The sequence below is a fragment of the Talpa europaea genome, assembly GCF_964194135.1.
Source record: "Talpa europaea genome assembly, chromosome: 15".
Classification (NCBI taxonomy): Eukaryota; Metazoa; Chordata; class Mammalia; order Eulipotyphla; family Talpidae; genus Talpa; species Talpa europaea.
In genome coordinates, this window is record NC_140083.1 from 59,783,848 (window position 1) to 59,928,026 (window position 144,179).

Here is a 144,179-nt window from a genome sequence, read left to right on the forward strand (position 1 = left end):
AAATTAGCTAGCTATCCCTGCTCTTTGTATTTGTGATTATGGAATCACAGAGTATCTGATATACAGTCCACCCTGGGTAACAGTGACTGCTATTGTGATTGTTCCTGAATTTTTACACTGTTAAAAGTGTAAAATAGGTATAGAAGGAAGTGGGGGTTAAGCACACAAGCTTGGGAGTCAGACTGCCTATGCCTAGGTTAAAATCCACGTTCTACTTTGTGCTGTGTGAACGGGGATAAAAATCACTAACATATCCTGAGCTTCAGAAAATTACAAGACACACACCACAGGGCTATTATATAGAATCAGCAAATCAGCTGGCCTAGAGGAATTCCACCTAAGAACACATAAATATTCATTATATTTTTGCAACTATTAACTTGGTTGTTTTTGGAATACAGAGGTAGGTGAAGCTAAGTCAATCTTGGATAAATCAAGGAAGACTTTACAGTGGCGATTACAGTTGACCTGTCCCTTATGAACTTCACATTAAGAAGTCAAGTTCTTGGAAATGAAAAGGCAGTTATATTGAAGACTTGAAAGGGTCTACACCATTTACTGATTTTGATGGTCAAGCCACATTAATCAGACCCATCTCCAAACTTTCAAAGAACTTGTATAAAACTTTTTAGGCTGGCCAGCTATTCTCTTTACATGTTGATGTATGCTCTTAGGAAGACCATTATAAGAAAAAACAAAACTCTTTAAAAACATAGCATTGTGGGCCTCCCCGGTGGTGCAGCCAATTGAGTGTTGTGCTGTGAAGCTGGCCGCAGCCTCTGCAGTTTTGGTTCGATTCCTGGCTGTCCAGGGAGATTCCCACATGGCTCAGAAGACCTCTCCTGTCTCGCCCACTGCTCCCCTCAGCAGTGCTTTTGGTATGTTCTGCATGTTCTGCTCCCCACTCTGCCTCTGGTGAATCCTCTCACCCTCCCGCACCTCTGACCTGTACCCCAGCTCTTGTATAATTAAGTAAATCTTCAAAAAAAAAAAAAAAAACAAGGCATTGTCAGAAACAATCCAAGATTCCCTCCCTGGAAGGATGCATAAGAGAACCTCTTAGCAGAATAAAATTGCTCCTAATGTGCAGGCAAACACAGGAATCAATCAGCCCTTTCCTGCAGCTCTTGTCTGTTCATTTTATATAGTTGCCCAGTTTGACAAGAAATTCAGAGAAGGGCTGAAGAGTGTTGTCAGCATAAAGATGGGAGAGAAGTGATGTACTAGGCTAATAAAAGGACTCACAAAGGTCCCTGAAGTCATAAATCCTTCTTGCTGCTTTTAAAATCTGTTTCCTTTGTAGGATTGCAATGATGGAGCTTTCATGGAGTGCCCTTTCTATCCTCTCCCCAGCATGTCAGGAACCCCAAGTTAAGTGTGTGGAGGGAAGACAAAATGCAATATAACTTCCAGCCTCAACTATTCGCTCTCTCCAGGCAAGCCTGTTGCAGTCTTGCTGATGGACATAAGCAGTGCTGCCCGGGCCTCCTTGACACGCTTCCACCTGGGCTGCCATTTCAGCCCCGTAAGTTCTTATGATTGCCTTGCACACACACTTGGACAACTACCAGGTTCCCTTATGCATCCATTCAAATCCTAAGCATTTTTATTAAGTAGGTGGGTTTCTTTTTAGTTTTAAGTTTGATTCTTCAGGTGACTCTGGCATGGGAAATAGTTCAAATCTTATACTGGATTTTGACTTACTCCCTCATAAGAATAGTATCTAGGGAAACAAAATTAGTGCATCTTCAAGGATGAGTAATGACAACAGACACAGAGTCCACAATTCTGTATTTGGGATAATCTGCTTTCCCGAACTTACAGACTATGAATTTATTTTTTAATTAATTAGGGCAAAATGCAATTGGGAAATTAATTTGATAAATGCCACTATAAAATGCACTATCCATAAGAAAATACTAATGTGTTTTTATTGGTAGTGGTCTTGTTTACCTATACATTACTTTTCCTTATACAGTGTCAAAGTTACTGGAGATACATAGGAACATAAGTGCCCTCTCCTGTATAAAGATATTTAAAATATAACTTTAAAAAAACTACCTTTTAAATATATCTGTATTAGGCCTCCCTGGTGGCACAGGTGGTTGAGCGCCACATTGTGAAGCTGTCCACAGCCTCTGCAGTGTGGGTTCAATCCCGGCTGGCGGGGAGAAACCCACATGGCATGGCAGACCTCTCCTGTCTTGCCTGCTGCTCCCCTCAGCAGTGTATTTTGTCTGTCTGCCTGTTCTGTTCCCAGCTCTGTCTCTGGTGAATCCTCTCACCCTCCCGCGCATCTGGGCTGTACCCCGGTTCTTGTATAAATAAATAAATCTTTTAAAAAATCTTTAAAAATAAATATATCTGTATTAGTTTTCCCTTGAACCATCTATGCAAGCAATGCATTGATTCCAGTTCTATCACCAGTGCCCCAAATGCCCATGCCTATGTGGTTTGCTATCTTTCATTTCCCTCCATCAGGAAACAGGTCCCATTAGTGTGGGTCGCAGAGTGAAAAGGTGGGGCAGAGCTACAGAGACACAAAGGTAGTGAGTGTGAATATGAACATGTGCTTACCTGTGAAAACAGTCTACAGTGAGGGATTTAACGTGGAACCCACAGTTACAGGATAAATCCAGACTCACCACCTTATAGTCACTTTGCACCTTTTATTCTCCTTATACCATTTGAGTCTATGGGTCATTCACTGCAGGCAGTCATGGGTACCTCCTGACTTTGAAGATACTGCTCTCGGAGTGATGGCTGCATGGAGTGTACAGTGACGCATCCAGGGGCTGGGCAGGATAGTTGGTCCTGGGGTCAGATTGGACCACAAAGGTTTCCCCATTTAGCTGCTGTAGTCCCTTAGGCAGAAGACAAACCATGATCGTGGTCATGAAGAGAAGTGAAGACCACAGTCAAAATTACGCAACTGTCATGTCTGAATGATAAGATAAAAATGGAAAAGTAGCTACTGAATTAAAAATTAGAAGGCCCAAAATTGGGTGAGACTATGGAGTAAGAAGAGAACTTGGATAAGGGGTTGAAGATACAAGGCAAGAAAGTGGTGACAGACTATTCGAAGCAGACTTTTTGAAAAAGAAACAGAATCCTGATGATATTTAAAAGAATGTTTCTAGAGCTCCAGAAGCAATTCCAAAATATTTTTTTTTAAATCAATGACAAAGTGACAGTGGAGTAAATGTATGAACATCCCTTTATGCCTACTATAAAGGAAAGAAGGCACCTACTTAGGTGCGTGAATCTTGGAATATTTGTTAAGCATCAGACATTACTGTGGAGCGACTCTTTAAATATGCAGCATGTGCAGCTACAGGAAAAAGCAACCTGGAACACAAGTGTGCTTGCTTTCTTTATTGCTAGAGATCTTATCCTTTTCTTTGCTGTTTTGCTCAAAAAGTAGTCTTTTTATTTGAAAATATTTTTGTGTATATGAGAGGATAGATTTTTGTGCATTGTTCTTTGAAACTGGTGGGTTGTTTTTTGTTTTTTGTTTGTTTGTTTGACATTACTGAATTCTCGCACATCTTTTTCCGTGGGGCAGGATGACTCTGTTTTTCTTCATAACCACCAGTTCACAAATCCCCAGGGACTTTACCTGGCACAACTCATGATAACTTTCTAGTTCTGAAAGATTTGGGGGAAATGATATTAACTCAATTTTATTTGAAATCTCTATCAGTCCAAATAAGGAAAAGTACGCTTGTTCAAGAAGTTACAGCAGGTCTGTTCATGGACCTGATGGCCGTAATTCAAGTGTCAGCCTGCATCTCACCAGTTCTCTGTGAGATTTGGGCTAAGTCACTTCACCTTCTAGAACTTCCATTTCCTCTCCCAGTGCTTCCCACACACCTAACAAAGATGTGACTATTAATAGCAAGAGACTTAGAGCACTCCCAAGATGAGGCATTACGTAATGTGAAAGGCTCCACTTCATGATTACCATATAAATAATCAGGAGGATTTCACCAAGAGAGCAGTTACTTTGTACTAAATGCAGTTAAATAATGAAAAAATAAATGCATGGAAGAGACAGAACCTAACATAGATCCTAAAGGGGGACATACAATAATACTTTAACTATGGAAAAAAAGGTAGATTAATAGGAAGTATTTCATACTGTTGATCTGAAATTATTGTCATTCCCACTTGATAGAGAACAAAAAGTTCAGTGCAGAGCACAGAAATCTGTAACAAATATTGGACATCATTAGTCACACAAGAGATGCAAGGCATCTAGACATGTAGCAAATGATAGGCATTACCAAAGGGTTGGTGAAGATGTGAAGCAACCACAGGGCCAAGAAACTGCTGCTGGGAGTGTGAAGTGACGGAATTTCTTTGGAAATGGGCATGAGAGATTAAAAGTTAAAAGTAATCTACACAACAACTCCATAATTTCATTTCTAGAAAAAACATGTTCACAAAAGGACTTGCACAAGACTGTTCATAGGTGATTTATTCATAATAGCTCTTAGCTAGACATAACCCATCCACAGGAAACTAGATAAAACTGTGGAACAGTCATAAAGTCCTATGATCAAATATTACTCAGCATAGATACCCTCTTGCATGAAAGAAACCAACTAACAAAGCATATCAGATTGGCAATAACTATTCTATTACAAAGACAATTTTCTGTTTCCAGTCATACAATCAACCAACCTCCCCCCGACAAACACACACAATGTATGGCATGTAAGAATGTAAAATCATTACATTAACATTAAAGCCATAAGAAATAGCTTAAATTTTGAATATCTTCTAAATGCTATGTATTATGATAAGTGTTTTGCATGTACTGTATCATTCTGTGGGTATTTTATAGACAGGGCTTAGAGAAGCAACTGCAGTCACATGACAAAAATGAATAGAATTGGAACTCGAACTCAGCTATCTGAGTTCAAAGTTTGTAGGATAAACCAGTGGTCTCAAACTGAAACTCACTGTTCAGTGCTAACCTTGTTTTTACAGAAATATGGACTCTAACCTATTCACTCTTATAAACCTGTAGAGATGTATCACACTGGACAGAGAAGAAATTAATCATGAAGCAGATTACTTACTGATAGATATCAACATTTATCAGAACCTATTAGTCAAGAAGCATGAAAGAGCCCTATCCAATCTGAAAACAAAGAACATAGATCACTTGCAAGAATTGATCAAATGTTCATGGTATGCGAGAATTTTTCAGTGGTCAAATATGTGAACTGGATTCAATCCATGGGCCGCTAACTTCAAGTCACCTACTTGAGTTTCTCACTTTCTGCCCCCCTAAAAAACTCACAGCTAATTCAACTCATCTTCATTAACCCATCACACAGCTAAAATTCAAATGATCACTGCTCCACATGATATATGATGACTCAGACTTCAGTTCCTTCAGGAACTAAAGCAAAATGTAAGAAAGATTTTAATAGCCTCAAATCCATTCCTTCCAAAATAGATATACACAGGCATATATGTATACACACCTATGTAAGTGTAGACATACATTTACATTTAGGGTAGATTACTACCAATCATTCTCCTAGGTACTTCCTATGTCCCTCTGCTGACATTAAATCCTGGTATCTGGTGACCCAGGATAACAAATGACATCTCCTAATCTGACTTGGAAGATACTCCTTGCCTTAATGTCTCAAAAATGGGGTCCATTATAATTCCCCCTACTTCATTCAGTTCTTCCTGGTCCCCCTTCTCTGAAGGACTATAGCCTTGCCTCTTAGCCTCAAAAAGTGGTCCAAGCCCTGTTATACCATTGAGACACTCCCAGTTGTCAGGTTTTCTTGACTCCATAGGCCTCAAAGGCCATAAATCAGATTCCCCCACCCCCTCCATGAAGCTTTATGTGTGGTAAAACACTCTCTTTTTGAGAGCAGTTGCATTCTAGTAAAATTCAAAAATGAATTTCCTGGTAAAAACACCCTGATTTACAGCATTTATCAAGTTATGCAGCATAAATACTTCTGCCATGACCAAATTCAAGCTACCAACCTGACATTCATCATAAAACTGGGAAGAGACTAGCAGCGCCACGCATTATATTTCTACTATACAGATAAAGAAGAAAAAAGAACCTCAGAAACATCAATGACAATAAAACGTTGTAAATGAATTGGAAAATAAGTTTTGAGTGCTTGTTACCTTCATTTATAATTTATTTTATTTGTAAGGTCATGTAATTTAATTTTTAAATAATGGTTGTGCAACCATAGCCTGTCAAAATTATTTAAAATTTAAGAATTATCTCTCACAAGTAAGTACAGCTGGTTTTAAGTACACCACACCATGTTATTGATTACTTAGGCCCTATTTTTAAAATGAGGTATAACTGACAAATAACATTTTACTGGTTTCATGTAAACCACAGAATGATTTCACATTTGTATATATTGTGAAATCATCACCACAATAAGTTTAGATAATTTTTTCCTTTGATGAGAACTTTTAAGAGCTACTCTCAAAAACTCTTAAATATGCATTGTTACTACTAAAATCGCCACACTGTATATATAATACATCCCCATAAAAAATTATTTTCTAACTGCTTGTACTTTTTGATTCCCTTTCCCCATTTTGCTCACCACCCCCACCCCCCACTCCCTGCTGCTGGCAGCTACCAATCTATTCTCTGAGATTTTTTTTTTCAGATTCCACATATACATGAGATCATATTTCTTTCTCTGATATTTCACTTAGCATAATGGCCTCGATGTCCATACATGTTATTGTAAAGAGCAAGACTTCCTTCTTTTTATGGTTGAATAACATTTCATTGTATGTATAGATTTCTTTAGCCATTCAACAATAATAGGTTGTTTCCATGTCTTGATTAATGTAAATAAAGCAGCAATGAATATAGGGGTGCATATGTCTTCTTAAATTAGTGTCTTTGTTTTCTTCCTTTTTTATTATTATTTTTTTAAAGATTTGTTTATTTATTTATACAAGAACTGGGTACAGTCAGAAGCGTGGGAGGGTAAGAGAATTCACCAGAACCAGAGAGGGGAGCAGAACACGCAGACCAACGAAACACACTGAGGGGGTCAGTGGGTGCGGCAGGAGAGGTCTGCACGCCATGTGGGACCCTCGCTGGCAGCCAGGGATCGAACTGGTGCTACAGAGGCTGTGGGCAGCTTCGCAGCCCAGCGCTCAACCACTGCACCACCGGGAGGCCCAGTGTCTGTTTTTTTCAAATAAAAACCCAGAATTGGGATTACATGGTAGTTCTATGTTCCCCACATCCTCTCCAATATTTGTCATTTTCTGTCCTTTTGATAATAACCATTCTAACAGGTACAAGGTGACTTGATTTGCATTCCCCTGGTGATTAGTGATGGTCATCTTTTCATGTACCTGTAGGTCATCTGCATTTTTCTTTGGAAACATATCAATCCAAATCTTCTGCTCATATTTTTTTAAAAGATTTATTTATTTATTTTATACAAGCACTGGGTACAGTCAGAAGCACGGGAGGGTGAGAGAATTCACCAGAGCCAGAGCGGGGAGCAGAACAGGCAGACTGATGAAGTACACTGCTGAGGGGAGCAGCGGGGGCTGCAGGAGATGTCTGCATGCCATGTGGTACCCTTGCTGGTGGCCAGGGGTCAAACTGGTGCTGCAGAGGCTGCAGGCAGCTTTGCAACCCAGTGCTCAACCTCTGTGCCACCAGGGAAGGCCCTCTTCTGCCCATTTTTAATTGTTGTTTTTTCACTCTTGAATTGCATGGGTTCTCTATTTTAGATGTTAACCCCTTATCAGACGTGTGGCTTGCAAATACTTTCTCCCATTCAATTACTCAGCATTCAAAAAAGATAAACACATGCAATTTGCAGCAACATGGATGGCGCTGGAAGGGTTCATGTTCAGCGAAATAAGCCAGAAAGAAAAAGAAAAATACCGGATGGTCTCACTCATAGCAGGAATCTAGAAAACTTAAATAAGGGACCAGGAAAATGAAAAACTATAAGAAAGTGAAAATCAAAATCAACAAAAAACTATGAACCAGAGACACTCTATGGGGGGTGGGGGTGGGGAGGGGAGGGACTGGGGTCAAAATAAGGGGGCTGCAATTGTATGGGAATATAAAAATAAAATTTATTTAAAAAAATACTTTCTCCCATTCAGTAGACTGCCTTTTCATTTTATCAATGATTTCCTTTGGAGTGGGAAACTTCAATTTAATGTAGCCTCACTTGTTTATTTTTGCTTTAGTTGCCTTTGCTTTTAGAGTCAGATCCAAAAAATCAACATCAAGACCAGTGTTAAGGAGTTGATTGTCTATGTTTTCTTCCAGTTTTATGGTTTCAGGTCTTACATTCAAGTCTTTCAACATTTTGAGTTAATTTGTGTGTATGGTGAGAGAGAGAGTGAGCTCCGGGTTCATTATTTTGCAGGTAACTGTTCAGTTGTTCCAGCACCAATTTTTTTTTAAAGTTATTTATGCATACAAGAACCAGGGTATAGGCCAGAGATGCGGGAGGGTGAGAGGATTCACCAGAGACAAAGTGGGGAGTAGAACAGGCAGATCTACTGAAATACACTGCTGATGGGAGCAGCAGGCAAGACTGGAGGAGTGTATTGTACCATGTGGGTTAGCTTCCTGACCAGGGATCCAGCTCATGCCACAGTGGCTGTGATAGCTCGATAGTGGTGAGACTTCAACCCCCGCACCACCAGGGAGGCCCCCCAGCACCAATTATTGAAGTGACTGTCCTTTCCCCATTGAAAATTCATGTTCCTTTGTCACTTATTGACCGAATTTGTATGGATTTTTTTTTTCCTGGGCCCTCTATTCTGCTTCATTGATCTATGTGTCTATTTTTTTGTTTTGTTTTGAATTTCAATTTTTATTTTTTATATTAATTTTTTACATCACTGTTTATTTTTAAACAATATTTGCTTCCCCCTACCCCCTCAGGTGTAGTCCCCATAGTTTCCTTCACCAATGCACCCGTGCACCATCACCTCAGTCCCCTGTGCTCCTCCCTCCCTCCCTCTGATCCCTCTCCCTCCTCCTCCCCTGCAGGATGTCTCTGATTTATAATTGTCCGTTTTTGCTTTGTTGTGTTTTGTACTAGTAATGAATACTGTTTTGAATGGTACAACTTTGTAACATGGTTTGAAATCAGGAAGTATGCATGTAAAGTCTCCAGTTTTGTTCTTTCTTGGAATTGCTATAGATATTTGGGAGTCTTTTGTGGTTCTGTACATATTCATGATTGTTTTATTCTATTTCTGTGAAAAAAATATCATTGGAAAAAATTATTGGAATTTTGACAGGGGTTGCACTGAATCTATAAATTGCTTTGGGTATTATGGACAATTTAACAATATGAATTCTTCCAATCCATAAACACAAATGCTTTTCATTTTTCTTTGTGTTCTCCTCACTTTCTTTCATCAGTGCTTTATCATTTTCAGTGTATATATATTTTACCTCCTTGGCTAAATGTATTCTTAGATATCCTAGTTTTGTTTAATGCATTGTAAATGGGATTGTTTTCTTAATTTCTCTTTCTAACAGGTCACTATTAGTGTACAGAAATACAGCCAATTTTTGTATATTGATTTTATATACTGCAACTTTACTGAATTCATTTATTAGCCCTCACAGCTTTTTGAAGTCTTTAGGGTTTTCTACTTGCATGTTTATATATTATTACCATATCATCTGTAACTAGTGAAGTTTTACTTCTTCATCTCCAATTTAAATATCTTTTCTATCTTTTTGTTACATATTTGCTCTAGCTTGGACTTTCACTACTATATAGAATAAAAGAGGTTTAAGTGGGTATCCTGGTCTTGTTCCTGACCTTAGAAGAAAAACTTTGAGCTTTTCACTCTTGGGTATGATGTTAGCTGTGGGCTTATCATATATGGTCTTTGTTATGTGTCAAGAATGCAGGTGCCTAGGCAATACACAAGCCCCATGGAGTGGGTGTCCAACTTGGGGAAAACTGTTCCACAGTCTGGAGCTGGAGATGATCCTGGTGGAGCAAAAAGCATGGGTTTGGAGAAGACACTTAAGCCGCAATTGGCCACAAGCACTCTATCCACCCCAAAACTTGCCCTCTGAAGCTCACAGCAGCCCAGAGGAGGACAGCAGCAGGCTGTTGCTGGATCCACTGCCGGGTAAGTAGCTATAGAAGACATCTACTGCTGCAGGAGGCCTTGATGCCCCAGCCAAATAAGACACTGGCAAGCAGCGAAGCTCAAAGGGCCTCACACCATGGGGCCAAAGTTAAAGGGCCTCACACCATGGGGCTGAAGATTCCTTGTGCCTCACACCATGGGGCTGAATTTAACATCCCTCTATTTTTTGTTCTTGGTCATAAGAAGAAAAAAATTTATCAGAAAAGTACTTTAGGCAATAAATTATATGTATCAGTAGACTGCAAGCAATTGGCACAGAAAATTACCTGTTTAGAAATTAGTTATTAAACAATTTGGCCCACTTGACAATGGGAGACGATTTATTGTACATATCTGACAAGCAAACCAGCACGACTATTATAGTAAGTCCTTCTTTTGCTTTTTTAGAAGTCCTTTTTATTTAGAAGTTTCTTAGGAAAGTTTTTAAATGAAGTTAACTGTGTTAAAAAGTTTGTAGGTAGAAAAAGTTCTGATAACTGAGTAGCAGCTGGTCTCTGGCTGAAGGCCATATGAATAGAATAGTCTTTTGATGCTTAGGCTTTAGCTGATAGGGATGTACTGGCGGCTATCCACTGTCTTAGGTAATTATCTAGCTAAAATAATAAGTTTTAGTGTTAGGTTTGGTTTTTTATCTATTAACCTTGAAGGCTACGGTCTAGCTGAGACCCGTAGGAGCCAGTAGTCTATGGGAATATAATACACTAATTGTTTCTGTTTTACACATGATGATGTATTTTTTGATTACTAATAATGAATAAATAAAGACCTGCTGAGTCTCTCGGCAGAAGATACTTGCACCTCATCCAGTGTCAGTGTCTCCTCACTACCTCATCCCCTTCCCTTCAGTCCTTTACACCGCACCTAGGCCATCTTTTCCTTTCAAGGACTTCTGACCCGACATTTGGCCAAAAGCTGGTCTGCGGCAATCTACCTAGAGTGACCACACTCCCCCTGCCTGCAGAGGAGTCTCTGTCTCCTTTGGGCAGATGCCACCACCACCAGCCACAAGAGAGCCTGAAGGCGCTTCCCACTATGGTACCCCCAGCTGCTGTGCTGGGGCTCCCTACACCCCGTGGACCTGGGCCTGTCGTTTTGCAAGTCTGAGCATAGAAAGGCTATGTCTGCCAGCACCCCCATCCTCCAGAGGCGGTGCCACCAGCGGCTCAGGTCCCAGGAGCCTACCCGCCAGCCTGGGACGGAAGAGACGCGCATACGCCCTCAGAGACCCCCTTACGGCCACACCCCCCCTCCCCCTACCAAGTCTACCAAGGACTGGGACTCAGACACGGGAGCTTCGGGGTCCCTCTGCATGACCTGCTGCCTGACCTGTCAATATACCCTACCGCTGTCCACCAGAACCAGCACCTGCACAAGTCACCCCGAGATGAAGCCAGCAGGCCTACCTGACAGAGGGCCTCGGCAACCCAATCTGTGCACTCTGCCCCTGCTGTCATCCCCGGAGAAGAGACCGCTGCGAAAACCAAGGGGCTGGCTTGTGGGGACTGAGCTAGTCGGCCACTCGGCGCCCAGAACAAGCCCAGAAATGAGAGCTGCCCACACCCCAGTCCAGAAAGTCCCCAGAGTCCCAACAAGGCCACTCCAGGCCCCAGGACTCAGCCCACAGACGAGCAGAGAGGTTGCAGCTTCACCTGCTCCATCTCCCCCAGTCACCCTAGCCTACACTGGGCCTACCTGCTCAGGCGTGGCGGCACCAGCCGGCTGGACACATAGTTCTGGCACCCAGGCCTCTGCTAGGCCCGCGCATGCGCCCCCACCCCGCGCTCTGGGAGGGCGGGACCAGACGGTAGGCATGACCTCCAGGTGACCCTGAGCCCCACCTCGAATTCCTTGGCTAAGCAAGTGGTCCAAGGACAAGTCCTCCTGGCACCAGGCACTGGGCAGCCAAGGCTCTGTTTCTGTGCAGGCTGAGACCTTCCCCAGCAGCTGGGTGGAGGTGTAGCCCCGACCCCTACAGGCACCCCTCGCCCCAGAATGTGCCAGGGCCCTGACCTTCACCTGCGGCAGAAATAAAGTAGGTAGTCCACTAACAATGCAAACAAAATATAGACAAGCCAAAGTAAAACTGTACACTCTTTAATTTAAGGGCACATGAGGTAATCAGTAAATCTATTCCTGTCCATGAATGGAGCTCTTTCATGAGGACAATGAAAGGGGCTTCTGTTTGGTTGGTTATTTGGAAGTTGTGTTAATAAACATTCCCACACGATAAAATATTATAATTTAACATCTGTTCATGCCATAAATGTTCAGTGAGTACCTACCATGTGCCAAGTACTGTCCAGGAGCTGGAGTGCAAGCGTGAACCACACAGATAGGTGCCTGCCTGGGAGAACAGTAATAAATATTTTAGCGAGTTCCCCATTTCCTTTTCTGCTGTAACCCCCTCCTCCATGCTCTCCTAATCAGAGAAGGCTTTCCATTCCATTTCACTTGGCTTTTCCCACACAAGCACCCACACCCTCTGACTACAGCCTAGAATAACCCATGACCTTTTACCTCATTTTTCTTCTCTCTCCAAGGGTTCTTGCTTTCTTTAGCACAACTCTCTTTACAAAAGTAAACTAACAATTATCTAATAATTTATATTCTGTAAACTAGGCTTTTAAGTGCCTTCTTTTAATTCTCATTAGAGCACAAATGATGTAGATGTTAATATCCCCATTCATAGAAGATTTTAGGCCAGATTTATCAAGTTCATATCCTTTCCTTACACACACTTCTTATTAGCATTCCTATACCAGCTGTCCTTCATTATATAATGCATACTTATATGCATTCCTACCATCTTATATTGACTTAGCTTTTAGATATAGTCTTTACAAACATAAAAGTATATTATTTGTGTATCACTAAACAGTTTTATCAACTTGATAGACAAATTTTAATAAAATCTATCTTATTTATTATTTTATGAAAGTAATACATGGTCAACATTAAAAAATGAAAACTTTGTCACAAGGGAAAGAATAAATCAAACATGACCCACTACTCCTGGATATGCAATTTTTACTGTTTTATTATTTCCATTTGTTTTCCTTTACATATAAGCTTTGGGAATATAATTGACATCCAATTGTACATATTCTTTCATATTGTTTTTAAATTTAATTCTTTACTTTTGACATCATTTTTTTATGCCATTTAATATTCTTTTACAATATGATATTCTGTTACATTTATTTACTCCTGTTCCTTTTATTGTTCCTTAAAATTTATTATAAATAATGCTTGGTGAACATTCTTACAGGATATCTGTGCACATCCTTATTTCCTAAAATAAATTCCTGTATGTAAATTTGCCACTCTGTGTTACTAAATAACTTCCTACAAAATTATGCCAACTTACCCTTCTATTAGCTGTCAATGGAATGCCCAGTTACCTATAGAGATGGCAACATTTGTCCTTACTATGCCCATTGCTAATTACTACCAGGTTGGTATATAGAAAGTGATATGTCGTCTTTGACTGTTTCTTGACTGCCAGTGAGTTTGAACAATTTTTCATTTAGCTATGTTTTACAAAACATTTATGTCTTTTGTCTGCTTTTCTACCAGGATCTTATTTTAATGAGCTTTTCACATATCAAGGCTTCAAAATTTTCCCTTCCTTGTGTTGCAAATGTTTTTTCCTGCTTCATTTACTTTGAAAAATACTTGCATTTTAAATATAGAGTCAAAAGAAGTTGCAAAATATAGCATAGACTTCCTGGGTGCCTTTTATCAAATTCCCTAAATTGATAACATCTTACCTTAACTATAGTACATTATTGAAATCAAAAAGTTGCATTGGTACAAAGTGGCTAATAAACTACAGACCTATATGAATCTCCATTTATTTTTCAATCTACTAATGGAGACTTTGCATTCATTCATTATGAACTGTTTGCATTCATTATTACTTAAAAAAAACCTTGACATTTTAAGCTTCTGGTTCTACAAACAAGAAGCTTTGAAGTTGCAACTCCATTTAACAAGTAAAAAGCTGGAGTCTGAAAAGTTAACAATTCTTCTTGGACCATGATCGAAAGACAAAGAGCAAACTGCTAGTCCCACGTTTGGAGGGACATTGTGGCTTCTAAGCACAGAGACTCACAAGCAGGAACTGCATAGAAACCAGCGCTGGGGTCGCAAATTCTGGACCCTAAATTTCAGTTACCCTCTGTGTCATGTTTCTTTTACCAGTCATATAGTAGCTGACTCCTTCCACAATGCATGATTCATTTGCAACTCAATATACTTTCTTTTTTTTTTTTTTTATAAATTTTATTGTTATATTCCCCATACAATTGCAGCCCCCCATTCTGACCCCAATCCCTCCCCTCCCGCCCCGCCCCCCTAAAAGTGTCTCTGGTTCATAGTTTTTTGTTGATTTTGATTTTCACTTTCTTATAGTTATTCATTTTCCTGGTCCATTATTTAAGTTTTCTAGATTCCTGCTATGAGTGAGACCATCCGGTATTTTTCTTTTTCTTTTTGGCTTATTTCGCTGAGCATGATCCCTTCCAGCGCCATCCATGTTGCAGCAAATTGCATGTGTTTATCTTTTTTGAATGCTGAGTAATATTCCATGGTATATATGTACCACATCTTCTTGATCCAGTCATCTATTTTTGGGCATTTGGGTTGTTTCCAAAGCTTAGCTATTGTAAACAGTGCTGCTATAAACATAGGGGTGCAGGTGTTCTTTGGAATTGATGTTTCTGTGTCCTTTGGGTACATACCTAGGAGTGGAATTGCTGGGTCATATGGAAGCTCTATGTTTAGTAGGTCCAGAAATCTCCACACAGCTTTCCACAGTGGTTGGACCAGTTTGCACTCCCACCAACAGTGCAGAAGAGTTCCTTTTTCTCCACACCCTCGCCAACATTTGTTGTTGCTAGTTTTTTTAATATGTGCCATTCTCACTGGTGTAAGATGGTATCTCATGGTAGTTTTGATTTGCATTTCCCTGATGACAAGTGATGTTGAACATTTTTTCATATGCCTGTTGGCCATTTGCATTTCCTCTTCAGAGAAGTTTCTTTTAAGCTCTTCTGCCCATTTTTTGACTGGATTATTTTCTTTGTTGTTGTTGAGTCTCATCAGCTCTTTGCAGATTTTTGTGATCAGTCCTTTATCATTAGTGTTGGGTGCAAAAATGTTCTTCCAGTTGGTGGGGTTTCTCTTTGTTTTTGTTATTGTCTCTTTTGCTGTGCAAAAGCTCTTTAATTTGATATAGTCCCAGCTGTTTATCTTTGCCTTCACTATCACTGCTTTGGGTGATGTGTCTGTAAAGATGTCTTTGATGTGCAAATCATGTAGTGTTTTGCCTATATTTCCTTCTATATATTTTATGGTTTCAGGTCTTATGTCTAGTTCTTTAATCCATTTTGAGTTGATTTTTGTGTATGGTGTGAGGTGGTGGTCAAGCTTCATTCTTTTGCATGTAGCGACCCAGTTTTCCCAGCACCATTTATTGAACAAACTTTCTTTGCTCCAATGCATAGTCTTTGCTCCTTTGTCAAAGATTAGTTGACCATAAATCTGTGGGTTTATTTCTGGATTTTCTATTCGATTCCATTGGTCTGTATGTCTGTTCTTGTTCCAATACCATGCAGTTTTGATGATTATGGCTTTGTAGTATAGTTTAAAGTCTGGGAGTCTGATGCCTCCATTCCCTTCTTTTTTTTTCAGGAGAGCTTTGGCTATTCGGGGTTTTTTGTGATTCCATATGAATTTCATCAATAATTGTTCCATTTCTTTGAAGAATGACATTGAAATTTTGATTGGAATAGCATTGAATCTGTATATTGCTTTTGGAAGGATGGCCATTTTAATAATGTTTATTCTTCCAATCCATGAGCAGGGGATGTCTCTCCATTTCTTTGTGTCTTCTTCTATTTCTTTTAACAGTGTTTTATAGTTTTCTTTGTATAGGTCCTTTACCTCTTTTGTTAGATTTATTCCCAAATATTTGATTTTTTTTGTTTCAATAACAAAAGGGATGGTCTTTTTGATTTCTTCTTCTTCAGATTTATTGTTTGTGTATAGGAAGGCTACTGACTTTTGCGTGTTGATTTTGTATCCTGCCACTTTACTGAACTGATTGATGAGTTGAATTAGCTTTTCTGTGGAGTTTTTGGGGTTCTCTATGTATAATATCATATCGTCTGCAAATAGTGATAGTTTGACTTCTTCTTTTCCTATTTGGATTCCTTGGATGTCTTTCTCTTGTCTTATTGCCCTGGCTAGGACTTCCAGTATTATATTGAAAAGCAATGGTGAGAGTGGACATCCTTGTCTTGTTCCAGATCTTAATGGAATAGCTTTCAGCTTTTCACCATTGAGAATGATACTGGCTGTTGGCTTGTCATAGATGGCCTTTATGATGTTGAGGTATGTTCCTTGTATCCCAAGAACTTCAAGGGCTTTTATCATGAATGGGTGTTGCACTTTGTCGAAAGCTTTCTCAGCATCTATTGATATTATCATATGGTTTTTATATTTCTTTTTGTTGATGTGTTGGATAATGTTGATTGATTTTCGGATGTTAAACCATCCTTGTGCCCCTGGAATGAATCCAACTTGGTCGTGGTGAATTATCTTATGGATACATTGTTGGATTCTGATAGCTAAAATTTTATTGAGGATTTTTGCATCAGTGTTCATTAGGGAGATTGGCCTGTAGTTTTCCTTTTTTGTGTTGTCCTTGTTCAGTTTTGGTATTAGTGTAATGTTGGCTTCATAGAACGTGTTTGGTATTGTCCCTTCCTTCTCAATTTTTTGGAAGAGTTTGTGAAGGATAGGCACTAATTCGTCTCTGAATGTTTGGTAGAATTCATTTGTAAATCCATCAGGTCCTGGGCTTTTGTTTTTGGGGAGGTTTTTGATTACCATTTCAATTTCGCTAATTGTAATTGGTCTGTTTAGGTGTTCTATTTCTTCTTTATCTAGCTTTGGGTGATTGTAGAGTTGTAGGAATTTGTCCATCTCCTCTAGATTGTTAAACTTGTTTCCATATAACTGTTCATAGTAGTTACTGATTATTCTTTTGATTTCTGCTGTGTCCGTTGTGATTTCTCCTCTTTCATTGATGATCCTGTTTATTTGTGCTTTCTCCCTTTTTTCCTTTGTGAGCCTGGCTAGGGGTTTGTCTATTTTATTTATTTTTTCAAAGAACCAGCTCTTGGTTTCATTGATCTTTTGGATTGTTTTTTTAGTTTCAATTTCATTTATTTCTGCTTTGGTTTTTATTATTTCTTTTCTTCTACTGGTTTTGGGGTTTTCTTGTTGTTCTTTTTCTAGATCTTTGAGCTTCGAGATTAGGTTGTTTCTTTGCGTTCTTTCTTGTTTCTTGATGTGAGCTTCTATTGCTATATATTTTCCTCTTATTACTGCTTTTGCTGCATCCCATACATTTAGGATATTGGTGTCCTCCTTGTCGTTCAATTCAAAAAATTTTTTAATTTCTTCTTTGATCTCCTCATTAGTCCAATGGTCTTCCAGTAGTGTGGTTTTTAATCTCCATGAGGTAGGAAAGTTCCTTGCCTTCTTTTTATGGTTTATTTCTAGTTTGATGCCTTCATGGTCAGAAAAGATGGTTGATATGATTTCAATCTTGGTGTATCTGTTGATGTTTGTCTTGTGCCCCAGTATGTGATCGATCCTGGAGAATGATCCGTGTGCGCTTGAGAAAAATGTGTACTCCGTTTTTTTGGGGTTTAGTGTTCTATAGATGTCTGTTAAGCCCAATTGCTCTAGGTCTTTATTTAGAGCTTTGGTTTCTTTACTTATTTTTTGTCTTGTTGATCTATCCATTGTTGATAGTGGTGTGTTGAAGTCTCCCACTACGTATGTGTTTTCTCTGATGTCTGTTTTCAGAGAGGACAACAGTTGTCTGATATATTTTGGTGCTCCTTCGTTTGGTGAGTATATGTTAATGAGTGTTATTTCTTCTTGAAGTATTGTCCCCTTGATCATAATGTAGTGACCATTGGGGTCTCTTTTTATCTTTTTGAGTTTGAAATCTGTTTTATGTGATATAAGTATAGCTGTTCCTGCTTTCTTTTTTGGCCCATTTGCTTGTAGGATTGTTTTCCATCCTTTGACTTTGAGCCTATTTTTATCTTTTGTAGCTAAATGTGTTTCCTGGAGACAGCAAAAGGTTGGGTTTTGTTTCTTAATCCAGGCTGCAACTCTGTGTCTTTTTATTGAAGAGTTTAGTCCATTTACATTTAGAGTTAATATTGATATGTTAACATCTGTATTTGCCATTGTGTTTGTCTTTCCTTTGATTTTATTTATTTATTCTTTTAATAACTTTTTTTTTTTTTGGCCTTCTTTCATTGTTATTCGTCGCTCTGAGGTTCTGGCTTTAGGACTCCTTGTAGTATTTTTTGGAGTGGGGGTTTAGTTGCAATGAAATTCCGGAGTTTCTGTTTGTCTGGGAAGGTCCATATTCTTTCTTCAAAGAGGAAGGAGAGCTTTGCGGGATAGAGTATTCTTGGTTGGCATCTGTTTTCTTGGAGTCTGTTGACTATGTCCCTCCACTCTCTCCTTGCCCGTAGTGTTTCTTCGGAGAAGTCTGATGTCAGCCTGATTGGTTTTCCTTTGAATGTTATCTGTTTCTTCCCTCTTGCCAGCTTCATTATTTTTTCCTTGTCCTGGATTCTTGGGAGCTTTACTATTATGTGTCTTGCTGTATTTTTCCTTTCGTCGTGGAAGTTTGGTGTTCTTCTTGCTTCTTGTATATCAATTTTCAGCTCCTTCTTCATATTTGGGAAGTTCTCTTCAATTATCTCTTTGAATATTTTCTCTGTTCCTACATCTCTCTCCTCTCCTTCTGGTATTCCTATAACTCTTATATTTCCTTTCCTCATGGAGTCAGATAGTTCCCGAAGTCTTTCTTCGTTCTTTTTCCTTCGTACTTCTCTTTCCTTCTCTGTTTTGGTTCTTTTTATTTCTGTGTCTTCAAGATTACTTATTCGTTCTTCCATTTCATCTATTCTGCTTTCATTGCTTTTCCCAGAATTCTTTAGTTCTTCCATTAATTCTTTGATCTCCTGCATTTCTTTTACTTCCCTCTTTAGGGACTCAATTTCTTTCTTCTGACCATTGTTTTCCCTCTCTAGGGACTCAATTGCATTCTTCTGATCGTTGATTATTTTTCCCTTATCATTGTTTTCCTTTATGACTTCTGTCAGTTTTTTAATCACGGCAATTTTAAATTCTCTTTCTGGAAGGCTCAGAAATTCTTCCAAGTTATTGTCGTTGCAATCTGGGGGCTGGCTTTCTTTTTGTGGTGTGCTTTTTCTCTGGAGAGTTGCTAGGTTGCGTGTGGTTCTTCTCCTCCCTACTGTCTGTTTTCTAATTTGCCGTATGCGTTGGGACACTGTGTTGTTGGGACTTGCCGGCATCTTGGGTGGGCTTCTCTGTTCCCCTCTGGTTCTTCCAGGAGTCATCTGTCAGTTTCAAGCAGCCTTTACTGGAGAAAGGTCCCTGTTCTAAAATGCCGATGTGGGGACACACTCCCCTGTGCGCCTGGTCTGCCCCGGCGGTGGGTTCCTGCTCCCCTCTGGGCTTGGACTGCAGGCCAGAGGGGGTCTGGCGTGGGCGAACTTCCCCCGCTCACCTCTGGCTCCTGGGGCAGCCTTCTGCAGGTAGTCTTTACTGAAGAAATGTCCCTGTTCTAAATTGGTGATGTGGGACACACTCCCTGCGCTTCTGGTCTCAGGCACACTCTTCTGCGCGCCTGGTCTGCCCCGGCTGTGGGTGCTCGCTCTCCCTGTGGGCTTAGACTACTTGTTCAGAAGGGGCCCTGTGTGGGCTAACTCCCCAGCTGGCCACTAGCTCCTTCAGTAGCCTGTGCTGGGGTCAAGTCGCTAGGTGGCACCAGAGATCTCTCCTAGAGCCCTTGGGGAGCTGATTTTCCACCCCGTGGGACAGGGAGCAGAGCGGGGATGGTAGGGTACACCTCAACGGCTTTGGGGTGCTGTGTCTGCCTTGTGCCCCACCGTCTTGGGGAACCCACGCCCCTAATTTCGTGCCCCGGGTCTCAGTTCCAAAGCCCTCAGTTCCAGGACGCGGGCTGTAGCCCAGATCAGTGGCGCGGGAATGGCGCCTTTTGAATCCCGCTCTCCTGCCTGGGCGCCTTGTTCCTGCTCACTCAGGGAGGGCCTCCGCCTGGGTCTCAGTTCCAAAGCCCTCAGTTCCAGGACGAGGGCTGTAGCCCAGATCAGTGGCGCGGGAATGGCGCCTTTTGAATCCCGCTCCCCTGCCTGGGCGCCTTGTTCCTGCTCACTCAGGGAGGGCCTCCGCTGTCTCCCCGCAAGCCTAGGTCGCAGGCGCAGGGCCCTGGGCAGCTGCAATCCGAGCGCCGCTTTCGCGCAAGCTTACCGGGCGGCCGGGGCTGTGTGCTGGTGCTGGTCTCCTCCTGGGGGGCGGGGCTCTTTAATGGCGGCTGGAGCTCACCTCCGCGGCGGGTCCTGCAGGGTTCGCCTCAGCTCCCGTTCACGGGGTGTGGTGGCTGAAATAGTTCCTTTCCACTCACAGTCTCGCTTGCTGCATCCGTTTTTCTTGTTGGGCGTTTTGGTTTGTTGTTTCCCTCCTCTCTGCCGGTCGGAGAGTGCCGCCTCTGTGGGCGGGGGAGGGGAGCAGGGTTCTGCGCTTCCCTCCCTTCTCGTCCTCTTTTATGGCAACTTTCTTCTTCGGGCAGTTTGCTGGAGTCGTCCGTTTATCTTCCGTGTCCCAGTTCTCACTGGGACCTGCCGCTTTTCCTCCCTATTAACTTTTTTTAATGGGAGATCTTACTCGCAGCGTCTCCTCGCCGCCATGTTGCTCCGCCCCCTGCTCAATATACTTTCACATATTGTAGTCTCTCCTCCAGGAAGACCTGTCTCTGGGGGTGGCTATGTTAGAATTTGAGGGAACCCAGTTAACTAGAACCCACTTCAAGCTCTAGATAAACTCAGAGATAAACCAAAAAAAGCAAGCAGAGAGATAGAAACAGGTATCACTTTTATTTCCAGTAGAGCTAATTTCAAAAAATATAGTTTACTACAGGACAACAGGCTTCCTGATATTCTATCCTCAATAATGTACAGACCCACCCACCCCAAAATAGAAAGTACTAGACAACCACAGCCCTTTTCATGCAGTGTCCTTCTGCTTCATTATTAAAATTTGAAACTAGAGAAAGGGCTTACTCCCAAGAGTGGGGAGGAATGACTTGAGCTACACACAATTCCCAGTTCCTTATCCCATAATAGCCAACAATTAGGAAAACCACTCCATCTTCTCTGAAGAAGAATGACTGAGAGGAGAAAACAGGAGTAGAATGTTAATGACTTGCTTTCAGATGGCAGAAAGTAGGAATGGGGGATGAAGTTAATCTCCCAACACACACACACACACACACACACCCCACCACAAACATTCTCTACCTACAAAGGCCCTAGTAATACTCAAACATTACCTCGTGTATGAAATTTTATTAGACCTCCTAACAGATTCTCCCTTCACTTTGTGCATGTAAATAAATCCAACAGTGATAGGAAGAGTCTTGTATGCCGGCACAAAGAATACAAATACAAACTAGGTGCTATTTCTGCCTTCAAATACTTGGGGAAATTATATCTGTGACAGTCTAATAATAACTCGGATTTTTATCCTCTACATTTATTCTATCAACAAATTTGAAAGCACTAAGCACACAGACACCTTTTTTCTCCATGAAATAATTTACTCATGTCATTGTACTATCTGAAATCTGTCTACCTTATTTGACCCTCACTAATCTATACTCTGCTTTCATCATGGCCCTGAAATCCTTCTCAACTTCTTTCATTTCTTGTCCAGATCTAGCCACTCCAGTGCCACCAGTAATTATCGCCAAATGTAACAATTCATTTTTTAATCCTTCCAATTTCCCTAGTAATTTTGTTATCCATTCTTGGGTGGATGCCTTTGTGTTTGTATGTTTCGAATTTATAGCTATAATGGGAGAAACCTGAAGTGACACAGCTCATTATATAAGGATTTGGAAATAACATGGGCCAAATCCCAGATCCTAAGACACAGCAGTAAATATAATAAAATCACGGTATAAAATGTTTAACCTATAAGGAAGGCACTGTGTTTGTCCCTGAATAGTTCATTATAGAGATTCCATTGTGTTATTCTTTCTCCCTATCTCCATGGCTTGAGAGTATGATCATGGGCTAGATGGTTAGATTAAATGACCTTTGGGAGTATGTTTTTAACCCCCTGAAATTCTGTAATTCTGATGAATTTCCTTTTTTTGGAAGTATGACACAATATCTTCATTTTTCCAAAATGATGGAAATGTAGTCTAACACAGTAATTAAAAGTACAGATGCTGGAGGCAAGAGTAACTAGCCTCAAATCCCAGCTCTGCATATGACCATAAAGCAAATGATTTCTTTGAGTCTCCATAACTCATTTGTGAAATGATGATGAGGCTTGTATCTATCTCATAGGCATGTTGTGTGGATTAAATAGGTAATATGGATAAAGAACTTAGAACAGTGTCTAAGTATACCATAAGCTATCAATGATTGGTTAGTACCAGTATACATGTGTTAAAATAAATCCATGAATTGTAGGCACTCAGGAAACACTAGAGACCGATCTTGGACTTGAATTTTATAGACTTATCCAAATCCTTTTAAATACCTTGTTTCATTAAAATGAAAAGGTTTTAATATTAAAAAGGCAATCTTTCTTGAAAAGTAATTCTCAGCATATATACCAGACATATATAGATTGAATCTACCAATCAAATCCTATTATAGGACCACGTTTGCATAATTTTATTGTATTAAAAATACTCCTACCTACTTTTAGAGTCTGAATCAAGCATTGCATATAACTGTAATATCTCTATTTTGCAAGATCGTGCTGTAGGTGTATCACATGTTCTAATTAGTCTACTGACTGCAGTTTAAAAGACAAAATTGAAGAGCATATTAAGTAATTCCATCTGCCTGGATAGGGAAGTTAACTTTCTACCATGGAATGACTTAAGCAGTGGAAAAATTTGGCACATTTGCTCATAAGTCATTTTAAAAGCATTAAAACATATTTCAAAGATTTCAAACAAGCCATTATTGTTGCTGCCACTCAAAACATGGAACATCACTTTAAAAAGATATGTTCTTTTTAATATATCAAAACAAACAACTTAATGAGTAAAAATTGTTTTCTCAAACCATTTTTTATACATTGGCAACTCATCCAGGAAGTTTTAAGATAAAATTGTGGAAACCATTGGTAAAATTTATCATTGTCCCAAAAAATCAAAATGCATGACACTCAATATGTGATCATTCCACCAAAAAAACTCCTCTAAAAATATGCATCCTATATTTACTTTGGAATTCTACTCACTAGAACAGCTGTATTTTTGTCGATCTTGATGACACTTAGGGTTTATGCTTATCTTGTGGCTAAGACTCATTTTATGTTTATACCTGCCCTCTATTATCCAAAGAGTTAATTGTCTTTTAAGTTAATTTAACAAGAAAGTGAGGAGCACCCACTCTCTGTAAGATACTTTGTGGGATATTGGAAGGGGTTTAAAGTTGTTTGCAACAGGCTTACCCCTCATAGCTTCCAACTCAGGGCTAGCGGAAAGGCAATACAAGGAGCCAGATTTTAAACTAGGAAATAGGGGAACTGAGATTGCGAGTGGGTGGCAGATGAGTCAAGTAGGGTGGTCTAGCACAGAGGTTTGGTTGGCGTATGTATTCTCCATCATGATGACACAGTAGGCTTGGAACTTGTAAAGAACAGGGACAGAGCAGATAGTTCCTGTTCTGGTTCTATTTGTCTACATTGCCTTTCTTCCCCAGGCTTATGCATTTGTTGACAAAAACATTTAGGACCTCTTTGTAGATTTCTTTCCACTCTTGAGTCCCAGATTGTATACTCAGATTTCTTTCCACTCTTGAGTCCCAGATTGACAAAGCTCCAGGGAAAAGATCTGTTAGCCGGAAAGTACAAGTCACATTTTGAAAAGCTAACAGGTAAATTGGAGGACTGGTCATAAGAGCTGACTTCATTTAACTGCAGGACTAAAATCAAAATGATTGTGGAGATTATGGTCACAGACCAGAATTTAAATGTTATAAACTCTAATGATGTAGAAATAACATAGTGAAGGTTTGGAGGAAAAAGGACAGATGGTGGGTAGTAAAGACTAGCTGATTTTCTCATCTGGTAGAGCAGAGGATAGAAAGATTATTAAAGCTGATAAATCATATAATAGAGCTGTAAGTACATTTCAAAGTCTAAAGAATACAACATGAAAACTTATCAAGAATCAGGTGAGTTTTGGAAGAAGCTGGAGGGGGGAAGAAATAGAAAATAATTTTATCATTATTCCTGGTATGAAGTAGATAGATAGAAACGGAAGTATGTGGGGAAGGGGTCCTGCCATATATTGTTGATGAGAGTTAAGTGTAAGAATTTTCAAAGGACTACTCTAGAACTGTTGCATGGGACTAAGAGGCAAAGGGTGACTGCACAGCGTAGTTTTAGAGAATGAATGGAAATGGAAATACAGATGATGAGATGATGAGTCTTTTCCTGCTACAGAGTATGAACCACCTCTCTAGCACCACTTTGTTCTATTGTAGAACCCAACATCTTTGAATACCATGTACTACTTCCCCCCAAAAGGCCAAATCTCCCTTGTTAGCAGCTAGATTATAGCATGCCACCGAGGCTCCAATAATCAGCCACAATTATATGGAAGTCAGTCATCCAAGCAGCATCTTCAGCACTGTGATAAATAGGGGCTCCCGCATTCAAGTGCCCAAGGTGGGAGGCTCATTCTTCCCTCGGGGCAGTTCTGAAGAGTTTAGGCATTATTCCTAGCTGGCTGTCTCCAGACCCGACTAGCTGCTTTGCTAGATACTTTGCGTAAGTTACTCAATATGTTTTAAACAATAAATTTCTTTTCTGCTTAATAGAGATAGAGGGGAGTTCTGTTACTTGCAACTAAGAATCATGTTTGACTTGTATAGTGCTAGCAGAAAACACCCCTAGAAAGCAAAAAACGAAGTTATACATCCTTTATTTTGAAAAGACCAAGGATATAATATTTTCATTAGCTTCCATGATTTTTTTTAAAATTAATTTATTTATTTATACAAGCACTGGGTACAGTCAGAAGCGCGGGAGGGTGAGAGAATTCACCAGAGCCAGAGCGGGGAGCAGAGCAGGCAGAAGGACCGAAGTACACTGCTGAGGGGAGCAGCGGGAGGCAGGGGAGGTCTGTGTGCCAGCTTCCATGATTTTTGATCGTTTAGAAAGTAGCTTCAAACTAAAGAAGCCATATGTCAGTGAAATGTCCCTGCCCTAGAATGTTTTATCTCTTTCAAATATAAGTTAAAGTAGGCCTCTGTTAAAATAGGTCTTAGTTTTAAGCGCAATTATGCTGGAATCACCAAATGTTAACGAATACTAAATAGGTAAAATTAAATACAGCTGAACCTTACTAACTTAGCTTGCTGAAACCCTCTGGAAGGATCCTAAGGATAATGATTCTAAACTCATCTAAAATGTTTATTCTAGGCTCTCAAGCTTTCTTTTAAGCCTGGAGTGTAACCAGGTCACAACCTATTGTGAAAGGATTATGGGATAATTCCATTTCCACTGCCCCTCTCTTGTCCATAGCTATGAAAGCAGCAAAATAGACACATTTTTCCTGGAGTTTCATAAGGAAGTGCTACAGCTGGTGTCCTTTCCTACTGAATGGATGTGTGCACTGTGGAATTGATGTGCTGATTACAGGATTTCTAGTCTCGTAGCTCTTCAAAGGTAGGTTCTGGATCACAACATCAACATCACATGGGAACTTCTTGGAAATATGAATTTTACCAAACTGGAAACTCTGGTGGTAGGATTAATAATTCTGAGTTTTAAAAACTCTGCTGGTAGCAAAGAAAATCTCTAAAAAATGGTGTTGGAAAAACTGGACAGCCACCACATTCAAAGGAAAGAAACTAGCCCACTATCTCACACAATAAAAGTCAACTCAAAATGGATAGACTTGGATGTAAGACCTGAAATCATAAAATACACAGGAGAAAATATAAGCAAAACACTCCACAACCTAGGCCTCAGTGAAGGGTTTTGTCTCCACTAGCAAGGAAAACAAGAGAAGTAAATAATTGTGACTACATCAAACTAAAAAGCTTCTGCACAGTGAAACTATCACTAAAACAAAAGATATCCTCTGAATGGAAAATATTTGCACACCATACATATAACAAAGGGCTGATATCTAAGACCTACAAAGAACTCATACAACTCAACAAAAAGAAAACAAATAATCCACTTAAAAAATGGGCATAAGAGCCAAAGGCACTTCTCCAAAGATATACACATGGCAAATAGACATGAAAAAGTGCTCATCATCACTTACTATAAGGGATATGCAAATCAAAACAACGATGAGATACTACCTCTAACCTGTGAGAAAGTCCCTTATCAAAAAGACCAGAAACAGGGCCTCCCCTGTGGCACAGTGGGTTGAGCGCAGCTCTGTGAAGCTGTCTGCAGCCTCTGCAGCATGGATTCGATTCCCAGCTGGCCAGGGACATATCCACATGGTGTGGCAGACTTCTCCCATCTCGCCCGCTGCTCCCCTCAGCAGTGTTTTCGGTCCGTCTGCCTGTTCTGCTCCCCACTCTGTCTCTGGTGAATTCTCTCACCCCCTGCATCTCTGGCTTGTACCCCAGTTCTTGTACATTTTTTTTTAAAAAGACCAAAAACAAAGGTTGACAAGGATGTGGGGAGAAAGGAACCCTGTACACTGTTAATGGGAATGCAGTCTGGTCCAAGCACCTTTGGAAACCATTAAAAATAGGTCTATCACAAGACCCAGCATTTCCATTCCTAGGGATCTACCCGAAGAGTACAAAACCACTAATTAGAAAGGAAATAGCACACCTATGTATATTGTGGGAATATTTGTAATAGTCAAACTACAGAAACTACCAAGGTACCCTAAAACGAGATGAATGGATCAGAAGAGGTGGTATACACACAATGAAATATCAGTTATTAAAAAAGACAAACTCTTGCCATTTGTGACAACATGGATGCAGCTGGAGGAGATTATGCGAAACAAAGCAAGTTAGAAGGAGAAAGGCAAATACTGGATGGTATCACTTAATCTGGAACACAGAGAAAGAAAATAAAGGGTCAGAAAAAGTCAAACAAGTACCAAATCTTAGAAACCTGACAAAGAACTGAGGCTACTATGGTGGCGGGGGGGGGGGGGGAGTGAGAATAAGAGGGGAGGAAGCACAATGGACTAGGGTGTAGACTATGGGTGCTTTGGTGGTGGGTGGAGTGTAGTAACACTGAAGGGGGAAGATCTCCTAACTCTAGATCATAACATTGTAAACCAATGCTACCTCAATAAAAAAAAAAATCCCCACAAAATTCCCACTCCCCTTATTTTGACTCTAATCCCTCCTTCCCTGCTATAGTGGCAGGACAGGCCACTGAGCAGGTTTTCTATGATCCAGCAGACCGGGTAAAGGAGAGAGTCATGGAGACCTCGGTGGCTTTTGCAGGCTTTTATTGGGATTACCAGGTACACGGCAGGCAGGGCACTGGGCACTGCCTCCCAGCCCCGAGCAGGTCTTCACTCTGGACTCTCCGGCCTTCTCTCACATTCTCTCTGCTCTTCTCATGGCTCTGCTTCTCTCTCAGCTTCTCTGCTCCTCTGCTTCATTCTCGGCTTCTGCTGGCATCCCCGTGATGCCGCCCTTAAAAGCCCAGTCTTAGCCCAGGTGAATCCCATCTACCTATGGCCACACCCTACTTCAGGTGCCCACCATCAGGCATGCATTTAGGAGGACAGGGTTCTGTCATCTATCTTAATGGCGGGAGGGCAGAATATCCTGATACTTTTACCTTATCCTACATGCCCCTTCCTCTAGTGTGTCTCTGGTTCATAGTTGTTTGTTGATTTTGATTTTTACTTTATTATAATTAGTCTTTTTCCCTTATTTAGGTTTTCTAAATTCCTGCTATGAGTAAGACCATCCGATATTTTCTTTTTCTTTTTGGCTTATTTTGCTGAGCATGACCCCTTCTACCTCCATCCATGTTGCTGCAAATTGCATGAGTTTATCTTTTTTGATTGCTGAGTAATATTCCATTGTGTATATGTACATGTGTATATGTATATGTACATCTTCGTTTTTTTTAAGATTTATTTATTTATACAAGAACCGGGGTACAGACCAGATGTGCGGGAGGGTGAGAAGATTCACCAGAGACAGAACGGGGAACAGAACAGGCAGACTGACAAAATACACTGCTGAGGGGAGCAGCAGGCGCAACAGGAGAGGTCTGCCTCACTATGTGGGACCCTCACCGGCTGGTGGGGATCGAGCCCATACTGCAGAGGCTGCGGACAGCTTCACAGTGCTGTGCTCAACCGCCTGTGCCACCAGGGGAGGCCCTGTACCACATCTTCTATAACCAAGGTGAAAATGCATACATTGTACAAAAATGAAAAATGATGTAAAAAATATATAAAATAAACTTTAAAAAAGATCATAATGGAGATTATAATAGAACATGGAAAAATGGATGTCATAATTAAGAAACAATGAAATTATGTTCATTACACATATGACTATAATTATTTAAAATAGTTATGTATGTAGTCAAGGCAGAAAATATGGAAATTAGAAAAGAGTTATTTGGAGCTTTATGGTAGTTATTAAAAAATTATTCTGAAAAACAATAACCTTAACTACATTGATAGGCCAACTTAGTATTCATTGTATGCTTTCTGAAGCTTGTAGTTGCTTATAAACATAAAAAAAAAATTAAAACAACTCTCCTTGGTGTTTCTGATGTCTACTAATCACTTTCTTTGGGAACACAACTAAACCACTCCAATCAAAGGAGAATCTACTTTTGAGAAGGAAAATCAGATTTTTTAAAAAAGATTTATTTATTTATGCATACAAGAGCCAGAGATGTGGTGGGTAAGAAGATTCACCAGAGACAAAGTGGGGAAGAGAACAGGCAGACTGACTGAAATACACTGCTGAGGGGAGCAGTGGGTGAGACAGGAGAGGTCTGCTGCTCCATGCGTGTTTCTCTCTGGCCAGCTGGGGAACGAACTCGTGCTGCAGAGGCTGCAGATTGCTTCATAGTGCGGTGCTTAACCCCTTGCGTCACCAGAGAGACCTGAATATCAGATTTACTTAATAACATATTTCAGACCATTAAAGGAGGTCTTCTCTAAGACTAACTTAATTTCATATGTGCAATAGAACCAGTCTTCCACAGAGGATATGTAGAACTTGACGTTACTAAGATCTAATGTACAAATAACTGCTCCTGGTGTCATTAGGTAAGTATCCTTCAATCTTTTTGGATTGTATAATCCCAGTTTCTTTTATTAAAGTAAACTCTTCATCATACTTGTCAAGTTGCAAAATAAGCCTCATTTTGCTGTTTACATGAATTGAAACACATTTTCTATTATTGAACACTGTTACAGAAAATAATGCCACAGAAAAAATTGTCTATATTCTGATTCCACCTCATCCTTATTCTTCCTCCTAAAAAAAGTTTTAGTTCATGGTAAGGTCACTAAGTATTTCACATATATTGCATTAAACATTCTGATCCTCATTTGCCCTATTAAATAAGAATTGACCAGATGGATATTCCTCTGACTCTCTCCTGAGCAGGTTTTAGTTAATTAAAAATGATTATTTTTACTACATATTTTATATATCTTCCAGATGTTACCTGTGGTCATTTATGGAAAGGATCATTTGGTGGTAGTTATAATTTTCATATTTTCCTTTGGGAGGCAAGACTCTTGAGCATAATCAAGAAGCAAATGTAGAAATTGATTTCACCTCATACCTTTTTCCTAGTGCCAAAATGGGTATAACATTCCATATCCTTTGAAAGAACTATCTATTCAATTCTTTCACAGCACTCCTTCCCACTATGTTGTGTAAAAAACATCAGGTTGATAGAAGAAAAATTAATGTTGGCTTCCCTCTGAACTAGACATGTAAGGTGACTTTTCCAAAGAAACTGATTTGGTTTATGTAAGATGTAACAAACCATTCTTTTTATCACAACAGAGATTTCATCATGTCGCTGAGGATGTGTTTTCAGAGACATTTGTAGCCTTTCTTGCTTTTGCACAGAACTCCTTGGAAACTATTTTTTCATACAACCTAATTTGCCTAAGTTTCCTGATAGTGCTGAAATAATCCAGAATGAGACAGAGACACCATAGTTATGAAATTATTTTGTGATTACACTCATCATTTTCTCTCCATTTGCAGACCAAATGGAATTCAAACAAGGCTTCTAGTTTTCCTTTCAAACAATAAAGTCACATTCAACTTTCATTTATAAGAAAAAAAATTAACTCATGAGATCAAAATTCTGAAGGTTTTAGAGCTATATTAACCACACTATCACCTAGGTTAGACTTAGGTGGCTGGTGTACCTTGGGGCAAAAAAATTAGTTTTTTTAAAGTCTGAAGTTAACATGTGACAATATGAAATTTTCAATTCGAGTCCTTAGTCATGTTTTGTAAAATATTTCATGGCATGATGTATCGAGGATCCGACTGTCTGCTTGAGTTTTTGAGTTTCTTTTCTCTAGTAAAAAATGATGGTTAGAACCAGACAGTCTCTAAAATCTCTTTAAGCCCCTAAATTAAATGACTGGTTGTTCTAAAAATAACCTTAAACCCTATAGGCCTTATTAAACAATTATGAAAATTTCAGGTGAGTATAAATTAAGCTTTACACACAGAACACATCAACTCAGTTTCTCAGCGTATAAAGCTTCTGCTTCCAATGTTCCAAAGTACACAAATCTACTTGCAGTAAATCACAGTCACCTCAGAAATGACCTCTTCCTCTTATGTTTTCAGAGCAATCAGTATTTACAAGGATCTTCCTATTAAAGTCCTCTGTGCTACATTTGATTTCAAGAGCCAGGTAAGGGGAAGACATTTCTGATGAAGAGGCCAATAGTCCTTGGAATAACTGTCCCCCCAAATAAAAGATTACTTACCTTTAGATCAGGCTGTGCTCACTTCTAATATGTTTGAGGGACTTGCCAGTATTAATTTCCTATGTGAATCTATAATTGTCCACAGAGGTCAATTTCAGTGGATGCCTCATAGAAATTAGAATTGAGGATAATGATACCTGCTCACTTGATCAACTAAAATGGCCAGCTGGGTTTAATGTGAGGAAAACAAAAACCCCTGTGAAACTGGGATAACTTCAGAGGTGATAGAATGTAATTATTTTTCTGCCATGTTTTTTCTCCAAAGTGAGAAGCGGCTGTTCTGGTGGAGACCAGGGTCACATGTTATGAAGGTAGATGGAAATGGCATTCAGAGCCAATGACCACACTCAAAGGCTGAAGTGCAGTGTTGGTTTTCTGCTATTGCATTGAAGCAGGATGTCATCTCCATTCTTATTTCAGTCATTTCACGTAGATTTAGAGGAATGTTTTGAGGGGAGTGGCCTAATTGTCTCTCAAGAGGCAAATTCTAATTTAAATTGCTAGAAAATTGCTCTTTATAGCCAGAAAACATTTTCTTGGATCTATTATAACCATTCTTAGGATAACAAAATTTTAGGTCTTCAAGAAAATTGCTGTCTGCCCCAACCCTTTATTTTAAGGTGAAGAAACTGAGGACCAATTCCAGAGATGTGAATTACCTGGACCGGCATTATAAAAGCAGAAAAAGGAAAAGCACGAGCTAGAATTCTGCAGATGTGAACATGGAATCAACTGACTCCCAGCCTGGTATTGTCCACTGAAGAATTGCTGGAGACTCATCCAGAGAGGAAGGAAGACCCTCTCAATGCAAATAACCCTTTGAGAAAACTTGTGTTCTATAATCTGGTAGAGGTACTAGCAAGCAAAAAGGTGGAGAAATGGGGAGAAAGTACAAAGGAACAGGCAGACCTCAAATGTGATCACAGTGAGCTGTGTATGTGTCTGTGTGAGCTGAGGGACACTGAGCTAGGGGATGAATGTACAGACTCAAGAGCCACATTGCCTGCTGGGTTTGATCCTTGACACTGCTCATTTTGAGCTCTGTGACTTTTGGCAAGTTGCTTAAACTCTCTGTGCCTCAGTCCCTTGTGTGTATAAAGGTTGATAAAATCACTACTTCCTATTGTAAGGATTACAAACTGTACTATACTTTACAGCTATAGGAATTAAATAAACTGAATTATTTAAAGAGATCAGCACATACTAAGTGCTATGTTAGGGTTTGCTGTTTTCCCGCTAGTCATTGCACCAGAAAATCTTAAAAGTTTCAGAATATTACAAAAATCTATTTTATTAATAATGTACTGAGGTACTTTATCTGAGATATTCAAGGACTCTACTAGAGAGATGAGAAAGTCATCGCAAAACCTCTTCTTATGTTTAACAGATGAATTTTTCAATACATATTGTTAAAATTGAAAGTTTTTAATAAAAAAATCTATCATATGCTCCAGCAATTCTACTCATAGGTATCTACCCTAAGAAGCAAAAACAATAATTTGAAGGGATAGGCACTCCTATGTTCACTACAGCATTATTGACAATAGTCAAGTTATGGAAGCAACTTAAATGCCCAAGGACAGGTGAGTGTATATATACACACACACACACACACAAACACACATATATACACACACACACAATAAATACTACAAACAAAGATGAACTGCCAATTGTGACAATGTGGATGAAACTGGAGGGGAGATGGTAAGTGAAATAAGTCAGGAGGAGAAAGACAAATGGCAGATGGCTTCACTTCTATACAGGATACAGAGAAACAAAGGGTCAGATAAAACCAAACCAATTCTAACAAACCCTAGAAATCTGACTGTAGATTTAAGGCTACCAAAGGAAGGAGAGCAAAGTGGGTAGTGGGCCCAATGGACTATGGTGGAGGACTGTGCTGCCTTGCTCATGTGTACAATGTGGTAATATACACCTAAAGGGTTTGATTCTGTACCTCTAAATCATATAATGTGTCATAAACCAATGTTACCAGAATAAAACAAAAACTTTAAGGATTTTTTTCAAACATGTAACTTACTGGGATTTTTAAAAATTAAACACATTTAGGGTCTCCCTGGTGGCGCAGGCGGTTGGGCGCAGAGCTGTGAAGCTGTCCGCAGACTCTGCAGTGCTGGTTCGATACCTGCCGGCCTCGGAGCAACTCACATGGCGAGCACACCTCTCCTGTCTCGCCTGCTGCTCCTCTCAGCAGTGTATTTTATCAGTCTGCCTGTTCTGTTCCCTGCTCTGTCTCTGGTGAGTTCTCCCACCCTCCCGCGCAACTGGCCTGTGCCCCTGCTCTTGTATAAATAAAATTTAAAAAAAATAATAAAATAAAAAAAATTAAAGACATGCAATGATACACAGCATTTAAAATAACAAGGACAGAAATTTTATTAACAAAATAATTTCTGAAAGAGCATATCTGTTGGAAAACTTAAAGAATTTTCAGGGCAGGATATTAGTGCTAAGCCAGCTCCTCTGAGTTGCCTGAGTCCAGGAGAACTTCAGGGACAACACATTTTCTGTTACTAGAGCACGTTTCTTGGCAATTTAACATTTTTTTCCTTGGAATTTAATGTTGTCAAAGCTATCAGTAACATTTTACTTGGCGTTTTAAGAAAAAACTTCATTAAATTAACAGCGCAGATCATCTGATAATTAAGAGCATCTCAGGTGTGCCTGAAATGAACACATATGTGGATTAGTTTTTTCTTTCATTCTTTGAATTAAATTCAACAGACACTTGAAGAGGAAAAAAGGTCAGTTATTACCCATTCCCCCATTTCTTAATTAAATAATTTTAGCAATGTTGTAGCAAAGTAATTTTTAAACACTGTTGTAAAGAACTTTCTGATATTGGTCGCTTGCTGATTTAAGGCATTGGAAGATCATGGTAAGCCGCATATCTTCCAGTCACTTGATGGTAAATCTGTTGAGGAAAATCAGAGTTCAGATCATTTCTAATAAATTATTATACTGATCAAGTAATAATTATACCGGTACATAAGTGATAATTTTAATTAAATTCATTATAAAGTGCCACTATTAGAAGCTTCAGTAGTAGGACCTCCACCCACCCCAGTTCAGGTGGGGGTTTGCTTAGAAGGAGGCAAAGAGGTTTGGGAACAATGAAGTGAACAGATAAGTTTTCATTTCTATGCACAGCTCATTTCTTCCTCAACAACATTTATCATTTTGCTCCAAGGACAATGGGTTATTACTCACCTGTCTCTCAATGTCCAAAAGCAGAGTGCTGGCCCCTATTCGAAAGAGTTCTGGCTTCAGCCAATCATCTCCCAGCTCCTCCTTTATGAGAGAGAGCCACGCAAGGGAATCCTTTGCACTGCGGATGCCTCCTGCTGGCTTGAAGCCTACCTAAAAGGGAAGGGGAACAGTGTTTGCTGTCATTGGATTCCTTTTTAAGATGACACTGCAGGATTATGTTAAGTGAAATAAATCAGAAGGATAAAAACAAATCCTAGATGATTCCACTCACATGTGAGTATAAATAAACAAAGCAAAGGAAGTGACAAAAACAAACCAAAGCAAAGCCTTGGAATCTGACTGCAAAGATAAGACTATAAGGAAGGGTGCAGGAGGGCTGGGGAGCAAAGGGAGTTCAGTGGACTGCAGTGGAGGATGATGAGAGCTTTGGTGGTAGGTGTGCTGTCTGTGATAACATAAATACGAAGAGGTGTGAACCTGAACTTTAAAACAATGCAGTGTTATAAACCTCAGTCATTGCCAAAAAAAAAAAAAAGAGAGAGAGGGGGGGGGAAAAAAGCACTGCATATTAATACTGGGTCTCAAATTTACCCATCCCCTCACCTTAAAATCTATTTTATTTAACCCTGGAGAAGAGCTTAGATCATGGACTCACACCCATTCACACTACAAATGATTTCTCCGAGATTAATGGGAACAATGTCACTGCTTCTGGAGAAACACTGATGAGAGTTAATAACCCTATTAACATGTCACTTATTGGAAAGTCATAAACCCCAACTATCTAGACTATAGCCATCAACATGGGATAAACAAGAGAGATGCCAATAAATAGAGAAACAGATGCCACAAACGCCCATTCATTCTACCCTTCAAATAAACCCTTCTGGTCACCTTTCAGCCTTTATCCTAAGGTGCAAAAGACACATATGTGTATTTAAAATGAGGAGTGTGTCAGTGAGGATACAATACCTAAACTGGCAGACATCAGCAAGAAGAGTTGACAGTTGTTTAAATCAACTTAACTGCAGGGACTTTTTTCTAGTTGTTAGTAGATGGAGTTACATAAAGCAGCAGACCAGGTAAAGTAAGCACAGTGGAAAAAGACAGCGTTGGGGCTCTTCACACTTGAGTCGTCTTTGAAGGTGACCATAAAACAGCACAATTCAGCCTATATGCAATGTTTATAAATGATGTCCCTGACTCTATTAGCAAAGGAGAAATGTCTTCTATGTACAGTAAAACCTGCAAATCTGGATTTACTTGTTTCAAGCACTTGAATTTGCAGAAGACTAGAGACTCTACAGACGGCAGCAATCAAAAAAATAAAAATCCACACCCTATGGCCTAAAGCTCATACATTTGGCCACTCAGAGTTGTTGGTTTAATAGGTAATACCAGCAGGGATAACTGCTAGTACAATGCTAGAGGAGAGAGACAACAGATAAATGGTCCCAATATCAACCAAGCTAGAAACCTCATAGTTAACGTGGGCTCCGCCATCTTCTTCACCACCCCATAACCAGTCAATCAATGGTCATACCCTACCAATCCTTATTTTTCCCCCTTTAAATAGTTATTTACTGGCAGTAGGCTGGAAAAGGTGATGAGGTTAGCAAACACAGACAACAGCATGCATGCGCCAATGTCACGAGGGAGGCAAGAGTGCTGGGAAAAAGCACCTGGAGCCTTGGATGACGCCCCCTCTTCAAGAGTATGGGGTGGGGGGGGCAGGGCTGATGGGGCAGCCTTAGAAAACCTCTGCTCAGCAGGCCTGGATACGGATGAAGAGGGACTCACTGGCTGCTGCCCTGGCCTGGCTGCTTGGTATGTACCTTCCTTAGTAGCTGTTGGCCAGGGCTCACCTAATGCACTTCCTGGGCAGCCTTAAGGTTCTCCTTCTTTCCACCCCAGGCCATAGGAGAAGCTCAGGGCCTACGGCTTCATCAGGGAACACTTGTTGATGGCACCACAGTTGATGGATGCCTCCTCCTTGCTCCAGTCTCCAGATAGGAAGATGATCCCAGAGACAGCAGGCTGCACTGTGCAGTGAGTTGCCAAGGAAATCTCCTCATGAAAAAATTTCTGGGAGCAGGCATTGTCTGGAGTTATCATAATGGGCTTCAGCAAGGTGCAGTGCAGGTAGGCATTGGTCACTTAGAGCCTTGCAGACAGTAATGGGCACCTTCTCAGTTACTTACTTCCAGCACTGCAAGTGGTGCCCATCAGGGAGAATCAGGCTCCATGAAGATGATGCTATTATTCTAGAAGATGCTGGCATAATAGGCCCCAACATTGCTGTTTTCTATGACGGTGACAACTGAGTGGGTGTGTTCCCCAATCTTCAGCACACAATGGCACTTGGCAACGTCAGCTCCATCCTTCTTCTACTGGGCACAGCATTCAGACAGCTCATCCAGCCCTTGGGTGGTAGTCATGCCAGTTGTTCCTGCAGGGGTACTGTGGCTTTGTCTGCCTTGATGCCCACAACTCTGCTTTTGGATTTGATATCTTGGGGGAAGAGATGATGGCCATCATCTGCTTTCTGGTAGAAAGTCTCATGAGAGAGGACGACACCCCTAGTGCCGGGGTTCATATGTCGTTGGCAGCCAGCAGCAGCTGTTGATAGAAGCACCAGTTTTCCTTGGTGCTCTCAGTGCCAATGAACTGCAGCCACTTGGCAATGCTTTCATTGGACTCATCTTCAGCCAGGATGCCCTTTCCTGGAGCCACTATTCAGAGAGCTATGTCATGTAGCTCATTTCCTGCTCCCGGGTCAGTGCAGGGTATCGGTAAGTGCATGTCAGTCAGGTCCTGGCACAGGAAGGGGGTGGGTTTGTGAGGTGCAAAGGTGGAAGGCGGCAAGCTGGCATGTAGACTGAGAGAGTGAACCTGGCAGTCATCTCCAGGACCCTGGTTCTTCAATCCTACCTTCTTAACCTCTGTATTTCCCATATGCTCACCTCATTCTCTACTATCACATTTACTGTTTTAGACACTCATCAGTTCTCACATGGAACACAGGTGACTCCCTGGGTCACCAGCATTACACCACTGAGCAGCACCCATGTAGAGATTTGAACCTTATCTTCCTGTTATCTGGAGCTTAAATGACTGTGTAAGAGTGAGGGGCAGGAGTGAGGGAGATAGTGGGATGAGGTTATTTATTAAGAAGAGCACCTCCCCCTGCCACTCAGTTAGTTGACATTAGCATACATGCCAAGCTCAGGAGTATATCTATCAATTAGACATTGCCGCATATAGATTTTTCTATATAGTTCAGTTGTGTCAGCAAGTCTGTTTGGCAATGTTTCTGATGAGAGGTTGAAGCATAAGTTTAGCATTTTTTTAAGGGAAAAATATGGAAAACATAAATCTGTAATGAAATCAGTTATGAAATATTAAACCTCTGCTTCTCAGGAGTGACACTAATCATGGTCTAGAAGGTGTCCCATCAACATTTTTAAACACCTGTTAAATCAAGGATGTGGAAACTTCACCATGAAAAGGTGGTCCAGGCAATGTGGCAACAACCTGAAAAGATTGCAGACCTATACACAGATTCCCTCTGTGTGAAATCAACTGTCACTTAAATGAGTGTAATTTGTACCTGTTCATTTCTTAATAAAACTGGGATGAACTCTTTTTATTAGCTGAGGAAAGGGTCAACTGAATTAAAGACAGGAGAGCCCCTCCTTCTGTACACTGCTCTGGAACACTGTTTTTGACGGTGTATTTGACACTGTATTTGACACTGTTTTGAAATTTTCTGCTTGTGGTGTGAGGACTCTCTTGGAAAGTAACCTGTTCATTTTTGTATCCCTAGCACTGAATCTCAGTTAGCATGGCACAGCTAACTATTCAGTAAATATGTGTGGGACCCCAGTGGTGATTTTTAGCCCCAGTGATGGAGCTTGGGAAATGCACAGATGCCTGAGGATGACCCCTGATTAAGAAGCACCAGGGAGGAGGATCAGAGCATCTGTAAGTGAAAAATGCTTCACATCTATTTTGGTGTTATTTGGCCAAGGAGAACCACAAGTCAAGTGAGTGATGGTCTCAGCTGGGGCCCAAAGCTAGAATGCTTATTGCTATGGCTTTTAAAAAGAAAATTTAAATTTATTTGGACCGCTACAAAAAGCTAACAAATAGAGGTTACCCAAGTTGGGCTGACTTTCATAGGTGAGTCATGGTACACATTTCTCCAATTTTTAAGATAAAAAGATACTCTGAAGGGGAAAATTCTGGAAGGAGTTCGTTTCCTCTCAAACTCTGTACATTTTTATGAAGGTCTCTGATTCCAAAAATAAACTAAAAGTACAGTCACATACAAAGTCATCACATCCAGTTGGCAAAGGTCATTTTTGGGTTTCTATTTGGCAGAAATCAAGAGACTATTTTAAAAGATGCCTTCTCAGGAAAGGAAAGTCTCATTTAAAAAAATATTACCTTTCTCTCCAATGATGTAAAAAAAAGTCCTTTGAGATAATTTGCAGCTAAACAAGCAACTTGAAGTGAAAAGGAAAATCCAAACTCATTTTAAAAAATACCTCATACGCATTTTTCCTTTTAACTTCGTATGTTTCAAAAAATATGTATTATTTTTCGAAAAGCTGACAAAAGCTAGCATATACCCTCCTCAGCTTAACAGTCTTCCAAAGAGCACATCCAACTGCCATAAAACGCAAAAATGGATATTTAATTCAAGAGCTATATAACGTTGAGCTACCTTTTCCCTGCTGTTTCACAGCATTTCATTATTTTGTTTAATAAGTTCATCTCCTCGAGAATTTTCTCTTCACCTCATATTATTAAAAGTAATAAGTTTTTCTGGACCGGGGGTTTCCCAACAGAAAAACCAATTTATGTGTGTCCTTCAATAATGACAGGAAAAGATTATTTCCCATTATATTGCATACTTTTCATATCACCACCACAGCTTATCATTCAATAAATGTTACTCTGCAATTCTTTCCATTCCTCAAGGAAGTTTAATTTCTGCATTAACCTGTTTTCGCTGGCCAACGCCTTACCAGACAGCCTCTGTGTTGCTGCAGAATTAGTTCGTTAAAGAACCCATTTAGGAATCTCTTGTCAGTGATAAAATTGTCTTCGGCTAATAAAAGGACATAAAGTGAGTTTACATCTTGATCACACATACTTACTCCCCACACTCACACTTACTTTTTGTTAATCGCACATGTTTCTCCAAGAACGTGTTCTTTTGTAATGAAAGGCAAATTAAACATTTATCTTAATAAAGGTAACTCATTCACACCTTCTGCGTATAAAGGTGGTGATCGTGACTGTGACTAGTATTATAAATAACATTATCTGTACTCTGAAGAAAGATTTGCTGGCAATAATATACCTTGTTTCCAGTTCTCCAGAAGAAATCTCTAATGGCCCGTAGCATTACTATAGCTACCGGGAAAGTGGCATTTACTGTTTCTTTTCCAGTAGAGGTCTTAATAAAATCTGATCCTACAACAAAAGGAAGAAAAACTCCATGTTAATTAAAAAACTTAGCTTTTACACTTTGGAGTCAGTAGAGAAATGAATCACGTAAATTTTTTCCTGATGAAAACAGTTACGTTGTTCATTAATCATTTGAAATAAGAAAAACAAAAATTTCTCTTTAAAATAATACGGTCCATACTTTCCCCCCCTTTTACCATAAGATGAATTAAATTAGGCATCAAATGGATTCTCACTGTACCCTGGGGCTCCTGCCTCCATTTCCTTATCACCAATTAAAATCAACTTGGTTTATTTAATGCATAACTGAGATGAATAAAAACAATTTTATGCTCCGTGCTGAACATCATATATCATAACATTTTAGAACTACAAGACTGGAGCACCTACTATTCATTTCTCCCCCATGTTCATATGTTTGATAGACAATCCACAGTACAGTGATACAGCATGAGCAGTGTCACCACTAGAGGATTTCTACTATGATGTTTGTTCAGGCAAGCAACATGTCTTCCAAACAGCTGGGGATTTTCACGACCAATTCAAGCCACTTGCAAATATTTTAAAGGACTTCTGTCTCTCCTATGTCTCTTAAATCCATTGAGGTAATTTATCAGGCTAGCATGAGGAGACAAATGCATGATAACAATAATTCAGATTCACTGCGGGGTATAAGCTATGCACAAATCTCCGTGTTCTACAGGTACAAACTCAGTCAATCCTCACAAGTGCACAAATTAAGTTCTAATATGATCTCCCTTTTTAAAGAGGAAATTGAGGTTAAGTAACTTGTTGAAGGTCACATAGCAAGCAGGGAAAATGCCAATTATGACAAAAGCAATAAAACAAAAGAGTGACTCCCCAAAAAATCACCTAGAGTGACACAGAGAGACAGAGAGAGAACCCCATCCTGCATGTGGTTACCTATCCCCAAAATACTCAAAGCCTGGAACACAGACAGGTAGCATGGACACACATGGAAGCTTATTAAAAATGCAGACTCCCTGGTCCTACCCTGAGTCAGAATCTGAGTATCAACAGGATGCAAAGTGATTTTCTGAGCAAATTCATGGTCATAGCCCTCTGGAACTATACATAAGGCTAATCTCTGAGATTCTCCCAACATTCATCAAAGAAGTGGCTTGATGGAAATGGAGGAAGGGGGTGGCCAAAACGTTCCCTGTTGTTTCAATTGGGAAAGATACTTCCATGATTTTCCATGGATTGAAAGATTCAAATCAATACACTTCCAGTAAACATAATGTTTGTAAGGCACACTAAAAAATAGAAAAACAAATAATTCAAGCCCATTCTCTCAACAGCATTCATTCTAGGTTCAGAAGCAAGTGAAATATAAATATAACTACCTGATCAGCCAGAAGTCAAGAGATCTGACTCTGAGCTCTGGTGCTGATATTTACCTTGCAAGATCCTGTTTGTAAATTAGGTCTGAAAACTCTTACTTGCTTCATAGTTTATACAAGGAATCAAAAGAGACAATCTATGTGAGAGCACTTTGGAAACTGTCAAGTGTTATACAAAGTAGAACAAGGGGAGCTAGGTAGGAATTCTGATCTATAAGAGCAGATGATCAAGTTTCCTATTCTTTTGGTCTGTAAGTCCACTGGGAGAAATGCAGACATGTCTGCGTGTGGTATGCTGAACGCATTTATTCAACAAACATTTCCTGAGTGATTACTCTGTGTTAGACTCTGCTCTAGAAGCTGGAACAGACCACGAAACAAAGAAAATTTCTCCCCCTTATGAGCAGATTTTCAGAAGAGAAAGACAATAAGCAAATATAACAAATGTCAGGGGGGTAATAAATGCTATAAATGCAATGAGGTAGAGAGTGTCAGAGAAAGCTGATTTCAAAAGTCAGCAGAAAGCTGTCTCTGAGTGAAATTCAAAGAGGGATTGAACGAAGAGAATCTGGGAAGAGACTTATAACCAGGAAAACAGCAAGTGCAAAGGCCCTGAATAGGCATGTGCTAAGCTGATCACTAGATGACTGAATGACAGACAGAATGAATGAATGGGACCACAGAACCAGTGCTGAGTCCCTATAATAAGACCATAAAAGAAAGAGAAGAAATTAAAACCCCCAAGTAAATGTCGGAAGGTGAGGGGAATATTATATCAAATTGACAGAGACCAAGACATGTCTTTCTAATCTATCGCATTGTTTTCTGATTCACTCAAAGGCTTCTGGGGACAGCACTGGACATTACCAAAATTCTTTGAAGCTGCTCAGAAAAGAATATTAAGATAAAAGACCAAGGCTACAACTAAAGGGCTGAAAATGGTAACTTGAAAATCACACTCTTTAAAGAGCCAGATTCCTAGGGGGAGAAAGAGGGCAAAGTAAGGAAGGAGGCACTTCCTGACATTATGTGGGAGGAGCAGAGAATAACACTATTATGGTAGCAGCAGTGGTCCTGGAGTAGGAACACATGGTTTGTCTGTCCCTCCCTAATCTGTATGGTAAGTTTGTTTGAGGGCAGGGGCTACAGATTCCTTATGTACTTCTACACCCCCAGAACATGATATCCACCAACAGGCACAATAAATTTTGGATGGTTGACCACAGGTACAAAAAAAAGCAAACTTTAATATTTTCCACCTTTAATGAAAAAGGGAAGACAGTTTGGGCTTCATTCTAGTCCCAGTCATAAAACTAAGCATTTGGCTCAGAAGAGCGTACTGTTTGATCTACTTGTTTTTAAATAGATGTTAAATTTTACAATAGCTTCAAGTCTATAGCAATACTGTGCAGAGTTTCCTATTTACCAGTTTCCCTGATTATTAACATGTTATGTAGTATGATATTTCTGCTACAATTAATGAAACATTAACATATTATTAACCCCAACCCATGCTTTATATACAATTCTTTAGTTTTATTCAAAATTCAATTTTATCCAGGATACAATAATATATTTGTCATGGTTCCAGGTTCTTTTTGGCTATGACTTTTCTCATTTTCCTAGACTTTCCTCATTTTGATGACCCTAATTGGTTAGCTATTTTGAACAATTTCCCTCAGCTGGGATTCCTTCAATAGTCCTTTTTCTTATGATTAAATTGGTTTTCCGGGTTATCTAGAAGGAAAACCATAGAGGTAAAGTGAATTTTTCACATCATATCTAGGGTCCTCCCATGACTTATCACTACTGTTGTTGACCTGGAACTCTTGGTGGAGATACCATGTTGGCCAGGTTTCTCCACTGGAAAGTCACTTTTTTTTTGCTATCTTTCATAACGTACTCTGGCAAAAAGTGCTGATACGTACTCCCCACAAAAGGAGGGGGGAGTTATAATCCATCTCCATTAGGGGGAAATAACTACATGCAATATTTAAATTTTAGTGTGGGAGATTTGTCTCTTTTCCATTTATTTCTTACAATCTTTTATTCACTTATATCAGCATAGACTCAAAGATTTCTTGAATTTATAATCTCATATTACATTTTGTTGTTCAAATCGCTTCTAGCTTTGACCACTGGGGCTCTTTTAGTAGCTTCCTGTAAAACTCTTTCAACAATCTCCCACCATGTAGATTTTTTTTATCAGATGTATGTTTTCTGTTCCAGTCCTAGAATAAGCCATTTCTTCAGTCCTAGAATAAGTCCTCATTCCTTTAATTGGAGAATCATATTAGATACCCAGATGATGGTATTAGGTATACTCATTGCTATAGTAGGGGACTAGCTTTTAGGCTATCTCAGCCAAATGGGCAAGAAATGTATGTATGTATGCCACCTCATTTATATGCAATTATTCCACCTACAAATAATTTCAAAGTCAAGTATCTATATCTATGTAAACTAGACACAAGTTATAATGATGTCTCCAACTCTACCTCTTACCACATGGATCATTCCTATTTTCCCTTCTCTTTGGATTTTATTCCTTTTTTTTAGGTGTTGAATTTTATTTTATTTTTTAATATTTTGTTTTATATAATTCTTACATCATTTTTCATTTTTGCACAATGTATACATTTTCATTTTGGTAATATTCCCCATACAATTGAACCCCTCCTTATTTTGACCCCAATCCTTCCTCTCCCCACCCCTTCCCCCCATAGTATGTCTCTGGTTTATAGTTTATAGTTGCTTGTTGATTTTGATTTTTACTAAACTACAACGAGATACCATCTTACACCAGTGAGAATGGCACATATTAAAAAAAACTAGCAACAACAAATGTTGGCGAGGTTGTGGAGAAAAAGGAACACTCCTGCACTGCTGGTGGGAGTGCAAACTGGTCCAACCATTATGGAGAGCTGTGTGGAGATTCCTCAACCTACTAAAGATAGAGCTTCCATATGATCCAGCAATTCCACTCCTAGGTATTTACTCAAATGACACAGAAACATTAATTCCAAAGGGCACCTGTATCCCTATGTTTATAGCAGCACTATTTACAATAGCTAAGCTATGGAAACAACCCAAATGCCCAAAAAGAGATGACTGGATCGAGAGATGTGGTACATATACACCATGGAATATTACTCAGCAATCAAAAAAGATAAACTCATGTAATTTGCAGCAACATGGATGGAGCTAGAAGGGATCATGCTCAGCGAAATAAGTCAGAAAGAAAAAGAAAAATACCAGATGGTCTCACTCACAGCAGGAATTTAGAAAACCTAAATAAGGGACCAGAAAAAAGACTAATTAATACAAAGGATTTTATTTTTTTTTAAGAAGTAACACAGGCTTATGACACTGCATATAATTTAAGGTATAGCATCATACTCTTTAGATGTATGCTACCACACCCTACCCACCACCAAGGTACCCACAATCCTCCATCAGAGTTCATGTTCCCCCTCCCACCCACATGAATCATTCTAGCCTGCTCCCCTTGCTTATCTATAAACTCCCAGGCCAATCATGATAAACCTGCCATCTGTCATCCATTTATCTAATTGTTCATGTCCAGAATCTAAGTATCATGCTATTGGAACTGTTAATCATGGCATCATGAGAAACAACTTTGTCAACTACAGTGCTAATACATAGTTTAATTTGCTTTTAGTATTACAGACTATTCATTTATAATGTTATTCAGGTCAACAACACCTCTTTCTCACACCTCCTTCAAAGAGGTTGTTTCACATATATGTAATACAGTTTGATTCTTTATGTTCCTGGAGACAAAATTCACAATTTGTCAAAGTGAGCATTTAAATGTTTCCATCAGTGTATGGCTCTAGCAGGTAAGCAGGTCTCAGTTGTGGGTCATGGAAGCTGACCCACATGGCACAGCAGACCTCTCCTGTCTCACTTGCTTCTCCCTCTTAGCAGTGTTTCAGTAAATCCACCTGTTCTGCTCCCTACTCTGTCTCTGGATAATCCTCTCACCTCCCACATCTGGCCTACACTCCAGTTCATCTACACATACACACATAAAAAAGACACTAAGTATAGTACCTCCAATAGACAGATTGAAAGACAATTAAGAGTCATAAACCAAGTAAGAGATTAAAATAGCAGTTTGGATATGCAGGCACCACTGGCTATTTCTTTAAATTCAGGAATAAGACCTAGCTGTAATTACACAAAATGCTTTAGAAAGTACATTAGTATTTTACTACTGTCAAAAGAACAATGGATTTTCCAATGGGACCAAGTAGGCACACACTTGTTTTACTTCTTATTTTAATATTACTTTTCTGGCCTCTCTGCTAACACAAAATTACCTTAGAGAAATAAAGGATAGATTTTGAATCACCAACACCACAGAGTACCACAGACTCCTCAGAGCTCATGTAAATCCAACATTAACCAAACCCACCTCTCCTCGGCTTGGGGGAAAAAACCTTATGAGAAAATATCTTGCAATTAAAATAGCTATCCATATCAATGTTCTTTCATCAGTACCCACCATTTCAATGAAATGACTAAACTAGCAGGTAAAAGGCTTGCAGAGTCCAAAGTAACTAGCATTCAACTCTGATTTGTTGAAGTCAAAATTAATCATGAATTCATAGTATTATATTAAATTGTTTTTTCCCCCTAATTTGGAAGCTCTAGCACAATACTTTTTTTGTGGTCTAAAGCAACTCAAAGCTTTTTTAAGGCCTATAATTACTAGTCTCCATGGTACAGTTTCATTAAAAACTTTCATTAAACAACAGCTGCCCTTGTATATGGTCTTCTAATCAATTTGGTCAAACAGAATGACTTCTAATCAGCTGTTGATAAAAATAGAAGATGAAATTTTAATTCTAATAGATTAACCACAAACTCAAGACAGTCTTCAAAATCCATCTAGCTCTATTCTCCAGTGGATTTAATGACTATTCAGCAACTCATTACTAAATAGAACAAGATGAACATTTTCCAGTTCATTAAAGAAATGTACTATGTATTTTTGCATTGTCCTCATGATTCGTTACAGGGAGTCTTAATTACAAGATAATGGATAATGGTTATTAAATGCAGACTGCAGTAATGAAGCTCTATTCATTTGCGAACCTCAGAGACTGCAAAGAGAGGAAAATAAAATTACTAGCTTCAAAAGATTAACGGATCAAATTATTATTCAATTTTGAAAATCTCATTCAGACTTCATAGAAACAAGAAGAGATTAAAAACTAGTATTAAGACCAAAGTAGTACATTTAAAAAAATAATATCTTAAGGCTATTACTGCATAATAAGCTTCAGATGTGAATATTAGAAAAACATATAGCTAACAATGAGAAAACATACATTTTTATTTCCTGAGCAAATCTTATTTACAAGATAGGAAGTTGCTAGTAAAATCTTAAAGAGAGTCTTGGTGAACCTGAAAGATATATGCTACTATGTTACAAAAGAACAGCACAATGGAAGGTATTATTAACATTTTATACTTCACTAATGAAAAATAGGATTTAAAATCAACTGCTGCTTGAGAAAGCTTGTCATTAAGTGGAATTCATGCCAACCCTATAATAAGAGCTTCTGGGCACATTATTCATTAGCACCATGTTTTCTATCGCTCTCTAAGAAATTACCGATTAAACTTAGCAAGAGAGTTTTGTATGGTAATTTTGGTAATTCTGACACTAATTTGTACTTGCAATCTGCATTGGGACACTTAAAAAAAAAACAAATATACTGTACAAAAATACAAAGCCCTAAATTAAAAATTTATTATTTAACAGTGCATTCTTTTAACATAGGCTTGAAAATAATTTGAGATGAGATATAAAGATCCAGTGTTATAGCTGAAGAATAGACCTACGTAAAAAAGGAAGCAGACGGCCCCTGTGGAGGTATAAATATGGCAGTAATGCTCAATCTGGAGGTGATTATACCACAAAGATAAGCCTACAAGACCCAGGGATAATAGCTTACCTTGCAAAAAAAAAAAAAAAAAAAAAAGGAGAGGAAAGACAGGAAAAGCCAAAGAGGGAGAGAAAGATAAAAAAGGAAAACACCTGCTCTTTGGATTCTTTTCTTCAATCTTAACAGTGAACTCTGGAAAGACTTCTTCGTTGGCTCAGTCCCTCACGTGAGAAAGGCCACAGATCATTATAATTAAGCAGTAAGGCATGTTCTAGCAGAATGGCAATCAGAAAGCAATCACAGTCTCAGAGTTAGAAAATATCCCAACTACCCCAAGGGTAAGATTAGCTCATGATAACCACATTCCTTGCAGTTGCCTTACCCTCTATAAAAAAATGTGACCATTTAAAATAATGTAAAACAGTATGATTCAAATGACATACAAGGTAGGGATTCTGATGATATAATCCTTGGTAATTGTAAGTAATGGCCCTGGGAGAACATTCTAAACAATTATGCCAACCATGCAAAGATATGTGTTGGAGCACTTGACACAAGCAAGAGTCCTTGAGTTATGTCAAATATGCCAGAAGTTTCCTTCCCCTTCTAAAACAGGTTATTTGAAAGGAGTTTTGGAACAATGATAATGTGAAAGATGAGTTATCCAATCAATGAAAGTAACATTGACTTCAGAGTGGCTATTTAAATGGTTTAATCTTATAGACAACTCTATTTTTATTTTTTTTTACAATTTTGTGAAAGAAAAGAATTATAGAACTCAAATGTTTACAAGGTCCTGCTGTCAGTATTTTGGATGAAGTGTCAAACTGGGAAACAAGAGCGTTTTCCTAAGCTTCCTTATACCTCCTCTGATTCTTTCATACAGTATTAACATCCAGAGGATAATTACAAATCTCTACACAGAATTAACAGGTCAAAAAGGCGCTCCAAAAAAGCATGCTGCACTTGTTAGTTTTCACACCTCCCTCTTTTGAATAAGGTTATCCAGGATAGAGAGTTAGGGGTAAATGAGCCCTAGATGTATAAATAAAACAAAAGCTTCTGGAATTTGGTAGAGGGGGCAGTTGCACAACTTTGTGAATATACTAAAAACCCTTGAACTTTACACTTTCCTGAGTGAATTTTATTTTATGGGAATTACAACTCAATTTAAAAAAATAGTGTGTTCATGAGGGGAAAAAGGGAAGAAAAAGGAAAACTACCTAGTAAAACTAACTCTAAGTAAAATGATCAATGTTATAGTGATCTGTCCTCTAGTGCTTTCCTGGGCTCTCACTGTAAGGTTGTTCCTAGTGTTCTCTGTATATGTTTTCCCACTTGCTCTCAAGTATGACATCCCTATGGCAGGCCTTCCTCATTAATTGTCACTAGCAATGACAGCATTTAGCCATCACTGGTCTCAACAGACATGGCCAACTATTGATAAAGCTTCACTCTGCAAAGAGGGTTGCTGACCCAATGAACAATATTCATATGCAAGTTTTAACCTAAGCATTATTTTTGAAGAAAAAAACTTGAACCCATTTATTATTATAATTTCTAATATTTTTTTAATTTTTTATATCATTGGTCATTTTTAAACAACATTTGCTTCCCTCCACACCCTCAGGTGTAGTTCACCATAGAGTTTCCTTCACCAATGCACCTGTGCACCATCACCTCAGTCCCCTGTGCTCCTCCCTCCCTCCCTTCCTTTGATTCTTCTCCCACCTTCTCCCCTGAAGTATGTCTGATTTATAATTGTCTGTTTTTGATGTGTTGTGTTTTGTACTGTTATTTTTTTTTACACTGATGTCTTATTTGGTTCCCCTATATTCCTGCTATAAGTGAAACCATCTGATATTTTTCTTTTTCCTTCTGGCTTATTTCACTCAGCATAATTCCTTCTAGTTCCACCCACGTTGCTGCAAATGGCATCAGTTTATCTTTTTTGATTGCTGAATAAATTCCATTGTGTATATGTGCCACATCTTCTTGATCCAGTCATCTATTTTCGGGCATTTAGGTTGTTTCCAGGTTTTACCTATTGTAAATAGTGCTGCAATAAACATAGGTGTACAGGTGTTCTTTTGAATCAATGTTTTTGTGTCCTTTGGGTGGATCCCTAGTAGTGGAATTGCCGGGTCATATGGTAGCTCCATTTTTAGTAGACTGAGGAACCTCCAGACAGCTCTCCATAGTGGCTGGACCAGTTTGCACTCCCACCAGCAACATAGGAAGAGTTCCTTTTTCACCACATCCTCGCCAACATTTGTTGTTGCTTGTTTTTTTGATATGTGCCATTCTCACTGGTGTAAGGTGGTATATCAATGTGGTTTTAATTTGCATTTCCCTTATTATCAGGGATATTGAACATTTTTTCATATGCCTGTTGGCCATTTGCATTTCCTCTTTGGAGAAATATTATTTCTAAAAAGATTTTTTGTAATGCAGTTCCAATGCTGAGAATTTCAATGCTGGCCAAAGAGACAGAATTTTGCTTAAGGGACCATTTACGGCCACCTCAATGGTACCAGCTGGGAGTCACCACCTCTGCCCTGGGCATCATCTAAGGCTGTACTACCCAATAAGGGATCACTCACCAAAGTGGCAACTAAACACTTGAAAAGTTTCTAGTCCCAACTAGGATATGTTCCATGTGGAAAACGCAGTTTTGAAGACTTAGCACAAAAAATAGAAAGTAAAATATCTCACTATTAAGTTGATATTGATTATGTATTGAAATGATATATTGTAGATTTACTGGGAAAAAATAAAACAATTACTCTCATCTATTTCTCCTTGGATGTGGTTAATTTTTTTAATTATGTATTTCTATGAGTCACCATAATTTGTAGCCAATCTATGCAGCAGGCTATACTTGTATATGTCTTTTAAATGTTGGTTTAAATTTATTTAGGAATAAAGATGAAATTCTGCCTAGAGGTAGAGTAAGAAGATCCCTGGGGGGCAACACTTAACTATTCTTTCAAGTTCAAACACTTGGGCTCTAATGCCAAATTTGAATTCTTCACTCAGCAAAATAAAAGCTCTGCAATGAACTGAACCCTCCCTTCTTAGAAAGTGAAAAGCATTTGTTTGGTGAGCTCTTTAGAACTTCTTTTACCCAATTCCAAACTCATACAGTAGAGGAATTCTGGTAAGTGCACTTTTCTCTTTCTTGATATTTTCAGTGGTTTCAGTGTCTCACAGATTAGCATGCAAGAAAACTGGGCAACTGGCCTAGAACTCGCCTTGCTTTCAGTTTTCAAATACACAGAAGCAAGTCTACAACTGTAACAGGGTGGTCCCCAGGTAAGGGGGAGGTTCCCTGCCCCACCCAAGGGAGGGTGGAGCTGAGCAGGAGGAGGAGAAGCTGCAGAAGAGACTGAGGAAGGAAGCAGGATGGAGCCAGAAGGAGACCTGGAGGAGGCGCGTGGATCCTAGAGACATGTGAAGAAACTGCGCTTGTCTTTTGGTCGTGGACTGGGTGACACAGATGTGGGTGAGATCCATGGGGAGGTGACCATGGCAGCTTTTATCTTGATGTTGATTTTGCTCTTTTCCTTCTGGGCTTGCCCGCTTGTTTGTGACCCTTTTCTGTGGGGCCCCACTGGAAGATGCTTTAGACTTGTAGCCGGCTTTGGGGCCTTGCTCTGGGCCGATCCCATTTGGATGGAGTTTTACCCACGAGGGGATGGGTAACTTTGGGTGCTTCATTTAGAAACTAGATTCTTTGCCTTTCCTGTATTGTTTCCTAATTAAAGTTCCTTCCCATTAAAGTCTCACATGTTTTGTGTTGATGCGGCGGATGGCAGAACCCATTTAGAATAGGCAGGTTTGCGGGGCTTGGGCTGCCCCCCTCTCCCTGTCCTATAACACAACTACACTTACCAACTCATCACTGCGTATGACTTGTGCCCTCAGCTCAGTGTTCAACTCAACCACTTTCCTTCCCAATCTTTCTACATCCAGTTAGGTAATACCTGAGTACCTACTACATGCTAGTTCATCATCCTTACTGGAGACACAGCCATGTACAAGACAAGGCCCTCTTCTCTATGACTGCCCATTAGAGGGAACACTGACTTGGTTACATAGGTTATATTTGTTTTCTCTTGGTCCGGCACCTAAGAGGAAAAAATCTTCATCTGTCATTATCTCATGTCCCTCTGTCTTTCAGAGAGCAGGCGGCATTGCTAAGAAGAAACAGACTGAGATTCATGAGAAGAGGCCAATAGTCTGATCGTAACTAGTGTCACACGTACCCACAGGCATTGTTACTGTGTAGGTATAATAGTTGGGATAAAAGGGCAACAACATGTTTTAGACTCACCATAAAGTGAAAAATATCAATCCCTAAAACAAGTCACAGTAGCTAAATGCCTCGAAATCAAAATGCTTTCCCCACTGGCAGCCCCTACAACTGAACTTACTGACTTACGTTAAGCAAATGTCCTCTATTGATATGGTATTTTTAAAGTCATCTTATCTTAAAATGACACAACCATATCTAACACATTCTTTTTTTCCCTTTGCATTAGCTGGGAGGAAAGGGAGATGGAACCTCAATACAAGGTAAAATGTGATTTGGTATCACTATACTTTGGCAAAGAAGAACAAAATGAAGAAGCATTTTAACAAAATAACTAGCTAGATATGCTTTAAACAAGTGAATTTCATTTTGATTGTGCTTTCTATTGTCACTAGCAAGTTTGGAATATATAGTATATATTAACATTAAAAGTCAGGTATGCTTGTGTGGAATCTATTAACTTGAGAGAAAATTACTCAAATTGAAGAAATAGCTGCTTAAAATGGATTTAGAAATACATTTTACTGAACAAAGCAAGCTAGAAAATGAGGCTACTTTATCAGGATTAGAAAGTGCTATGAATTTTAAACACAAAGCTTTTAAAAACAATGCAGAACATATTTGAGATTATCATACCTCAATGTCATCATAAATCTTTTTTTCCCAACAATTGATGATAAGTATGTAGTTACTTTTTTTAGTGACCTGTCTTTCATAAAAGAAGTTGTGTTAATTTTTCTGCAGGGAGTTTTATCTCTAGGTGAGTGTTACAAGGCACCTGGAGACTTGTGTGCTTCCCATGAGCAGATCTACAGATGGGAGAACCTTGAAAAGACTCTGAATGGAATTTACCAGTGTAGCTCTTTGGTTGCCATCACGATTATTGCAGTCACCACTTACAAAGACAATGCTGCCTCTCCTACTGTTCACAAACAATTTCCAAGTTGAAATTCTGTCTCTAGTTGTTCAACTATTCACCCCTTCATTTTTACCTTTATTGGCTTTCACTCAGCTACCACCGAAGACCTTGATTCCTCAACAAAAGAGGTACCTGTTGACAGAGGAGAAAGCCCAACCAAGCTCATCAGTGGGAAAGGGTGGCATCAGGCAGGGTAGCTACAGACTTTGGTCAAGTCATTGCTTCATCGGGAGATTAGCATCATTATCAAATTTATGAGAGCATATGAGGTGAGGAGAAAGAAGAGGAAATAGTCCCAGCCTTGACTCTGCAAATGTCCTGAAGTAACATACAACTGCAATCAGATCCATGTCTTATGTTAGACTAAAATTCATCTAGGCTCTCCCTGCCTCCCAGTGAAATGTACACATTCAGGTCCTGTATTCCCCTCATGGCAGAAGGGCTATGGCTTCTCTTCTATTTCCTAAATAGAAATTACATATAACCATATGGTAATGATGTATGTTTCAAACAAATAAGCTTACACTACCGACTTCATACACAGGCTTTATCTGTCTCCCACAGAACTTCCCATTACAAAACTAATAGGTTTGATTAAAAGGTTATTCATTTTTAAGAGATTTCTTCCCACCAGAAAACAGAATATAAATAGTTTCTTAATATGTATAAGTTAGGTCTTTACCTGCCTTCCTTTTAAACCTACATTTAAATTCTTGATACATATTTAATGTTTTTAATACTACCTGTATAATTGCTTTCAGGGTGGCATTTATCCCCTCCCCACTAAAGTGCATGTTATATAGCAGATATAATTTCTTCCTGCTATTTCAGGGGAGTTATTAAATGTCAAAATCCAAAATGAATACATAGGTAACTTAAAAATGTAAAACCTCAATGAAGAAAAAAAAATTCAGCTATTCAGTTTATCACCAGAAATAGGATGTGGGATTCACAATGATAACCTATCAGGTAAAAAGAACATTTAGGAAACTGGGTTTGAGATAGTTAAGTGTCAACTATGGTGGCGACCCGTTTACTTGTCCTTCTGTCACAAGTAAGTTTACTCTTGAGAAGAGGTTTCTGGGTTGACTTGGCCCAGCCTTTTATATATATTACATGGAAACTAAAGAGCATGACAAATTTTAAATAGAAGAAGCTAAAAGTTCTTGTACTATGGAATGGACAGATAAGATTGATTTGATCATGGTATTTTTCATCTCAAAACCTTCAACTGCTTAAAAAATAAAATCTCTCTAGGATCTGGGTTTTGCTCAATATTCCATTGTGCCCTTCTGCTATTTACCCTAAATAATCTTGGATTCTCAATAATTCTGATGGTTAGGATAATATAACAACTGCAAGAGCTGTAAGATGTTAAGGGTCAGCAGAGACATCTACAAAGGATGTGAGCTAAGAGTTGTAGATCAGGGAAAGCTTAGTAAGCCTGCTTTGTTCTCTGTGTCCCACTATTTCTGCAAGGCCCAGTAAACCTTTGTTTACTATACATTTACTACCTCCATCTTCCTGTGAGTTGTCTTCCTCTCCTTTACAATCCTAGACCTGTATCTCCTTTTTCCTAGCCTCAGAATGTCATAAAAACCCCCAACTGCAAGAGGCTGAGGAATCCTGTGTCTTTGTGGGAAGGCTGTGTGCTCAGGGAAGATTTAATTTTTAGTGAAGTAACACTGTAGCATAACATTATGTAAGTTTTAGGTGTGCAACATTGAAAATCAACACGTGTCTGGATTATATTACATTCACCACTGAACTTCCAATTCTGTTCTTCACCATACCCTTGTCTCCTTTGCTTTGATTCACCCACCCCTTAGTCCCCTTTCCTTCTGATAACTAATTGGTCTTATAATCCAAAAGTTTATATTTATTTTATTTGGTTCATCTGTTTTCTCTAGATAGTGGCAATGATTAATAGGCTTCCCTGAAAGGAAAATGCTCCATTCTGCCTCAGAGGCAGATATACGTGCATGTGTGAAGGCCTGGGGAGGATGGGGACACTGAGAAGGCACACCCAGGGTGCAAAAACAGATTTGGAGTCCACAAGGGGGTCCAACATAAGGAAGAAATGGCTGCGGTTTCTGTGCTCGGCCAACAGAGTAGGAAGTGCATGTATGGAGAGTGAGCAAATTAGATCCAACACATTCTGACTTGCTGATAAAGTTTTTTTTTTTTTTTTAAAAGATTTATTTTTTATTTATACAAGAACTGGGGTACAGGCCAGATGCATGGAAAAGTGAGAGGATTCACCAGAGACAGAGTGGAGAACAGAACAGGCAGACTGACGAAATACACTGCTGAGGGGAACAGCGGGCAGGACAGGAGAGGTCTGCTGCGCCATGTGGGACCCTAGCTGGCCAGCCGGGATCGAACCACCGCTCCTGAGGCTGAGGACAGCTTCACAGCGCAGCGCTTTACTGCCTGCGCCACCGGGGAGGCCTTAAAGTTTGGGTTTTAATTCCTGATTTTAATCCAAGTTTGTCAGTTTAACCCAGTTGAATTTGTATTAAATTTCTTTTGCACTCCTTTTTTGAGCTCTTTATTCAATCAGGTTGATGCAAAATATCCTGATTGGCAATAATGCTTTTGATTATAAGAGAAAATTTTTATCTTTTCTTGAAGTTCTTGATTTTGGTTGGGCAAATGTCCTGAGTTTTCATTGAGAGGGAGAGAAGGTGAGGCACAGGGTGAGGAAGGGATGGTAGCCTATGGTTTCAACACAATGGATTTTTTAAAAAATAAAATACTTTCACTAAGATCTATCTATCAATAGCTTGCACTAGGATGTCGCACAGTGACTGATTGTTGCTTCTTCCAAATAGATTTTACTTAACAAGCTTAAATTAAAGAATGATCCCAATCCCTCCTAGTGTGTCTCTGGTTCATAGTTGTTTGTTGATTTTGATTTTTTTCTTTCTTATAGTTATTCTTTTTCCTAGTCCCTTATTTAGGTTTTCTAGATTCCTGCTATGAGTGAGACCATCCGGTATTTTTCTTTTTCTTTCTGGCTTATTTCGCTGAGCATGATCCCTTCCAGCTCCATCCATGTTGCTGCAAATTGCATGTGTTTATCTTTTTTTGAATGCTGAGTAATATTCCATGGTGTATATGTACCACATCTTCTTGATCCAGTCATCTATTTTTGGGCATTGGGGTCAAAATAAGGGGGTTGCAATTGTATGGGGAATATAAAAATAAAATTTAAAATAAATAAATAAATAAAAGACTTCAGTAATTATAATTAAAATTATAAATTACAAAAAAAATATTAAAGAATGAGGATCAAAGTGGGGCTTCAGATTATAACCACAGGACCAGGAAGCTGGCAGTGTGTGAAGTGACTGCTAGGGAGGTTTTCTAAAATTGGTCTACCTACCCTGGCAACTTATGTGTCCAGAGTTCTGTGTTCAACATAATCTTGTCTTCTTAAAAGTTTACAATTCCACAGAGCATAATCTTCAGTGTCTACAAGATCTCCAGAATCTAGGAAGAGTCCAATTACCCTATTCTTCAGTTCAATATTATTAATGACACATAAGAAAAACTTTGCCATACTTCAAAATAAATTTGGTGTTATGAGCTTAAACAAAAACACAGTTTTCCTCTTTGTAAACTTTCAGGATCTTTCTAAGTGTGTGTACAGCATGAATAGCTTAGGGGGTAGAGTGCATGCTGTGTTCCCAGAGTCAGATGACCATAAGAGTACTTTGTCAGAGAAGTTTTCATGGAAATATTGTTCAGAACACAATTTAGAAATTATTGTTTTAGCTGAAAAACTGTCCCAAAATACACAACCTTTCTTCATTCATTTAGTGGGAGGCAAAAATCTGGTGTTTAGAGCAAGCTTTTCAATTCTGACATGACTTTTCTAGAACCCCAAGTCAGCCAAGGGCATGTGTCACCAACTCCTTTAAGTAGGCTAACTAAGGAAATGTGCTTTGATGCAGGCTGCATTCAAGAAAAGAAAGTCATCGTTTACATTTCTAAACTGTCTTTTAGCAAATTTTAATTTGAACCCTTTAGTGCACAAAACCAAATCCTCAATTGCCTTTTCTTCTTCATCTAATTATCTATAAATTCTAATTCTTAAAACAAGTTCTTAAGTCCCATTACACTATCCAAATGTTTCTAACCCTTGCACTAGGAAACACACAGAAATGATCTTTATCAAGCACAGGTCCCTAAATTTGACGTTGGAAACTCCCAAGGCATCTCTATTTTAATTTATATTACAAATTTAATTCTTAAAAAAGTATAATAAACATGATCCCATGCTAGTATTTGAAAACAGAATGTAACAAAGAACCAAAGCTCCATCAAGTCATTTGTCACCACTGTACAAAGAATGTATTTGCAAATACCCTTATTTTTAAGAAAAGACATACAATAAGTTAAATGTGACCACTACTAACAATTTAGGAAGACAGCTTATCTTTTTCTCTCTTCTTATATCAAAATACTGGGGCTTCCCTTTTCCTCTTTAATTTTTTCAGTGTCACAAAAATTGAGATTTGTGTTTAAAAGTAATCTTTCAAGGATTTGAAGAAGGATGAGACCTCTAGATTTATGCACTAAAGGAAAAAAAAAAATAGGATTTAGATGGCAATGAGATTATGAGGGAGTAGTTAAGGCATTTGGGTTTTGTTTTATTTTGTTTTGAGCTGTGGTTCCCTTTGTCTTAAGTAGCATCTCCAGGGAAATTATGTATGTGTATGTTTTTTTTTCTTTGCATCTAGTTGTATTTTGAATACTTGATTTTAGATACAGATTTAAATGATTTACATATATTAAACTGCAATTATCTTTTTTACCTTTAATTATTAAATTGTTTAATATGCAATATCCTAACTAGAAATGATTTGCATATTAAATGTAAATTCATGGCTGGCAGGAAATCAAACTATACTTCACAGGATAAACAGAATTTCATCTGGTAGTAAGTCCCAGGCCAGTTCAGAAAAGCATGTTGTACCTTTACTGAACCTGAAATAAAACTCTGCTAACTGCTCCTAAGCACTTCACACAACAACGTTTACTTAGGAAATAAAGGAAGGTGGGGACACACTTGCCTTCCATCTCTAGTACACAATACACCTCCATCATCTATCAGGCTGGGGATGGGTCTCGCTGAGTTTTAAATTACTAGTGGAGTTTGCACGTGGACAAGGAATCACAAGATGGTGAGGCAGACAAGGGCTGGGTTGTGAGGGTGGTAGTGGTGAGGAATATTGGGGACAAAGATCTTCTCAGGCACAAATAGCTGGGAACACTTCTCACTGATCCAGGTCCCAGTAATCACCTCCTGCACTCCCCACCAACCACGCACCCAGCTGCTCCTCTTCCTTAGCCCTTAAGTCTCCTTCCTGCTCCTCTGCCACCTAGCCATTGCTTTTATCTGATGTCCAGCTCATAGCAGACAAGAAAAATAATCCCACAGCTTCTCTCCAACCTAAGACAAGCAGGCCATTTTACCGAACATGAGTAAAAAAGGTCCCCCATAAACTTTAGCTTTGTTACCTTGTTTATAATTCCTTTGCCATAGGTTGCATTGTGCCCAGTACCAATCCATATGTTGAAGTCCTAACTCCCAGTATGTCAGAACGTAACTGTATTTAGAAACAGTGGCATTGCAAAGGTTATTAGTAATTGGCGTATGGTGGGCCTCTAATCAGATAGGATCAGGCAGAGGTGATGGTGAGATGCCCAAAAGCTAAGTAAGACCAAAGATTGGTAACCAACCTTCAGAAGTTTGAGGATAGGCCTGGCACACACTGTTTCTCTCAGCCCACAGAAGGAACCAAGTTGACGCGTCATCTCATACTTCTTGCATCCAGAACTGTGAGACGATGTATTTCTATTGTTTAAGTTACTCAAGTTATTTGCTATGGCAACCTGGGGACAGGGTTATCACATGCATAGTGGTAAGGAGCGGGTCTTGAATACTTCAAAGACTGAGGGTAAGTCACTAATATTTCAGAATAAATACAAACTCAACTCTCCAGCATTTCATCAGAAAGCTGGGACAAGGTAAAGTACAGATAAAGAGATAAGGGCAGAGGGTGCAGACAAGAAACCAGCACTGGGCCAAACTGAGCCAAGTTGAATGGAATGGAATAAAACAGAAAAGAAGGCACTGCAGCCCTGTCCAATACAAGGCTGCATTTCAGGATGTCACATATGGAAACAGTGACAGGCAGATATTATCTACAGAAACAAAAGGAGGAAATTCTCCTTGTGCAGCTTAAAAGAGCAGGGGGAGGGGGATTCTCAAGTTCTTTTTCAAAGTTTGTATAGTTCCTGGTCATGTATAAGAGCCAAATTTAAGTTGGGGTTATATACCTAGTATCCTGCCTGGTATTTCTTTTTACATCTGTAGTTTCTCTAGTGAATTATTTATAGCATTTATTTTTTTAAAAGATTTATTTATTTATTTATACATGCACTGGGTATAGTCAGAAGTGCGGGAGTGTGAGAGAATTCACCAGAGCCAGAGAGGGGAGCAAAACAGGCAGACTGACGAAATACACTGCTGAGGGGAGCAGCGGGCGCGGTAGCAGAGGTCTGAGTGCCATGTGGGACCCTCGCTGGCCAGCAGGGGATAGAACTGGCACTGCAGAGGCCTTGGGCAGCTTCGCAGACCAGCGCTCAACTGCTGCACCACCGTGGAGGCCCCTATTTATAGCATTTATAATTTTGTTTTTGTAACATGCCTCGTAAACATCACCCCAATTTTATTTAATTAGATGTATTTGGGGCATTTAGGAAAGGGGTTATTTGTCCAAAAAGTCCACACTGGGATTTGTTTTCTAGATTCCTAAAGGACCTGATTTCTCAAGTTTCTGGCCAAATGCCTCCTCACCCACTGGGCCAGTTATTTCTGATTCGAAGGAGCTGATGACAGAAGGTTGAGTCTTAAAATTCTCTCATTTCCTTGCCCTCCTCAGGAAATTGTTCCTTTTATGTCATTTGCTCTCTTCTTGTCCTTCTTTGGTTGTATTTCCTTCTTACAACTTTACTAACACTGTCTGCTGTCTAATAGACATCAGCTCAGGCAGGACTTGTGGAAATTGGTGGTGTCCAGTGAGTCCATGCAAATCTAGAATTACTTCAACACCAAATACCATGAACACAAATACAAGATCAAATACAAGATCACATAAGAAGAAAGACTTCAGCCTCCCAAATGCATGTCTGTCTCTTTATTTCTGAGCATGAATTTCTTTCCCTTCTCTCTCTCTCTATCTCTTTCTCTCCCCTCCTTCCAAGTCAATTGTCTTTCATAAAAACCCTGTTTTTGGGGCCTCCCTGGTGGCGCAAGGGGTTAAGCACCGCACTGTGAAGCAATTTGCAGCTTCTGCAGCATGAGTTCGATCCAGCATGAGTTCCATCTCCAGCCAGCCAGGGAGCAACCCACATGGTGAGGCAGACCTCTCCTGTCTCACCCGCTGTCCCCCTCAACAGTGTGTTTCAGTTAGTCTGCCTGTTCTGTTCCCCACTCAGTCTCTGGTGAATCCTCTCACCCTCCACATCTCTAGCCTGTATGCCAGCTCTTACATGCATAAACAAACAAACAAACAAACAAATAAATAAATAAATCTAAAAAAAAAAAAAAGAAATCTTGGTCTTTTCCAGTCCAGCCAGGAAGAAGCAACCAAACAGTTCATGAAAGGGGTGGTTTAATTGCAAAGTGTATTCAATTAAAAGGGAGTGGCTGACCATCTCTTGGGAGTCTGGTGAAGAAGCAGAGTAGAGAGGAAGATTATCAGCAATGCCAGAGTATGTATGCTCACAGGCAGAAGCGAAAATGAGAATTGTGCTTCAAAAAATAATTTCAGCAGAAAAACATATTTGATAACCACTCAATTTAGAAAATACCATCTATAATGAAAATGTCTCAAAACCATTTTAAGGATTTTTATATTTCTCAAGGCATTATAATAATGAATACTGTAAATGGAGAATGCTAAGAAAGGCAGAAGGAAATTTGCTCTTTAATTGTCCAAGTGATCTCATCTCTAAGCCTACCCGGAAACCTCAACATCTGTGAGTGCAACTATAGGTAACATTATGCACTCTATGGAAATTTATATGCTTTTTCTTTTTATTAAAAAATAAACAGGAATATTTTAATTATTCACTAGAATGTGAATATCAAACCAGTGTGATAGCAGCTAACATTCGACAAACAGTCTTTTGCTAGCTTTGTGTGACACGGTGATGTAAATTCTTTCCCATTTCATTGACTATTCACAGCCTCCTCTGTTGTCCCTGCCCAATTTAGCAGCTTTGTAACAGAGGAAAGTTACTTTCGATGCCCCAGTGATGATAAATGCTTCACAAAAAGCATTCTGGAACACTCACTCTTGGGTAACTAGCTAGCAAAGCATCACCCCACTAATTCAAGAAAAGCATGCATTTCCCTCTCCTGAATCACTAAAATCACTGGACTAGTTCTCCATTTTGCTTTACATGCCTTGTCCTGCTAATGTTTTTTAAACAGAAAAATAGCTTCTCTTTCTTTTACCTTCATAGCCTGAACCCAATTTCCTTAAAAACCTTATTTTTTTCCTTGTTACAAGAACAGAAGAGTAGAGAGATGCTAAGACTACGGTGTGCTCTGCAGGAAGCCGACCACAGACTGAACAGGTGGAGGGCTCACAAAGGGAAGCAGAAACTGAAGTTCCTAGGCAGAGAAAAAGTCTTGCTTCTCTGGATTTCCTGATCCTGACAAATGGCACCACTGGGACTTGTGCTGGCCTCTCCTTCCCTGCTCACCACATACTGATTTAGCAAATACTATTCGTTCTGCCTCCTTATTATCTCTTCCCCCCTCCATTCCCACAGCATGGCCTCAGTTCAGCTCCTAGACATGATCAGCTAGACTGATAACAGCTTCCTAACAAGATCCCTGTCTCCACCCAAAACCTACTGTCCAAAAGTTAGGTCTCTAAAGTGAAAATCAGGACACTGCTCCACTGCTCAAAGAGTAGGAAGGGCTTAAGAGTAGTCCTAAGAAAGGGTGTCTCATGGATCTTCATCTCTACCTAGCCATCTTTGACAATCCTAGCCCACAAATACATGGATGAATAACCAAAAAATCATCTCTTCATTCCTCAAGCTCCCTGCCTACAAGCAGGAATTCAATTCTTTGGCATGCCATGAAGTCCCAAGCTACTTACCAGCTTCATCTTCCACCTCTCCTGCCACTTCTCCATTTACTCTCCACTCAACACACCATCATTCTGCCCTGACAGGCTCTCCCACGTCTCAGTGTATAAGGGCACAAGTGTTTCTCTGTGGGAAGTGTCATTCCTCTCCACCTGGACCTAAAACCACTCTATCACAAGATTGACTCCTTTGCAGACCCTTCCATGGCTCTACCCGGGAGGGTTAGCTCTGTTCCCAGAGCATTTAGCTGAGTGCCCAGGGCTCCTGTGTTCCCAACTATGCAAATCCTAAACCTTATGTTCAGTCTCAGCAGATTAACAGGACTAGTCAGTGTTGAGAGAAGCTATAGCTTTCTCATTTTTCTCTTCCCTTTCTCCCTTCTTATCCTTTGTCAGCACCCAAGATCATGTCTGATAAACACGAGATGTTCCCTGAATTCTTACTTGATATTCAATGTAAAGAAAATGCTTTGAGTATGAAGATAGCACAGAACCTTAGCCCCCTCTTCCCTTCTCAAGCTCCCCAGTCTTCACTGTAACCCTCACCACCTCTGAATCCCTCATTTCCTATTACCCTGAACAGCCTGAGACTGGGGGAGTTCCCATTCAAATCCTAAACTTGACATGGTGAAGATGGAAAGAGAAATCTCATAATAATTAGCAAGGTGGTAGAAGTTATTATAATTTTCATATCCTTTAAAAAAAAAAAAAGCACTTACTATTGGCCTAGAGACCAAATACCAATTCATATTATTTCTCTAGGAAAATAGCTTCAGTTTTGAACAAGCAATGTGTAAGGTAAGGCAATTAATTACTAGGACAATCGGGTTTGTTAACTGTAGACTGGCTATGCCAAAGATTTACCTCATTCTCCCTGATTTGATAATCTCTATTTAATAATCTGTAAATTACCTATGTAAGTGGAAAGAACTCTCATCTTAACATAGGAAACCCACATTCCATGGTGGGGGGGTTCTCATTCCTGCTTACACAAAGGAAGCTCGTGGGGAAGTTACAAAAAAATACTAATTCTCTTTGCCCCATTAAAGAGCAAGCAAACTCGGAGTACCCTTTGGTAGGTCCTGTGCAACAGTTTGTTTGAAAAGCCCTTTGCGAAATTCTAGTGCACAGCCAGGACTGAGAACCCTGTTCTATATTGTTTTTTTGTTTTTTTTTTTAAAGATTTATTTATTTGTTTGTTTGTTTATACAAGCACTGGGTACAGTCAGAAGTGCGGGAGGGTGAGAGAATTCACCAGAGCCAGAGCGGGGAGCAGAGCAGGCAGAAGGACCGAAGTACACTGCTGAGGGGAGCAGCGGGCGGCAGGAGAGGTCTGCGCGCCATGTGGGACCCTCCTCCAGTGGCCGGGGAGCAGCCGGGGATCGAACCGGCACCGCAGAGGCCGCGGGCAGCTTCGCAACCCAGCGCTCAACCGCTGCGCCACCGGGGAGGCCCTCTATATTGTTTTGACTTTAGTTATTTGTCCTTGTGAATTTGACCTTTCTAGGTCTCAGTTCTCTCACCTGTAAAATGAAAGCTTGAAGGTTCATGCAGTGTCTTTGCACTATAGAATCCTTTCCAATTTTCAACTCTTCTGAGTTAGCTTTGGAATGTTTGGTTGCTCTAGTTCTCTTGGCCTCTCTCACAATGCACAAATCAAGGGAAAACGGGGGTGGATTTGTGAAGACCTTTTAGTGACTTAGAAAAAAGAAGTTGTGAGCACAATTCCAATTTGAAAGTATGTTTCCCACATTCTCAACCAGCTCCTGGGAGGACAAAAGTTACATATACAATCACGAATTTCATGGATTTTTTTACACCCATTATGTTAAGTTTTTTTAAAAAGGAAAAGAAAAGAAAAAAGTCCCATACTATAATACGAGACTCCCTGGATAGGTAGTTCCATCATTCTAACAATGACTTTTTTGCATATGCTTCCATTAAAGTCAAGACTGCAGATGCAGAATAAGCTGTTGATTTCAAAAACGCCCCCTCACTTCTTTAAGTCTTTCTACTGAGCAGCTTGTGAGCAATTTAATACACAGGATCCCTAATTTCTTTACTCTGGTGATGGCAATATAACCTTTGTCTTGCTTCAACCAATTCTTCCCTCGGTTAACATATCTTTCCAAGTTTAAATTTTTTTTTCATTTATTTGGCTTATAAAGTAAACCTAGAAACCTGCAAATATTTTTTAAAGGCAAATAAAGAAATATTTACCCATGCAGAAGAAAAGAGAACACAGGAGAATCACTTGCTCCATTTTATAATATTATGGTACATTGTGTAGTCTTGTGTCAGTATTTATTATCAGTCATTTAGTTTATGATAGAGAATAACTTTTGATTACTGATGCTTGTGGTATTACTCACTCTGTCTTGGACTGTTTGAAGATCTGTATTTTTATTACAAAGTCCAATAAAAATAAAGTGAAAAACCCATAGGTCCCAAAACTGATTCCTGGTCTGTGCTGTATGTCACTCCTTTCCAATCTAAAAAGTATTTCCTTCTACGGTTAGTCTCTGTCTCTTGCTCATAAGCAAATTTATCTCCTAATGCCTCATTCTTTATTTTAGCCATTAATCTCCCATTGAGAACCTTACCCAATGCTTTTTGCAGATAAAAATATTTAATATCTACTAGATTTTCCCTATCCACAAAACCATCCAACATTGCTTAGAGGGAAAAATCAATCTCTTCTACCTGAATTTAAGTTTGCTGGCTTGACTCAAAGTGTTTTTCCTCTAACTTCTTCAGGTCTTTACAGGATTTAGTAGTGTAAGAACTTTATTTCTTTTTATGTGGGTTGAATTCTGGCCCCCCCCCCTTAAAAATATATTTTAGTTCCCACCCCAGTATCTCATAAAGTGACTATCTGGAAGTCAGGTCATGGAAGATATAATTAGTTACTGGGGAAGGCTGCCCATTAAAAAACTAGTATCCTTATAAGAAGAAAAGAGACACAGCCCAGACAGTAACACCCAGGGAGAAGGTGGCCAATTGATGGGGCAGAGATTGGAACAAAGTACCCACAAGCTAAGGACTGCCATCACACACAAAATGTCAGAAAAAATCTGTAGAATTCTCCCCTGCAGGTTTTAGAAGGAGCATGGCTCTGCTGGACAGCTTACTCTCGGACTTCAACCCTCCAGAGCTGTGTGGATAAATTCCTTCTATCTTAATGCACACCATTTGTGGTGCTTTGTGAAGGAAGTCTAAAGAAGCCATTTCACTCCTCTTTTCACAATTATTTCCATATTCAGGGACTGATATGTATTGCATTATAATCTATATTGAAATTTCATGCATGCACACAGAATTATGTGTGTAACATATTTTTCTTTTCTACATAGGATCACACTGAATTCCAAAGCAGAGAGCATCTCTATTGGATGTTGAATATCACAAGTCCAACAGTAGCTCCACTGGGTTGTCAACAACTTGTACTTAGGACATTTTCTATCTCCTGACATGACCTGTCCAATTGCTGGACAACTTAGATTAAAAGACAAACAAATAAACAAACCTCTGTCTTATACCACGCCAAAGTCCATCTTTCCAAAACTTCTAAAAGTTGGCTCTAGTCCTCTCACCTTGTAGTAAAAAAGAGAACAACCATCTTTTTTCATCCGTGCATGTGTGTGTACAAGTATGTAAACCCAGTATCACAACCCCAGAGATTACTGTCTTCCTATAGAAGACATCCACTTTCAATTGCTCTTCATGGGAAGGTATTAATGTAACTCATCCAGTGCTATGGCACCCCTCTGCTTGAGCTCCAATATCATTCCCAATGTCTCATACCCCCTCATCTTACTCGCCCTTCATTCCTGGACTGCCCCCAACTTTCTCAATGCTCTTCTTCTTTCATCCGGTGTATAAGATGAAGGTCCATTCTTACTGTCACTCCCTAACTGTTCTCTTAGCACCCTGGATATGAGAATCTGAAAAGAAACAAGAACTTCAGTAGAGAACTCAAGCAGCAGTAATTAAGTCTTGACTCAAATGCATCATTACTGATAGTTGGTTATTTAATAAAAAATAATCAATGGAAGCTGCCAAGTGTGAGGGGACTCTTGGCCCATCCTTAGCATTTCAACAAGGACTGTTGGCTGGCATATGATAGGCAGGTCTGGGGCTTGCTTTCACTGTTCTCTTCCATGTTTATTTCATGTTCACCACCATGTATAGTTTTTCTCAAAACAGCATATCTCTCTGTTGTATTACTTTTCTTGCCTTCAATAGAAAGTACAGGGCAACATATAAATCTCATTCATTAACTCTAGAAATACCTCCATGACTCCAAAGGTTAAACAGAGTATATATGTATTATCTAACATACAGATCATTACAGGGTGATTTGGAGTCAATACCCCTTCACAATTCTGCCTTCTTCTCAATATATGCCCCTGGTCTAGTCACTTAATTTCTAAGCATCATGTTTTCATCTACTAGATGATAAGTTACCTCCTCAACAACACTCTTTTAGGATTATTGTGAAAAGAACTGTAAACTACTAACTTCACATAATCTACAAACCTTTATTAATGTATTCATTCAACAAACATCTGTATCAAGCATCCATGTGGTCCAATAAACTGGGGAAAACATTCAAGAATTTCTTATATTGGAGCCTCCTTGGTGGCACGGGGGTTAAAGTCTCAGTGCTATCAAGCTATCACCAGCCACTGTAGCATGATTTGATCCCCAGCCAGGGAGCTAACCCACATGGCACAGCAGACCTCTCCTGTCTCACTTACTACTCCCCTCAGCAGTGTATTTCAGCAAATCCACCTGTTCTGCTACCCACTCTGTCTCTGGTGAATCCTCTCAACCCCCACATCTCTGGCCAACACTCTAGTTCTTTTATGAATAAATAAAATAAATCTTAAAAAAAAATTTCCTTAAATTGATCAGTAGCCACCTGGCATGAATATTAAAGAATAAAGAACTAAAGCTTCTTTGGTTGCTAAGAATTAACTCAAATGAATACTAGAAATGAATACTAGAATCTCAGGTACAAGAGCAAGGACCCACAGGGAGTACTACATCATCTACCAGAATTCTACTAAGAAGAAAATACGTGAATGTTCCTTTTAATAGGAAAATAAACATTTTCATTATATTTTCATATGTGTTATTCACAAATATTCCTGTTGATGCCCCTATACCTCATAACTGAACACATCAACAAGCACTTCCTAGGCATTTACTATATTATAGCATTCATACTGATGAATTTCTCTAGGTTTCTCCAGAATTTTTAGAACTCTCTAGATTTGTAGAAGGCCATTATATGACTTTAGAATAAATTGGGTTACATTACTTTCAAATGTCATACAGTAAAATGTAACACAAATATACACCACAAAACAGTAAGTTTACAAGCTTTTTCTATTCTTTCTTTTTCCCCAGAAGCCCAGTCATGAAAAGGCAAAGCATATGCTTTATGTTTAAATCTATGTCATACACTTAACCTTTTCTTTGAAATGATATGCATATGCCTAAATGTACTATTAGTAGTTTCTTCACTGTTGGGAGTTCAGAAATTGGAAAATGTCTCTTTCTGCAGGATTCATATTTTGCACTCAACACAGAATGGTAAGGGGGTAAATAGGGACTAGAGGTGGGTAGGTGGGGGTAAACTTTCTGAAATCTTTGCTTGGGAGCCTGAATTTACATTTACTCTTGAATGAGATGGCACATTAATTAGTTTTTACCCCATAAGAGATTTAATTTTCAAGGCTAGATTAAGTGTAAATAAACTTACACTTTAAATCTTTTAAGTCCTAACCTAATATGCATCTATATTCTTAAGCTTTCCCAAGTGATGAAGTTTCATTGCAGTATACCTTTTCACAAATTAAATGCTTTTCCTATGAAAGCCAAGAACTTATTTATTTAAAAAAAAAAAAAAAAAAACAGGGGCCTTCCCAGTGGTGCAGCGGTTGAGGCTGGGTTGCGAAACTGCCCGCAGCCTCTGTGGCGCCGGTTCGATCCCCGGCCACCGGGCGAGGGTCCCACATGGCGCGCAGACCTCTCCTGCCGCCCACTGCTCCCCTCAGCAGTGTACTTTGTCAGTCTGCCTGTTCTGTCCTCCGCTCTGGCTCTGGTGAATTCTCTCACCCTCCCGCGCTTCTGACTGTACCCAGTGCTTGTATAAATAAATAAATAAATCTTTAAAAAAAAAAAAAAAACCAGGCTGGAACACCACAGGAGTCTAGATACGCCATCTGGATCAGTAGTCCTTGACTATACAAAGATTTGCTGCCTGCAATGAAGGACTCACTATGACTTATGACAATCTTTAAATGATAAATCTTAACTGTCATTTACTATTTGGTTCATTTTTAAATTTTTTAAGTGTCTTTAAAAAAATCTTAGGTGTTAATTTGGATTATTCACAGCACTTTTTTTTAGGGCTTTGCTTCCTTCAGTCATAAAAATTTTCCATTTCTTTTTCCCCTTGATTTTATTTTTTTAATGACTTGCCTTATAGTTTCTTTTATTTCTCTGCTTCATCTCATTGTTCCTGTATTTCCTTGAGCTTGTTGAGTTTGAATTTAGAGTAGTCCCTCCCCTGGTTCTTACATTTTACATTTTTGATTTCCTATACATTATAAAATCCCAAGCAACTTCAAAGCTCATTTTGCATTCCTTCAAGGTCTGCTTTTCTCAAGCCCCATATTTTTGTGTTCGTACTCTTCCCACAGATCTTCATCAGCAATTCAAGCCTGATGACATTATGATTGCATCTTTAGTGCTTTTCTACTCCAACCTTATTTATCATGCCTGCATTATTTCCAAAGATAAGGTCTAGAATAACTTCACAGCGGAGCTTGTTAGCTGTTGCGTGGGTGCACAACAGTCCACCGCTACTGAAAGATAAAGTCACTTTTGCACTTCCTGCGTTATTCTAAATGTGTGCACTTGCAGAGCTGAAATCCCTTAGCAGTAGATTGAACTGCTATAGGCTTCTCTTTTCTATAAGCATGTTTCCCTTTCTATCTTACTCCCTATCAACTTGTTCTTGGATTTTTTTTTTTTTTGAGGGGGAAAAACATAGTTCTCTTTTCTCATCTCTGATTACATTCCTTCAAATTGTTTACTCTTACATGACCTCCCCATTTATGTTTCTCTCCCCACATGGCCACTAACATAAATGGACAATTCATTTTCTTTGATCAAAAGTCAAGGCAGAAAGTTTCTCTTTCTTTGCCTCTGGAACTACCTGGGAAACTTCACAAACCTTTAACAGGTCATTCCATTGTGTGGCTTGCCTAAACAACGCCATGGACATAAAATCTCCTTATGGAGGTATGCATTACTTGTTTTTGTTCAGCCAAAATAAAAGTTTGCTCTTAGAATAACAAAGCCATACACTAAAAGGCTGCAGCACATTTGGAAAGATGAATCTAGATCTGCAAGTTTTATCTTACCTGTCTTCATTTTTCCTTATCATTTTCCTCATTCATTCATTCATTCATCATTCATGTATTCCAAAATACTTTCCTAGGCTCTCCTAGATGCTAACCACTGTAGCAATCACAGGAGAATACAGGTCAGGCAGACTCATGGTTTTACAAAAAAAAAAAAAAAAAAAAAAGTCTCTACCTTTATTTAATAGGTTAAACAACTAATGATGATAGTAAGATTTTTTTAATAACTAACTTACAGTCTATAATATAGCAAAATCCATTATTCCTTTGAATTGATAAACAGATTAACTTACTTGCTCACAAAATGAACAAGATCTAACAAGGGATCAGGTCTTCTTACTCCTACGGACTATGTTTCTCCCCAAGTATTTTGAAAGATTCCTAAACAAACTAAACTAAATGTACCCTCTTAATCTATGAGTTGACCAAAAACGCAAATGCCTTAGTTAAATGAGTTTTTACTTACAATAATGTATAATGCAAGACTAATATAGTCAGTTATATATCTCTACCTTACTTTCCTCCAGAGAATTATTTTTGCAATAATTTTCCTTTTGAGATATTGATGCTAAATTAATGGTAAAACAAAAGCAATGTACAATTCCAGACATGATAGAATAAACGTTATCGAGCTTTCCTTCCTATAGAAATAACTATAAAACTGAACAAAATAAGGGAACTATTTTCAGACAATGGAAAATTAGCAATTCAAGATACAGAGCCTGAGATCATTATATACAAATTAAAAGATAAGGACTTTATCAGCTATTATAAATATGTTCAAGGACTTATAGGAAAATATGATCTCAGTGAATGAAAAATGAGAAATCTCAGCAGTAAAAGGAAAAGTATAAAAAAAGAATCAAATAGAAGCCCTAAAACTAAAAATGTACAGTAGCATCAATTTTGCTGGATGGGATTAAGAGCAAATTTAAAATAAAAGATACAGGTCAATAAATTTGAAAGATCCAATTAAAATAGTCAATCAGGAGAACTGGGGAGGGAAAAAGTAACCAGTGGGACAATATCTAAATGTCTGTGATTATGGCCCTCTAGGATAAAACAGAGAGAATGGGACAAAAAATATATTTGAGAAAATAATTTTTAAATATCTTAAATAGGGTAGAAACACCAACCTATAGATCCTGCAAACTATAAGCAGAACAAATACAAGGAAAACCATGCTGATGAACATCATTGTCAAATTTGTGAATAAAATTGATGAAAATAAAATACTGACTGATCTCAACCAAATAAGATGAAACATTACTTAGAGGAAAACAAAAAGAAATGGAATGACATGTTTAAACTAGTGAAATAAAAATAAAACTAACAAACCAGAATTCTATATTCAGCACGCTATACTCGAAACATAAGGGTGAAATAAAGCATTTGCAGATGAACAAAACCTGAGAAAATTAATCGCCAGTAGACTGACAGGAAGGATTAAAAATGGAAACAATGTATGTGTGGGAAAACATAAAACTAGTTTCATTTAGGTTTTTTAAAATCTTTTTAAGAATCTGTTGAAGCAAAATTTGCATTATTATAAGAAAAAGTTCATAATAGCTGGAAGAAGAAAAACATTAAAATAATTCAAAGAACTGATAAGGGTGTAAATGGAACTGCTGCAAAATTCTTATATTTATGACATATGAAGTGTAAGGTGCAATGATATTAATTCTAAATAGACCATGGTAAGTTAAAAACATATTATAATTGCTATTGCAACTCCTTAAAAGATACAAAGAGGGGCTCCCTGGAGGCCTAGGGATTAAGTCAGTGCTATCACAGTTAAGGCCTGAGTTCAATCCCCGGCCAGGGAGCTAACCCACATACGGCACAGCAGATCTTTCCTGTCTTGCCCACTACTCCCCTCAGCAGTGTATTTCAGTCAATTTGCCTGCTCTGCTCCCCTCTCTGTCTCTGGTATATCCTCTCATCCCCACACCTCTGGCCTACACCCTAGTTCTTCTATGCAAAAATAAATAAAATCTTTTTAAAAACTGCAAAGAGATAGCAGATAAAAAGCCAATGAAAATAAAATGAAAGGTTACAAAATATTAGCTGAACCTAAAAGGGTAGCAGGAAAAAAAAATAGATCAGAACAAATAGGAAACAAATTACAAGATAATAGATTTAAGTCCCATCTCATCACAAGTATATGAAATGTAAATGGGCAAAACAGTCAAAGTAAAAGGCATAGCTTATCATAGTAGATTTTTAAAATTGACTATAAATGAAAATATAAGGATGAGAAAAGACAAACTATGCATATGGTATTAAGCAAAAGAAAGCCAATACAGCTAGATTTTAATCAGACAAAATGGACATTCAGATAAAGACAAGATCCAAACCTAAAGAGACATGTCATATGAATGTGCTAATTCAACAATCCTAAAAGTGTATAGAAGTAACAGGGCTCTAAGACATATTTGGAAAAAAATGAAAGAACTTAAAGGAAAGGAGACAAATTCATAATCATATTTGGAGATTTTAAGACCCCTCTCAGTAATAAGCAGACAAGTAGACTAAAACAAAACCAGATCTGAAAAATCCTACCAGACAAGTTGATCTAGTTAACATTCACTAATATGTGCAAATACACAACATTCTTTTCAAGTGCACTTGAAGCATTTATTTAGATACAGCATATAAAATGGGCTATAAAATTCCATTAATTCCAAAGACAAAAGATTGTTACAACAGATATGTTCTAAATACAACTGAATTTTAAATTATAAATTAACAACAATAACATTTCCAGAAAAGCAAAACATATTTGGAAATCAAACAATTCATTCTCAATAACAAGAGAAATTACAAGGTGATTTAATTGAATGACAATGAATGAACAAATTTTGAAAAACTTAAAACAATTGGTATATACCTCTAGCGAGATTCTTTTTCTAGAAGAACAAGGAGAAAAGGGGAGAGACAAGAGGAAGGGGAAAAAGGAGGGGAGAATTAGAAGGGAAAGGAAGAACAAAATTATAACAATAGGAAAGAAAACAAAAATGACAAATATCAAAAATGAAAAAGGAGATATAACTATAGACCCTATAGACATCAGACAAATAAAAGAATACTATAAGTAAGTATATAAGTAAATTGAGCAACTCAGTATATTTGTGCAATGGAATACCTCTAAGCAAAGTCTGCACACACAGAACAACATGAATAGATCTCACAGCTAGAGTATAAGTGGTGGGGGGAGGACAACATAAAATCCACACAATGTGTAATTATCTGATATTCTAGAACTGGCAAAGCTAAGCTATGGTACTAAAATCAGATGAATGGTTGCACTCTGGGCAGAAGGTGAGACAAGTGGAACTGAGTGCCAAGGGGACATATGGACACTGGATATTTGAACAATGTAATTTTGAACAATGAAATATGTATTTTAAACAATGAAATATGTATACTGTCAAGACTTATCACATTGTACACTTAACACCTGAACTCAAGTGAATGTAAATTTATTGCAATGATGCTGATTATTAAGTAGGGGGAAAAAAGAATTAAAAAAACACGACAGGAGTTGGAAACCATGTGATGAGTTTAGTCCTAGATTAAAATTCAAGAAATACTTTATTTCTCCTACAACCCTTGTAAGAGTACAGGAAGCATAAACGGCGGGCCAGGAAGTGTGCTAGATGCTTTCACATATTACATCCACAAAGATTGCACCTTTAAATTCATGAGAAGAACTAACGTGGTGCTTTGGAAGATGGCTGTGTTATAACTGAAAAAAGCAACAAACAAGACCTGGGTTGAAACGACGATGATTGCAATCCTTCCTTAGCTCTATGACCACAGGCAAAACATTTAATCTTAAAGTTCTTCAATGACAGAGCTCATTTGAAGACTAAAAGATAGTAACTACAAATACAAGTTATACTATTTCATAATAAGTACGCAATATACATTCATATCAATGAAGACATGAGAGAGATAAACAATATGGACAGGGATACAAGCAGGTGAGAGAAGACAGGGTAGCACAGGTAAGCAGCCCCATCTTTTTCTGTAACTCTGTGGGGTGAAGGGTGAAAGGGAGGCTGCCAAGCATGATGACCTAAGACCACGTTCCTATCATGAGTAGTAGGTCAGTGAGCTGTTGGCTCATCCTTCTGAATGAATACACCTTCACTGTGACCTGGGTCGCAGTGTCTTGGCAAGAAGCACCAAAAAAAAAAAAAAAGTGACTATCTGTATACCTAAGACTCCAAGGGGGTTTTATCCAGGTTCCAAGAGTCACAGAGTGTTTCCACTACTGTGGGCGTTTAAAATGTCAACGTAACTGGTGGGCATTGTTTAAAATGTTCCATTTGCCTTCAATTTTCAGAGCTATTGCTCTAAGTGAAACAACCAGGACAGAGACCTTCCAGATACAGCCACAGTGACCAGAGCAAGGCAGTCATGAATGTCTTGTGGTCTGGTTGCAGTAGAATTCTAAGGAATGATGCTATTCTGACAGAGTACTCAAAAAAGTACACCAGAGCATAAAAATCTAAAAGGCAACTACAACAGCTCAGATGGAATACCTGAGAAGCCATGTGTCTTTACCCAAATGTAGGGGCCTTAGAGGGGTGACTAGAAATTTAATACACAATCCTAGTAATCTATGACAAGGTATTCAAAAGAAGCATTTGTTGGGGGCATACAGAGGAGAAAATGTGCCAAGTGGTGGGAGAAGACAAAAAGAAAGGGGAAATAGTCTTGAAAAGATCGACACCTGTGCTAAACCCAAAGCCATGATGTGATTATTTGGGCCAAAGGCATCCTGGGCAGGGGTCATAATACATACAAGGACTCGGAAGGGTCAGATGGTGCCATCTGCAGAGAACTGCAAGTCATTCCATGGAGCTAGAGCATATGGTACAAAGGGAAATGAAGAGATAGCAGAGGCAGAGACAGGGTCTGGGGAAGGACCTTTTTTCTTTTTTTTAATCAGGCTATAGGAATTTACATTTTACCTTGAAGACAAGGGAAGACACCGAAGGACTTTAAGCATCTTTAAGCACGCAGTATCACAATGAAATTAGCATTTTTAAGTGATCATTCTGGCAATGGCTTGGGGAACAGATTGGTAGGGGACAAAATTAGAGACAGGGAAACTAGTCAGGAGCCTCTTGAAGTGATCCATGTGGGGAATGACAGTGGCCCAAGATAGCAACACTCAGCATGGAGAGAGGAGGCACTGGAAAAAGCTGAGAGGTAAGGTTCTTAGACTTGTTCACTCATTTATACAGAGATGAGAAAAAGGAGGACTCAAGAGAACTCCCAGATCTCAAGCTTGGACCACTGAATGGATAAGCCTGCTGGTCATGGAGACTAAGAATACATCAACTTATATTTGAAAGTATAAAACACCATGATACTGTACTAAATTTAAAAAGAAAAAATTAACACAAACAAAAGCACAGGCTGCCTTAGACAGTAGGGACTCACATCTCCGAGAAAAATCAAATGCTTAAATTCACAGAGAGCAGTAAGTCAGCGTTAAAGAAATTCCTGTCTGACATATGTTGATGAATGAATAATCAAAGAATAACACAGAAGGCAATTCACTACAAGGGTGCCATCTACTGCCGTCCAAGGATAGTGCAGCAATAAAATGCTACTACCCCTCTCCACCCGCCCCAAAAAAGGTGGAAGAGAGCCAAGTATTTTTGACCATTTCACTCAGTACATGTGCTCACAAATTATCTGAACCCTCCTACAAAAAAACCCAAATGGTTAGCACGTTTAGCTAATAGCCAACTATATCTGCTTACTTATTTTCTCCTTACAACATCAATTCAATGTCATTATTTGACTATCAAACACTTACCTGCCATCATTGCTATCATACTGGCTTTGTAGACATTAGTCAGAGATCCAAGTTCTCCTGTTGCTAAGATGGTTTTGAGATGAGCCTCCCCACAGGCCTTGCGAAACTGACGAATCTCATCATACAGGGCTGGGGAAGAAATAATTGAGGCAGTTACAAAGCAGGCAAGTGATAACATAACTTGGCAGCCGTTTAGAGTTAGTAGAACCCATCTCAGATTTAGAGGACGTAAAACATTTGTCACTTTCTAAAAATCACCCCAATTTAACATTGCCTGGAGCATTCTGGTGCCATTCACATCCTGTTACAAGGAAGGCTTCCTTTGCTACCATGAAACTGTTTCTGAGCCCTGGTTTGAGGTCCAAGGCCAGGAAATTTATTTAAAAAATCCTGATATGCAAATTGCAAATAATTCCTTCCTCTTATCTGGGAGGGTTACTTACAAGAAAAAAGAATACCATACACACAGGCATGTACCACTCTGCAGACTAAAGGACAAAACCCTCCAATTCCTACTAATTCTTCTATTCACACATAATAACTTCTCATGGAATAGAAGACAGGTCTTTTCTGAGAGCTCAGTTAATATCAATAAAGACAAAAGAGCTTGCTCCACTCTCTACCAGGGTATACATCTAAGTACCTGAGTAAAAAAGGTTGAAATAGCCCAGGCAGTGTTGAAAGTATGTGCCCAAAGCCAGCTTCAGAGGGATTCAGAGGTGCAGTCTCAATCTATTCAACCCTGAATCCAGTACTATATGTGATTTTCTGGGACTCCATAAAGCACCCTGAAAGCAGATTAATTTGTACTTGTATATAAGTATGTGTGTAATATAGACATACACTACATCCACACAGCTAACCCTTGAACATCGTGGGTTTGAACTGCCTGGGTCCACTTATACACAGGTGGTTTTTAACCTTTTTCTTCCTCCAACTCTCCTCACTGATGTGAAGATAAGGATCAAGACCTTCCTAACAATACATTTCCTATTTTCTCAAGCATGTTTTTTTTCCTCTAGCTTATTTTACTGTAGGAATGATTCCTACAATACATTCAACATACAAAATATGTGTGCATTGACTGCTTATGTTATCATTGAGGCTTTCAGGGAACAGCAAGCTCTTAGCCACTAAGTTTTAGGGGAGTAAAAATTTCTATGTGGGCTTTGGACTGCATGAGCCATGGGGGGCCCCTAACCTTCAGATTGTTCAAGAATTTACACACCAAAGAAAAACTATGCATAAAAAAGCAAATGGAAGGGAAAATATTTTGTACTCAAATTAATAGAATTTGAGTAGGCAAAATCAGTATAGTGAATATTAAATTTTTGAAATATTATTTAACACAATCTTTTGTCATTACCTCTGTAGATTTTGGCTATTAGCCTGCATTCAGTTGTCGCATTTCCTGAACTCAGACTTTGTTACAGTAAGATCAGGGCTTTTTCTTGTATGTGTGTGTGCATGTGTGTGTGCGTGTGTGTGTGTGTGTGTGCTGAATAGCAAAGGAATATTCCTAATAAGGGTTAGGGTTAGAGTAAGCATTTTGCAATGCTAAGATGAGTTCTATAATTTATAGATTTAGTAAAGTACACAAGATTAAAATTGGCTTCATGTCTGCAAAGTCAATCCAAACCAAAAAGATGAACAAAAACTTGTCTTCAGAGTCCAAGAAAACCTGAGGTTGACTCAAAGTTTGGAAGTGAAAACAGAGTAAAAACAGGCAAATAGTCTATTACAAGATGGCTGGACAATTTTACAGTTACATCAAGGGATGGCAGCTCAGAAAGATGTTTAAAGGAGGTCTAAATATTTTCACATATTCCTAATTATCGATAATTTTGAGATGATATGAGAAGCCAAGCTGCCTTCCTTTACTTACAATCCTACCTGAACTGTGAGGAAATCATCTTACCCTTAGAGCCAATGTGACAAGAGCAGGTATGGAACAAACAATAACAGAACACATGGCAATAACAATTTATGTTCTTTTCCCTCAGCGAATAAATGTAGGAAGGAAAGAGTTCTAGAGTCACATAATCTAAAACGAGAAAGTTGTTCTCTAAGAATGAGTAACAAAGAAATCCCCCAATCTGAAAATTCAAGGATGTTAATTCAGTTAAGTTGAGATTCAATTAATGATTTTTTTTCTTCCACTGTACAGTACTGCACCAAAAGCAAGTTTGAGAGCCAGACAATTATGGATTTAAAGACCAACTCTGTCACCTCCTGTGTGACCTCACACTAGTTATTTCTCCTGGTGTCAGTTCTATTCTTAATGTACCAATAAAAATATTTACACTATAGGGTTACTATAAGGATTAAAAGAAAAAAAATTATCAAGTACTTCGCACATTGTCTCACATATTGCAGCCATTAAAAAAGTCTAATTGTTGTTATTAATTGGTACTTCTAGCAAAATGAGTTTCCATTAAGGGTTATGTGATAAAAGTTAAATCCTGTTTCATGGTCTGACCCATCTCTTGTATTGCACCAAATTTTTGTTGTATGGATTAATGCTTATAATCAGTGAATGATCAGATAAGGCTTGAAAATACTTTATTACAACATTTGCCAAAGTGAACTTCAGCCTGTGTGACATTAATTTTTAAAACATTAATCCTGATCATATTTACAGACAAAACTATCACCTTTTCCTAAAAAGCATTATTTTTTTATATCCAGTGGCCTACTTCACCCACAGTTCAAATTAACCAGAAAAACCAGATGTACTTTATGACTCAATGATCAGCCACCTGGAAGTAGTACTCTATAACCCATGACCCAAACAGTACAAACCCAAAATGGTCAGGTCACGTGGAGTATGATTGGGTTTAACAAATATTCAACTGGTACCTTCTCATTTTTTAACTGACAATTCCTCAAATCATTTTACTGACATATTTTACCACATAACTGGGTCAAGACTTTCTGAGAAAATATCCTGATCTTTAAAATTCAACACTACAAAAGTTGTCATTTCCTCCTGTTAACATTCTGTCCAGTGTGTAACAGAACAATTCAATCAAAAAGCATAGCAAACCCAGCCTTCATAAACTGTGGTCTCTTATCACTATAAGGCAAACTGTTCTGCTCTTACATGAAGCCAAATATCTCTCTTCTGGATGAATCTTATTCCCTTTTTACTTACTTCGCTCCTATAATTTTACTTTCTCTGTCTTGCATCATCAACTTCTTCTCTAATGAAATATTTCTATTAATCGAAAAATGCCGTATCTTCTGTCTTTGAAAAAAGTTCTTCTTGCTCTTCTCTTTCAGCTACTGACTTACTTCTCTGTGATCTTTCTCTCTCTCTTTACATATTAGTCTTTTAATATGTGGCACATAGCTAGTGCCTTGTCTAATTTAACATTTATGTGAAAGCCATAGAATAGACTTGGAAAATGTACAGACTGTAATTTACACACACACACACACACACACTATACAAACTACAGCAATAAGAAAATAAATAAAAGCAAAAATGTGGCCTGAGCTCCATCAAGTGAAGGCTTCACCGGCTCTGTGAATCTTACTATAAATGCAAAGATAAAAGAACAATTAGAGATTATTATTAGTACTACAGCAGCAGCAAAAGCAGCAGATCTAAGCATCCAGTGGCCCAGTAGACACCAGCTGCAACACAGCACTTGCACTGGTCAGTAACACTCATGCCAGCGGAGGAGCTGTTGTCAAGCTCTTCCTGTGGCACAATCTGGCTGTGTTCTCTGCTCCCAGGCTCTTATGGCACTGCTTGTTTCCCAAACCCAGTTGTCCAGGCTTCCTGTTCTACAGCCTCCTAATATACTAATGAAAACACAATTGGCTTCATTAGTTTTGAATTCAACTCTAATATACAAATATCTACTGGGGTATATGGTATATGGTATAGTAGACAACAGTTGGCACCCCAACTGCCTGGGGTCTTATCCCAGCTCTATTATTTTAATTTGCTGTAGGTTTGAGCAAAATGCTCAACTTTCTACCGTCATTTCAGCTTCCTTGTCTATAAAATGGGAATATAGGTATGCACACCACATGGTGTCATTTCAAGCATTAAATTAGTTAATATACATTAAGTTAAGCTCAACCATGTCAGCAATTACTGTTGTTGGCAGTAGTTCAGTTACTCTTACTCTTACTTAGTAAGCTTTTGATCATTCAGTATTAGCTTTCCATATGTTCCCTATATAAAAGCAAAACTAACTTTAAGAAGGTAAAAAGCAGGGCCTCCTCCGGTGGCACAGTGGTTGACCACCGGGCTGCGAAGCTGCCCGCAGCCTCTGCAGTGCCAGTTCGATCCCCTGCTGCCGGCGAGGGTCCCACATGGCGCGCAGACCTCTCCTGCAGTGCCCGCTGCTTCCCTCAGCAGTGTATTTCGTCGGTTTGCCTGTTCTGGTCCCCACTCTGGCTCTGGTGAATTCCCTCCCGCACTTCTGACTGTACCTAGTGCTTGTATAAATAAATAAAATAAATCTTTAATAAATAAATATATAATGTTACCTTATTAAAAAAAAAAGGTGAAAAGCAGCAAGTACTGTACTAATGCTTATATTAGCCTATGTTGGAATTTATAGATCTTATATAAAGGAAAAACAGACCACTTCATTCTAACTCAAGCCACAGATGCCATAGAGAAGCAAGATTCATGTCCATATAATTTTGAGCACCCTGGTGTTATAATGATCGGCAACAGGGAAATTAGATGGGTGACATGTGCATCAAAGTGACAGGATGGCTCAAATATAACCTGGTCACTCTCAAATCATACTGCCCTTGAACATACCCAACTGTCACTTTCAGTATGAATGAGCAAAACAAGAGAAAAACAAAAGTGTAGATATTCCCCTAGATGAGCAGGAAAGGACATCACCGTGTGGATTTATATCATTGCTTCTGGACTGTACAGGTGGAGGAAATTATAAGTGAAGTAGTAAGTTCAAGAGATTCTTTCCAAAAAAATTCTTCATGAGGAAGAATTGCTCAAAAGAAGAACTCCCCTAAGTTTTCAAAGCATCTCCCTTCAGAAATACTCAAAGTGTTTTCCACACATCATTTAAACATCCCTTGTGAAGTAGCTGGCAGTTACCACATTTTAGACATGAAAAGTGAAATGTTGTAAGATGAATGACTTGCCTAAAATTTTATCACTAGTCAATGGTAGAATATAGATTAGAATTCATTTCTTCAGATGCTGAATAAAATTTTATTTTCTCATACCTCTCTGCCTCTGTCCCAGCGCATGCACATAGCATGCACACGGCACTGTCATTAAAATGCATTCACAAGGAAATACACTGAATAACATACAATATTTGAAACCTAGAAGAACCAAAAGAGGTATAAATTCCCTTCTAGTTCAAGTGACTAACTGCATAGTTGAGTGTTACAATCCTAGACCTGATTTTCATTCTTTTAGGGGGGAAAAAGTTGAATAAAAATTTCCAAAGTAACTCAGAAACAAAATACTTAATTGTGTATGATTTAATATACTAAAAACAATCAAATGGCTCTATTAGCCTTCTGGATAACAGAACAGGATATTGTTTTGCTGTGAAGTTCACATCTTAAGACTTGTCTGATTTTTTTTTTTTTTTTAAGACTTGTCTGTTCTTCCTTGCCCACTCATAACTGAGTCACTTGGTAAAGTTGCTGAACCTCTCTAGGCCTCTCCAGTCTCCTCCTCAGAACCTCTCTAGTTCTCATTTTTCACCTCGAAATTGGATAAAGGATCTTTACACAGCTCAAACACATCTCAGATTCCGGAAATAAATGTAAAAGTAACTACAAGAATGATTATGAAAGTAAGCAATTAATTTCCCTTGGATCCACCTTTAATAATGATCAGATGTAAAAATGAGGACAAACTATCATTTACTCTAAAAGGTTTAGCTAAGAACAAAAAGCCTCCCATTATTGATTAGAAAACAGTTGTGATTCTACCTTGTGAGAGCTGTCAGCCAGGCAAGGGCACCCTCAGTCACACACTGCCATGAAAGTGAAGAGAAATGGGATAGGGAGGTCACAAGCTTGGGGAAACTCTTGCCTCACATTCTACAAGATCAGGGCCAGGTAAATCCAGGGACACCCTTATCAGTGAAATTGGGAATTCTGGAGAAGCTGGGAAGCACAGCCAGCCTAAGGATATAGCATGGGGTGCAGAGACATCAAGCCTAGTCAAGAGATTGTTATATACAAGGAAGGACAGGTAGGTACAATCTACTGAGGCTATGGGAGAGGGAGAGAGGTGTCTCACTAACAAAACAGAGAGGCATAAATACACAAAGGGAAAGAGAGTGAGAACAAATCATGAGAGTGAGAATAAATCATGAGAGATTGGCTTATAAAGGCTGCAATCAGGGTGGACATATAAGGGTCTAATAAATTAGATGCACAATGGATTAAACAAATAGAGATAGGAAAGATACACATGTATATGTATTGTTAAATACATGATGCATATTTATCTACATTCACATCTTTCATAATTTGTCTGCTAAGAAGGCGTAGACATATCCCAGAAGCAATAACCACACCACACTCACAGATCTGTTTCTAAATAATACCAGTCTTCAATACATGGAAACAGAGCTTCTTGGAAAAATGGCTGATTACATTGCTGGGGCAGAGAAAGTCAAATATTAGTCTGGAATATCCTTTATAAGAATGCAAGGAAGTTCTCATAGAATGGTGGGAACATATCAGAAAGAAAGAGGCACCAGTTTGAAGCAGTTGCCCACAGTCAAATCTGGGACAATTTGAGCATCAAAATAAATAACAATACTAATGTATGACTGAGTAAAATAGAAATCCTGAGTTCTTACAAAGAATAAGAATAGTAAGGAGAAGGTGATGCTAATGAGTAAGTTTAGATGTAATAATAAAACTAGAAAATCGCCATTTGTTAACTATCAGGGTAATAACTGAAGAATTATGAAGGAACATTAAAAATAGTGCAGAAAAGTTCCATGAGAAAGAGGATATAATATAGTCTAAAAATATCTCCATTTACAATTACTGTATTAATTACTTAGTAAAATACAGAATACTTATTAATTTTATAATGGAGAAACATGGGAAAAACCATTGTAACCAAATGAAAAAGTAACAGCCTTAATAATGTAAAATATGAACATCTTTTAACTTCTGAAATGATGCACTGAGAAGAACAGAGCAAAACTTCTGTCGTCCTTCTAGTGAAAATAAATGAATCTAATCATGGGCAGCCTTGGGAGGAGAGCTGCCTCACCCCTTTGCAAAGGGATGTCAGTGAAGTGAAGCACCCGCATAGTCACAGGTGGGTGAGAGGGTTGCTGCAAGGGAGAAGGATGGGGAAGAGGAACACCTGCATAAGCACAGGTGGGCAGAAGGGCTGCTGCCCCTTGTATACTATTTTTGCAACTTCTCTGTAAGTTTAAAATGAATCAAAAATAAAAGTTCAAAAGGAACATTTGATTTTTCAAAGATACATTTGATATATTGCAATTTGACATTGAGCTACTTTTCTTATGGGAGGCTTGAGATTATCAACCAACCTATTTGATGGGTTTAAGCAAACAAATTAAAAATAATATGTTACATATTATTTTAATACTTGTTTCTTGCTGCTTGATATATCATAAACTTAAAATATACTAAATTAAAAAAGATTTCAAAATAATTGAAAGTTAAAAGTATCAGTCTGTAACACAATTTTTAAAAAAATTTTATTTTATATATTTTTACATCATTTTTCCCTTTTGTACATGTATGCATTTTCACCTTGGTTATCATGCTCAGTGAAATAAGCCAAAAAAGAAAAGAAAAATACCGGATGGTCTCACTCATAGGAGGAATTTAGAAAACCTAAATAAGGGATCAGGAAAAAGACTAATTATAATAAAATCAAAATCAACAGGCAACTATAAACCAGAGACACACTACAGAGGGAGAGATGAGAGTAGGATCTGTAACACAATTTTTAATGGCTGCAAAATGTTTCACTGCAAGGTTGTAAATCATTGATTCAACCATTTTTCTATTATTGGCTATTTAAGAATACTTCTGATGTTTTCAATTATAAACAATATTTTAGTAAAAGTCCTTATGGTTGAATCTCTGCCTACATCTTGACTTTATTTCCTATACCTTATTAATTCTCTGCTCACATACTCATGTGTAACATACATTCTTTTTAAAAAACTCAAACATTATGGAAACTGAAAATCCTTCATTTAAAAAGAGAAACAACAGTTCTTGCACATAGCAGAAAAATAATCATTTGGAAGGCTATTATAAAAGATGACTGACAAATGAAAATGGAATTCAAACTCCACGAGTGCAAATTAGTCAGAATAATGCAAAATTTAACAAAACACATACACCAGAGAAGTGGCTGGCAAGGTGATGTCACATTAAAAACCTGATAATAAATGTTTTGACTTATAATGAGGTTTTCAGAACTAGCAAAAGTGGGTGTACTAGAAACCCAGGATATATTACATCGCAGATGCTTAATCAATATAGTGGCCCAACTGGCAGAGGAGGTGTCTGCTGTCTGCCCCGCCACATCCCTCCTACTACTGCCACAATGATGAGGAAAAATGGAGGTCACAACCCGACCTTCTGCTCATCATACCCAGCTGAAAAACAAGACTCTGCTGGTGGGGGCTTGCTGACAGAAACCCGAGAACATAGCCACAGTGGGGAAGGCCAGTGCTCATGAGAACGTAGGTCCAAGGCAGAAGGGGTCAGACTGCATGTTTTAAACAACATCCCAAACAGGCTGACAACTGCTTCTACCTTCTGCCTCCTGTGTCAGCAGGAATTTGCATCAATAGCATTTCCTTTCTCATTTTACAATGATCTTGTTTCTCTCCAGTTTCCAACTACAAGGAAAGTATAATCTTAATCTTGAGACTGCTGGCAGTTAGTTTTCTGGAGAAGCATGGCCACAGACATAGAAAACTATTACTAAAGATTTCATGTATAGAAATTATACTTTATGTAAGGATCCAAGTGTTTAAAGATGATGTTTCCTATCTTAAAGTCATAAAGTAGATTTCCCTTTATATTTTATGCTATTCAAAGGCACTTAAAAATAACTGTTAATGAATATATCTGAGCAATTATTTTTTGAGTACTGGAAAGATGATCAACACTGCATAAGAACAGCCTGAAAATAACTCTTAAGATAATTATATGTACAGTACAACACTTAATATAAAATTGTGCAGCAACCCTTTAAACCAAAAAAGTCACAAAATGTTCAAGAACAGTTTTCATACACCAAGGCAACTAATTAATCTTGGAAGACTAAAACACCAGGTTGTAAAATAACCTACAGGAGATAAAACAAACACATTTTGTCAATAGCATTTGAAGTTTTGAAGAATCATAGCATAAAAACACAAAACCATAAAAGCATATAGCAGCCATAAGTATCTTCAGAACTTTTCTGTTATAAACAATCCCCCAAAACAGAGAAAGAGGATTATGGATTATGTGATTCCTCCCAAGAAAAGTGTTTATAGATTTAGAGATGACTTCCTTGTAAGATATTATGATTAACGGTGGTACAAAATAAAAATACCACTTTCTTCTGAAATATTATTTCTACCATCCTTCTACCGTAAAAATAAGCAAACAAGAAAAATAAATTGTTGACCAGATTCAAGATTTTCAGGACCCAATGGCATAAGTTACAACAATGATAGACATTAGGATTTGACCCTAATGTCTTACTCTCTTATCCTAAAACTCTTGACAGCCATGAGGCATAGATAATTCCAAACAAAGCCGAGGAGAGCATGTCCAGTCTGAAGACTCCAAGAGGATGAAAAGATAGAGAGACTTTGGATACAGGAAATAAACTATATTTTCAACACACTAGGCTGGAAGATGTCAAAGAAGTCACCTTTGGAGTCATGTCCATCAGTCCTCCAGAGAAGAATGGTTTCCAAAAACTAGTAAAAGCAGCTCGAGGTCCTGAGTTTATAGAAATGAAAGATTCTTGAGTGAGGCAGAATAAGATAGCCTTTCTACGTCTCTGCTAAATACATTAGGCAAATACATGCAGCAGAGAGATCACTCAAGGCAAGAAATGAACATCTCTGTATATTTGCAGTACATGGGTTGCATTCAACTTTCAAGAGATAATGAACTTCTTCTGGTATGTGCTTCCTTGAAAGAACTATTTAAGGAATACAACTACAAAGCCAACGTCAACAGCACCATAAAGAAATAATACTATTACTATGCTTGAAATGACTGTGGAGTTGAAGTCTTCAACCTTAACATGTCAAAGGGAAGCTTCCTCCTTAGCCTAAACTCCACAATGATGGGGATTTTTGTACATCATCTTTGAGTGGTAACAGAGATGCTAATAAAAGTACTGAGAACTGTTTCCCCATGTTTGAGAAATAAATTATAAGTGGCAGGAACAAAATTTGTGTGGCTCCAGACGGAAAAAGTATTCAAATGGACTGATGTTTCAGGGAGGCAAATTAAAGTTCAAAAAAAAAAAAAAAAGAAAGAAAGAAAGACTGTGGTGTCACCAGTACTTATCATGGGAATAATATTCATACACAATGAAAATGCCAGATACAAAACCGCAGGTTATGATGGCTCTAAAGAAATCATTAAGTGTTACCCCCTCATTGGCAGTTGATTTACATGAGGTGAAGAGAGGTGAAATGCTTGCTCACAGACTTGGAGAAAATCAGCAAAATGACAAAGACTAAAACCCATGTCCTCTCCAGAGTTCTACTTCATTTACTCAATACATGTGTGACAGGGTTCTTGCCTTAGTATCATACTATCATCAGGAGGGGAGAGGGAAAGGGAAGAGACTGCAGCTGGAGTGCAGGGCTTCATCTGGGCCAAGCAGCAAGATGATCAATTTACATATATTATCTAATTTAATCCCTATTATACCCCTGTGAAGTCGATGCCATTATTCCTATTTTACCGAGAAGGAACAGAAGGCACAGAAGTTAAGTAACTTGTCCAAGAGCAAATAGCTATTAATGGTAGCACCAGGATTCCAACCAACATCTGGCTAATGCAAATGCTCTCAACTCTTCACTGTCTCCCGCACTATCCTCTGCCTTACTCCACAGTGTGTTCAGTCTGGGTCACTGGCTAGCTAGGCACCCCACCTCCCTCACAGTCCAGCACAGGTCCCCCTACTCCCACCCTAGGAATGCTCTCTTTATTCCACAACACAGACTTCCCAGGGGAAGATGAAATATCCTTTTCCTGAGTGCACAGAAGTAGATTCACTTTCTGGCTAAACTTGCCTAGTAACATTTAATTACAACTAATTGCAGATCCAGGCCACATAAATAGAAACACATGGGAAATGTGTTTTGTATTAATCAACATGTAAATTCAACAATGCTTCAATTATCTGGCACCTAAACTATGTAGAACAAAGAAGTGGAAGTAATTTTTTAAAAATGCTCCAGTTAGCTCTTTTCCTTAGAACTATCAATACATAAGGATTACAGGGGCTGGGGGGGAATGGAATCAAAATGACCAAGAATGACAGTCACTTATAGGAGTCTATTGTTCCCTTGACTCTAACCCCCAATTCTGATTTCACACAAAATCAAGGGGGTGTGCTAGATTCTGTGAGGAGAGGAACTAGAGTAAGTAACCTGAAAATATGCAGTAGGTAAAGCCGCAATACATTCCACTGCTTATTAGTTAAACTCACTGTCCTTAAGACAACCTGGGTGTATACCTTGTTGAAGCCTGGTAGACAGGAGTGAGCAAGTTACCTGAGAGAAGAGCCATGAGCCTTAACAAGCTACACAAAATGTGACAGTGAAAACTGAAGAGCAAAGAACCAGATAAAACAACAAGAGAAAACATGTTTAAATAAAAAGACAGTAAAGTCAAAAAGCACAGACTACTGGACCTTTAATTAATGAGCAAGTCATGTCAGAGATTTCAGTAGCCCCCAACAGCATCATGTATTTCAGGATAATATAATCACTGATACAATAGTGATGAATGATCTAGAAAAGGAGTTAACTTGTATTTAGTAGAAAGTGCTCATAAAGTCTGAATGATCTAGAAAAAAGCTAATTGTACTTAAAAGAAAGTGTTCATAAAATCAGAGAAATATTTTGTAATGGATGTCTTTCCAAAAAGGCTGTATTCTCTGATTTGGCCAAGATTCACTGATACTGAATGTCCAGTTATACATTATGAAGAAGGAAAAGCTACATGGTTTTGTGAGGAAATGGAGCAAGCCTTCTGGAATCAGGCCAACCAGGAGCTGGCACCCAGGAGGTATGGTGTCCTCAGCATGGGGCACACAGCCAGCACCTCCAGGCGATGAGGTTGCCAAAGGGGATGCAGAGCCAGAGTTCACTGAGACAAGGTCTGAGGACTATCAACACTTCAGGGACAACAGAGGAGAGAGAGGAGCTGCAAACAAGATGAGGGACCAGCCAGAAACATGAGGGAGGATCTAAAAAAGGAGGATCTCCAAAGTCATCACAACAGTTTCTAGAAGGAGGGAGCCATCCATTGTGTCAGATGTTGCTGAATGGCACAACTAAACAACAGAAGTCTCCCTTGGCACAGCAGAATCAGAGGTCATTGGTATCTTGGTTAGAAGAGATTCAAGAGAAACAAGTACAAGATGAAGGGGGGCTAGCCAGGGAGATTTAGCTGGAAAGGGGAACTGTTGGAACGTGGGCTTTTTTTTAAGGGATAAGAAAAGTTTAAGTATGTTTAGACACTGCTGAGAATGAGCTAGCAGAGAGACACAAAAGACACAAGAGGGAAAAATGGACAGCAAAAATGGAGTAAGGCCTCAGAAAATATGGGCGATGAGCCACAGCATGGGGGAGCATGGAAAAGAGGAGGGAGGAAAGAAAATCTGATGCAAGGGCCGGAGTAAGTTCCTGTTGACTAGATTCTGTCTTCTCTGAGGAGCAGCAGCTAAGTCTTCTGCTAAGAATGAAGCAGCTTCCAGGTGGATAAAGAGTTAGAAGTCTGAAGAGAGTAGAGAGTTTAAATTGTCACAAAGAGAAACCAAGAAGAGGGAGAGCAGTCTCTCTCCTGTTGTCTCTTTGATTTTATATGCTAAATTACACACACTTGCAACTATAAGAAATGGCCCGGAGGGGCCTCCCCTGGTGGCGCAGCAGTTGAACACTGGGCTGCAAAGCTGCCCGCAGCCTCTGCAGCACTGGTTCCATCCCCGGCCGTGGGCGGGCGAGTGTCCCACATGGTGCGCAGACCTCTCCTGCTGCGCCCACTGCTCCCCTCAGCATTGTACTTCGGTGTTTCTGCCTGCTCTGCCTCCCACTCTGGCTCTGGTGAATTCTCTCACCCTCCTGTGCTTCTGACTGTACCCAGTGCTTGTATAAATAAATAAATAAATAAATCTTAAAAAAAAAAAAGGAAAGAAATGGCTGGGATTTGCTCTGAATGGTCAGGTTTAAAAATGGGGGTCCTTCTTTTGTTCTTTAGCCAGAGTCCCACATACCTCAGTCACAGGGGAGAGGGACCTGGATTTGAACGTGTAATATCCTGATGGACATTTCCATCAGCAAATTTCAAGAAATCAATTTTAGGCTCATATTTTAATAAACAGCTAATATTAAAACATGAAACTGAGAAATACAATATGTAATCAAATTGAGAGCCAAACTTAAGACAAAATACTGCAGTGAAAAAAGGCCTAAGTCATTGCGAGTTTCTATTTAGAATTAAATTTCTAGTATTAAATGTTCCTTTTCAATTTGTTTTGGGTCAAGAGGTTATTAACACCATAAAAAAAGAGTTAATAGAAAAGTATGGTCTAGGACAAAGATGTGTTATTATATTTTGCAAGAATGCCTGTCATTGGGAAATTATCAGTTCTTAAAAACAACCATTCCTAGTTCATTAACAGATAGCCAATTACATCAAAACTTTTCTCCTATTGTATTTTATTTTCCAATTAGTAGGATCCTAGAGACAAGAGCACAAGTTATAATAACATAAACTATACCTATATGTCTACAACTTCTAAATAAAAGACATAAAGAACATATACTTTCTTATCCAACCAAATCACATGAAGTTTATTTTCAGATTTGTTTAAAATGTTATACTTACTCATTTTTTTCCTCTTATTTTAGTCAAATTTTAAACTAAAATCTGAGTTTAGAAGCAAACAGATTCAATATATAGGGACAAGGGACATCTATAAATTTAAGAAAGACTGCTTAAAAAATAATTATGACTGCAATTGTCCAGAGTACCCATGAACCATAAGAAACAAAAACCAAAAGCTCAAAAAGGTATTTGTGAGTTGCTAAGAATTTTCATCTGGCAAATATTAAAAACGTTGATAAGTACAGCTGGGAATGTAAAGCAAGGGAAATGGACTTAAATTTTATTTCTAGGTCATTTGGAACTGCTGTATCCGTAATCGTATTGTCCTGGAATGCATGATGCTCTCAGGGGCTACTGGAATCTATTGACTTGCCCCTTAGCTAACAGTCCGGATGGCTGGGTTTTTTGACTTCATGTATCTTTTTATTTAAACATTTTGTTATTGTTGTTTTGCTTGGTTCTTGCTGTTAAACTTTTTATTATCACATGCTGTTTAACTCATTATGGCTCAGGGTCCTCCCCTGCCATGCCAGTACTTCCCTCACTGCTTTCCATCATGGTACAGAAATGTACACACCTAACTTAAGAATGTACAGGAAAGTAGCTAATATTCCAAGCTAAATGACTCCATTTCCCAGTTTCACCTGCAGCCAAGCATAGCCATGCAATTCAATTCAGGCCAAGAGTGTTGTATGAGACTTGGGGATGGGACAAGCCCTTCTTCGCAGCAGTCTATGAGATGAAGCTGGGACTTCAGAAGCATCATAGACATTGGAGTCACCTTGAGTGTGAGTGTAGAAGGCACAGGCTTTGTAAGTAAAAGGTAAAGGTATCTGAGGTCTCCAAGGATTTGGCAGGGCTCCCACTAGACTCCTTAAATACCTATCTGACTTTATATAAGAGAATAAATTCCTGGTATTTAAACCACTGAAGGAATCTTTGTGACATAACCAAAAGCAATTCTTAATACAATGGAATTAGGACTTAAAGGTGAGAAGATTAATGGAATGATGGACTGTTAGGAAGAGTCATAGAAAGATATTCATGAGATATTGGCAAGCCCAATAAATATGTCACGGAAAAAAACACTAACTATTTTTTATTTAAACTATTAAAAAGGTGGGAATTGCATGTGTGCAAAAATGAAGAGAAAAAAGTCTGGAAGTTGTGCATTGCAGTGTTATCAGGGGTTCTTTCTAGGCAATGAGATTATGTGGCACATCTACTTCTTTTATCACTGGTTAGAATTTTTGTTTTTAATAATGAACAGGTATAACTTCCATAGTTAGTATAAAATAGACCATACCTGATATTCATATATTCTAAAGACATAATATGTTAGTCTATCTTTATCTTACATTTTCATTTAAAAAAATTCTAAACTAATTGTAATAATTTTTTGCAGTACAGATTGTATTTAAGTTAGCTATCAGCCATGTCTGTATATAAAATATATTTAATGCAGAGGTAAAATATTTTTCTTTAATATCTAATTAGAAATAATAGCTTATTAAAAAAAACTTTGCATAAGGGACCTGACTGTAGTAATGTATATATTAAGTAATAAAATGGTGGGGATCAAAATAAATGTTAATCCACTGTATGAAATAACTATTTACCTAAGCACTCAAAGGGATCTAAAGAGTTCCTGCTGGTTGGGAACTGCCTAGATTTATGGGGGGGCACAAGGACAGACCATCTTAACCATGTTTTCTTTCCTAGCTTCACCCTCTGATCTAGAGCTTCGTCATCTAGAATTATGACCTCCAAAACCTACTGCTTTGTGCCGGGTCCTCACCATGATTCACAGGAGATAACTATGTCTCCCTTGCGGGAAGGACATGAACCTACCTTCCCACTGGCCGGTTAACACCAAGGTCCTGTTAATTACCACGTCAATTTCTGTAGCTCCATCTTCCACAGCCAGTCTGATCTCTTCTAATCGTGTTTTTAAATGAGTCTGTCCAGCTGGAAAGCCAGTGGCCACTAATAAAAAGAAAGAAAGAAAAAAAGGAAAAGAGAAGGGAAAAAGAGTCGGAGGGAAGAAATGGAGGGAGGGGGAGAGATAAATTTCAAGTGGTCAGTATCTCAACAAAGAATTTCAGACTAATAAAAATCAGCATTTAGACTAAACAGAAATTACACTTAAGAACTTCAATGCATGGGTCTCCCCGGTGGCGCAGCGGTTGAGCGCTGGGTTGCGAAGCTACCCACAGCCTCTGCAGCGCTGGTTCGATCCCCGGCTGCTCCCCGGCCACCGGAGGAGGGTCCCACATGGCGCGCAGACCTCTTCTGCCACCCGCTGCTCCCCTCAGCAGTGTACTTCGGTCCTTCTGCCTGCTCTGCTCCCCGCTCTGGCTCAGGTGAATTCTCTCACCCTCTCGCGCTTCTGACTGTACCCAGTGCTTGTATAAATAAATAAATAAATCTTTAAAAAAAAAAAAACTTCATGCATATCTTGAAAAGTTAAGTATGAAGAAATAGACTACTATCTTATATCGCATTGGTGCTAGAATAAATATTACTATTCTATCCCCTGGAAGACTTACAACTAAGTTACTGCTGAGCCGTCTAGAGGGTGCTTCAAAAAAAATACAAGGAGAAAATAAAAATAAGAGGGTGCTTTTAATAGAGAGTCATTAAGAAAATATTACCAAAGTGATGTAATAAAATGGTAGCAGCCCTGTCTTGGTGGACACAAGCTAAGTTAGTTATCTCAGTATTCATGCTTTACTCATTCACATGTTTAGCTGTTGTGATACAGGCTCTTCCCACTGCCTGTCTTTAACAGTCAAGCAACTGAGAATAAAGGGAAGAGACTGCAAGAGGGAAAACACCTAATTCTGAAAATTGGGGTAGGGGCAGATTAGGGAAGAGCAGGATGCAGCTTCATCTCCTAGACAGTAGCGAAAAAGGGCTCATCCCATCCCCAAGTAAAAGGAAAATGAAAACGCAACCACACTTTTGAAAACTATTAATATTTTTCACATGCATGTCATTAATTCCATTCCCATTTATTGGGTTTCCTGATATTATTAAAATCCTCAGGTTGGCTACCTTCCAGGAAAGCACATTTCTTGGCTGTAGAAAGGAAAAGCTGAATTGACTGAAACTGATGAAAAGTAAAGGGTGCTAAAGGAGTAGCTGCCAAATACTTTTGGGATCTTCACAAAAATGTTGTATATAAATACCATACACTGTTTCTTTTGAGGTATCCCTAATAAAATAACGAGTTTTATGGGCTCTTTCTTCACAGTACCAGGATATTCCTCTAACATCTCCCCGGTGACCCACCAAGTTCCAGCTACTTATTTATCAGTGTAACCCCCAAAACAAAACACCTACATGATTTGGTGTGTTTAGAGGGGAACAATTTCCTAGTTAAGTGGAAAGTTGTGCAGATGGCTTCTGGAAGACCTTCATTTTAAGCAGCTATATAGTAAAATATTTTATTTTGAAGCCTGCATCTTCTTTCTTCAGTTTGCTGTCATCAACATTCACTGAGTAGAGCTTGTACTGATCATGGGGATGTGGTTCAATCCAAGGTTCTGGGTAATTCCTTCTGACCCAATGATGTCAGGATTGAATAATGCAAGGCATGTGACATATAGAGCTGCTCCGTTCCTCTGGCTCCAATAAATACAAAGAGGGGAACAGAGCTCGGATGCTTCCTGGCCTGAGGACCTGGTGGAGCATGGTTTCAGGAGAGGCCTTGGACCAAGGAGAGGAGAACAAATCTGCAAGGTCTGGGACTAAGTCTCCTGTAACATCTTTCAAATGTGGAATCTAATTGTCTATTCATTCATCCATCTGCACACACTTAGAAGCTTTTAAGACTTTTCTTTCGCTCATATCACGTCCCACAGAGTCTATCTCATGTCAGTTGCCCTTGAACATACCCCCCTGCTCTTTCTTCCTGGCTTTTGGGTAACTTTGTTGATCTCTACAGACTGTGGTAAGTCATCCTAACTGCATTTCAACCTCTCTACTTCATCCATTCTCATCAACTAACTTACTCCATCATGAAACTGACCACAGCATGCCTCTGCATAAAACCTTTCAGTAAGCTCACTGTCACCAGCAGAAAGACCAAATGTCACACCATGGCAAGGCTTCCCCATGTGATCCAGCCCCAATCTACCTCTCAGCTTCAGTCCTGACCCTCCATCTTGGTCCCACCTGAGGATGCAGTAAGTGCAAACCTCTTTCGGTTCCCTGACCATGATTCTGAGCCATCCCCTTCCCATCAACACTGTCAACTCCTCCTTCTTCCAGACCCAGTGCTATTCATATCTCCTCTAAGAAGTAATCCCTTACTCGTGAAGGTCATCAACCATGGCAGAATAATCTCTCCCTGCTCAATAACAACTGTCACTGTCTATCTGTATTATTGCAGTTTACATTTATAAAAATACTGATCCTGCACAATGATTGTTTTGTACTGACTATCTGCTAAGCAACCAAGTTTCCTTAAGGACAGGGTACAGTTCTGTATCCTTGGGAATTAATATAATGTCTGCTACTTATTATTATTTAGTAGGCAATAAATAAATACTAAAAGAATGAACATATGCAACCAGTTAGATGTATAAAACTGCTCAGAAGTGCATGAAACTGTAATACCCCCATAGAGTTGGAGCTGAAGAACTGCAAATGTGTAGAACAACAACAAAAGTTACCAATCTTACCTGATGCCACTGGGATGTTACAGCCTGCAGCCTTTAGTGCTTTCACTGCGTCGCAGACCCGTGCAGGATAAACACAAACAGCAGCCGTGGTGATGCCTAGGAAGAAAGAAATCCTAACAGCCCACTGTATGTGAAGTTCAACTCACACAATATGCTTTTAGTTATTATTTATACTACAACATTGGCAGAAATCAAAATGAGAGGAAAAAACCATTCCCCCATGATGCTACAGCAAATGAAAAGATTTTTATTTCCAAATTCCCTTGCAGTTTTTTTGACTACATGCATCATTTTCTCATCACTGTACTTGAAGGTTAACAAAATGCCACTTTGTAAAACTTCCTGGGAAAGTCCTTAATAGCAAACTTGATGGTCTTGACTCCATGAAAATATATATATGAAATCTATAACATTCAAACAAGAAAGTGGCTGAAAAAAAGGACCAGTAAGTTTTACAGCAAAATGACATTTCTCTCCTCCCTCTTTTGCAAGAAATAACACAGTCTAGATCTGGATCCTTCATATGTAAGGAGAAAGGTCTTACATTAAAAAAAAAAAAAAAATCAAACAGCCACTATAAAACAAGCAAGGATATAAGGCTTGTGCAAAGTTGTTACCTTAAGTGCTACAAATAAGGAGGTTTTTACTGTTAAAGCTGAAGAAGTATCACAAATACTTTTCATTCAGTTGTGTAGGTAGATCTATAAGTTCTCCCAAAGTTACATGGGATAAAATACATGCATTAGGCAAATACAGAGTCACTAGTTGCCCATTCAGGTGGGCTCTCAGACACCTTTCATGGAAGCACCTGGCTCCCCAAACCAGCCTGGAGAATAACAAGGTCGTTGTCTAGGAAATACCCATTAGACTTCCAGTTTCAGTTTCCTCACTTAAAATAAGGGATAAACCTTCAAAAGTCTCCATTTCTAAAATGGTTCTCAACATATGGCAACTTTTGAAAATCCTTTCAAGTCTACAGGCGGAATGAATATAACTTTTTTTTCAAAAGAGCTAATATACAAGCATGCCCTATTTCCCATTTGCATTTTATTCTCAACAGTATTTCATTTACTCACAGAAAATACTTTATGGATGAGATGTGATTATTAAGTAATGAGACTAGCTTTTTCACATGTGGCTAGGGATTCAGAATCAGGATTTCAGAGTCACCAGACAGAAAATTTCCGAAACTGAAAAACTAGAAAGAAAAATAAACTCTCTGCCAGCAACTTTAATCCGTGATGGAAGGCACTGACCTAAAAAATGAAACCCACATTGTCTCCCTGATGATTTTCAGAGAAGAATCTCGATTATCTATGCATACTGTTCTATCATGGAATTTATTACAATTATCATGTGAGAAGCAGAATCTTGTCCTAAGTTCTCTTAGATTGAGTCATTAGTACTGTAAAGAGGTGACTATCAGACAGATTATACACAACATTACCTTTATCGTGCATATTTAAAGCTTTTAAGAGGTCTTCCCGGATTGGATACTTGGCTTTATAACAGAGCCTTTGAACATTGGAAGATGTGTCATCACCCGAAAGTGTAGTAAGATCTATAAAGGTAACAGCTTTCAGGAGCCAAGCAGCCTGGTTTGAAGAAAAGTAAGAACAAGGTTAAAAATTAACCTCCCACGCAGTTTGTTGAGAATCACTAGCCACATATGAGAGCCAAATCTGATCTCTCCATTAAGGCACCTCATTCTGACATGTGTTATAAACATTGCTTAAGAGTGACCAACTAGGGGCCTCCCTGGTGGCGCAAGGGATTAAGATGCAGCACTGTGAAGCTATCCATAGCCACTGCAGCACAAGTTCGATCCCCAGCCAGGGTAGTGATCCATATGGCACAATAGACCTCTCCTGTCTCGCCCATTGCTCCCCTCAGAGTGTATTTCAGTAGATATGCCTGTTCTGCTCCCTACTCTGTCTCTAGTGAATCCTCTCACCCACCACATCTCTGGCCTGTACCCCAGCTCTTGTATGTATAAATTAAAAAAAAAGAGTGACCAACCAGTAAAATAAATGTGGGGACCACAGCCTTCAAATGTTCTTTTTCAACTGCTCTTCTGCCCTCCTGTGAGTATGCAGGTGTTTCTTTTCACAAACCTGCTCCGTTCAGGGGCAGCTTTCTGTGCCCTTGTGCCTGTGCCAGTTTCCTTTCCTTACCTTTCCCTTTTTTTTAAAAAAAAAGATAATAAACCTGCCCTTTTGGATATATTAAAAAAAAACCTTTCTCTCTCCCATAGATATTCCAAATGGAAACTGCTAACAGGACAATCTCCCTTCATCGATCTTCTCCATCTCACCCATGAGAATTCCCTCATACATCTTCGTTCCAGGTCTGGGATCTGAGGTGGGACATTTAATTTCTTAACTTCGTTGTTGCCTTTTTTTTTTTAATTTAATCCCATTTCCTCTTCAAAACAATATTCAGATTTCACAACTCATTCTGATGAGTTTCCTTTTAGCTTTTTCAATCAGAGTATTTCCAAGGATGAGCGAAGTGTGAAATGGCACCCTATAGGATTCAATCACAATATTTTGCCTCACTTGTGAAATGAACACCAAATTCCCCTTAGTCCTGTGATGCAGAGCACGACTTGGATTGGGAGACAATGAAGAACATGCTGACCGCAAGTACTCTACATCACATCATTTTTTGAATTCTGAAAAATGATTTATGAAAATTAATTGTAAGGTAATAGAAACCATGAAGGTCAAAGAGGTGGACCATGACACCTATGGGCCTCAAGAGTGGACACACCAGGTTTAAATGTGATGGCTTTAAAATTAAAATAGAAGACAACCAAAGGAGGTATATCTAAGAAACTGAATAAATGTGTTGCGGAAATATGCCATTTAATTCACTCATGAATAAAGATGCCTCAAATTCATTTGCGGCTTTGCCACTCAAGAGTGATAAGATTTTTAACTTGTTTGGATAAATGTGTTATCTTTCTCCAACCCATCATCATCATATATGAATTATTAAAATAAGTCATGGACAGCTGCAATCTTTTCAGTTTAGATGCATCTTGAGCAAAATTCAATATTGTGGCCTTGAGGGAAGAGACTATGCATTGTAAATTATAGGAACAGAAAATACTCAAGAAGGACCTTACTTGCCACTCCTTCTTCACGGTCCTACGAGCCTGGATTTGCTGTGCACGTCTCAGAACTGCCGGCTGGTTCACTTGTATTTTGGAGATCCAGCTAAGGTCTAAAGGGGACAGAAGAAAAGCTTTTAAAGTCTAAAATTTTTATTAAATAAATTCCCCTATTGTTACACGGTCCTTAGGAGACATATTTATCATTTGGCACTAAAGTTCTTACAAAGCTTAGTTTTCTTTTTCACACAATGAGAAATAAATAGCCTTGCTGGAGGAATACTTCATGTAAAACCAAGAGCATCTGGAATTAACAGATCCTGTACAGATTCATTACAGAAATGTATCTCTAACAATAAGGGCAAATGTGTTCCCCATGTCATATGCCCCACTTCTGACAGCAAAGACTTCTGAGTGCCCAGTCCAGGAGAACAAGTGATTCGTAAATACTTAAGTGAATTAATGTTGCGGCTTAGAGGAATCCTTGATCACTACCCCCTTACTGTAAAAGCTGCACTAAGTTCACTGACAAGTCATGGTAACACTGTCCCTTAGACTTACTATATTCTGAGTCATGATCTTATTGTCTGTGAGCATCTAACACCAAACACAGTGCCTGGCACCCATGTATTTCAACTTTACCCATCAACTGTTCATAACACAGGTGATCTCACAGTAAACTGAACACAGACCCTTTACCTTCTATAATTAATCTCATTTCTATGTCCCTTTAGCAACCTCATGCTTTTGAAAGATCATCTTCTTAGAAGAATCTTAAAAAACCACTATAGAAAAAAGGTTATTTATTAGGAGATATGTCACAATTATAAATTTCTTTAATGGATATGATGGGGAAAACTGCTGATTACATACTGAACTATGTAATAATACAAATAATAATGAAAATACAGTATATGCATCTGCCACAAAGATAAGAACATCAAGAAAAACTAATTCTTACAAAACGATGTTCTCTTTTCTCCTCCTCTCTCTCAACTTCTTCCTCTTTTCTCATTTCTATTTTATTCTTCTTATCAATATTAATGGTAGAGAAATTCCAAGGTAGTGTGTGAGAGATTAATGATATTTTTATCTAAATATCAGCAAAGAAGGAGCAGTTTAGTGCATTTCTCCCCTAATTAAATTATTTTGTTAGCCAAGATCATTTAACAAAACAGATTTTTAACATTTCAAATCCATCTGTTCCTCAAAGACACTGCACACGTTCTTGTTTGTCTGCTGATGCAACTTCACACAGAAAATGGGCGTCTGAGGTTAGGTAAATGAAATCTGCCTCTATTTTCCATCCAAAACTGATTTGATCAAAGGTGATCCCAAGGAAATAAAACCAGACAGTCACATGAGACTCATCCTGATGTAAGACTATCTATAAGAACCCCTCTCTGCCCAAGGTAGAGGAGGCTGTAAAATTGTTTTAACTCCTAAGAATGGTGATTATGTTTGTGGTAAAGATTGTTTCAAGAGGACAGTGAGAATGAGGGAAGCAAGGAGTTGTGTGAAATGCAAGACTTCCCACCAAGCAACTGCTGACAGTGGTCAAAGGAGGGATGCCTAGGATTCGCCAAGGCTTTGAGGGGCAGTCCCTACATCCTAGGATACTTCCTGGAAACTCCCCCCACCTCATCCCCTCACCCATACCACCATTCACACCCCTGGGAACATTCTGTTGGAGAGCGGACGGAGGCAAACCTAGACCCTTCAGCCATCTGCCCCCCCAACCAGACTCTGCTTCTCAAGACCATCTTTCCCTCTCTGCCTTCAAATCCTGTAGCACAGGTTTTTGAGCCTACTGGGTATTCACTAACATATTACATCATGTTCTGTCTCTGGACCTGTGAATGCCTGCTGTTCCTTCTGCCTGGAATGCCCCGTACTTGCTTGCCTGTATACTAGCTTGCCTATACAATGAACTCTTTCTCAACTGAGGTTCAAGGAATAGGCATTTTTCCAAAGCTGGAGAGGCAACAGGTACAGGAAAAGGTGCTCAACATCACTAATAATCAGGGAAATGCAAATTATCAAAAACATGACAGATAACAAATGCTGGTGAGGACAAGAAGAGGAAATCTGTCCACACTGTTTGTGGAAATGTCAATTGGCGTCAATTGGTACAGACGCTATGAAAAACAATGTGAACGTTCAAAAAATTAAAAATATGACTACATGTGATCCAGCAATTCTACTTTTTGAAATCACCATTTCAAAAAGATATCTGCGGCAACATTTACAATCGCCAAGATATGAAAACAATCCAAGCTTCCATTGACAGATGAATGGATAATGAAAATGTGATACAAACATACATACACAGGGGAATAGTATGTAGTCATAAAAAGAAGGAAGTCTTGCCACTTACAACATGGATTGACTTTGAGCACACCCTGCTAAGTGAAATAAGTCAGACATAGAAAGCAAATACTGTATGAACCCACTCATTTGTAGAATCTTAAATTTAAAAAAAAACTGAACTCATTAAAATATAGAGACCAGATTAATGTTAACCATGTGTGGGGTTGGTAGAAGGTGCAATGGGTGAAGGTGAAGAGATACAAACACTGTTATAAGTAACTCCCAGGGAGCTCATGTACATCACAGTGACTCTAGTTAATACTGTGCTGTTTATTTGAAATTTGCTGAGAGAGGATCTTAAAAGTTCTGATCAAAGAATTTTAACTATGTGGTAGTAGATATTAACTAGACTTATTGGGATGAGCACTTTGCAATATATACATTTATCAAACCATTATGTTGTCTATCTGAAGCTAATACAATGTTGTGTGTCAATTATATCTCAGTTAAATAAGTCTCAGTTCAAACACTACCTTCTCTGTTAACCTTCCCTAAAACGTGCTACTTTTCAACCTACTTTCAGCACAGACCCCTTCATTCTGAATGACACTAATGTGTCTAAATGTTTATATTTCCACCAGTTTTTGAAAAATTCAAGCAAAGTGCCTAACACACGGTTGGCATTTAACAAACAAGGCAAAAAGGTCCCACAAAGCAGAAATGATCTAACTCTGGATAATGTCTTCCCCAATTGCTTCTTAGGGAAAAAAAAAATTTAATGTCTACCCTTTTTTTTCAGCATTTTTGAGGTCTGACAAATAAAAATTTCTTGAATTTAAGTTATACAACATAATGTTTTGATACAGATATATTATAATGTGAAATATTCACCACAATCAAGCTAATTAGCATATCAGGCTCACACATTTACTATTTTCTGTGTGTGTGTGTTGTAAACATTTAAAAGCTACTTTCTTAGGGCCTCCCCGGTGGCGCAGCGGTTGAGCGCTGGGTTGCAAAGCTGCCGGCGACCTCTGCGGCGCCGGTTCGATCCCCGGCTGCTCCCCGGCCACCGGAGGAGGGTCCCACATGGCGCGCAGACCTCTCCTGCCGTCCGCTGCTCCCCTCAGCAGTGTACTTCGGTCCTTCTGCCTGCTCTGCTCCCCGCTCTGGCTCTGGTGAATTCTCTCACCCTCCCGTGCTTCTGACTGTACCCAGTGCATGTATAAACAAAACGAACAAACAAACAAATAAATAAATAAAAACATGCCTCTATTAAAAAAAAAAAAAATAAAAGCTACTTTCTTAGCAATTTCAAGGACACAATAAAGTGTGAGTATTATAATCACACAGAGCTCCAGAACTTAGTCATCTTGCATAACCAAAACATTGCACCTCAATTACTTTTTTTTTAAAGATGCATGTATTTTTATTTATTTATTTGTTTGTTTTTTATTTGTTTGTTTGTTTATACATGCACTGGGTACAGTCAGAAGCACGGGAGGGTGAGAGAATTCACCAGAGCCAGAGCGGGGAGCAGAGCAGGCAGAAGGACCGAAGTACACTGCTGAGGGGAGCAGCGGGCGGCAGGAGAGGTCTGCGTGCCATGTGGGACCCTCCTCCGGTGGCCGGGGAGCAGCCGGGGATCGAACCGGAGCCGCAGAGGCCACGGGCAGCTTCGCAACCCAGCGCTCAACCGCTGCGCCACCGGGGAGGCCTTGTACCTCAATTACTTTTGATTAAAAAGGATTTCGGCTTTCCTAAGAAAAGTTGGGACTGAAGCTAAAGGGGTATACCTGAGGATGTTCTTAAAAAACAATTTTTAGTACCGTTCCCACCAAAGGTGAGAACTCTCAAGGCTCATTCTGATATTACTCAAACACCACTTGCCAGAGGTCTCTGCAAACCATCTAACTGGAAGAAGTAATAGGATTACTTCTTTCAGAATATCAGCCCCCTGCTAAAAATATCATTAGCAGTCATAAAATTATCCAGCCCCATATTTAATCCGGCCACAGAATTTGCCTCTGTGACTGCCCAAGGTGATGAATTATATAAGTGACTATTTCATTTTATTAGCACTTAATTTGCAACTCTTTAATTCATCAAATAACTCTTGTTCTCATATGATGGGGTCTGGGGATAAGAAAGGACTGAGTGGCCTTCATTATGTCCTTCACAATTTTTAATATTTTATTTAAGTACCCTTTAGCATCTCCTATCTAGGAGAAGTAATTCTAACACATGCAGTCGCAGTAGGACTGTAGAATCTTTTCCTATAGGGCTAGGAGGAGTTTCAAGTACATGTGCCTTTGAGGAGAAAAGTCATGAAACCCTAATTGGAAGGTGATAATACTCTTCCAAAAACTCTCTTGTGAAGAAAATTCTACTGTTTCTCTTAGAATGTCATTTTGGTGGCTTTCAGACCTTCAATTGGTTATCAATTTGTTCTCAAATACTCTCTTCATACTTATTGTCCTTCCTGATTTCACTTCAGTGGACAAAGACATTGTTTTATCAGAAAATTTACTCTGAAGTCTTCCTATCTCTCACTTCCATTTGTGTTTCTTTGGATGTTCTTGCTCTTCTTCACAATAGTCCTGAAACATGTAAAACCACATAACTCTAGAAAAAATTGATTTTATATGTTTGATTTTAACCCTTGTTGCAGATGGAGATAAATAAATTGTGATACTTCATCAGAGACCTTTCCTCTCAAATTTGAGTAAACAGAAAAAAACTTTCCATGCTTTTTTTTTTTTTCCATTCTTTCTGGGTCTCTAGGTCTAATTGGACCAACCAAATGTGTTCCCCAGTGTTGTCCACATTTCCTGATATGTTCTGTACAGAGTTTTATTCCAAGAATCTATTATTGAATACCTCTTTCTATTATAGACACCTAATTGTCTATTATTTCAGTGTGTTTTTGATTCTTGAAACTTTCCATGAATTGGCCATACTGTCCCATATATGCAAGTGCATGGCTCAGAAACAATTGCTGGATATGCCCCTTTACTTCAGATTTTGAAGCTAGTGAAATATCAACTTGATCTTCTCACATCAAAGATGCAGAGTAAAAATAAACAGAGAGGAGTAGAGAGCACTTATAGGAAATGAAACATTGTAGAAAGCAGGAGAAAAATTGAGAATAACTATAAATGATGTCCTCACCCATAAATCAAGAATAGAAAGCAAAGAATTTTTTTTTTAAAGAGGCATCCAGAAAACTAAGGGGCTTTTAGAAATTAAAAATGTAATGACAAAAATGAAACGCCCACTAGTGGACTTGAAGGATTAAAACTGAGGAAATCTTACTGCCACATTTTCCAAGGAAAAAGTGAAACAGAAAACAGGAGGAAAAAAAAAAAGAAAGAAAATATCAGAGAATCAGTCTAAGAAGTCAAATGTCCAAGAACAGGAATTCCAGGAATAGTAGATTAAGACTATAAAAGGAAAGAAATTAATAAAAATAATTCAAGGAAATTTCCCAGGACTAAAGGCAAGTATGGCCCATGAATTGAAAGAGTTCACCAAGTGGACAAGGCAATTAAGAGAAGGCAACCCCACACTAAAGCATTTCACTATGGAATTTCAGAACTCTGAAGATGAGAAAATGTACACACTTCCAAAAATGAAAATAAAGGAGACCACATTACAAACTGAGGCAAAGAAAAGTATCAAATTTGTCAACAGTAATGCTGGATAGATGTAGGAGTGGAAGGATGGCTCCAAACTCCTGAGTAAAAAAAAGAATTTCAAATATAAAATTCTATACTCAGCCAAACTACCCATTAACTATATCTGAAGAATGAAAAGTATTTTTTCACATTCAAAGTCTATATTTTCAGGCAATCACTCATGGTTGTACTCCACCAAAAATCAGGAAGAAAATCATGAGAGAGGAAGGCATGGAGCCCAGTTAACAAGGGAGTCACATTAGCAGCATGAAAGATATCCATGGAGGATGGTGAAGGGAGAGCCCTGGAGAACAGAAGTGTGACAGGCCTAATTCACAGAAGCTGAATTAGAACAGCAGGACTGTTAAGGACTGTAGAGATGGTGTCTCCAAAAAAAATTAAAATCTAATAAATTATACATTCAAATGTATCAAAAGAAGAGTTTCTGGCAGCTAATGTGGCATTAAATTATAAATAACTACACAGGAAAGTAAACAATGAGACAATTCTGAGAAAATAAAATTGTGTATCAAAAAATGCAATCACAGTATACCATACTACAAAAAAATTGATATTCACATAGTCACAATAATAGAAATACCAAAAATGTAACCAACTAAAATTATATTATCATAGAGAAATGGAAGACAACATTTAGGTGCAGAAGTGAGGAGAGAAAGTGTGAAAGAGCTAAATCTTTCCCATCCATAGCAGAAAATCAATGAATAAAGTCATAAATTAAAAATTTAAGAATAAACAGTAAAAGCATGTTATTTAGTAATTTGGAGGTAAATACTAAAAAAGAAAAAGATGCCTCTGGAATGCATAAGTTGTGGATGCAGACAGCTGGAATAAGAGTTTGCTGTTGACTCTTAATGACTTTGGTCTTTTTGAAGACATAAATAGAGATATAAATAAAGATGTGCATATATACTGTCAATAAAAATTAAAGTGTTTTAAAAGACAGCAATATTTTATAATTAATCAGGATGAACACCAGCAGGCCTATGCTATACACCAGTATGGGGGCAGGGAAGCATAGTTTGCATACCTTTATTTTCTCAAAGGGATCTTTTCAAAAGATTAGCTGACAAAAAATACAGGAGTGAGAGCTTGAATCCCAGATTGAAACTAAACAGCTAACCTCACCTCCAGATTTATAAATTGTTTGATATTTGTAAATGACTTTGTCACTCTAGTAGTTTCTCCAAGAGATTTACTGTTAGTCATATATCCAATTTAGGGACCACAAATTATCTCCCAAAAATTATCTAAACTTTATCTTGCTATTTCATATTCCTCTGCTTCAGAAATTTCCACAGAAAGCATAACATTATACTCCTAAAGACAATACCCTTGTTACATCAGGACTCATATTCTGAACTTAAGACAACTGAAATATTGCATTATCCCAAGTGTTTTACTTTGAAAGGACAGCAAAAAATACCTAAGAGGCCAGAAGATAAAAAGCCCTTTACAGTCCCTCTTACACTCTACCTTTGCCTTTATGAAATGGGCTTATTCTGTCAATCTAAGTATTGGTTCTGTAGTCTGTGCCTATGACTAGTATTTTACATGTGTTCATATGTCCCTGTCAAATCTGGAACTCATACATTCTCACACCAAATAATGTTGTAGATTAATCCTTGAATGGGCATGTTTCAGAAATTGTCATCTAAAAATGAGTTATTGTTTTCAGTCAAGTTAACATCTTAAATAAATTCAACAGACAAAATTCTCCCATGTCACAAAGAATATACCGTAAGACTTACTAAAACACACTTGGGGGTTAGTATTTTTACATAACCTGGGAAAACTCATGAGAGTTTCTCTGGCCCCTAAATATGCCCAGTGTTCAGAAAGGATCATAAGACCTTATAGAAATATATCAAGGAGCTAGAAAACTTTGCCCCCCATTGGGTAAAGAGCCAACATTCAGTCCTTTAAGAAGATGTAATTATTCTAGGAGCTAAGAGCTTTAGAGAAATCTCATTTAACTCTTCCTTCTCAAGGAGGGACTTAATGACAGACTTTCCTACATGAAAATTTGAAATGTCCAAAGGTACCCTCTAATTAATTCAGGCTATAATAGAAAATATTATTCATAAAACTGTTACCTGTGATGGATGTTGTGCTAGGCAGACAAGCTACAGTCTGCAAAGACATGCACATGCCAAAACTGACCTGTACAAATTAATGCTGTCACCAAATCATAAAAGTAATTGAAATACTACAGAGTCAAACAAACTCAAAATAATAAAACTATTTCATTTACGTAAGATAGTGGTGAGGATGATGTAGAATACACAGATGTTGATATCTAAGTCTGCATAGTAAACAATGTTGTACACCAATGCTACTTCAATTAAAAATAAAGTTAAATGGATACAAGTATGTTAAGTTCCAGAAATAAAATCAAATGCAAATAAAATAAAAGATTATATAAAATCTATACTTATTTTTTCTGAAATCTATTCCATCATTGCTATTGCTCAAGATCTTCCTGCTCTCACCACACACTGCCCCACTTAAATCTCATTTCTGGAAAAATCTATTATCAATCATTTGTACTTTACCCAGGAATTTAAGGTAATATAATATATGACCTCCTGGAACATTTACATTTATCTAAGGCAATTTATCTAAAGTAGTTTACATTTGTCTAAGGTAATTTATACTTATCTAAGGTAAGATGTAGTTAATTATACATAATTAGTTTATGAGGGTGTTGTGTTAACGTATTTTCAAAAATTTGTGAGTTCATTTTATTCCCGATACTTAAAACCTTTCCTGAAAATTATTTTGAAGTGACCTGTTGAGAATCTCTATAATTTTGTTATTAAAATTTGTATGTTTAAATCTAAAAACCAATGTCTGCATTCCAAAAACATGTATTTTACATACAGATATATAGATATAGAGAAAGCTAGTCTCAAGAATAGTGGGTAAGCATGTGCTTGAAATTATTTACCTAAAACAGTCATAACTATGAACTGATCAAATGAACACACACTCAATAGCCTGGGTATTGATCAATATTCAAAGATGCTGATCACAAAAATAGACCAGAAAAAAATAAAAGAATGTGGCATGAGTAGATCTTCATTGGGGGAAAAAAATACCCCACTGATAATAACTTTTATCCAATTTCCACATAAAGGATAGTAAATCACCATCAAAGTAGGGAACACAGGCTCAGTTTCCACTCCCATCACACTCCAGCATGCAAAGCAACTCCGACTGCCCTGGTTCCTTTGGACTTCTCCCTCACAGCCATGTTATTATACCCCGTCAGCAAGACCCTTGCTCACTATCAGTTACATTTTAGCATTAATGTCAGCACTTTCCAACAGCCCTACTCTATCTTGAAAAGGAAAGGCTCAGTAGTTCTCGACAGCACCCTGCAGTCCTGGCACAGTGCCAGTTGCTCTATATATAACGCCTCATTTAACTGCACGATTATTCTGCAACCTAGCTTTCATTCAGTGTACTTTCTAGGTGTGGAAGCTCAAAAACATAAGTAGAAGAATCAGGACTTGATTACCAAACAATCTATCTTCAAAGTCCAATTTGTTTTCAAAAAAAAAAAAAAGAGCTGTATTTAACGGGTAACCATTCCAAAACATGCTTACACATATGTATGAATGTTTAAATGTATGTATTTACAGAAATGTTTAATCTGGATAGTCGAGAACTGCATAATCAAACTCTCAAACAAACAAGACATTATCCTTTGAATCCTAAATGAACTAAGTTTTACAAGAAAAGGAAAAGGAACATTTGTTTTGTGGCTACTATGTGGAATGTGCACGCTTACATCACCTGCTCATGACCCTTTAATTTGCAGAAATATCAGCTTCTTTCCAGATCCCTCCTTACCCCAGTCTCCTGCTCTCCAGTAATGCCTGCATCTTTGTATTTAAACACACAGAGGAGGAGCTTGGAGTGTAGGTGTGCCCCTGAAACAGCAGGTATCTAACATGCTAAAATACCCTGACTACAAGCAGACAGGGCTTGGACTGATATCATCTCCCAAAAACAAACAACCCCCTGCTACCTTATAAAGCACTGTGATTGCCAACATTGTGTGGTAATCTGTTCAAAACCGAATTCTGAGTGGAAATCACTCCCTGCTGGGAGCTGGTTCACGACAGCTTCCCACAGCACCTGATCTCCTCCTACAATTTCTCCTCAGGAAGAAGTGCTTCTGTGGCACAGGTTGTGATGGGGTGGCTGGTTTTCCCAGTGCGTTCAGATGTTCTGTGACAAGTCATCAAAAACTGTAAGGCACCAGCACCCCTGTTTTAGAACAGAAGTCATTAGATGTGCCAACTCAGAAGAGTGTCTGAGTTAACGCTACAGTAACAAGTCAGCTGCACTCTCGTCTGGAAGCATGTCCCCTGGTGGTGCACTGCAGGAACACAGGCACCCCATGGCCCCTTCTGCTGAGCCCAGGGGGCCAGAAACATAATGGAGCCTCTTGATGGTATCAGCTCTCCAAAGGAGCTGGGTCTCATCCAATTTTCACAGAGAAGGCTCCTCCTGTCTACAGGACTGAATTTCACAACTGATCTAAAAAGCTGAGGATTACTTAAGGTCAACCACACAAAATACAAGAGTGGATAAAAGTCAAATGGCAAAATTTCAACAATAACAAGAAGGCCCCTGACAACCAATATTCCCCATGGCTAAAATATTTCAACAGCACAATTCAAGTGCCATTCATTTCATGGTACTTGTGAAAGTTACCTTCCTTGGGGAAAAGTAGCTGTTTATACCATCAACTTCACACACGGTGGAAGGAAGTGAATTTTCTTTTCTTTTCCCAGAGCTTTTAAACATGGGGAAAGGCTCCCTTAAACGAGAAACCTTGGGGCTGGGAAAGCTGATAGTTGGTGCTTGATGCAGTCAGAGTCAAAATTTCCCCACCTCATAAGAGTATCCCTGACATTAGCTGACACTCCTTTACTTCTCACTGCTTGCCCATGGCAGGTCCACCATATAGTTCAAATTGCAAATATAAGAGTTGAATTTTAAAGTAATCATTTCTGTTTCTTGTTCTGAAATTGCTATAAGAGAAATAATGAGCAGGAAATATAAAAGTCATTAACTAAAATAATACTTGGAGATCATCTATAGATTTCCCACTTGCCATCTTGGGTGTCCAACTAAGATGAGTAGTTAGCTGTCACTCATATATGGAAGGTGAGGTGGTATGAATAACTGAACATGTGAGTACATAAAGAGGCAATGTAGTTTTCAGGTAAAGAGCAATCCCTCGAGTCACAAGGAATGAGGTTGGGTCCTGACTTACCACTCACCTGCTCTATGAAGGATAAAATGCCTTACCTCTCAAAACTTTCAGTCCTCTCATTTGTAAAATTAAGATAAAAACAGTACTGACCATAAAAAGCTGCTGGGAGGACATACATACAAGTCTTCAAATATTAACACACATTGTAATTTCAGATTTCATCTTTATGAGGCAAGGGCACCTTCCTTTCAAAATCCTTTAAAGAAATCAAATTTTAATTTTGTTAACATCATAATGATCAAGGAGTTACCTAACATTATGTTTTCTAGAAATACATCTCCAAATAGTAGAGGCAAAATGGCACGATTTCATTTTGAAATTTATTTTTTAAAAATGTAGAAAAAAGAGGGAGGCTAGTAAATCAAGTGTGGCAAAATACATTTTTGTTGAATCTGGTGAGGGGGGGGCAGGCATGACTTCATTACACTAGTTTCTCCATATCTGAATGTTTGAAAACCTTCATAAATAAAAGGTTAATAGAATCAGTTGGTCTATCAATATCTATGTATTAAGAATCCATGACATGACAGTTAACCATCATTAAAAAAAATCAGATAAACTCAACTTTACCTTTCTGGCAAGTTGTCATGAACCGAAGACTAAGTAAAGCAAGGGGCTCTGACATGCGAATAGAGATCACAGCATCCACATATGCTGTTTCTGTACCTGTCTCATCAGGGGAACCACAGCCAACTTTTTCAGAGACCAGGGTTCCTCATCTGAACCAGAGAACAAAAATCGATTTGAATGACTTATTTTCTCACTCCTTCCAGTGGAAAAGAAACCCCCCCCTCATTACGTATCATTGAGAAATGAATTCCTTATACATAATGGATGCCTTAGGGCATAAAGCTTAACATTCTTGCTGAACCACCACTGTTGAAGGTCACTAGTTTTTAAATTTTTTATTGTAGTAACTCCGGTTTACAACACCAGGTATGTTTATGGGCATAGGTTCATCTCTACAAAGATTTGTTCTCACACCTCTACCATCAGCAAAGCGCCCACACACAGTCTTCCACCATAGCCCACTGGGTGTCTTCCCTATAGCTCCCCTCTCTGGCAGCCTCAGCTCTACTGTTAAGAGTTCAAGAGTTTCTTGGCTCGTTTTTGTCTGTCAGAACCCTCCTTTTCTTAATTTACTCAACTCTAGTAACCTTGAGTTTCTGTTTTCCAGCCAAGTGTATATTGGAAAAAAGAAAATCAAATGGGAATGTTTATGATAGAAGACTAATTGCCCAATCAAAAGAGTCCAAAAATGTATTAAAAATGCATTCAGTGAATCAGAAAAGCAGAGCAAGCTGGCCACCTGATAGAGGAAGGTGGTTCTAAAAGCCTTGGGAGTCAATTTACACTTAAAATTAATATTTACTGACTACTTATGATGTAGAGGACTTAGATAAGGAGTTGTCTGCTTGTACTGATGATCCTTCAAATCACCAAAAACAATGAAATTCTGCTCAGTGCTCTCTACCTCCAATAGGAAGAAAGTTTCAGTTCCACATCTCTGTGGGATGAAGCTGGTTAATTTTAATTTCCTTCTTGGTATCTATGAATTTTCAAAATTTTCTATAATGATTATGAATCCGAGGGCAAGTTAGGGAGAATCAGGCAGCCTCAAGGACAGTGCAGGTGGGGACCTCAGGAGAATTAAGGCTTCAGAGATAAGGGCAGCAAGAAGAATGTAACTAATTCCACTGGGAATAATAAACATCCCAGGACCAAGGACAACATTGTTAACGCTGGCCTTGGTTTCCCTCAGGTGATAAAGGGAGGTGGAGTTTGGGGAAACAGAGAGTGGTTTAATTTATGGACAAATTAGGAGGGCAGCAGACTCATGTCTGGTAGATCACCATCCTCCCCTTTGTCAGAGTGCAGGGAAATTTATGCAAGGGGGGGATGAGAAGGGGTCAGCACCAGTGGGCGCCAGCCTGTTTTTCTTCAATAGCTGATGTTTAACTTTCTCTTCCCTAAAATGCAGGGGTACTCATCTGGGAGACTGGGCCATAAAGATAAATCTATCAAAAAAGGGGGAAGGTGCAACAAGGGGGAAAGACAAACCTGTTAGATAAGGAATGTGAAGATCCCCCACTGAGTAGCAGATTAAGTGAGACCACCAAGAACTAACCAATCACAAAGAGACTGTTGGAGCTTTAGAATAATTAGGGAAAGAAGGTCTATATTCCCTGAGACAGGACTCCACTTTGGCTTCCTTGCCCCTCCCTGGCCTGGGAGTCCCACTTTATTTCTGTTCCTTTTCTCCTCAATAAACTTTTTCTTTCTCTAAACAAACCTGCCTCTTCTCGCTTGCTTGCCTGAGCGTCTGCGAAGTTCCTGCTGCGGCTTCGTGAGACACCAACCCATGGTGGTCTAGTGGCTGGGACTCAGCGCTGCCCCTGCAGCCTGGGATCTGTTCCTGGCTGGGAGACTAGGCCTGACAATTCCGGTATCAATTATATTATCACCTTTATAATTAGGGGGAACCATTTTAGAAAGACATTTATGATAGGAAAATTTCACTCCAAGTGGCATAAGTGTTAAGCTCACCCCCACCCACACACACATAAAAGAGTATAAAGCCTCTACACTGATTCATTCTACCAAGTTCACAGACAAGTATGCTTATGGACTAGTTATCATCCTTGGTGTTAAGGAACATGATCGAATTGGTGAGAAGGAAACTTACAGACAAAAAGATTTCAGTATTAAATCAAAAGTGTTAAAAGACATCTACTAACCACATAAAAGAAGTTTTCATGAAAGTGAAGGGATTTAAGCTTGACTTCCAAGGCTGAAGATTATTTCCAAACTTCCAGTGAGCAGAGAGAATAATGTCAACGGGAATTCCAAACAGAAGCAACATTTGCAAAGAATAATGAACCAAGTCAGCCTGACAGGAGCAGAGCTTGGAGAGCAGGAATGGAGCCAAGTGACCCAGGATCCTGAGAGAAAGAGAGGAGAGAGAGAGACGGAGAGAGGCTGGATTTGATACACCAGATGGCAAAAAGCCATTGTACATTCCTATAAAAGGCAGCAACTGATTCATTCATTTAACAAACACTGAAGAAGAGAATTACAAATTACATGCATAATAAAAAGTACTGTTCTAAATGATAGGAGAGATACAGAGACTTAACAAACACAGATCCTGCCCACAAGCAGCTTATTAACAAAGACCAGGACAGTACACAAACACATGATGGAATGAGGAGGTCCAATAACGAAAGGAAAGGCCTCCAGGACATGAGTGGTTAACACTCCAGATGAAGAGACAAGTCTGTCTTCACAGAGGAGAGGAAATAATGAAAGCTGCATTTGAGGAAGATTTCAGGAATAATGGCTACCTTATTTGTCACTCTTCAAGTCAAGATTGCTGAATATTCACACTCATTTTGCAGATGAGGAAATCGCGATGCCTCTGAGAGGTTAAGTGACTGGTCTAAGGCCACCCAGTACATACACATCAGGGCAAAATTTCAAACACAGATCTCCATGCTTGAAACCCCAAGTTGAATCACTGAGAAAAAAACTGATTTCCAGAACACTTTCTACACAGCTTTAGAGCAAAAATCATTCACTTATTTCAATCTTTGACATACCATTTCAACAGAAGAAAGCAGAGATTCCTATTTCCATCCATGTGGAAATTCTGAACCCATTCATTATTTGCTGATAGCACTCTTTGTCCCCACCAACTCAGTCACTTCCTTTTACTAAAGACAGATTACATTAATTTCATTAAGATTATATACTTTTCATGAAATGGGAGTACATGTTAAAGGAACCAAATAATAAAAATAGCAAATCTGAGAAAGTTAATTATCACTTGTTTGATTTGAACAAAAAAGAAAATGTTTCATCGAACATAGACTTTTCTGAGGCAGACACAAAACATCTGCAGTAGAGACAACAGGTACAAGTATGAGGCCACCATCATAACAGAGTATGAGCCCAGCATGGAAACAGAAAAAGAAAGTAAGAGATGCAACTGTAAGATAGGTTTTTATGGAAGAAACTGTAAGACGATAATCCATACTCTGCCAAGCAGAGGAACAAATACGAAATAAAGAGACTCGGCTTATATGAAGATTTCTGATATCAAGAGGCACACCCATGGAACATTTAGAGAGAAAGAAAATAAGTAATCATGTATTGAGTCATTCAGTCATGTGCAATTATAAAGTGGAAGAGGGGTCAACTGATCACTGGAATCTGGCACCTTGATAGCTACATGGCACTGTGATGGGCAGAGAAGGAAGCAAAAGGTATGAATTCCAAGCACACAGAACATCATAGACCTACAATTCCATTGCATGGTAATTCTAAGTAATGATCAGAACACTGAAAGTTCAGAACCAGAAGGATTTTTGAATCCCTTGTATGGTTTTATTGTATTTTTTAGGCCTCATTTTTTAGAGAAGTCCAAAATCGAGCAGAAAAAAGTACAGGTTTCCCTTATGCCCTTTGCCTCCACCTCCACACACAATGGCCTTCCCCATTATCAGCATCCTCTAGCAGATCCGCGTGCTTGTTACAAATGATGAATCTCCTTTGTCATGTGCTTGTTTCACTGATGGCAAAAGTCCAAGTCAGTGTCCTGAAGTCACCTGCCCAAGGTTACAAGGACAAATACTACCTGGGTTTGAACCAACATGCCCAGGTTCCAACTCATCTCCTTTACAGATAAACCAAGAGTGCATTCAATGAAGCATGCATGACCAAGGACAGATTCCCTGACATTCACTCTGTGAGATGCCTAATTCCAGTTTAACCTGCAAAGCACCCAGAAAAAATCTGCCTTCCTTTAGGACATAGAGAGAGCTCTAATTTTCTGGGAGACACCTCCAATATTTGTCTAGACTGTACATGCTAATCACTATCTCTCCTGCAGCTTTTCTGTAATATATAATTACTAGTGAAATACTACAACCAGTCAAACAGAATATTCATCTGCAGATGAAACTGATTATTTTTTTCCTGGAGCCAGATCCATGGAAGTGTTGTCACTGATAAAACCCATAACAGATCTGTGCCTAACCCAAGAGATTTCCCACAGTGTGTTTAAATGATTATCCAAAGGTTAAGAAATACACCAATGACAGGTTTCATCCTTTCAAATAGGGCAAATGCATATTCGAATGGTGAGCAAAATTTGCTTTACTTCAAGTTTGATGAAGGGAAGTTCGTCAAGGACAGGGCCTCTCTGTCCCTAAAAAATAAAGAAAAAATAAGCTTTGCTTATAAAGATTTCAGAATAAAATATGTAGTTTCTATTTTTTTCTTTGGAAAATTACCAGAAGCATTTAAGTTTTTTCCTGCATAATGAAGAAAAAAATTATCTCCCTCGAAACAGCAGAATATACAGCTTGAATTCCTTTACCAAATACAAATATGAGGACCCTCATCATCTCCCTTCTGCCCTGAGTCCACAACACAAAATTAAAAATCTCTAAGGAAACCTGAGGAAACATGAATGTGTTCTTTTTTCCACCGGAAAATTAACTAATTATTCTTTCTGGTAGATAATGTTTCATGTTCAGGAAAATGGAGATTTTTAGGGTCTATCCCTTCCAATCCCCACGACATGGAGAAGATACCCTTCATGTCAATTTCCAAAATCAACACAAAGAGCACTGCTGGATTATATTCTTCCATCAGCCATTGGCATTATTTGAAAGTGCATGCTCCTTTTCAAATACCATGCACTTTTCAGATATATATGCACTTACTTATCGGCCTTACCCTGTTTATTTTTCTGATCTGATTTCACTCATTTCAACACACTTCATTTATTTCAATCAGAAAATAAAAGGCTAATTTCTTCCCAAATTTGCTTACAGAAATTTTGCTAACCAAAAAACCAAAAAAATGATATAGATGTTAATATAAATGTAATTGATCAGATTTATCTAAAAGTAATATAAAATCTTTGATGAGTCTCTGCATCTCTAGTTAATCTGGGTGACTCGACAAGGTCCTGCATGGTACTGAATCTTCAGTGTCCATCAGAACCAGTTCCTGGGCTCTTCCCCCAAGTAAGGATAGTTAGAGCTTTTATCAGACTCAGGAATCTGCATTTTTAATAAGCAGCTCATGTGATTCTGATTGATTCAGAATCACAGGCCGGTCTCAGTCCTAGAAAGCTAACGGCAAGGCAAGTATTGCAATGTACTGGAGTAAGCATAGAGAGAGCCTGAGTATCTATTCCTACGCATGTGACCAGAGGTTTAACTTCCCTGTGTCTCAGTGCACTCAACGGTATCAAAAGGTTATTGGACTGATAACTAAGATGACTTCCTGCTATAAAGTTGTGACATGCCAAAAAATGGCAGCTTAATAAATGTGGGCACTTTAACTTTCCTAGACAAGAATATTTGAAATATTTATAAGTAATATTTATTCAGAAATCTCTACAAGAGAGAGGAAGAGTTTCTATATTTTAAATACTCCAGGTACTGAATTAATTTTTAAATGTTAAAACATTCGAACAAAATCACACCCATGCGTGCATACACACACGTATGCATACACACACACACACACACACACATACACATACACTCTCTCTTACCTTCTGGCCATTTGTTCAGTTGAAAAGCTTATCAGAATCTGGATTACAGGAAGAGTTAATTTGGATATTTTTACCAGACATTAAAGACCACAATCTTGACATAATTAACTAGGACCCCAAAGAACCAACGTACTTTTTTTAGGAAGTAATTACCAGAGGCTACTCTTATTTCAGATGTTGCTTTAGGGGAGGAAGTCTGAACAATACCCAGAGAGCCAGAAGTTGCAGCTGGAGTGTTTCAACATTTAAAAAGCCTGTATAGTTGGCTGGAGTTGAGATGAAACATTTATCCTCCTCTTGCAACCGCTTTGGTTTCCAGGGAACTGACTGTTACTGTGGCGGCAGGCTGAGGAGAGATACAGCCACAGACACACACACAACGCACACCAAAGTTAACTGAAAAATTTCAAAGTGCCTTTTTATGCCTTTAACTCCAAAGATGAACACATTTTCAAGGTGACCCAATCCTCAAGTGACAGACAGTGTTTCAAAAGGGCCAGAGCTCTGCACTTAAACAATTTCTAGTGACATGTTTAAATCTCATCCTCAAGGGCTCTATCTGCTGTCTCATTTATGAGTCTTTCTTTCCTGGCAGAAGCATTCCATTTTAAATGAGTGCTTGAAGTTGGTCTTCCTTGCGAACAATTAAAATCCATAGGGCTTAGATGCTTTAAAATTTTTTTCGGAACGTAGCAGGCACTGTGGAGGACTTTTAATTATTTAATTACACACCAAACTCAGATTAGTATTTTATAGCTTTTTTAATCCTATTTGTCAAAAACAGTCTCAGAATAATAAGATGCTGAGCCTCATTGCTCATGCTTACCAGCAAAAGGTAAAGCCTTTTAAGGTAAAAATCAAAGGTCACATTCATAAAAGGTTGCCCTATTTAAATTCTAAAAATACTCATAATCATTATATTGACTGTCATATTTCACACACAGAATAGAAAGGATTTTTCTTCTTTCTTCACTAAAACATTACTTAGTGATTATAGAAGAATGGGATAACAAATGAGGTCTGACTTGGGTTTCCTAAAAATGAAACATGCCAGGCTGTTTTTGACCTGGTTCTTTGCAGAAACCACTCCCTGAACTGTCTGTGAATTCCTACATATCTTTCCAATGCACTTGTATCTCTGTGGTCCCTTCTATCCTACAGTACTGATTTACACAGCTATCTCCCTTAGGGGCCTATAAACTCCAGCCAAAGACCAGGTGAAAGTCACTTCAGTTTCCGAGTCAAGTCATTCCCCTGAGCATAAAGTAACAAATGCCAGGAACATCAGGCACCCCCATATTAGTTGGCTTTTAAAAACAATATTTGTATTCATTCACAATATATAAAAATAAGTTTTTAAATTTTATTATTATGATCCCCCATCCTGAACAAGTGTCCTGAGTCCAAGGGTGGGGGCCGGGGAGATGGAGGATGGTGAGCAGAGTACACATTGGGACAGGAGCCATGATGGCCCAGGGTTGGTATGAGGACTCAAGCAAGTGATGGGGGAACCCACAGTCCAGTCAAAACAGGGAGGGGAGATGCATGAAGGGGCAGTCTGGATGTGAAGCATCTCAAATATGGAACAAAAGGAAATGAAAAAATTCCTTGGTATTGGGTTGGAATTGGAGGTATGGGTGTGAACGTGCACTTTTCACTATAGATACAGATCTATGATAAGTAGACAGATGGGGTGAGGTAGGGGAGTTGAGAAGGGGAGTTGAGAAGAATGTCTACACATTTTTCAGCTCTGCCCAGTAAGGGGCCTGGAAACAGACACACACCATAGAACCTACCTGCTGCATAGTTCCTCAATTCTACATATATCATCACCCACTGAAAGAAATGCATGGAGAAATGGCTGACTCCAGCACTGGGGCAGGGAGAGTATAAAATAAGCCAGGAAAACCTCCTTAAGGAAGAAAAGAAGTACTTAAAAAATAATGAGGCAGGTCTAAAGGAGAAGCATGGTGGAAGGAGCGACATTAGCAAAATCTGATACAATTTGAACACTAAGTAATCAGAGCAACAATCTAATCCACTGGAAAAATAAGAAACCTCAAATATATACCAATATGAACAAATAACAACAAATTGAAAAATCTGCAGAACAGGATACTTAAATAGTATCAAAGTATCAACCCACAAAACATATACTAATTACAAAGGTTGAAAAGTAACTTTATAGGAGAAGCCTGACAGACAACACCTTAATGGAGAGATTAAAGTGTGGGAACTCCCTGGTGATTCAAGGGGTTCAGAGGCAATCTATGAAGCTGTCTGCAGCCTCTGCAGCATGAATTTGATCCCTGGCCAGCCAGGGAGGAACCCACATGGTGCAGCAGACCTCTCTTGGCTCTCCCGCTGTTCCCCTCAGCAGTGTACTTTGAGAACACCTCATAATTTCTGTAATACACATGCCAGACAAGCACAACCTAAATCTGAGCATGTCAGATGACTGACGACAGAGACTGGAGAGTATTCTACAAAATAACTGGCCTGGGCCTCCCCTGGAGGTACAGGTGGTTGAGTGCAGCACTGTGAAGCTGCTTCCGCAGCCTCTGCAGCGTCAGTTAGATCCCAGCTGGCTGGCGAGGGTCCCACATGGTGCAGCAGACCTCTCCTGTTGCGCCCACTACTCCCCTCAGCAGTGTATTTCATCAGTCTGCCTGTTCTGTTCCCCGCTCTGTCTCTCGTGAATCCTCTCACCCTCCTGCAAATCTGGCTTGTACCCCAGTTCTTGTATAATAAATAAATAAATCTTTAAAAAAAAAAAATAACTGGCCTGAGATTCAAAACTATGACTATCCCATATTTACTCCCCACTGAAGCAGATGAGAGACACAGCCACTAAGGGCAACATGTGAATCTGAACTGGGGTTTTGAAATAAAGTGCATTATTTGGACAACTGGCTAAATGAGTGAAAGTGGTGGATTGGACAGTGTTATGGGCCCATGCTTATGTTCTCACTTTGATGGTTGCAGTGTGGTAGCTATAAGGAAATCTCCTTCTATGTAGATGATACTCTAGAACCCAGGGGTACAGATGCATCTGTTGATCATGTTCCTCAAATGAATCTTTCTACTGCAAATCTCCTGAAAGCTTGAGATTGTTTCAAAGTTGAAAGTACATGGATAGAGGGTTTAGTGTGGTCTTTATCAGCTTCCATGCACTATGGCACACCATGGCCAAAAAGTGCAGGATGATACAGTCTATCAACCTCACCTTCAGATACTTGCAAGAACATATCTGGCTTTATGAGCAAAAAAACTAGATTGGACCAAGCTCCAAAGTGTCTTCAACTAGACATGATCAGTGGCTACAATTGGGTGTTTAGGTGTGCTTTGTTAAGAGTGCAGATCTAAACTGCTGTTCACTTTGCCTTATGTTACTGCCAGAAGATAATAAATTTTAACGGGTTATTATTATTAAAACAATACACATATACAGCAAAAAAAATTGTGCTGCTTTATGATCAATACGCAATAGGATAACAAAGTTACCGTTACTAATATCATACTCAGATAAAAACACTTTCATATTATTTTTTCTCTCTCTCTCACACACACACACAGCATGCATGCAGCTGTGATGTAAAGTGTAAGTACTTGTAACCACAACTTTAAGAAGCTGTGGATTTGAATTGTGACCTCAACTCTTACTCTTAGATATTAAATTTCTGAGAGCCTTAGATTTCCTACTTACATAGGGAGAATAATTATACCTACCACATAGGATTACTAGGATAATTTAGATAATGTTTGTAAAGATAACTTGTTAAACCTAAATAAAAATATGTCAATACTAAGAAAAATATTGGATTCAGCTATAAAATTCACACTAACTTAAACTACTGTACAAATAATAATTTATTTTTTTTAATTTTACATTGATTCCACTTGGAATTAATGGGAATTCCTTGCAGAAATCTGTTTTTTGCAAGCTTTTATATATTTATTTTGTATCCTGCAACTTTACTGAATTTATTGAGGAACTCTAACAGCTTTTTGGTGGCATCTTTAGGGTATTCCCTATACGATATCATGGCATCCACAAGTAGTTTTACTTCTTCCTTTTCAATTTTGATGCCTATTACTTTTTTCCCCTGCCTAATTGCTCTAGCTAGGACTTCCAAAAATATGTTGAATAGCGGAAGTGAAAGTGGACATCCCTGTCTTGTTCTTGACATTAGAAGAAAAGCCTTTACCTTTCACCTTTGAGTATATGATGTTAGCTGTAAGTTTGTCATACATGGTTTTCATCATGGTGATATATATTTCCTATGTATTGGCTTTGTTGAGTTTTTATCATTAAATAGATATAGAATTTTTTAAAAAATTCTATTTTTACCTAACCTAAACTACAGTGAAATTTTCACATGCCACTTAGTGAAGAATATACCACCTTTTGTGTTGAAGTAGGAATTGAATTTGTTTCTGAGAGGCAAACATTAATGGGCTTCCATAAAATCAATAAATCAATAATAGGGATTCTTGAAGGGTGAATAAGGTCTTCTCACCTGAAATCTACAGTCTCCTTAAATTGCTTGATTTGTATTCAATTAGAGATTACATTTCTCAGGAAGCTTCAGAGAAACCTTAGATTTAGAAATAAAAAAAATCAAGAAAAGACAAAAACAAACGAACAAAAAAGACAGAAGTCATCTCAAGTCAATGAAACAAATTTATTCACAAGAAGAAATCCCGGGCCTCCCTGGTGGCACAGGGGTTAAAGACAGCACTATCAAGCTATCTGCAGCCACTGTAGCAAGAGTTCGATTCCCGGCCAGCCAGGGAGCAACCCACATGGTGCAGCAGACCTCTCCTGACTTGCCCGCTGCTCCCCTCAGCAGAGTATTTCAGTCAATCTGCCTGTTCTGATGCCCACTCTGTCTCTGATGACTCCTCTTACCCCCCACACCTCTGGTTTACACCCCAGTTCTTGTAAGTATAAATATTTAAAAAAAGAAGAAGAAATCCCAAGGAAGGCTGGCTTTAACATGCCATCCCAGAAATTTTTTTCAGTGACAACTAAACACACTTCTCATGATCCATTCAAATGAGATATTTCTATTCTCCCTTGGGATACACCAAATCCTCTCTGAAAAAAAAATGGTTAAGATGTGGGTTTTGCATTAATTCCAAAGAGCACCTGCACCCCTATGTTTATAGCAGCACTATTTACAATAGCTCAGCTTTGGAAACAACCCAAATGCCCAAAAATAGATGACTGGATCAAGAAGATGTGATACATATCACAATGGAATATTACTCAGCAATCAAAAAAGATAAACACATGCAGTTTGCAACAACATGGATGAAGCTGGAAGAGATCATGCTCAGCGAAATAAGCCAGAAAGAAAAAGAAAAATACCGGATGGTCTCACTCATAGCAGGAATCTAGAAAACTTAAATAAGGGACCAGGAAAATGAATAACTATAAGAAAGTAAAAATCAAAATCAACAAACAACTATGAACCAGAGACACTCTGTGGGGGGTGGGGGGGTGGGGAGGGGAGGGATTGGGGTCAAAATAAGGGGATTGCAATTGTATGGGGAATATAAAAATAAAATTTAAAAAAAAATGTGGGTTTTGGTTATTGCTATCAAGACACTGGTGAAGCAAATCTAAAATGAGTCATTTTATTGTGACTAGCTAGTCATTTATATTTTTTGCATAAGAGATTGAGTATCTCTATTTAGGGATGGGGGTAAAAGAGAGTGGGGGTGAAGCAAGCAACCTCAGCATGAAAGCACCGGCGTTTGAATTCTGGCTGTGCTACCTTAGCTGTTTCTGACTTTTAACTAGTGACTTAAGACTTTTTGTATCTTAGTTTGTTCTTCTGTAAAATGGCCATCACAGTCATCTTCCCCAAAGAGCTGTTGTTAAGTGCAACAAAATTATTCCAAAAGCATTTAGCAAAGACCCTGGCACCTGCTCAGCTCTATGTGATCCAATAAAACCAGCACCTAGGTACCTGGAGCAAAGCAAATGTCAAATAAAGAAAAGTGCAAGTGTTCTCTACTTTGCCAAAGTTTAAGATATGAGTCCATTAAAATTGTTTTTAATTTTAAATTGCTAATTTTGCAGTGGGAAATCACCCATCAAAATCAGAAATTCAACACCAAAGTCTAGCTTTTAGGAGTGGCAAAATGAGCTCACACCATCCCTGATTTTTATCTGAGTAAATTTTTAAAGAAAAATGAAAGGTTTTAATGCAAGAGGGCCAGAAAGCTCTGTTATCACAATCCATTTCAGGCAGGAATTAATCATACCTATCTCGTTTCTTAAAGAGACTAAATGGAGAAGTGCATTTCACATTCACAAGTGTTTTCATTGTGACTTTGGCTTGATGCCCAGCTTCTGAACCAAACCTAGCTCTGTCCTAGCAGAGCTGTGTGTATGTTAAATTACCAGAGCCCAGGTCTATAATACCCAGTAGACAGTGGGAATCCAATAACCACTTGTGGAATGTGTTTCCTCAAATACAAAAATCTCATCAATGTTTTGGGTTAGACAAGCAGCCAAAGCTGATCTCTTTTATCCATGCTTTACATATACTGTCCTCTCTGCTTGTTTTGCCCTGGATTATAGAAAATGCCTCTACACATCAAAACAGACTGTACATTACTTAATAATCCCTAAGGAATCCTTTAATTGTGGATATATGCCTAAAACAATCCTGTCAAGGCTATACAGGAAATCCACAGAATTGTCCCCATCCTTGGCCAATTAAAAATCCATGTTGAATTACCTTTTTTCCTGTTGTTTTTCAGTTTTCTTTGAAATTTTCCTTTTGGTACACAAGAGCTTACTAATATACACCTAGAGAGCAGGAAGATGCTTAGAAGTTCCCTAATACAATACCCTCACTTCCAAAGAAATGCCTCCAAAGAAAATGCCTCCAAAGAAAAGCACACTTGAAAGGAAGCCACTGTCAACAATCTGCATAAGCCTCTTGAGATATTTTTAAAGACAGAAATAATAAAATTGAATGTTAATGTTATTCAGAAACAAGAGAGAAGATGTAATACCTTACAACATCTGTCCATGCACAGGGGCCCAGATAGATGCCCCAAACAAGAAGTTCTAAATTCATTTCTTCACTTAGCAGACATGTAAGAGTGCCTTCTGTATGCCAGACACTATTCTGGGTGCCTTGGACACATCTGTGATCAAAAGAAAGATCACTGCCCACCTGTACCTGTATTTCAGGCAAAAGCTAAGAGGACCCAAGGACAAGAGAAGAATTGGGGCCTCCCCAGTGGCGCAGTGGTTGAGTGCTGGGTTGCGAAGCTGCCTTCTGCAGCCTCTGCAGCGCCAGATCCCTGGCCACCGGGCGAGGGTCCCACATGGCGCGCAGACCTCTCCTGCCGCCCGCTGCTCCCCTCAGCAGTGTACTTCGGTTCTTCTGCCTGCTCTGCTCTCCCCTCTGGCTCTGGTGAATTCTCTCACCCTCCCACGCTTCTGACTGTACCCAGTGCTTGTATAAATAAATAAATAAATAGATAAATAGATAAATAAATAAATTTTTGAAAAAAGAGAAGAATTGGTGAATCTCAATGGGGTCAATAGCATTCCACAGCACCACTGAGATTAGATCAGTGGTTACCTGGGTACACCTCAGAATCAAAGAATGTGGGGTACCATACCCTGGAGCTTCAGATTTATTAAGATCTCCAAGAGCCCAAGAATTTGCATTTTTAATAAGCTCCCAGGAAAGGCTAATGCTGCTGGTCCAGGGCATTACTGGGACCATTATCTAGTTCAAAGAAACCAAGTGGTTTGCCCAAAGCCACAGGCCACTCAATAGCAGGGTCAGATTTAGGTTTTCTTCTCTTCCAACTCCAAACTGATCACAGGTCCTCTTCCTACAACAGCTGTCACCTGCCCCCTTAGTACAAACACAGCCCAAAGAAAAAGAAGTTAACATTATATCTGAGGTTGAAAAAAATCGGAGTCAAATTCTTAGTAGAAAATATCTTAGGGGGGGCCTCTCTGGTGGCGCAAGGGGTTAAGAAGCAACCTATGAAGCTCACCACAGCCACTATAGCACAAGTTCAATCCCTGGCCAGGGAGGTGACCCATATGGCACAGCAGACTTCTCCTGACTTGCCCGCTGCTCCCCTCAGCAGTGTATTTCAGTCTATCTGCCTGTTCTGTTCCCCACTATGTCTCTGGTGAATCCTCTCAGCTCCCAAAACTCTGGCCTGTACCCCAGTTCTTGTATGTATAAATAAATAAATCTTTAAAAAAAGAAAAGAAATGATCTTAGGCAGACAACACTGATCACCGAATACAAACATACAAGTTGATATTAAAGTTAGAGGGATGGTTCCTTCTTTCACATGTCCAAAAGCCACCATAAAAGAATGTTTCCCTAAAGGGTTTTACCATAAGGGTCAGGTTCAGTCTCAAACATACACACACGACTCTTAAGTAGAAGTACAGATACTAAAATATAAATAAGTGATTGGATTAGTGATAATTTTGGTTTTCATGTGTGCTAATTGTACTTTCTAAAATTTTTACAACAAACATGAATTCCATTTGTAGTAAGACAGGGAATAAGTTATTTTCCCTTAAAAAAGAAGTACACTGTATAGAGTTTCTGGATCCAACTTCAATGTATATAAAGGTATTCTCATCTCAATAAGCAATTCTCAGACACCATCAGGATGCGAAAATTCATCTCAGTTTTAACACTATCCAGAGACTGTGTTTAAGTTTCACAGGAAAAGAGCTCAGTCTCCCATCCCCTTCAGAGGCAGCTGCAAGCCAGGCTGTTGTCTGTGCTTCTGACCACCTGGCTGTAGATCAGATATTCTGACAGGCTCTCCTCAGGTTCAGTTAATTTGCTAGTGCAACTCAGAGAACTCAGTAAGCCAGTTTGTTCACTAGATCGTCAATTTCTTCCGAAGAATAAATTCCAAATGAAAGAGATGCATACACCAAGGTTTGGAGATCGAGTATGGAACTTCCAAACATTCTCCAGGATGCAAATCTTACCCTAGAATTTTCAAAGATCCTCCTTCTGGGTTTTTAAGAGGGCTACTTTATTTAGGCATGACTGATTAATGCATTGGCCATTGAATTCAACCTCCAGCATCGCCCTGGAGGCCGGGGGTAGGGACTGGATGAGCCAACCCTTCATGACAGGATTGGTTCTCCAAGCAACCTCCAACTCACAAATCAGGTGCTTTTCAAAAGTTACCATTATTAACACAGAAGGAGACAATGTCATCACTTTGGAGCTAATTCAAAGCTCTGGTGATTCAAGCTTAAGAAACTCAGTCAGGAACTGTGGATGAAGACCAAATACTCATGAGGACCAAAATATTAACTTTTCTATAAATCACCATACTGTAACAGCTTATTTAAAAAGACTTTCAATTGAAAAACTACAAAAGTAACAACATAATGCATAAATATTAAAGAATTTTTTCTTAAATACATAAAAAATTCAAATAAATTTAGGATTTTAAGCTAGACCTCTGTCTGGATTAATGATTAATATCAATAAAGGAAAAACATATTTAAAATATACATGATTTTATTTAAACAATAAAAGAAAATTACGCTCGTTTAAATAGCTGCATAAAATTCACATTTACTATTAATCTACACAGCAGCTGGTTTTTGCATATAGTGTACTTTTCAACAAATAAATGGATGCGATTCTAATTCTTTCAAATTAAGGAAATAAAAGCTATATGTCAATGAATGCACCAAATAAAAAAGGGCTCAATTGTAATTCTTGAAAGAAAAATAAATGTGAAAGTTTGGGAAAATAAAAGAGCATCCTCACCTCTTTACAAGTCACACAGCTATATGACTAAGGATATCCTGATGAGTAAGACCATACCCCATCCCTATTCCCCATCCCCCATCTTTCAAGATCTTCCAATCTAGGGAATACTCCTTCATTACTAAAGTCCATGTTCCAGAGATAGAACTAAGGTCTAAAACATAATGTGCTAAAGGGCAGTGACTTGATGGGGAAATCAGCTATCATGAAGACATTCTGTACCATTCAGCACAAGTTCTGCTACACCTCTTGAAGTCTAGACTGTTAATTAGAACAGCCACTTTTTTAAAAAAGTAACTTTTATGTGATATATATAATTTATAACTAGATTTCTGATAATTAGCCCCTAACAGAACTTTCTATAGAACACTATTATTTACACTTATTAGAGACCAAACACTTGACACCCTCTTATCTGATTTCCAAACCACTTTATGAGCTAAGTAGGTATCACTATTACCATTTCCAGATGAAGAAACTTAAGCAGTGATTAATTAATTTGCCCAAAGTCACACAGCAAACTCGAAGACTCAGATATCCAAGCTTTAAAACTGAGAAACTTAACCTTTGTCAGGATCATGGTTTTGCTGTTTGAATTACAATATTTTTACCGTTTTACAAACTCTGAAGGAAGTTTCCCAACTATATTTGATAATATCAATGAAATAAAACTGGCGGGATAACCCAGGCACCTTTACAAATCTTTGTACCTTTAAAATCATATACAATTTACAATGAACTATGCAGTTCACAGACCTGACAAACTTCCCACCCACATGACCTGCTCTGAGGGACAGCTCTGTTCAAGTCATCTATGGAAATCCAGCAATAAATCGCACAGGGATTCTATAAGGCTAGGAAATGAAGGTTTTGAATTTGTTTTTTGTTTGTGTGGGGGGTCTTGGGTTTATTTTTGTTCTTTGCAACAGGGGAGCTAGTAGTTGAACGAGTTAATAGGAAGATCAAAGTCGAATCCTTCCCTGTGCCCTTCGGTTACAAAAATAAGGTTGGGTGCCAAGGCCGGCGGGATCATGGTGCCCAAGAATTAAGTCTCCCTGATCGGCCTCTGCTTATGGTGGGTGCCCACCCCGCGACCCCAATCTCCGAGACGCCGGGCCAGGGCTCTGACGGCGATGACCCCACGACCGGCGAGGGGGTGCTGGGAAGCGCTGGAGGGGAGGGGGCGCCCCGCGTGGCCCTTACCCAGCTCGGTGCCCAGGTTGCGCGCCGACATGGCGAGGGTGGCTGCAGAGACGCCGGCTCCGGGCGCCCGCTCACCTCGGCGGCCCTTCCTCCTTCCTGCCCGCCCCGCCGCTCCCGGGGCGGAGCCTCGGCAGGGATCGCGCGGGCGGGACCGGGCGGGCGCTCTCCGGGGCCGCCCCGCCACGCGCAAACTCCAACACTGGCTGCAAAGCCCTTTGATTACTTAGGCGCACACGGCACTGAGTGCCAACCTGTACAAAAGTTTTTAGCAGTAAGCTTGCCGAACCAGGGGAGAGCATCCACGTGCAGGTGCTGCGGCCCCTGCCTCACGTGGCTCCTGTGCTCCCTTAGCCTGTCAGGGCGCCCAAAAGCCAACCCTCCGGAGCTCACAGGCACTGCTAATACGGATTTTAGAGGCTGCTCTGTGGCTTGAAGACAATGGCCAGGTGAGATGTTAGTGAGAAGACCGAGTATTCCAGCCTGGCTCTGACACGGGGCACATCAACTGCCTTCCTAAACTTCCTTTTCCTTTTCTAGTAGAACTGACCCTGACAATTTCTTGGAGCTCTAAAACTCTGATAGTGATTTTTTAAAAGATTTATTTATTTATGTATATAAGAACTGGGGTACAGGTCAGAGGTGGGGGGTGAGAGATTCACCAGAGGCAGAGCGGGGAACAGAACAGGCAGATCTACTGAAATACACTGCTGAGGGGAGCAGCAGGTGAGGCAGGAGAGGTCTGCTTCACCATGTGGGTAGCTCTCTGGCTGGGGATTGAACTCTTGCTGCAGTGGCTGCAAATAGCTTCATAGGTTACATCTTAACCTCTTGTGCCACCAGGGAGGCCGTGATTTTTTTTTTCCCCCTAGCCTGACTTTTCTGTGCCCGAGTCTAAAATTCCTGGTGGTCAACTTATTGTGGTCACAATCAGAGGCCTCTCTTCTGCTGAAAGAAAACTCTTAATTATGGTTTCCTACCATGAGCCAGTTATTGAGCTAGGGTGCTTGCAAAAATATGTATAATAGCATTTGCATCTCCTAACTACCAGATACATAATTTATATCCATTGCAGCACCTACAGACACTAAAGTTCTGAAAAAGAAGCATCCCGTGTGGTTTACTATAAGGTCAAAATAAGTTAAACCTCTCTTTAATATACCAGCAATTGCACTTCAGAAATAGGTGTTTCTAAGAATGCTGCTACTTAACTGTAAAAATGGGCATGATCAATATACATTGGCCTGAAAAGTTTACGTGTATGTGAAGTACCCAGGACATGTCATGGCACATGAGAGGTTCTCAACAAAAGCAAACTGCTAGTATTAATTTGAGGTTCACCCAGCAATTATGGGGCTAAACAGAAAAAGTACTCCTAGTCTTATTTCCTTACACTGAGCTGCATCTAGTCTTGTCAACCCATAAGTGTTGATGAATAACTATTGGATGTGTCTAGATGGTCTTTCTCCATACAATAACATGTTACCATTGTTTTGCTTTTAACCTCTGGAAAGAGAAGAGCAGGCCCTGAAAGCCAGGAGCTGGCCTTGCACCCACAGCTAAACTGTAATGCCACTGATCACCACACACCACCTCAGCCAAGGCCAAGGCCATTATGACTGTGAGGAATCAACAAAAACAAGACCACTGGTAATCATGTATGCACACACATGAACCCTCCAAACCACAAAAATGACCCAACAGGCCCCTATTCTGTGACTGTCCCAGGATAAGAGACTGTCCCTTCACCAATTGGTTTAAGCCTCACCCCATTCTTCTTGTGCTGTAGATAAAAATTAATATGCTGTCACAGAATTATCACAACTTTCTGCCAGCATCCAATGCAGAGCCATGTCCCACTTGCTTGATCTTTTTCCATATTACTAACCCTCTTATTAAAATACCCCCATTTCCCATGATGCTCCTAGACATCTTCGGCTTAGAGATCACACCCAATCTAATGATATTCCTAGAAGATATAGATGATACATGGAATTCTATTTTTAGGGACAGGTACAACTCTAAGTCAGATTTTAAGTAATTTTTATACCATCTTGTATCCTGTAAATGTATTAAAATAAACAAAAAGCTGTGAGACCCCCAACTTCAAGTGAAAAACCAGAATCAGGGCTGCCTCTCACAGCAAATATACAATATATCTGACAAGAATTCCTCAAGGACTTTTTCTAAAATTGACCTGCTGTAATCTGAGCCTGAATTAATCTGTAGTTTAATCTCTAGAATTAATCTCTGAATTAATCTCTAGAGTTTTGAAGTAAAATGGCAGCAGGTAGTAGGGATAGAATGCAAAAAATACCTGAATTTCTTTGGTGGAGAAATGTTGCGAAGTTTCACTTTGCCTTCTGGAACTTTTAAATATTGCCTTCTGGAACTTCTGAAGTGTCCCTAAGGCAAAGACTCTGAAAGATCTGAGGAGTACCACCACTATACTAGAGGCTCCCAAGAGTTTTTTCTAAAGTAGTTTCTAGACTCCATCACAGCCTTGCTAAATCAGAATTTCAAGGAGCAGGTATGTTTAGAAACTATTATCAACAAATTCCATTCAAGGCTATTTCTCCAGGCTAATGTAAACAATCACTAAGCCTGGGGCAGAGGAAAGTAAACTATGTGTGTCAATCTGGAGTCATAGCCCCAACAGTAAAACTGTCAAGAATTAAGTATTATAGTTTTAAGTTCATGCAGATTTTGCATGCCCTTTTTATGGATATGATTTTAAATGTCAATGTTAAACTGCCAGATATATTACATGTTTTCCCACCACCACTCCTTCAATTAAAATTGAAGGAATATATAAAATTGAAGTCTTAGGAATATATCATATTTATCTTGAAGCCTCAAGAACCTACCTGGCCTGGGAGATAGGAGTACTCCAAATGTTAAGTTCCAAAGGGTTACTTCATCCTGTAACAAAGTGTGACGGAGAACTGGGTCCCTACAGGCTATAGGGTTTGTCAATGGACACATACTGCTGTGTGTGCTGTTTTCTTGTGATACCCATTGTTTTACACAGTCTTTTCATAAGTTTCATTTTATCTAGTCCAGTGTCTCATTGATCCTCTGATTTCTAACAGCAATCATTCACAAATCAACAACCCCTTAGAAAAGTATTTCTAAGTCAGATGGAGAAAAGCACAGCAGTGGATACCTGAAACCATATGTAATACTAAACTCCACATACACTATAGTTTCTCCTATAGAGATACCGGTGATGTTTCATTTATACATTAGGCACAAGAGATTAACAATAACAAAAAATTAGAATACACAGACAAAAGCTACATATCTTTCTCAAAACATTTCATGTGCAGTAATTTTGGACTATGGTTCACTATGGTTAACTGAAACCACAGAAAGTGAAACTGTGGATATGGAGGGACTACTACACAGGAGCAGCCAGAAACAGCTAAGAAACAGAAGAGGAAAAAAGTATTTCGAAAACTAGTGGACAACTATTGAGTGCTGCTGGAGGTTTAATAAGAAAAGTGATTGCTTGGTTAGAAACATGCAGGTCGCTGGATACCTTAGTAGGTACAATTCTAGTAGGACAGACAAACTTTTTGATGAAGTAAATGCCACTGTAGGACTCCACCATTATAAAACATGGTGGGCAAATGAAAGCTCTACCTACACCACAAAGATATCCATGCCCTAATCCCTGAAACCTATAAAAGGGATTTTGCAGGTGTTGTTAAATTAAAGGTATTCAACTGGGAAGATTATCCAAGTGAACATAATTACAAATAAATGACCTTTTAAGTGAAGAAGGGTGGCAGGAGAGTTGGAGATTTGAAGAAGACATGCTGCCCCTTTGAAGATAGAAGAGATCAAGAGCAAAGAAATGCTGGTGGCCTCCACAAGCTAAAAGACAAGGAAACAGCTGGTTTCCAAGTCTCCAAAAGGAAAGCAGCCCTGCCTGTACCTTGGGTTTTGCTCAAGAGACAGACTTTTGACCTCGAGATAAATTTATTTCAAGCCACAAATTTTTGGGATTTTGTTACAGCAGTAGAAAATACAGAAAGGCTACCAAACCAAACAATAGCTATTTCCACACTGTGCTAGGTAGTCTGTAACCTCAGTATATAAAAAGTTACAAAGAAAAGTAAGATTACCCCTAAGAGTCAAACTATCAAAATCCCTAAGAACATACCCTGTTATAAAACAAAAATAGCTAACAATCCTAAACAACTCTACCCAGCTGGCAAAATGTGAAAACTGAAATTTTATAATGGGTAATCTGTGTCTAAAAACTTGCAAAAACCCTCAGACCTTGGGCCTCCCCCGGTGGCGCAGCGGTTGAACGCTGGGCTGCAAAGCTGCCGCAGCCTTTCCAGCACAGGTTCGATCCCCAGCCACCGTTGAGAGTCCCACATGGCACGTAGACCTCTCCGGCAGCTCCCCTCAGCAGCGTGCTTCAGTCCTTCTGCCTGTTCTGCTCCCCGCTCTAGCTCTGGTGGGTCCTCTCACCCTCCCGCGCTTCTGACTATACCCACTGCTTGTATAAATAAATCAATCTTTAAAAAAAAAAAAAAAAGCCTCAGAACTTGACAGCTTATATGTAACAATATCATGATCAACACTAGTCACACAGTGTCTTGGAGGATGGTGGGAACTGAGGGATTTTCCTGCTTTCTTACGGCTAATTCTGAGTTGTTTTAATAATAACATGCATAATTTAAATAAGCCAATACTCTGAAAGCTTTTTTTTTAAGACAGGTCAAGTATTTCTATCCAATACAGGAAAAATTGTGACAAAGGCCATGAACATTTCAAAAATCCAACACAAGTAACTGAATTTCAATTAAGTTAGGACAGAGTTTCATGGCCTGATATCCTTCAACTTACACACTCAACTCAAAACAAACATTTAGAGATTCCAAGTGATGTTCCATTTGGTGATGATGTAAACATTTATCGGTAGAGAGTTTTCAGATTTTTGTGAAAACTAAGCAGAAGAAATTCCCTTGGTCTATAAATTTCATAAATACAATGCAATTTCATGATTCCAATCTGGTACATACACCTCAGCTCTATTTATGATAAATTAGACTAACTAGAATGTGAGCCACCCATGGAACACTGACAATGTAGCGTGGTACACCTGTGGTACTGTTGCAAAACAAAGAACCAGGTAAACAGCAAGTGGATACAAGACTATTACCCCATAGCAGGCCCTGTATGGATCATCAGCTGGCTGTCCCCAAGAAATGCTGCTCTTGATGCTCTAGCACCTTCATGGCTTACAGCACCTTCTGGTTATCACAAATCCTCAAAAAAATCTTATCCTATTCTCTCCTTGGTTACTTCTTTTATGGAACATTATTAAATGTCATTCACAAACGAACTAGGAAAGAAAAAGCAATTTGACAGAAAGGTTTTTCATTTATGTAAAGTATTTCCAAATGACCAGTTTAAATCCCCTCCATATTGAAAAAAAGTAATACAAGTCTAAACTCAGTTGATTCATTTTATTAGAAGGTTGGTAAAAAAGTTTTTTGAATGCCACCCTCACTTAAAGGATAAACTAAACATTGCAGGTCTACAATTATCCCATTTTTATAAAATCTGTTCAATCTATACAGTGCACTAATGTGCAATAACACTTGCTCCATTTTAATAATTATTGAGAATGGTAGAACTGAATTTTCTGCTGCCTTTCTGCTAATTCTGAATTGTTTCATATTTTTTCTCATACTAGCATGTATAATTTAAATAAGTCATTACTCTGAAAGGTTTTTTTAAAGGCAGGTGAAGCAATGCTATCTAATGCAGAAGGAACTGCAGTAAATACAACCCAGCAAAGGTCATGAACATTTCAAAAATTCAGTACAAGTAACTGATTTCCAAAATTAGGAAACAAAATGTTTACCACAGATTATTTAATCAGGTTATCTTCTGACATAGTTCTTTAGAAAACTTTCTGGTGATTTCTATTTTATAAAAAGCCAATCCACCAATTTTTCTTTCCCAAGAAACAAACACTGTTTTGTTTTAGAGGTATTTTATTTTGACAACTAAAAACAATTAGATGTTCAGAAGCAGTGTACAATGAAAGAGAAATCAAACCAGTTACTTTCAGTTACTTTATCATGTATTCCCTCTTCTTTACAACTGAAGCAAAAAACAAACAAACAAACAAAAAAAAAACCCAGACTTTCTGCTTTAAGGAAAAAGTCAGAAAAATAGGCCAATATATTTTTCTTTTCCATAATAACATAACAGCTATAAGAAATCTAATTGTAATAAGAGAAATGGATGTTGGCTTGCACATACTCATTAAAAAGACAACAGGCCATTGTAGTACAAGAGCATAACTCCACCTGCTTTCATCTGGTACCTTGAGTTTTAACTTACAGGTAACAACAAGTTAGTCCCAGCACTGGAGCTAATTCACATTCCTCAGTATTTACTGCTCATGTTTGCCTTAAGCAGAGAGTCACTCTGGAAGACTGATGCTTTTCTCTGCTTGCTTTAGTCCATAAGTTGTACACTATTTGTGGCAACTGCCTGATGCTGCTCAGGCTTTAACTTCAGGAGTTGAGCTATAGATGGAATCTGAATTCTCTGAAGCAATTTCTTCTACGATTAAAAAAAAAAATCTTATTAGTCAACTTAATAAAAGAAAAAAGCAAATCTTCATTTCTGTGTAATGAAGGAACAAAAACATCTTTCAAAGCATGCTGGCGAGCAGCTTTACCGCAGAGCAAATGCAATGTCATTTATCACCAGACTCATGCCATGAAAAAGCAATGAAGAAAGGTTCATGCAGGCCTCTATTCCATGGTAAATTTTCAGTGAAACAGTGAAACCATATTATCTAATAAACACTGATTTAAAGTCATATCTCTTAGAAGTCTGCCCCGCCTCCCCTTAAATTTATTCCAATTGCAAACAGGACAAATTACAATTACTAATTCTAAATTTGGGAAAGAGCACTTAGTCTGTACTAAGTGCTTAATAAATGTCAAATAACAATTAGAATTGTAACAAGTTTATTTTAGCATGTCTTCTAAGTTACACTCTAGGTTTTACAAAAGTAACCACAGCAATTGTGTCCACAGGACATCTGTGCCTATACCATGTAGTAGGTACTTAAATGTTTTACAAACATATATATGCAAGTATATACACACATTTTAACTTTCTGCTATTTAAGTTTGTTCACATTTAACAAATTTCCATTATCAATGAGTAAGTAAAACTCAGACAACACCTCAATTTTAAATTCTCTAGGACTCTACAAAAGTTAATTGATATTTACCCAGCTCCTCTTCTGCTGTCTCTGGAAAGCTGATCTTTGGCTTTGCCAGCTCACCACTATCCTCTTCTATGAAAAGAAAAGCAATAATGATTATATGAATTATAGTATTACAAGTCATTTCTAGGACTAAGCAAGACAAGGAAGCCATGAGTACTCTATGTAACAAGCTACGAAACATAACAACTCTCCCTTTTTTAGTAATTGTGATACTAAAATAGCAGCTCTTCAAAAATTACTTCAAAGTTCGAACTGCTACTACATTCAGATCAATATAATTAGTATTTTTTTTACTAAAGACATGTCTATCTTACTAGTAGGGATTAATGAACAAAGCTCGTTAGAGATTAAATACACTCACTTGTAAAGTCTTTGTAATGCCCTCTAGCAAATTTTGGATTAGGTCCATTCTATCCACTGAGTGATTTAGTGTGAAAATTTAGGGAAAAAAGATTTTACAAGGAGGGGCCTCCCTGGTGGCACAAGGGGTTAAGTGTCAGCATTATGGAGCTATCCACAGCCACTGCGGTTCAATCCCTGGCCAGGAAGGTGACCCACATGGCGCAGAGGACCTTTCCTGTCTCGCCTGGTACTACCCTCAGCAGTGTATTTCAATCAATCTGCCAGTTCTGTTCCCCACTCTGTCCCTGGTGAATCCTCTCATCCCCCGCACCTCTGGCCTGCACCCCAGCTCTTGTATGCATAAACAAACAAATCCTCAAATAAAAGATTTTATAATGATAAAATTTAAACAAACAAAAATCCACAATGGCCAATTCATAAATCATGGGCTGCTCTTTGCTTCAGCCACACTTTGTAATTTAAAATTTACAGAAACAGAAACACTTAAATGAATCAAAGATAAAAAGTACCACACAATTATGAAGCTTATCGTGTTAACTCCGAATATAGCTCTCACCTGGAAGCACGCATTTCCAAAGGCCATATGTTTTCCCCACCACAGTTTGCCACAGTCTCAATGTTCCATCTTCAGAACCACTGGCATACAGCTCTCCATCAGGGCTAAATCTCACACAGTGTATAGGGCCAAAATGTCCTTTGTAGGATTCTGAAAAGAGGAGAGCTCTTAAATAAGTTAACACTTAAAAAAAAAGAAAAGTTAAACATTTACACATTCAAGAAAATACTGTCTATAATTTGGGAAGGTGCAAAATTCATAAAGGCAAATACTAAGAACTATACCTAATTAAAAATAAGTTTTTCTCACCCCAAAGTGGCATGTCTCTCTTTTCTCTGTAAAAATATTCTTTTCTAATTTTAGCATGCATTATTATTTCAGATTGTTCCTCTAAAAAACCGGGACTTCATGTTCCAATGTGGATAAAGGAAGGGGATAAATGAAAACCCTTCTAAATTCTAGAGAAAGATCTAAAGTTAATCCCAATGTCTATTTACTAGGTAACCCATTCTTATTATGATTACAGAGAGCCACCAGATGGAGCTCTTTTTACAGTCTGCCTCTTAATTTCCTACCAGGCTATCCAGTGTCCTTGAGTCATTCTGTCACACATAACCCTGACACAGAAAAATCAAGAGTGACACTTAAATATTTAAATCCATGGAGTTTAATGAGAAAAAAAAACATATTAGTAATGATGTCATTCTCTTTAAGTCGCATCCTTGCTTATGAACTTTTCTCATTTACTGTCTAATGCATCAACTTTTTAGTTTTCAAAGCCCTTTATTAGGCCAATGTTCCTGTTTTGTCTTCAAGCCTGTTCAACTCAAGACCCTCTGCACCACTTTCCTCATCTCTCTTCAACCAGAGAATAAAGTAAAAAGAAATTTCAGAAGAATGGCTGGTCCAATATTTGACCTCAGATATCAGACAAATAATTTAGTTCTCTTGTTTTCAAAGTGAACAACCCAGTTAGCATAAAATTCTGAAACTTTTTAAACTGGCATTAAATAATAGAAAAGATCCTCTTATTTAAAGGTTACTTATGTTCAAGAAATAAAGGGGAACCACAAACAATTAAAATAGATTCCACATGCTCCACTCACCAAAGTTCCATTTGTCACCCAAATCCACCCATTATTCCAAAGAAATAAAACATAAAATCATCATTGGCTCTTTATGTATTAAATTCTAATGAGTTTACACTACTGGATGGTAAATGAGTTTACACTACTGGATGGTAAAGCAGGACAGCGAGAAGCAGACAAAAACACTAACAAAAATTGGTACCTTCTAGACAAAAAATACATTACAGTGAAATAAACTAGTTCAAGAAGTAACAAACATTTGTGAAGGCCAAAAATAAATACTGAAATCTCTAACTATGAAATACCAAAACCATCAAGATAAATACTAAGTGTAAGGCCTCCCCTGGTGGCACAGGCAGTTGAGTGCAGCACTGTGAAGCTGTCCGCAGCCTCTGCCGCACGGGTTCCATCCTGGCCAGCTGGCGAGATACCCACATGGCGTGGCAGATCTCTCCTGCCTCACCTGCTGCTCCCTGCAGCAGTGTACTTTGGTTGATCTGCCTGCTCTGTTCCCCGCTCTGTCTCTGATGAATTCTCTCACCCTCCTGCACATCTGGCCTGTACCCCAGTTCTTGTATGCATGAATAAATATCTTTTTTTAAAAAAAAAGATGCATGAATAAATAAAAAGATGCATGAATATCTTTAAAAAAAAAAGATAAATACTAAGTTTGGATGTGTATTAACTTCAAATTCATCCTACATATCTTTCCCTTTCCGTGATCAAGTACTATTATCATGAAACTGGAAGCAAAAGTCATACTCGGAAGAAGAGTAAAGGATAAAAAAACCTTTTTTATCCCTCTATCTCAGTTACCTGAAGATATCCCCATACTAAGCTATAGATGACTTTTTTCCTCACACAATATTTTCTATAGTTTTAGGGATTCCTATGCTGGCAAAAGGAGGGGAACTAGACAGATGGGGCTCACACCTGCACTACATTTCAGAAAGAATAAATTTCCTTATTCCTGTTTAATAATACTTTTAACAGAAGAATGCTTCCCCTTTCCCCAAATAAATGCACTGCACTACTGCACAGAACATCAGCTTAGCAAAGAAAAGGTAAGCAATTAAAAGGAAAGGGTAAAATTGAGTTCAATAACCTTTGTATATAGTTCTATAGAAATTTCTATCCTCTAATTTTTCACTTGGAAGCAGCAAAATTTAGTTAGCTAAAAATGTGCTTTCAAGATGTAACAGGCACAAATGAGGTGTTGATTAATAAAACCTAACATTCTATAAAGGGAGGAAAAAAAAAAACAACTCACCTAATTCCTCTCCACTATTATAATCATACTTATAAAGCTTAAAATCTTCACCACCTGCAACAAGAAATTCTTTCTCAGGATGTAGTGATGCAGAATTGATGGTTGCAGGAGCTTCAAAGGATTTAATTGGGTCCAAACTGAAGAAAAAAAATCAAAATAAACATATTTAAAAAAAAAAAAAACACCTTTCAGTATTAGCAAAAACATTCAGAAAGATACCATGCCCAAATGGAGTTCATGACAGGAACACTGACGTTTCTACAGAAGAATATCCACATTTTGTGCAGTGCTTATCTCCCTGGAAGTTAGCATGTTGGCTAATTAAAACAGCACAGCTAGTATACTGAGAGTTTCATTTTAAAGTTTTAATTTAGTAGTATTTGAATTATCAACAGGAAAGGTTTTTATTTAAAAGATTAGTTGTGCACTATTATCAACAGCTGAGAGTTTATAAGCTTCTGCAACAGAACCTTCAAATGCCATAAAATTAAAACTGCAAAATATGGCTGTTTTTACTATCAGGCAGTAAAAGAATAATCAAATATGAGACTTTAGCCACGTAATAAAAATCAACGTAAACCACAGCTTTACTTGAATATCAATGAGTTTGGACATTTGCTCTTTTCCAGTGCAACCCTCAAAGTCCTGAAATGCCTCCACTACAAAAATCAGAGCATTTGAGCTCCTAAACCCTAACACATACTACAAAGTATGAAAATTAAAGTCAGTCATCACTGGCTCAAATGTTAGAATAGTCAATAGGCCAATCACCTCTGCCACCAAAATGGGATTTGAGGCAAAGGCATTCTGCGTATGGCAGTATTAGCAATTCCCTGTGTCTGAACTCCTTCATATTTTTAATTGCTCTTCATTTTTAATGTCTTTTTTTTTTTCTTCTGTTATTCAGTCAATTTTAGTTCTGCAAGTGGCCCATTAAACAAAAGGTTAGAACTGCTGGTCAGAGTACAAAGTTTGTAGTCTTATGAAAATCAATGAAGAGACATATAAACTGAGAACTTGAAAATACAGTTCTACTCTTTGAACTGATAATTTATTGTAGGGAGATATTCAAATATATACCATAAAACTCACTTTGGTGAGGAATTGCTATAATTTAGTGCAACACTAATCCAATGTACCTAAGTAATTGCTAAGTATATTTTAAAATAAAAATTCAAAATAATCACACAAACACACACATATATAACAAAAAGGAAAAGACTAGCAGAAAATATAGCTACCATTAGCACTCTGGCATCTATGGTTGGGGGACTGTGAATCAATTTACATTTTCCAAATTTTCAGCAAGAGCTTTTGCTATATTTATAGTCACAAAAATTAAGTCTGTTTAAAAAATATCAAGCTACATATACTCAGGAATAGAAAAATGTACTACACTAATATTTTCAAGTAAAAATTAATACCTGATCATAGTAATAGCTTTGACTACATTAGTTACACCACCGTCTGGTGATCATTTAAGAAAAGTTTAGAAGTCGTTACATTTTACCAATAAATGTCCTAAATAACTAGAAAACAATTTGACTAATTCCTGTAAATTAAAGTACACCAAATTCTTAAAAAACACACTATTAGGGGGTAAGGAAGTGTTTCCCTCCTCATTATACAGCACAGATCAAGATTTGCTTCTAAAACAGTTAAATTCCTTTCACATATGCTTCTCAATTTTTAAGTGCCTTAAATTATAATTTGTTACCAGAAAAGAAAATTAATTTATTCCTTCTGAACATACCTTACTGCACTATGAAAAGCAATTGATCGTCCGTAAGTTATTACCAAGATCTCTCCCTCAGGAATATATTCCATACTGCTAACAGACATATTAAAATTTAGAGATTTCACTTCTGTCATAGTAGCATGATCCCAAAGGCTGCAAAAAGAAAAAAGGAAAATACGGTGGCATTTACTTGTTAAGAAAAGGTTTAAATTCTAAGTACAGCTGCAGATTCATTGATGAAAGAATAATCACATTGAGTCAAACAAGACACACCCCAGTGAGAATTTACAGATGACATACAGAAGCTTTGGGATACCATACAATATAAAAAATATTTAGTAGCTTGTTGATGAAGTCAAATTTAAATATAGCTCTGAAATAATTTAGCAAAATTATGTCATTAACACACTTAGGTCCTAGTCTAATCAGTTTCAACACTGCTCTAAATAGTGGTATTGTCTTTCAATAGAAAACTACACGTTTCAGCACAGAAACTTATGAACAGAACTTCAGGGTTTCGTGGACCCCCTCTGGTCAGCCTGCCCATTGATGTGGGTTAAGAATACCTGCTTATTCAGCACTGTTTACAATAGCTAAGCTTTGGAAACAACCCAAATGCCCAAAAATAGATGTCTGGATCAAGAAGATGTGGTACATATATACCATGGAATATTACTCAGCATTCAAAAAAGATAAACACATGCAATTTGCTGCAACATGGATGGCGCTGGAAGGGATCATGCTCAGCGAAATAAGCCAAAAAGAAAAAGAAAAATACCGAATGGTCTCACTCATAGCAGGAATCTAGAAAACTTAAATAAGGGACCAGGAAAATGAATAACTATAAGAAAGTGAAAATCAAAATCAACAAAAAACTATGAACCAGAGACACTTTTAGGGGGGCGGGGGCGGGAGGGGAGGGATTGGGGTCAGAATGGGGGGCTGCAATTGTATGGGGAATATAACAATAAAATTTATAAAAAAAAAAAAAAGAATAAAAAGTTAAAAAAAATAAAAAATAAATAAAAATATCAAAAAAAAAAAAAAAAAAGAATACCTGCTTATGAAAGTGTCAGCAATTTTGGAATTTTGTCAGTTCTGCTCTGAGTTTATGACAGTAATTGGACAGCACCAGAAAAATGTGATGTGCCACTGAATTCTTATTCAGAAACAATTCAAAATTATTATAAAAAAGTTTTTAAAATGCAAGCATTAAACTATTAAAGAAAAATTACTCACCGGACAGTTTTATCATCAGCTGAAAGTATTTGTTTATCCTCACTGCACCATAGAGCCTTTTTAATACCAGAAGTATGACCACTGATTTCCCTAGGTTCTAAAGATGAAACAATTTATAGAACACACTTGTTAATACTTGATTTTTAAAAGTGAATATTAGAATAGGCAAGAAATAAAGATTTCCTTTTTCTATACTGGCTCTGCATGAGGAGGAAACCAAGAACTATGATCTATATGTAGCTGAGAGTGAATATCCCACTTTGTTCAGGCTAATGTTCTGATTTTAAAGGCATTACTGTATCAAAATGAAATAATAATGAATGTGGCATAATTTAATAAAGATACAGTCCCAGGAACAGGACATCCTGAGCTTCCCTAGCACCGTCACTGTGGAGTCCTCATCCAAATCACTGTTGGTGGTGACTTACAGGAAAAAAAGGAAATTACAGGCTGGAAGGAGAAGAGGGAAATAAAATGGTGTAGCAAATCCTAGGAATATTTCCACACCGAGAGAAAAGCATCAAAAAAATGGGAACATGTCTCTGATAGAGACTTTCCTTCAAGTTTTGGGTTTTTTTTTTTGTTTTTGTTTATTTATTTATCTGTAAAGATTTATTTATTTATACAAGCACTGGGTACAGTCAGAAGCGCTAGAGGGTGAGAGGATTCACCAGAGCCAGAGCGGGGAACAGAACAGGCAGACCGACAAAATACACTGCTGAGGGGAGCAGCAGGTGCGGCAGGAGGGGTCTGTGTGCCATGTGGGACCCTCGCAGGTGGCTGGGGATTGAACTGGCGCTGCAGAGGCTGCAGGCAGCTTCACAGCCCAGCGCTCAACAGCTGCACCACCAGGGGAGGCCCTGTTTGTTTTTTTTAAATGTGTGGGCAACAGCAAATGCTAGAGATAATGCCAAGTCAACATGATGTTGACTCTGGGCAAGCTACTTAACCTTTTGAAAACTATGTTTCTTCACCTGTAAAATGGGATAACAATCAATAATGGCTATAGCCCACAGCTGGATTATTTAAGGGTCAAAAGAGAATATGCACCTAAAGTGCCCATCATGGTATTTGACATACAGTAAAAGTTCAGGTAATTGCTATTATTTTTGTTGTCAGAGCAGTGGGCGAACCGCTTTCAAAAAGCATCTCTGGGAAAGGTAAAAGGATAAGAAAAGCGTCCACCTAAGCCATGAACAATCTTGGTGGGTCAGACAGGCATGCTGTGAAGTGTTCTGACACAAAGTTATTTTCTCACCTTAAAAATGCTTTTAGAAAAGTAAGGTATCTAACTTCCAGTGTAGCTCTGACTTTCTTAAAAACTTATAGTTTACTAATTTATGAATACACAATAAATTAAAGATACCAATTAATATATAATAAGTGAAACAAAATTGAGTTTATCAAATGTTGATAGCTTTCGCAATATATATCATGTGATTAGAAAAGCATTGATACACTATAAAACAAGGGTAAAGATATGAATTAAAGAAAAAAAGGTGTCTTACAACTTCTGTGCAACCAGAAAATCTACAAAGGAAATGACATTTTTTACCATCTAAGTCTTTAAATGTGTATGCTTTAAAAAGGCAACTAGCTCACAAGAGAAATACATTAAAATGGTATTCATTATATGAACAATTTTTTAAACTTTACTTTATACAGCAGAATCTTTTTTTTATATAACTGTGTAAGATTTATTTTTTTCACACTTTATTTAAATTTTATTTTTTATAGTCCCCATACAATTACAACCCCTTTATTTTGACCCCAAGCCCTCCTTTCCCTACCCCCCACAGAGTGTCTCTGATTCATAGTTGTTTGTTGATTTTGATATTTTCTTTCTTATAGTTATTCTTTTTCCTGGTCCCTTATTTAAGTTTTCTAGATCCCTGCTATGAGTTAGACCATCTGGTATTTTTCTTTTCTTTCTACAGCAGAATATTTTTTATCTATTAAATTGCAAAGAAAATCAGTTATCAGTGTTTGCTGGAGGTCATCTATCAATAGCCTTGGTAATGGCTATCAAGGGTTTGCAAATGTAACTCCTTTTTGTGCCTACAGTTATAGCTCTACAATTTTCCTAGAGAACTGCGGAAATATTTGTAACTATGAGACTATTTAGCATAACACTGTGTGTCCTATTTTAGAAGTTGGTAATAGCCCAAACAGGTGATTACAGAGATTGGTTAATTCTTAACCACTTATCCATAAGATGGAGAATTACATAGTCATTTTAAAAAGTGGACAGATGTTTAAAGACTTCAAAAATTCTTCTGAATAGTTAAAGAATTACATGGTTCAAAAATGTGAACATGAGTACACAGTGAGAACAGTTACCCCCTTATCTTCCACTACACCAAGAGGTAATAACACTGTTATGCATCTTCTAAAACTTGTATCATGATAAAAATTTATCAGGAAAGTTTTAATTATAAGAAAACCACAAAAGCATAAGTAAACTGACATAAAAAGATAACCACATCAAAAAAAGGACTGTAAGAATGAAAGTCAAAAACTAAAGATATCAAAAATGATTAATAATGGTTGATGGGGGCAACTCCCTGGTGGCCTATGAGTTAAATCTCAGAGCTAACACTGTGATGGCCCACCGTGAAGGCCGGGGTTTAATCCCCAGCCAAGGAGCTAACCCACATGGAGCAGCAGACCTCTCCTGTCTCGCCCACTGCTCCCCTTAACAGTGTATTTCAGTAGATTTGCCTTTTCTGCTCCTCACTCTGTCTCTGGCAAATCCTCTCACACACACACACCCCATCTCTGGCATACACCCCAGTTCTATACAAAAATAAATTTTAAAAAATCTTTACCAAAAAAAAAGACGATGAGTTATGTGTAATTTTTGTTTATGGCTATGCCGATTTTCCAAATTTGAATACTGAACATGAGTTCCTTTAATCTGAAACACTAGAGTAAAAGAAATAAAAAGCACAAGTATGAATCATACTCACCTGCTTCAGGTTTGTTCAAGTCATATATACGTAAGAGTTTATCCTGTCCACCGGTTAACAAATAATTACTATCCTAAAAACAGACACAAGTACAATGTTACTAGGTTAACCACTTCAAATGCTCTTTTTGAAACTTCTTCAACATCAAATAAAATCCAAATACAGCTCAGACATCACACAGAGATGCAATACACACAATCACTCTGAGAAGATATAGAGAGCATACATCACCCAAGCCCTTAAACTCCCCAACTCTAAGAAACCACACACCCCCCCATCACAGGAGTCCCCTCATTTGCTCCTGCCCCTGTTTCCCTCCCTCCTGAGCAGCACTTCTGTGAGGATCTCAAATTTATGCCCCCATCTTCTGAAAGTAGCTGGGAAATAGTACTGGGGCTTTTTAGATATTTGTTACTAGTTGTGGAGGACTGAGATAAGAGTTCGAGGATATCATAAAAGTCTCATAGGGTTAATCAAGAAAAAATAAATCCAATCAAATCAAACGTAAGCCAACACACACCATTCCCCACCATACCCAAATATCAACCAAACATATAAAACAATCAAATACAAAACCATTGTCAAATCCTATAATAATGCAATTTAACTCCCTAAAACTAATAGCATTTGTTGATACCTGTGTAAAATCCACAGTCTTGACAATGTGCTTGTGAGCCAGAGTCATCAACTCATCTCCCGAGACAGCATCCCACACTTTGCTAAAAGTGAAAAGGAAAAGAAAAATATAATGGTGATCATGATGACTGATGACCAAATAAGATAGATATGTGCAATGTTACACAAATGCATTATATATCTATTATCTCTAATATTCCTCACTGCTACATTCATTTGATAAAATATTTAAGTGAGTGTAAATGAAATCTCTCTGTAAAAGCCACAGGACCAATCTAATTTGAGTGGGGAAAAAAATGTAAGAATTTAAGTAAATCAGATCCATGAACCAATTTACCTTTATTTTTGCATTAGCCTCTAATCATAAAATCCTTTTAGCAAGACCAGGAAATATTTAAACCAATTTTAAGCTTCATCTTCTCAATTTTTTCTCTATTCCTAACCCCCATATACATGGAAAACAAGATCATCTTTAAAAAAAAAAAAAAAAAAAAAAAATCACAGGATAATTAAAGACCCTGATAAAGGTTATGCAAAATTTTAAACCAAATCAGAAAATAGTCTCCCTGTCTCTATCTCAAAGTTGAGTCCTAAATTCTGAAATCCTAGTCAAATTAACTTTCTGCACCAAAGTACTAGTCATAATTATAGTAATGCGAACACTACTTTAATCTCAATTTCATGTTTCCCTGACCAAGCCCAACCCAAGTTATACATATGCTGGTCTATTCATCATTATATGTACACGTCACAGAAATAGGTTAAACAAAACTTCATAGAAGTACTACAAGTTTCGGGCCTCCCCGGTGGCGCAGCGGTTGAGCGCTGGGTTGCGAAGCTGCCCGCGGCCTCTGCGGCGCCGGTTCGATCCCCGGCTGCTCCCCGGCCACCGGAGGAGGGTCCCACATGGCGCGCAGACCTCTCCTGCCGCCCGCTGCTCCCCTCAGCAGTGTACTTCGGTCCTTCTGCCTGCTCTGCTCCCCGCTCTGGCTCTGGTGAATTCTCTCACCCTCCCGCGCTTCTGACTGTACCCAATGCATGTATAAACAAACAAACAAACAAATAAATAAATAAATACATAAATAAAAATACATGCCTCTTTAAAAAAAAAAAAAAAAAAAAGAAGTACTACAAGTTTCTCAAAAAAGCCTGAAGAAAATGAGAAGGAGGGGGAGAAAAAAATTCATTTTAGATCAGAAGTTGTCACTGAAAAATAAACAAGAAAACTTAGCACACAGGGAAAAGATCTGTTGAGACTGAACAAGCTATGCTCCA

General features: G+C 38.6%; 2 protein-coding genes across 2 annotated transcripts in view; both read right to left on the reverse strand.

Moving 5' to 3' along the window:
• Positions 1-34,175: 34,175 nt before the first annotated feature.
• Positions 34,176-108,814, reverse strand: DERA (deoxyribose-phosphate aldolase; the record flags this gene model as incomplete). Its single annotated transcript, XM_084256018.1, has 9 exons — positions 34,176-34,232; positions 34,529-34,678; positions 39,900-40,012; positions 74,983-75,111; positions 90,937-91,071; positions 93,774-93,869; positions 95,221-95,368; positions 96,904-97,001; positions 108,760-108,814. 9 exons carry the CDS (start codon positions 108,812-108,814, stop codon positions 34,176-34,178), a joined length of 981 nt encoding a protein of 326 aa, XP_084112144.1.
• Positions 108,815-132,304: 23,490 nt separating this feature from the next.
• The window catches only part of STRAP (serine/threonine kinase receptor associated protein), a gene marked incomplete at both ends in the record, with an annotated part of 18,895 nt that continues 7,020 nt past the window's right edge, over positions 132,305-144,179 (reverse strand). Inside the window, 8 exons of the mRNA XM_084255655.1 lie at positions 132,305-132,366; positions 133,049-133,114; positions 133,965-134,114; positions 136,323-136,459; positions 138,076-138,213; positions 139,300-139,396; positions 142,269-142,341; positions 142,906-142,987. Of these exons, the coding sequence (XP_084111781.1) occupies positions 132,305-132,366; positions 133,049-133,114; positions 133,965-134,114; positions 136,323-136,459; positions 138,076-138,213; positions 139,300-139,396; positions 142,269-142,341; positions 142,906-142,987 (805 nt within the window). The remainder of the gene's footprint in view (positions 132,367-133,048; positions 133,115-133,964; positions 134,115-136,322; positions 136,460-138,075; positions 138,214-139,299; positions 139,397-142,268; positions 142,342-142,905; positions 142,988-144,179) is intronic.